Source organism: Trichosurus vulpecula, chromosome 1 (assembly GCF_011100635.1).
Source record: "Trichosurus vulpecula isolate mTriVul1 chromosome 1, mTriVul1.pri, whole genome shotgun sequence".
Taxonomy (NCBI): Eukaryota; Metazoa; Chordata; class Mammalia; order Diprotodontia; family Phalangeridae; genus Trichosurus; species Trichosurus vulpecula.
In genome coordinates this window covers 349,397,066-349,536,620 of record NC_050573.1, presented here as the reverse complement: position 1 = coordinate 349,536,620, position 139,555 = coordinate 349,397,066, and the positions used below count along the sequence as shown (strand labels likewise).

General features: G+C 37.6%; 2 protein-coding genes and 2 pseudogenes across 3 annotated transcripts; 2 read left to right on the top strand and 2 right to left on the bottom strand.

Annotated features, from left to right (window-relative positions):
- Nucleotides 1-34,342: 34,342 nt before the first annotated feature.
- NSUN2 (NOP2/Sun RNA methyltransferase 2) lies at nucleotides 34,343-71,907 on the bottom strand. 2 transcript variants are annotated; one of them, XM_036740141.1, is made up of 19 exons: nucleotides 71,727-71,907; nucleotides 71,376-71,533; nucleotides 68,829-68,933; nucleotides 64,992-65,097; nucleotides 62,225-62,296; nucleotides 61,457-61,541; nucleotides 56,853-57,045; nucleotides 55,126-55,200; nucleotides 53,465-53,595; nucleotides 51,195-51,268; nucleotides 50,491-50,621; nucleotides 49,621-49,717; nucleotides 43,324-43,535; nucleotides 42,816-42,908; nucleotides 41,460-41,595; nucleotides 40,324-40,404; nucleotides 39,964-40,102; nucleotides 37,151-37,190; nucleotides 34,343-35,329 (listed from the first exon to the last, which is right to left on the bottom strand). In XM_036740141.1, exons 1-19 carry the CDS (start codon nucleotides 71,826-71,828, stop codon nucleotides 34,966-34,968), a joined length of 2,394 nt encoding a protein of 797 aa, XP_036596036.1. In that variant the 5' UTR covers nucleotides 71,829-71,907; the 3' UTR covers nucleotides 34,343-34,965. The 2 variants fall into 2 exon arrangements, with proteins under 2 accessions (XP_036596036.1, XP_036596028.1); XM_036740133.1 differs by having other exon boundaries at nucleotides 50,473-50,621; nucleotides 71,727-71,874.
- LOC118832795 lies at nucleotides 43,850-44,397 on the bottom strand (annotated as a pseudogene).
- A 537-nt stretch (nucleotides 71,908-72,444) lies between the features above and the next one.
- On the top strand, nucleotides 72,445-120,621 carry SRD5A1 (steroid 5 alpha-reductase 1). The gene is made up of 5 exons (XM_036744468.1): nucleotides 72,445-72,924; nucleotides 82,992-83,158; nucleotides 100,806-100,907; nucleotides 114,031-114,181; nucleotides 119,342-120,621. The coding sequence occupies exons 1-5, from the start codon at nucleotides 72,641-72,643 to the stop codon at nucleotides 119,406-119,408; spliced, it is 771 nt and encodes a 256-aa protein (XP_036600363.1). The 5' UTR covers nucleotides 72,445-72,640; the 3' UTR covers nucleotides 119,409-120,621.
- Nucleotides 120,622-127,583: 6,962 nt separating this feature from the next.
- Nucleotides 127,584-128,057, top strand: LOC118834529 (annotated as a pseudogene).
- The last annotated feature ends 11,498 nt before the right edge of the window (nucleotides 128,058-139,555 follow it).

Here is a 139,555-nt window from a genome sequence, read left to right as displayed (position 1 = left end):
TAAATTTTCCCCCCTCCTTCCCCTTCCCCCCTCCCCAAAATGGCATGCAATCCAATATAGGCTATGCATGTACAATCATATTAAACATATTTCCCTATTAGTCATGTTATGAAAGAAGAATCAGAACAAAAGGTAAAAACCATGAGAAAGAAAGAAAGAAAGAAGGAAAGAAAGAAAGAAAGAAAGAAAGAAAGAAAGGAAGGAAGGAAGGAAGGAAGAAAGAAAGAAAGAAAGGAAGGAAGGAAGGAAGGAAAGGAAGGAAGGAAAGAAAGACAGAAAGAAAGAAGGAAAAAAGAAAAAGAAAGAAAGAGAGAAAGAAGAAAGAAAGAAAGAAAGAAAGGAAATAGTATGCTTCTGCATTCAGACTCCATAGTTCTTTCTTGGGATGTGGATAGTGGATAGCATTTTAGCATTTTCCATCATGAGTCTTTTGGAATTGTCTTAGATCATTGCATTGCTGAGAGGAACTATCTGTCAAAGTGGGTCATCACACAATGTTGCTGTTACTGTGTACAATGTTCTCCTGGTCCTGTTCATTTCACTCAGCATCAGTTCATGTAAGTCTTTCCAGGTTTTTCTGAAATCCTCCTGCTCATTATTTCTTATGAAACAATAGTATTCCATTACATTCATATATCACAACTTGTTCAGTCATTGTTCAGCCCAATTGATGGGCATCCCCTCAATTTCCAATTCTTTGCCACCACAAAAAGAGCTGCTATAAATATTTTTGTACATGTGGGGAAATGGATTTATTGCTGTTTATTTTGAACCCTCTCAATTTCTGCTGTGCACATGGCGATGTTTTTTTCTTTTCTTATTTTTATTTGTTTTAATATTTAAGACTATAATAGGTTTCTTTTTATTGCATATTTAAATTTTGTATTTAAGTTTAAAATAAATTTTTTTTTTAAAAAAAGACCTACTCAAGAATTGATCTAAATGCACAGGCAACTAAATCTGAGGTGAGAAGAGTAGGGAAGAAATTAGAATCCTTTCACTAGGCCACCAATCCCCTTCTATAGCTCAAAGAAGTAGAAAGATAAAGAGATTAAGAATTAAAGTAACTGAGGTTAGAACATTTCTCCTACCTCTTGGCAGCAAGGTGATTGATAGAGGTGTAAGATGATATAAAGATTTTTTTCAGACATTGCTATTGTGTTCATAATACTTTGCCACAAGGGACGATTTCCATGTTACCAGGGATTGCAGTTGGGGTGAGTTAGTGAATGATGACAGAGGTACAAAAAATAAAAAAGAAAAGAGCATCATTAAACAGTTTTTAATATACATAGAAAAAAACAAAATTCAGTAGAGGACACAATGGGGACAACTTTGTTACTACTTTGTTAAATTTAATCTATATTTTTAAAGCTAACTGGACATAATAGAAGTTCACAATTTCATATATATTCTTTTTTTGTTCTTTGCATACTGAAATATTTGCCAATTTTTAAATTAACGATAAAAAAATTATATTTAGCTCCAGATCTACCTCTAACTAATTATGTGACCTCATGCAAGTCACTGGGCCTTGTTGAACACTTCCTCATCCTTAGACAGTCACTAAAATCCCTCTGATCCAATGACACTATGGTAGTTCCTCTGTCATTAATGATGAGTCTAGTTTTTTAAATAAACAATAATAGCTAGTATTTATATGGTGTTTTAAGGTTTGCAAAGCACTTTGTATAGGTTAATTCAGTTGATCTTCACAACCACCCTGGGAGGTAGGCACTATTATTATCTCATCTTACACATGAGGAAACTGAGGCAAGGAGATGTTAAGTGACTGCTCAGAGTCACACAGCTAGTAAGTGTCTGAAGGAAAATTCAAACTCAAGTCTTCCTGACTCCAAATCCTGGGCTCTCTGCACTGTAACACCTAGGTGCCCCAATTTGATTTTTTGATCTGCCTTCTGGTTCATTTAAAAACGCTCATAGGATGATTCTAGATTCCCTCCCCTTTCATTACAGCAATACCATTCATAATCTTTGCCATCTGACTCCTTACCAGTTGGCAAATTAATGTGCGCCCTACATTGGATGTTGTTCTTGGTTGCTATTGGGTGATTCATAGCTAAAATATTCCCTAGGCTTTTTGGGGCCTTTCTATTTTAGCAACCATTTCACATCAAATTCAAATTCCGTAAATCTTTATTAAATACTTACTATTTGAAAGATACTTTGGCACTAGTTATAAGAAAAGAATCCAACAATTCATTCCCTTACCTACATTCTAAAGGAATGACACTACATTTATTCACATAAGTATTATACAAGGAAGGGAGTGATACGGCAAAGGAGAAATCAAGAGAGGAGAGAGAGAACACTCTTAGGAGTGCGGATCAGGAAAGTCTACATGGAAATGGTAACATCTAAGCTAGGTCTAGAAGAACGACAAATATTCTGATGAGGGAGGCTGTTGTTTGGAAAGGATGATGGTCTGTGCGGATACTGAAAGTGGGAGATGGCACATTGATTTGGGAAAACGATAATGCCATTTGACTGAAACATAAAAGGCATGAAGGACAATGATGTGGAATTTAGGCTTTATCCTAAAGACAAGAGGGAGCCACTGAAGATATTTTAGTGGGAGAATGACATGGTTAAACCCATGCCTTAGGTAGTTTATTTTAGCAGCTCTGTGAAGGATTGATTGGTGAGAGGAGAAATTATTTCCATTTTTCAGAAGATGAAACCAAAACTCAAAGAGATTGAATAGATTGTTCTTGGTCTCAAAACTAGTATTAAATGTAGGATTTGAACCCAGGTCTTCCTAATTCCAAGTCCAATATTCTACTACATTGTGCTTCTTTGAGATTATACTCCAAAGTAGGGTGCACAAGATGATCTTTTGAGGTATGTGAATAAAATACAAAAACTTTTACTTATATATCATTTTACCAACAAAAGAGAAAGACATTAAACTCTACAAGGATAAGGATGGGGTCAAAATCACCCCACTCCTTCTAGCCCAGGTACATTTATCAAGTAAGAACCTGCATCTTCCTTTCCACAGCATACATACAGTCAAGGACTGTGCTCTATATCACCCTTCTATGGCACAGCTTAGTCCTCCCCTTTGTTCAATGCTTGCTTCAACCTCCTGAATCCAGAAATTTAGAATCTCTTCTTTCTGGATTTTGAAGTAGCTTCTCCCTTTTATACAAATTACTTATTGTGTGACCTAGTCTTTCATACAATGATTTTGATTCAAAGAGGTATATAGGCTCTGAACATAGTTCTGATTGATTAAAAAAAACGTATTTGTACCTTGTCAAGGTACCATTGCTAAATTGGAGGTTTCAACCCCATCTTTACACATGCATGAACTGAGGGCATCCTCAGTGAGAGTATTAGTCTCCAAGTATCAGGCTTTTGCAAGCAATATTCAAAAATGGATCATAGTTTTTATCATTTTGTGCTTGAATAAAAGATGCAGCGAATGCAAGATCCCACTGTTCTTAATGTCTATAGATTGGGAAAAAGTATTTGATTCAGCAAAGCAAAATATTACCTTAAAGATTCTTTTTCAGACTCTTCTAACAATATGTATCCTATCCATATGTCAAAATCATTCAATAGTCCTTGGAAGACACAACAATAGAAATCATCTTGTTTAACAACTCCCTGAAAATAAACCTCAGGAGAGGCATAAAACATGAATAATGCTTGTCACTGTGATGGAGGACACCCAGTCAGTCAACCAATAAACATTTATTAAGTACTTGTAAATGCCAGGTACTACGCTAAACACTGTGGATACAAATAGGAGAAAGAAAGACAATCTTGCCTTCAAGGAACTCATAACCTAAAGGTAAGAGACAATATTCAAAAGGAAGCTGAAAAGCAAAGTGGGAGTTTTGGAAGGATGAGGGGAAAAGCCCAAGTTGAAGAGGGATTCTTTATAGATGGTGTGGTCCTCTAGATGCTCCTATTTGCAAATGATATTTTCTGGTTGCATTAAGTCCTGAAATATTGCAAGAGTCTCCAGGAAGATTAATACCACTCAAAAGAGTTTGGTCCAACCACACCCAGAAAAGGCCAAGCGGATAAAGAAAGCCTATGGAATAAACTGACAGGCATTTTGAAGGACAACCAATAGAGCTTGTCTATCAGCATGTATGTCTAGACAGCAAGTTGAGCTTGGAGATTAACCGGAGGAGGGAAATGGACCAGACTGCTTTTGGGAATTTGAAAAGATCCTTTGAAGGCACCAAGCTTCTCTTGGAAACAAAGACCCATCTTTAAAACACTAACATTCTACCAGAATAGCTCGATTGTAGAGAGACATAGAATGCAACAGTCTTTGAAAAATTAAAAATTAATATCACACAGAGGGCAATGGAGAGGTGCAAAGCGGGTGTCAGTCATGCTGAAACACACAATCTCCAAGAAACTTGAAGGCAAACAAGAGTAAAAAGTGTTGTCAGGAAAATGTATGTTATGAAGGAAAGAAGAGCAAGTCAAGTGGTGGGATGAAGGGATGCAGGTGGACAGCCAGAATGTGCCACTGATATCCTTGTGATGTCAGGAGACATGGAAGAAGACCTCTAAATGGTTGAGTGGATCCTCTCTAGCAAGCTTGAGAGAATGTGGACAAGAGTTGCACAGGATGGGCAGGTGAGGAGGATTGCATTAGGCCTTCTTCAAGAAAATAGCCCAACTGACAAGACTGCACACCCACATGAGTATTTGAGTATTGACAATTTGGAACATATTCAAAGGCAAATGATCAGGACAGAGATCATGCCATAGAAGTATTAGCTGAAGGAAATGAGACTGTTTAGAGAAGACTTTTGGTGGAGCAGATGTTGGTGGGGAGTGGGGTGATGTGGAAGGAACACACTACATGGTTAGTGACCTTCAAATATTTGAAGGGTTGTCAAGTGGAAGAATGATAAAAGGAGTTCTCTTTGGTCCTACTGAGGTCCTTCTTCCTCTCTCCACCCATTTTAGCTTCTTTTTACATGTAATCGTCCTCTAGTCTCCTATTAGACTGTAAGTTTCTTGAGGGCAGGGACTGTCATATCCTTGCCTGACACCAATTAGGGACTTAATCAATATTGATTGACTGACTGGTCCTAAAGGGCAGAACAAGGAGAGCTATCCAAAAGAAGTGACTGCCCTAGAAGGCAGCAGGTTCCTCCTCACTGGAGACATGTTACATAGTCATATTTGTAGAGGATTATGAAAAGGGGTTTCTCAGTCAAGTACAGGCTAGACTTGATGGATCACCAGTGAAGTTCCATCCATCTCTGAGATTCTGTGAATCTTTAACATTTTAGAGAAATTGTGCAGCTCTTATTTACTTCCCAGAATTTCTTCCAGAGAGTACCAACATTGCCCAGGGAGAACTGCTCTTAGTTCATTTAAAAATTCTCTAAATTTAAAAATGTCCATTTGCAATTTTAGCCTCAAGGCCTATTCAGAATAGACACCAGAATGAGTTGATTCACTTCCTTCCCTAGTGTAGTATTTTCTGCCATGTTTCTGACTCCAACTATTTTTTCAAAGATCTGGTATTTGAGCATGAACAGGGTTGCTGTCATAATTGGTAATTAAATTACTTGAAAACAAATATAAGAGGGAGTACAGCATAAGGTAAATGCATGAGTAAGGACAAACTCAGTTAATAGTGTCTCAGTGGAAAAGACTTGCAGATGTCAAAGCAGGTAAATATTTGCCTGATAAGAAAATCCAGTCACCTTGAAATGCCTAAGAGTCTGAATGAATCAGCATAGAGCAAGACATAGGTAAGAAGAAAATGGTTTGTGGGAGTTCACAGTTGCTTAACCACAGCTTCAGACACTTTTAGAAAGGACTTGCTGCAACAGCAGTTAGTGTTTAGGTCTCCTAGAAGGCACACTAAAAAAGCGCATCCCCTGCTGGTAATATACAATCTAATTAAGCGACAGAACACACGGGTGAAACCAGGAAGAGCAATTCCCAGGCTATATAGAGTCCAATATATGATGCTGCGGTGCAAATCACACAATGTTTGAGGAATTCAGGGAAAGGGAAACCTACATCTGAGATGAGGTTAGTCAAGGACAGCTTCCTTAGCTTAAGGTTCTGAGAAGCACTGAAGTTGGGAGAATTCCACGGATTCTTCAGCCTCAGGAAATAGAGAACAGGTTAGTGCTAAATGAATTGAAACCGAACAACAACTGATAGTAGATAGAAAAGCTAAAAGGCTATTATATAGTGAGACAGGTATGTGGTGCTGAAGACCTGTAATGAAGTGATTATCTTGAAAAGGAATGAAAAATTTTCCTCTGAGACTGAATAGAAGGATGAGAGAATGGATGGGGATAGGCTGAATAGAGAGTACTTCAAGGAGCTTCTACTCAACAGTTTCAATCTGCTCTGTAAGGTAAGATGAAAATCATTTCTTATGATTCACATGAAAATTGTGAGGGAGAGGAGAAGACTTAACAGAGGAAGTGGTCTGGAGTGACTGCTGGGGGGGATGGGTGCTCAAGCATCAATGACTAGTAGTAATGAGAGACATGTTGAAGGTCTTTCCAACCAATTGAGTTGTTCATAGGGGCAAAAGAATAATCTATGTCAAGGATTTAGCCTTGAAAGGTCAGCTGACAACTCTCATAACTCTTCCCATTATAGGAATTCTATTACTCAGTTTTAGAATGAAATAAATATAAGCATAAGTGAAGGGGTTAGCAATCACACTGCATTTAATTTCTAATTTCTATCTTCTTTAAGACTTTTTTTTTTGGATTTGTGATCTCATCAATATAGGTATTCGCTCAGAACCCAAGCATGCCTTATCCTATGCAACTTTCATCCATATAGCCCTATAAATGCTCCATAGGAAACCTACTCAGTATTCTAAGCATAGAACTATAAAACATTTGACATTGAATTGACTACTAATGGTTCACTCTTTATTTTCACATAAATTGGCTAACTATATCCATGCCTGAAAAACCAGATGGATAAAGTATACCCATTTGCCAAGACTGTGATATACAATAAATGGATAATTAATAGAGCTGATCCATTAGTGTACATATACATATATATATGTGTGTATATATATGTGTGTATATATATATATATATATCTTGAGCATTCATTGTACATGGAAAATGAACCAGACCCAGAATTAAATAAAAGAAGGATAGTGGGATTGCTTGCCTTTGGGAAATGACAGCACTTAACCATTCTTTGTGCATAGTTGCCAATTAACTACGTTGAATTGAACTGAATGAAAGATTCTTCCAATAGCCATTGTTTTCAATAAATGAATGACAAAGCATTATTGAGTTCTCAGCATGCGCAGATCTCTGTGATAAATTCTGGGGATCCTAATAGAAAAGTGAAGTGGTCTCTTTTCTTTAGGAGCTCATATTCTAATTGAAGGAGAAAATACATATAGGAGAGTTGAGCTTCAGGGTGGATGGAAAGGCCAGATGGTCCTAGGGGTTCGGCTGCAAGGCAGTTGGCAAGACCCAGAAGTCTTAAAGGAACATTGGCAAATCAGATGGCAATATCTATGGGTCTGTTAAGCGTAGTGGCAAGTGAAATGTTAAGACGCAATGGATCCTAGGGCGCAACAGCAGTGCAAATGACAAAGATTTCAATTTTTCAGTTTTTATTCATGCTGGGAATGTGATACATAAGAGTCTTCATGCTAAAAATGAATTCATTGTATAGTAACCACTATGTTCAAGCGAGTGATTTTTGACTTAATACTAATTTTGTGAATCATCTAGTGAATAAATAGACCTAGTAAGTCCCTAGAACCCAATCTCAGCTACTCTAGCATTATGTTAAGTATTTGTGGGATGAAATCACATTCTAAACATATTTTCTTAGGCATATGTTCTCCAGTTGGTATTGTAAAATGGTATCATAAGTTTGTTAGTACTAATGATAATAGTTCACATTTTATATACAGGCAGTTTTGGATATATTGTGGCTTCACTGCCAGATCACCGCAATTAAACAAATATTGCGATAAAGTGAATCACATGAATTTTTTGGTTTCCCAGTGTGTATAAAATTATGTCTACACTATACTGTAATCTATTAAGTGTGCAATGGCATTATATCTAAATAAACAATGTACATACCTTAATTAAAAAATACTTTATTTCTGTTTACCATAATCTGAGCCTTCAGCAAGTCATAATCTTTTTGCTGGTGGAGGGTCTTGCCTCGATGATGATGGCTTCTGACTGATCCGAGTGGTGGTTGTTGAAGGTTGGAGAGCCCATGGTAATTTCTTAAAATAAAACAACAATGAGATTTGCTGCATCAATTGACTCTTCCTTTCATGAAATATTTCTCTGCAGTGTGGGATGCTGTTTGATAGCGTTTTACCCACAGTAGAACTTTTCAAAATCAAAGTCAATCCTCTCAAATCCTGCCATTACTTTATCGACTAAGTTTATGCTATATTCTTCAATATTGTTGTGTCTCAGGGAATAGAGAGCCCGGAGCAGAAGGAGGGGGGGAGGGAGGGAGGGAGGGAGGGAGGGAGTGAGAGAGAGAGAGAGAGAGAGAGAGAGAGGGAGAGAGAGAAAGAGAGAGAGAGAAAGAGAGAGACAGTCGGTGGAGCAGTCAGAATACATACAACATCTATCAGTTGAGTTTGTTGTCTTACATGGGAATGGTTTGTGACTCCCCAAAACAATGATGACAGTAACATCAAAGATCACTGATCACAGATCACCAGATCAGACATGATAATAATTAAAAAATTTGAAATATTGTGAGAATCACCAAAATGTGACGCAGAGATGCGACATGAGCACATGTTGTGAGAAAAATATTGCTGATAGATTTGCTCAATGCAGAGTTGCCACAAACCTTCAATTTGTAAAATATGCAATATCTGGGAAGCACAATAAAATGAGGTGTGCCTGCAGGGTTTTGCTATCATAGAGCACTTTCACATTTATTCTCTAATTAATTAGCATTAGCATTGATATTAGTATTAATATACTAAAGTGAAATGTTTGTTCACTATCTGTTTCTGAGGAGCTCAAATTGACTTTCAAATTTTGAAATGAATCTCTGAGGTAGAAGACAGATATCCCTAGAATCTTTGTGTTGCTGGTTAGACAGGAGATCACTTGGAGAGAATGAAAGGGGGAGCCAAGGATGGAATGATGTCTTCTATTGCCTGGATCCTAATGGAAGACAGGCACATTGCCAAGTCCTTTTAATCTAGTGGCTTGGATACAGATCCAAGTCGAAATTGCAGTTCATTTGAAGATACAAACATTAACCAAAGAGCTTTGAACAATGACTTGTAGGGTCAACATGTTGTCACCTTCAACACTGATGAATGACGTTTGGGGCATTAGGCAGGAAACTTCTGTAAACTGTATACCAGTGAGCTGTCACATTAGCCATTTCCAGAGGAAGGGAAGAGGATACCCAGAGATGCTCAGATGGTGGCCTTCTCATTTCACAGTCATTTGATGAAGGCTGAAACTTCAAAAGGGTCAAACCAAGTAAAGAATTATATAGCTGGATGTTGAGAAAGTCAGCATAGTGAAGTGGGTGAGATGCTGGATTAAAATCCCACCTCTGACACTTTCTAGCTGTGTGAACATACCAAGTCACATAACATTTCTCAGCCTCAGTTTCCTCACCTGTAAAATAGAGATAATAACACCTACTTCATCTTGTTGTGAGGATGAAATGAGAGAGTATATACATATATATGAGGTCAAATGATCTTCTCAGTGAAGTAGGAGGCAAAGTCAACTTCATCTGGTAGAGAATCTTAAAACTTTTCCTTCCAGAAAGTTCAGCCCCCACTAATGCAGAACTGGTAATTGTTTAGATTGGGAGAAAGCTGGAGTTTATCCTCATACTCTGAAGGAAAGATCGGCTAAGCAAGGGAACATTGTAAACACCATTCAACGCTTAAGAGAACAAACTGTTTTCAAGGACTTTAGAAAGCCCCATTACCAGCAAAACAATTGGCAAGCTAATTTCAAAGAGACCCAATCTATTCCTTAAAAAGCAGTTGCTTAAATGACTTAAATTAAACAAAACTTGGTTAGCCTAGTTCCATTTGTCATATACACTTGAAAGGAGTAAAACTTCATTTCTTTTCAAATACTCTTACAGTTCACAGGGGCCACGGGGGACCTGCCGACCCAGTGCCGTGCTTGTTAGAGCTGGAAGGAACCTTAGGAGGCATCTAGTCCAACCATTTCATTTTACAGACGAGGAAACTGAAATCCAGAAAAATGAAGTTAATTATGAAGGTCACAGCTAGTCAGTGGCAAAGCCCAGATGCAAACCTATGTCTCCTGTCTCCAAATCCAGCTGTCTGGATTTCCACTACACCATGATCTTTAAATTCAGCTCTCTTCCTAATTCCACTGGCCCTTCCCCTGGGTAAGCAGAAAAAAGTTGAATATAAGTGAAAAATAAATCATCCCCAGCTATGTAGGCACCAGGGTCAAACAAATGACTTTGGAGACCCTGATGTTGGTTACTTCTGCCAAAGAATAATTATCAATTTTGGCCACAAGTGTAACATTCTGAGGAGAGCCCAGGTGGGGACCTGTCTGGTATACTTAGTCAGTACCTTCAATGATAGCCTAGAAAGCAGGTGGGGAATAACAAGTGAGGAGGCAGAGCCTTAAAATTCCATATGACCTTGACGAAGTTGGAGAAATGGTCAGTTTATTACAGCGTGAAGAAGTGCACCTATGGGAGGAAAAATAAACTACACAAAAGCTTTACAGAGAAGAACTAGGCAAGTGCCAACAGTGCAGAAAATGAGCTGAGGGGATCCCAAGCTGAACATAAGGCAGCAATATAGTGCCTCAATTTGAAAGCCTATGGTCTGGTACATATTCACGGGAGGACATGCACATAGGACCTGGACAATTTCTCTCACCATACTGACACTTGCCCTTGGTGTCAGCAAGGGCAAGACATTCAATCTCTCTGAGCCTCAGTTTCCTCAACAGAAAAATAGAAATATCTGGAGAGAGAGTGTGGTATCCTGAAAAGAACAAAAGCTGTAGGATCAAAAGACCTGGGTTCAAAGCTGCTTCTGTTACTTGTTGTGTGACCTTGGGTCAATCGTTTAACCTCTCTGACCTAGGGTTTCTTCTAACCATAGTCATCCCTCAGGGTTTTGTCCTATGCCCTCTTCTCTTCTCCCTCCTTACTGCTTCACTTGGAGATCTCACCAACTCCCATGGATTTAATTACCGTCTCTATGCTGATGATTCTCAGATCTACTTATCCTGCCCCAATCTTTCTGCTGGCTTCCAAACTTTTCCAACCTTGAACTGCACGTCCAGTAGACACCTTAAACTCAACATGTCCAAAATTGAACTCATTATCTTTTCCCCCTAAAACCTCTCTAACTCTACCACGGGGGGTAACTCCATCCTTCCAATCCCTTATGTTTGCATCCTCCTGGACTCCTCACTATTTCTTATCTCAAATCCTCCCTTCCATAGCCAATCTGTTATTAGGGCCTGTTGATTTCACCTTTATAACATCTCTTGAATATGCCCCCTTCTCTCCTCTCTTGTAGGAGAATTTTATAAGCTCTCTTGCTGGAATGGAAATTCAATTTTTAAAATTTCCAGTCACCTAGCCAATTGACAAAAATGAATAACTAGTTGCTATATTAAATATTTATTTTTCTACTGGCTAATGACGAGTACTGTATTAGATGATAAAGCTAATTAAAACTCAATTACATATATTATGAACCTTTAGAAAGAAATCATCTCTTAAGATATGACTTTCTTCTCTCTTACCACTGGCAGGCTGGCTCTACTCTAACAGAAACTTTACTCAAAAACTCACCACTTTTGCCAACCAGTTCATTGAAGATTCTCCAAATAGAAGAGTTAAGCAGAAGATAAATTTAAATCCAAAAGGAAGTCTTAATACTACAATGAGAATCCATATAAGGTTTGTTTTTTCAGAATATAATGGTCCATGATGGTTTCAAGATAGCATGTTATGTATATGCGCATGCGCAGCAATCAAAGCTATCAAATAGCCTTGATATGTGAGCCACAAGAAAGGGAATGTTCAGAAGACCACGATCACGTAACTGTACAGCTGATGAGGTATGATCACAGGAAAACAGAAGGGAATGAAGATGCTACTTTTGTGCAGTGTACACAATGCAAATGAGGGTGTGTGCCTGCCTCTGACCTTTGATTGGAAATTGGTTTGTGCTCAAATGTTGAACCATTCCTTGCTGAAAAAAACAGTAAGAACGTGTCCCACTTAATCAGAAGCAGTCAGAGCTTGATGTAACTGCTGCACAAACACCAATATCGTTGTATATGTGTTATCATGACAGTTTGTGTCACTGCAGAAACAAACCTATAATACTTCAAACAGGCACATTCTTGTTGTCATAGACATATGTGTATGTCTATATATACAGACACACACACACACACAAATGCATACCTATATATTTGAACATAATCAGGCAATAATTTACTGTTTATGGTTCCAGAGAGGCTAAGTGACTTGCCCAAGGTAAATAAGTGACAGAAGCGGGATTTGAATTCAGGTCCTCTGACCCCAAACCTAACTGTTACCTTGAGCAAGTCATTTAGCTTCTAAGCCTCAGTTTCTTTATCTCAAAAAATGGGAGTAGTCATAGTGTTTTACCTGCTTCTCTTAAGGTTGTTATGAAGATGTACTTGAAACATGCACTAAAAACTATAAAGCTTTATGGAGAATGGGATGGGCTTTGGAAAATCCAAATGGGGACTATCTGAAACACAAGCTTTGTTGGCTGAATGAGTTCAGAAAACAAGTAGCAATACTGGTTTAGTTGTGTTTAGAGACTGGGAGGTGGGTTAGATGCCTCCCAGTCCAATGCTCCTATGCCTAATTGCGCTGGTCGTCCTGATGAAACACCATAAAGGCTTCCTGCTGCATTAATGTCATGCAAAGCTTGCCTTCACAGGACTTTTGTTCAGTCCTTGGACAAGTTTCTTTACTCCTCTGAGCCCCAGGTTCATCCTCTGCAAAATGAAGGGGTTAGGCTGGGCTCCAAATCTTATTACTTTGGAAAATGTGAAGCCCCCTGTGCTCTCTTTGTCTGTTATGCTGGATTGCCAATAGAATGCAATATTTACCATATGCTTGAAAGCAGAATGCAAATGAAAGGGAAAATGGCTTCCTACCCTCCAGTCTGATTTCTCTGTGTAATTTCAACAGCTGTTTTTCTACTTTCCAATGCAAATCCACACCCTGTAGCTACGTTTCTGTGTTTGAATAAACAAGGAGATGCTTCTTCAGGTGCATAAACATGAGGACTGATTGGCACTGAACCTAGTACCCTGTGTACAAGTTTTCAGTTTTATCCTGAGTTGCGGATTTGTAGAGAACTATAAAACAGGGAGTAGTCAATCCATTGTGGCACCTTCTATAATGTGTGACTTCTGGGTTGTGAGCCTGGATGACTAAAAGAGTAGTGGTACCTTCAGTGGAAACATGGAACTTCAGAAGAGGGCCCAGGTCGTTTCTGAACATGTTAAGTTTGAAATTCCTATGGGCCATCTATTTCCAATGAGCACTTCATGATGATGATAATAATAAATAACAATAATAGCTAGCATATACATAGTGCCTACTATGTGTGTAAGGAACTATGCTAAGCACTTTACAAACATTAACTCATTTGATCCTCACGGCAACCCCAGGAGGTAGGTGCTATTATTATCCGTATTTTACACTCAAAGAAACTGAGGCAAACAGAGGTTAAGCGACTTGCCCAAGGTCACATAGTTAGTAAGTATTTAAGGATGTATTTGAACTCAGTTTTTCCTGACTCCAGGCCCAATGCTCTGTCCACTGCACCTAGCTGCCTCTAAAAGGATGAGATATAGATAATGATATGGGATTGAAGCTCAGGTGAGAAACTAGGGAGTCTGCATGCTGAAAACTGAGACCACCAAGATAAAAAAATAGACAGAAAAATGAAGAGTCCTGGGGTGCCCTCTTAGGAATGGATTAGGTCTTTGGTGATGATCTGGCAAAAGAGGCTAAGGACAGCCTTGAAGAGGAGAAAGAACGAGGAGATGACAGTGTCACAAAAAAAAACTAAGAAAGAGAGAAAGGAAATTGTGGTCAATAGAGTCAAATGATACAGAGACTTTAAGGAGCATGAAGATTAAGAAAAAGGCCACTGGATTTAGCAACTAAGAGACCATTGATAATCTTAGAAAGTGAAGTCAAATTGTAAGGGGTCAATGAGTTGAGAAGTGAGTGTGAGGTAAGAACATAGAGGAAATGAGTATAGACACCTTTCTCTAGGAGTGTGCTGTGAAAGTAGTGAGCAAGGATAATAACTTAAGGGGATGGTAAGACCAGATGACTTTTTTTTAAAGAATGAGGGAGTTCTGAGTGTGTTTGTAAGAAGATGGGAAGAAGGCATTAGGAGAGATTGAAAATTGGAGGAAAAAGAAGTGATAATCAAAGGGGCAAGTTCCTGACGGAGATGGGATCAAGGGCCCAAAGAAAGGTTTTGGTATTGGCAAGGAGAAAGGCCGCCTCATCTTCTGATACTCCAAAAGAAGAGAGGATGGAGCTTGATGTTAAGATGGTTTCAGGTGTAGAATTGGAAAGGAGAGGGAGCTATTTATTAATGGATGCCTCTATTTTTTTCAGTGAAGCATGAGTTGATGTCCTCTACTAAGAGACAATTGGGTGAGAGAAGTGGCATCAGGAAAGAAGAGGTTTTTGAATAGCCATTGTGGGAGAGAGTGGTAAAGAATCAATCAGGGGAGAGTAAAAGTATTAGTGTACAGTAGAGAGAGCCCATTTGAGTGGACCGATCAGCATGGTCAGGTGACTTCCTCCATCAGCTTTTATAAGTACCTGAGGAGGAGCAGAAAATGGATTAACCCAATTGTAGGGATGGTAATAATAACACCTGGCATTTATATAGCACCTACTATGTGCCAAGCACTGTACTAAACCCTTCACAAATATCTCATTTAATCTTCACAACAACCCTGAGAAGTAGGTACTATTATTATGCACATTTTAAAATTGGGGAAACTGATATTAAGCGACTTGCCCAAGGTCACACAGCTAGTAAGCATCCGAGGCCAGATTTTAACTCAGATCATCTCACTATGTGCCCATGCTGCCACTTACTGCCTGTGCTTGTTCTTGAGATTGGGTTGGGGAGACGCATGCTTGCATGACTCTGAGTAATAAGCTGTCTGACCTGTGACCCTCTGAGCACTCGTGTTCTTTCTCACACTTCCCCTATGATCTCACATGGAGAATCTGAGAATGTCAAAGGGAAGCAAGAAGCATGACTTCTCCTCCTCTAGACCACTGTGCAAAGGTGGCATGATAGAAGGAGCTCGCTGGACTAGGAGACAGGAGGATAGAGGCTTAAATCTTGACTCAGACACTTACTGGCCAAGTCTCTAAACTTCTCTGGGCCTTAGTTTCTTCATCTGTAAAATGGAAATAATACTAGCACTTCCCCCACAGGGTCATTGTGAGGATTACAAGAGATGATGTCTGTAAAGCACTTTGAAAACCTTGAAATGCTATATAAATGCTTGATGTCATTATCATTACCAGAAAGGATAGTGAGTGATACAATTATCTTCTGGGGGAAGCCAAGTTTCTGGTAAGGAGTTGGAGGCATCATGACAGGAACAGGTTTCATATGAAGATCAGAATACTGACAATAGAATCATGGTTCCACATGGAATGATGAAAGGGAAAGGTGGAGTGAGATGAGGACGCTGTGGAAGAACACAGCTAAAATGAGTAGATATGAAAGATCAGGAAGTAATGGCCAGAACAGGGAAGCCCTAGGCATCCTGAGACTCTGAATCACAGGAATCGTAAGTGGAGTCAGAGACTGTCATATCATTAACGATAGCAATGGTATTAGAGATTTGACTATGATTTCCTGAGCAAGAGATTGTTGTAATGATCAAATTAATGAATGAATGCAAAATGCTTCATAAACCTTAAAGTGAAATACATAATTTGTTATCGCCATATTTTTACTTTGTACACTATTACACGTGGCTGGCACTAAACAACTTTAACGAATAAATGAATGACTATCAAGGGCAACAAATAGCCAATTAAAAAAACATCTATTACTGTTATCAGCAATTTTTTAAAAATTGTGACTGCCTGAGTCTGATTTTTGATAAATGTTATGCATCTTCTATCTCTGCATTGTTATTACATTTATCTTTTCTACATTGGCTATAACCAGATAGCAAGTTTCCAGCTGGCTATACCTTATCCATTCCTAGTGTGGACAATGCGTTGTACACATAGCTCTTTTTTGGTGGGCGAGAAGAGGCAATCAGGGTTAAGGGATTTGCCCAGGGTCATACAGCTAGTAAGTGTCTGAGATTGGATTTGAAATCAGGTTCTCTCAATTCCAGGGCCAGTGCTCTACCCCCCTGCACCTAGCTGCCCCTTGTGCACACTTTAGTCTCACTCCACTCCAATTCATTCTCCATTCAGAAACTAAAGTGATTTTCCCACATTGTAGATCTGATCATGTCACCCCTTCTTAATAAACTCCAGTGGCTTCCTATTGCCTCCAGCAGCAAATATTTGTCATTCAAAGCACTTTATAACCTATCACCCTTCTACATTTCCAGTCTTCTAACAGTACTTCCCAAATCGTATTCTTCAATCCAGTGATTCTGGCCTCCTGGCTGTTCCATGAACAAGACATTCCATCTCCCAGTCCTAGGCACTGTCTTTGGCTGTCCCCATGCCTGGAACATTCTTTCTCCTCCATTCCAACTACTGACTTCTTTTAAAGTCCTTGCCAGCATGAAATCCAGTGCTAGGCGAGTTTTCTGAAAGCAGCAAGCCCAACAATGTGCTATAGCAATCCATCGGGGGTTTCCTCATAAGACACAATCTGCAGAGCTGTATCAGTAAGGCAATAAACACATCATCAACAATAATCATGAATATGCCTATGTAGTTCTGTATTGCAAAGTATGAAAGAGTCTCCATATAGAAGGTAGAAGAAGTAAAACATTTAGTCAGACATCAGAGAACCAGATCCCCTAACCAAATCACCAGCTCCCACAACCAGTGAGCCCACTTTATCATAACAGCAAGGAACTTAAAACACCATATCACAGCCTGGAGCCTCACCATCCCAAAACCTCTCTGACCCCCAGCGGGGGCCTCCCCCAAAACTTACTCACTGACAGCCACCACAGTCTGCTCAGCTATCACAGGTTGGCTCTCTTTACCTCAGTTCTAACTGTCATAATGGCCATAACTGCTCTCTCAGCATTTCCTGTGACACAATTTCCTTTTCCCTCTCAGCAAGCTCCTCCTATCACATATGACTTAGGCTTCTTGTGACATAAGCAGGTCACATGACCTATTAATGGGTAGGAAATATCTTCAAATCTAAATTGCTATTACAAGAGCTTGGTCAGAGATTGGAGAAAGGAAAGATGGGAAGAGTCAGTTCTAGCCTAACTATGAAAAAGGAAGATTTTTGTCTTCAAGTCACCCTCCACCCATACATATCCATTTATCACACACACACACACACACACACACACACACACACACACACACACTTTCTTTTTTTTTAATATTTTTTTATTTTTAGTTTACCACACACGGCTCCACATAATTTTGAGTTCCAGATTTTCTCCCCTCCCTCCCCACTCCCTCCCCAAGACAGCATGGAATCTCATATAACTACCATGTATAACTTCGCATCGGATTAATTTATACACTAGTCAAGTTGTGGAGAAGAATTATGACCAATGGAATGAATCATGAGAAAGAAGAGACAGAACCAAAAAAAAAAAAACCCCAAAAACAAAAACAAAAGAGAAGAAAAAAGGCAAGCACATAGTGTGCCTCAATCTGCATTCAAACTTCACAGTTCTTTCTCTGGATGAAGATAGCATTCTCCATCGTGAGTCCCCTGGAGTTGTCCTTGCACCTTGCGCTGCTGAGAAGAGTGAAGTCTGTCAGGCTTGGTCCTCACAGAATCCATATATCTGTGGTTGTGTACAATGTTCTCCTGGCTCTGCTCCGCTCACTCAGCATTATGTCGTGTAGGTTTTTCCAGGTTGTTATGAAGTCTGTATCATCCCCATTTCTTATGGTGCAATAGTATTCCATTACCTTCATATACCACAGCTTGTTCAGCCATTCCCCAATTGATGGGCATCCCTTTGATTTCCAATTCTTGGCTACCACAAAGAGAGCCACTATAAATATCTTTGTACATATGGGTCCCTTTCCCTCTTGTGTGATTTCTTTGGGATACAACCCTAGAAGTGGTATTGCTGAGTCAAAGGGTATGAACATTCCTGTGGCCCTTTGGGCATAGTTCCAAATTACTCTCCAAAATGGCTGGATCATCTCACAACTCCACCAGCAATGTAACAATGTTCCAATTTTCCCACATCCTCTCCAGCATTTATCATCCTCCTGCTTTATTGTTTTAGCCAATCTTACAGGAGAGATGTGGTATCTAAGAGTTGTTTTGATTTGCATTTCTCTAATCAGTAGTGATCCAGAGCATTTTTTCATATGCCTATAGATAGCTTTAATTTCTTCCTCTGAAAACTGCCTGCTCATATCCTTTGACCATTTCTCAATTGGGGAATGGCTTGTATTCCTATATATTTGGCTCAGTTCCCTGTATATTTTAGAAATGAGGCCTTTATCAGAGATACTAGTTGCAAAGATTTTCTCCCAATTTTCTGCTTCCCTCCTAATTTTTGTTGCATTGGCTTTTTTTGTACAAAAACCTTTCAATTTAACATAATCAAAATTATCCATTTTGCATTTTGTAATGCTCTCTATCTCTTGCTGGGTCATGAATTCTTTTCTTTTCCATAAATCTGATAAGTAAACTATTCCTTGCTCTCCCAAATTACTTATAGTATCAGCCTTTACTCCTAGATCATGAACCCATTTTGACTTTATTCTGGTATATGGTGTAAGATATTGGTCTATGCCCAGTTTCTGCCCTACCCTTTTCCAATTTTCCCAGCAGTTTTTGTGAAATAGTGAGTTCTTGGCCCAGAAACTGGCCTCTTTGGGTTTATCAAAGAGTAGATTGCTATAGTTGTTGACTTCTCCATCTACACACACACTTTCAACTCCCTGTTAGTGTGCACTTCCTCAAATGCTTAGTTCTTTCATCTTGCTCCATATTTTCTGGGGAATTGTTATAATCATATAATAACTCACCCTAAGGATTTACAACCTGATTTGACAGAAGTCCTAAAAAAAGGATCTTTGACTGTTGTCCTTCGTAATTGAAGAAGACCAAAATGACATCACTATGTTGGGGACAACATACAGTGTGTTCAGCTGTGATTGATCCAACCAATATGAGTTCTGAAGACTCTGCCACAGGTCAAGCACAAATTGTCTATATGAACATTTGGGATGGAGATGTCTCATTTAACTCACACATTAGAAAAAGGACTGCTGATAGGGACAGTTAGTTGGTGGGAGGACCAAGATTTTGGGGAGTCAGGGCCTTCCTGATGTGAAAATACTGATTGATTCCCTTCTGCAAGCAAGCTAACTCTGTGTCCACTACATCTGTATAGTAAGGTAATTCATGGAAAACAGACACATTCATCTCAGGAGTATTTTCACACTGACATGCCTCAAATCATTACATTTGGGTTACTGTCTGTTCGACATAGGGGTAACCTTGGTCCTTGATGTGGAAAGGGGAAGTTGATGGAAGTATTGAAGGATGTTTGTATCTTCCTGTCCCCTTGTTTCCCCACCGCCCAAAAAAGCACTGACGATTTGTAGGCACAAGTTCAATTTAATTTAGCAAATGTTTATTAAGGCCTAGAGTATAGAAGACCTTGTGATAGGTTTGGGAAATAAAAAGACAAAAAAAGAAGGCAGTCTTTGCCTTGAAGAGGAGGCAACATGAAGTCAGGTAGTTGTGAAAATATACAAGATAGGGAATAAGGGAGACAAATGAGATATTCAGACAAAGTGCTATGAGAAGATGTGAGGAGGGAAGGAAGCCTCTGTGAATGCAGACTAATATATGGATAGATATACATAGAATATGGATAGAAAGCATAATGCTTATGGTTATGGGCTTGAAGCAATTTTAAGAAAACAAAGAAAAAATTCCAGTAGAAAGGAAGGGGAAATGTTTTGTTCTACTGTTCTTACTCAGGAATCATTAGAATCATTCAACAGTAGCTCAAACTCAGTTTTATCTCCCATCAGCATATTATAAATACAGCATGATATAGGATAAAAAGCTAGGCCTTTGAGAGTAAAGCACCTACCTCACATGGTTATTGTGAAGCTCAAATGAGATAATGTATGTAAAATCCTTTTAAAAGTTTAAAGCAACACATAAACCACCAGTAATTGTAGTATTGCAGTAGGATTAAAAGTTAAGAACTGAGATGAGACAGCATTAATGTTTCCTTATATGTGACTTTTTTAGTATAACCTAATAGAATTTAGGCTCTTTTCCATTTTCAAAGAAGATCCAAAACAAATAAGTAATTTACATAAAGGCAAATTGACTAAATATTGGTTTGCATTTTGTGGGAACTAGTGACCTCTTTTTTATTAAACAGCTTCAACTAATTGTTACCAAGAGATCATATATGAAAGTTATTCTATGGATATGGGAGTAGAATGGTCTAACCCAGAAGTCAGGTAGAAGAGAAAGGAAAATATAGGAGGATGTTAAAAGCAAAATGTACATATTCTTGGGAGTGATAGAATGCCTCCTCCTCCCTTCAAAAAAGACCTAAGAGGTCAATGGGTGGGACTCAAGTGAGAGGATATCTAATAACTGGTCTTTATAGATAAAATACCAGGCTAGGAATTAAAAGAAAACTTACTTGCTAATGAGCTATTTCCTCACTTGTAAGATGACAATAGTACTCATCATAATTTCACAAGCATATTCTTAAGATTGCAAGGGTCTGTTAATGATTTCCAAGTCTCTTATGAGAGCAAAGGTTCATATTTTCGATACTAATATTTTGTTTTTGCTATATAGCAGGAAGACACGTAAATTGAATATGACACTAAGGGTAATGGAACAGTGCATGGTGGCTATGAACATGCCATAATGCATAACCAATGAGGAACTCTAAAGAGCAGGAATAAAAGATATAATCAGAGAAATGTATCCTAGGAAGGGAATTAGGGCTAGTCACATAGAAGGGGAAAAAATGGCAGGTGGAGAGCCAGAGTGTTCTGCTGGTAATGTCATGGTTCTAGAAGAAATCAAGGAAGGCCTCCACATTGGATAGAACCTCTCCCTTCCCAACTCCCACCATAGCAAACTCATGGAAGGATATGAACAAGTCACATAGGATGGGCAGGCATTAATGAATTGTCATCTGTTTTGTTGAGGGGAGCTTCTGAATCAATAGGATCACCTATACATTTAAATGGGCAGTTAGGTGATGCAGTGGATAGAATGCTGGACTTGGAATTAGGAAGACTCATCTTCATGGGTTCAAATCTTAACACTTATTAGCTGTGCGACCCTGGGCAAGTCACTGTTTGCACCTTGTTTGCCTCAGCCTCCTCATCTGTAAAATGAGCTAGAGAAGGAAATGGCAAACCACTCCAGTATCTTTGCCAAGAAAACTCCAAATGGGGGTCAGACATGACAAAATAACAACATATATTTGAATATTCTGAAGGTGACTGTTAATAGCTGTAAAAGAAATAATCATTTGTATAGCACCCTATGCTAAGTGCTTTTTTTTAACAAAAACTTTCTCATTTGATCCTCACAACAACTTTGGGAGGTAGGTGCCATTTTGCGATTTACATGAGGCTTTATTACATATTAAAAATCTGCTGGTCTGTCATACTGAGTACTGTGTAGGACAACAGAAATACCACTAAACTGTGAGTCAAGAATCCTGGGCACTAGTTCCATTTCTGGCCCTTGCTAATTGTGTAACCTCAGGGAAGTCATTTAACCTCTCTGGGTAGCAATTTCTTCACCTGTAAAACAAGTTGGTCTCCATGATCACTAAGGTCCCTTTCAATGGGTCCATGACTTGATATTGTAAAAAAGATCATCAATCTGTTCTTTCCCACCTAAAATGACATGACCTAGAAGTCTCTGGGATTTGCTTGGGAGGGCACTTTGAGCACAAGCAGTATAGAAAGGCAAAGCCACTTTATATATCAGAAAGTGATGCTGAATAACTAAATGGTAGGGGGACCCGGAGAAGTGGAAGAAACTGTCTCTTTAATGAAAGTTACTCTAGCACTCCCATCAAACTGGAAGACAGGATAGCACAGAATAACAGTGCTCCAAGGGATTTGAAAGTCTTCTACTTAATCCTCTTCTCATTTTACAGATTAGGATACCTGAGGTCCAGAAAAGGAAATGCCCTGGCCTAATACCAATTGATCAATAGGTGTTTATTTAGCATCTATTATATGCCAGGCACTGTGGTAGGCACTGGGGACACAAGTACAGAGAATGAAATAATCCCTACTCATAGAAAACTTACATTCTAATGGGGGAGACAAGCATACATAAAAAATATATACAGCATAAATATTAGTGAATAAATACAAATTTATACAAAGAGCACCAGGCCTGGAGTCAGGAAGACTCATCTTCCTGAGTTAAAATCTGGCTTCAGATACTTGATAACTGTATGACCCTGAGCCAGTCACAACCCTGTTTACCTGTTTCCTCCTCTATAAAATGAGCTGGAGTATCTTTGCCAAGAAAACCCCAAATGAGGTCATGAAGAGTCAGACATGACTGAAAAGCAACTGAACGACAACAAATAAATGCATTTGTATTTGGGGGAATCAGAAAAATTTTCATACCAAAGATGGCCCTTGAGCTTGGTCTCAAAGGAAGACAAGGAATCTATGAGGTAGTAAGAAGGGAACGTGTTTCAGGAATGAAGGAATACTGGTGCAAAGGCATAAAGACAGGAGACAGAAATGTCATGTGTGAGGAACAGAGAGAAGGCCAGTTTGGTGAGATTGCCCAATTGAAGGAGGAGAGTCACGTCCAGTGATGCTGGAATGGTGTGTCAAAGCCAGGTCATATAAGTCTTGAAAAGGTAAAGAGAATTTATATTTTATCCTAAAGGCAATAGGAAGCCACTGGAGTCGATGAAATAATGCAGTCATATGGTCATATCTATGCTTAAGGAAGAATACTTTAGGAGTAGTGTGTGAGATAGACAGGAGTGAGGAAAAACTGGAGGCAGGGAAGCTAATCAGGAAGCTGTTGCCATGGTCTAGTGGGAGCTGATGAGGCCCTGAGCTAAGATGGCAGCTGTGTGAGTAGAGAAATGGAGTCAGGTATGAGAGATGTGGTAAAGGGAGAAATGGCAAGATTTGGTGACTGACTGGATATTTGGGATGAGGGACAGTGATAATGCCCAGATGATGAACTGAAAACTAGACTTTGATAGAAAAGGGAAGCCCAGAAAAGAGCATTAGAAGAAGTTTTGGAAAATAAAAGTTAATATGGCATAATGGATAACATGCTAGACTGAGTCAAGAAAGACCTGGATCCAAATCCCCTTTCTGACACTAGCTGTGTGACCGGGGAAAGTCACTTAAACTCTCTCATCCTTACTTTGTTCATCTATAAAAGGGGGATAATATACCAGACCTTTCAGGGTTGTTGTGAGGTTAAAGTAAAATGTAAAGTGCTTTATTAACTTTAAAATGCTATATAAATGCCATCTATAATTCATTATTAGTCTTCTGATTATCAAACCAGTTTTTCCCCCAAGTATATCATAGCACGGAGTTGGAGGAGGGAGAATTATGATTCCTGGAGATGTGGTATAGTATCATTTATTACCATCTCTGAAGACTTCATTAACTCCATCAAACTGAATCTATAAGTAGTGTGGTACTGTACAAAGAGCTGTTTATAGTAAAAAATATTAGGAGACCTCAGATCTAGGTTTGAATCCTGGCTCTGTCACTACCTACATGACCTTGAGCAAGGCATTTAATCTCTTTGGGCTCTCCTGATTGTCAGGTAAAGGGGTAAGACTATTAGTAGTCTGAGTTCCCTTCCAGTACTCAATCTGTGATTTGTTATCCCCAGTGTACAATAAAACATGAACAACGTTGAGCAAAAGACAATTCCCACTTTCTAGGAGTTAGCATTTCTATAAATTTTATTTCAAGAAAGGAAGTGCCAGGCAGTCAATCATCTATTATTTTTATAAAGTCTATTATGTTCAGGCTATTGGAATAGATTGTGAGTCTACTAAGAACAGAAATCTTGTGGCTTTTATATATCCCTACAACCCCAGAGGAAGACTCCATGAATGTTGCTGATCAGATTTAGAATATTAAAAAGGAGAGAATCAAGCAACCAGGGACCAAGAGTAAAGGTGACCCTACCTTTCTAAGCTTCAAAATGTTAGGTGAATTAATACTAACCACGGGACACCCAAACTGGATGTCTCCTCGAAGGCATATCTGATGAACCCAGGGCTTGACTCATCCAAACTAGAATAATGCATTTACATAACGCTCTCTGAATGTTGAATGTCCCCCTCTCCCCTCACTCTCCACTCCCCCACCTCCATTCCACAAAATGAAACAAAAGAAAAACCCCTTATGACCCAGCCACAATCTAATGGCTATGTTACTTCCGGGGCTCACTGCAGAGCATTTCAAATCAACCTGCCGCTAAACCTATTCCTATGGCCAAACATACAGTCTTGTGCTGCCGAACATCCCATCTGCGAACAACAGTGTGCTGCCCCCTGCTGTCCCTACCATTTAAAAGCAGTTAAATCAGTGGGTGGCTTGTAAAATGGCATAGCAGAAAGCTGATCATTTATTGGAAAAGCAAGACCAACATTTGGCAGAGTAATAATGAAGTCTATAGAAATGTCCCTGTGATTGGATTCGGAGGGAAATTGCCTATTTGGAGCTCTCTGGTTTTGGAAGACTGTGACTCACCGCTTTAAAGAGCAATGTTTTGGGGCTGTTTTTGGACCAATGTGCTTGGGCTGCAATCTTTAGCTCAGTGCTTTTCACAGTTTTAAGATACGGTGCTATTTGTTTCCTGGAGGATCAGGAGTTTTTAAGAAAGACTTGTTTACAAAATGTAAATTCACACTGATTTAGAAGTTAAAGTCTCTGGGTCCTGGGAGATACCAGGATTTTACTTACACAACTCTTTCCAGTTTAAGGAAGGGAAAGTGCTGTCATTTAAACAACATGCATCCCACCATGCCCTAGGTACTTGGGACTCTTTTGTTCACATTTCTTCCCCGTAATTCTTCTGGAAGGGAAGTCCGTGAAGAGAAAGGTTAAATCACACGACAATATCTCTACAAGCTCTGACACAGTATCAAAGCATCCTAGTTTGGAGACACCACTCCCTTCCCTTATTGGAAAACCAGACACTTGTCTTCTCCATTTCTCCTTGAACTTTCTAAGTCCCTCACAATGGCTCAGCCAGTTTTTCTCAGTACTCTAGGAAACAGCTCATTTGGACCCGGTGACTAATTCATTAAGGGTATCTAGGTGTTCTCCTAATATCTGCCTACCGACCTTGGGTAATAATTCCCTATTTGTTATTTTTGTTGTCTTTTCCATTCCAAGGATCGTTCTCTTTGCCAGGGAAAACAAAAGCAATTAAGAGTTAAGAAGCTCCAAGCCTCAGCTTTCCTAGACAACAGTCCAATCCCTTCTTCAATCTTCCTCTCTTCTCCAAGATAGGTAAACACTCCCCCACCCCCCAAAAAACTAACCTTTTTTTGCTATCGATAATAACAGCCAGTGTTTATCTCATTTTAACCTCACACCAACCTTGTAATATTAAGTACTATCATTATCCCCATCTTACAGATGAGGAAACAGGCTGTGAGAGGCTATGTGCCTTGCATAGGGTCACAGTTAAGGCACCTGAGGTAGGATTTGAATTTATCTTTCTAACTCAAAATCCATCATTCTACCTATTGTACATCTAGCTGTCACAATTCTGAGTGTTAGCTCTCCTCTCCTGAAACTACTCTTATAAACTTATGCTGCACATTATATTCATCCCGTGCCCTTGCTTCCATCTCTGGCACCTATGTATTAAATGTTGTCAGAAAAAAAAAACCTATTAGTCTATTAGTTCCCAGTACATTAATTTCCCTAAAAAAGCTTCATCTTTCCCTCTTCACCAAATTTTTGTGCATCTTCTCAATTTAATTCTCTAAACTGACTTCCCATATAGAATTTTAAGCTAAAGCGCCTTACCTTATCTTTTCTCTGAACTCTGAAATTTGCTTCCCCCAGATCTAGGGAGTATGTTCAACTTTGCTTTCCATTTTCACAAAATTTAATATAATGTGAGTGGTCCCTTCCGCTCAAGATCATTAGTATTTCCACCCCAGCAACTCCTCGTTGGAGAGAATTAGATCCAGAATATAAATGGCCATCGTTGGTTTCTTCACCTTTGTAAAGCTGAATTTTTTATTAAGGCAAGAAATTATGAGTTTGACAGGTGGCACTTGGACAGATATCCAGGTCAGACTTGTGACATATTTCCTGAAATCATCTATTTTTTTTTCTTTCTGTCCTAGTGGTCAGCATTGCTTCTCTTTCTGCCTCCACCAATTTTCACACAGGTGTTCGCCACCATGATTCTCCACTCTTGTCATGTGCCCCTACCCTCTTCCTTCTGATTAAGGTTTGTCCTTCCAGATCCATAATGCAGGCATCAGTCCCACTCCACCAAGTCTCAGTGAGGCCTGACAAATATGCTTCCTTCTATTAGTGTCTAGAAGGAGCATATGTAGTGTAGAAAGCACTGAAGCTGGCATCCATGGACACAGCTTCAAAGTGCTACCTGTAAAACCTCGGACAGCTCACATCATAACTAGGTCTACTCCAAGGGTAGGAAATCTGTGGCCTCGAGGTCACATATGGACCTCTAAGTCCTCAAGTATCTTTGACTGAATCCAAATAGAATTGCAAAGTTTGGATTCAGTCAAAGGCTGTACTTGAGGACCTAGATGGCCACATGTGGCCTTAGGCCGCAGGTTCCCCATCCCTGGTCTATTTCCTCATCTGTAAAATGCAGAGTGACACCTAAGGCCCTTTCAAGTTCTAAATCTGTGGTCTTTAGCTCATCCTGTTTATTACATTCTTTTGCATTTTATCATTACTCCTTTCTGGAATTTGGTTTCCTGTGGATTTATAAGCATCTCTTCTACTATTCTCACACTGTGCTTATTCTCTTTAGTATCTAGCAAAGTGTATGTAGTTGTCTGTCTGTCTGTCTCCCTCTCTCCCTTTCTTTGGCAATTCAAAAGACCTTTTGATGAGGTTTGCAAGAATCCTGGAAAATATACTTTTAGCAGACTTTGTTGGGTATACTATATCCCTGGCCAGGGGTCTGTCATTCCTGTGTTCTAGGCTGGAGTCCAGAAAGCCAAATCTCATTTTTAAGCACTGGCTTTTTAAGCAGTTGAGAGAGGAAAGAAGTTGTTTACTTCCCAAATCTCCCTTTCTCTGGAAATCTTAATTTTTGATCAGCAACAGGGAACAAAATTTACTTGTGTTTATATGGTCTTCAGTTTCTTGTGAAAAATTTCACAATCCTAAATTTCATTTTTGCCCATGTGAATCAGAATAATTTACCATAAAGTGACTTACCCAGTTTCCCTGATGGGTTTTTTTTCTTCTCACCCACAATATGGTGAGACTTCACCTTAAAGAAGAGAAAGGGACCTAATTGACCCTAGCTTCTTTGATATAACTTCCTAGTCTTCTAAGGGTATAAAAAGTCCCAGCCGCATAGAGTCTAGGTCTTTCTGACTTGCTGGATTTCTGAAGAGCACAGAAATGTACTTCACCATATCCTGCCCTGATGAACAGATGAGTTTTCTCACAGAAACAAGGCGATCACATCAGAAGAACTGAAGTACCAAGGTATCTTGTTGCATAATAACCTTGCTGTGGTAGGGTAAAGTAATATTCCATTTGTTAGCCATTCAATGACTCGAATGCCTCATTTCACCCCAATATTGGATATGAACTAAGAGAGTGCTGGTATTAGAATGGTCTGAAACATCAAGGTTATACAGAGAGTAAGTAGCAGACCCCAAAATGAAGATAGGTCCTCTGACTCCAAATATAGAATTTTCCATTAGACAATGCTATTTATTCACTGCTCTCCAAACTGTCTCTCCTTCACAAGTTTTCTTTTTCTTTGGTGGCATTGCCATTCTTCCAGTCTCTAAAGCTTAGAAATTTAACTTTCTCTTTTCCCATCCTTATATTCGTCAAAGGACAAATGATGAGGTACACTAAGCATTTACTCCATTTTTTCTTGATTTTTTTTATTTCAATGTACCGGATTCTTTCTTCTATATTGCCGATATTACCAATATGTCTAATACTTCCTCACCTCGTTAGTAAATTTCCACATTAGCTTCCTAACCAGCTGTCCTCTCTAAGTCAGAGTTCTTCTCCCTGTCAGTCAGCAAATGAACATTTTTAAGCACCTATTATATACCAGGTACTTTGCTCAGTGCTGGGGATGCAAAGAAAAACTCCCTCTTGGAGCTCAGTCTAATGAGGTAAACAACATGCAAACAACTTTTAACAAGATATATATGAAGGATAAATTAAACATAATCAACAAAAGGAAGGCCCTACAGCTAAGGGGGATCAAGGAAGCCTTCTTGTAAAAGGTGGGATTTTAGTTGGGACTTGAAGGACTCCAGAAAGCAGAGATGGGAAGGGAGAAAATTCCAAGCATGAGGGACAATCAGTGAAAATGCATGCAGGTGGGAGATGGAGTGCCTCATCTATCCCACAGAACAAAATGTTTTGAGAACATTTTCATTGTGATGCCTTTTACAACTCAGAGAAACTGAGTTTATCTTTTTCCTCTGCTCAAAATGCATTAGAAGTAGTACCTTGCAAATCAAATTTAAAGTCTGTCATTCAAGTCCTCCACAGACTGGCTCTTTACCTATCCAGCTTTATTTCCCACTACTCCTTTTTTTTTTAAATGTGATTTTCTAGAACATGTATGTATTTATTCATACAACAGATATTGTAAATTTTAGTATTTGTAAATTGTGTGCTATGACCCTTTGTATCAGTAAAATTGATAGCAAACACACACATACATACATATCTACACATATGCACACATTTGTTAAAATTTACTATTTATTTTTAACATTCTTTTTTCTTTTTTGAGTTCCAAATTCTCTCCCTCCCACCAGCCCTCTACTCATAGAAAAGGTAAGCAATATAATATCAATTATACATATGAAATCATGCAAAACATATTTCCATATTAGCCATTCTACAAAGCAGCAAGAAAAATTTAAAAAATGAAAAAAATTATACTTTAATTTACATTCAGAGTTCATTAGTTCTCTCTCTGAAGGTGGACAGCGTTTTTCATCATGAGTTTTTCAGTAGTCAAGTGTTTCATAGTTGATCATCCTTAGAATATCACTATTACTGTGTACAAGACTATTCTGGTTCTGCTCACTTCACTCTGCATCAATTCATACATGTCTTCCCAGCTCTTTCTAAAACCAACTCCCTCATCATTTCATATGGTACAATAGTATTCCATCACAATCATACATCACAAGTTGTCCAGCCATTCCCTAATTGATGGGTACCCCCTCAATTTTCAATTCTTTGCCACCACAAAAAAGAACTGCTATAAATATTTTTGTACAAATAGCTCTTCTCCTTTTATTTTGATCTCTTTGGGATACAGACCTAGTAATGGTATTGTTGGGTCAAGGGGTATGTACAGTTTTACAGCCCTTTAGATATAGATCCAAATTGTTCTCCAGAATGATTGGAACATTTTACAACTCCATCAACAATGCATTAATGTCCTTATTTTTTTTCCCCACATCTGCTCTAGGATTTGACATTTTCCTTTTCTGTTATGTTAGCCAATCTGATAGGTGTGAGGTGGTACCTCAGAGTTGTTTTTGTTTGCATCTCTCCAATCAATAGTAATTTAGAGCATTTTTTTTCACATGACTATTGATAGCTTTGATTTCTTAGTCTGAAAATTCCCCATCAGTATCCTTTGACTATTTTTCAATTGGGGAATGGCTCTTATTTTTATAAATTTGATCTAGTTCCACATATATATGAGAAATGAGGCCTTTATCAGAGCAACTTGCTGTAAATTTTTAAAAAATATTACTTCATTTTCTATGGTACCTTTTATTAAAGTGGTATTTCTCTGATTATCTCTTTTAATTAAGTCTATCTTTCCTTTTGCTTTGATCATGATTGCTACCCCTGGCTTTTTCACTTCAGCTAAAGCATAATAGATTCTGCTCCAACACCCAATTTTAATTCTTTCCAAGTGTGTCTGTTTCAAGTGCCTCTTTTGTAAACAACATATCGTTGGATTCTGGTTTCTTAATCCATTTTGCTATCCACTTCCACATTATGGATGTTTATCCAATTCATATTCACAGTTATGATTACTATGTATTTATCTTTAGCTCATTTTCTTGTTTATCCTTCTTTTTCCCCTCTCCCTCCTCCAAAGTTTGTTTTGCTTCTGACTCCCTTAACATGTCTTCCTTTTTATCATGCTGCCACCCATATCTCTTACCCCTTCACTTTCCACTTCCTTGTTAAGATAGATCCCTATACCCAGTGTGTATATATAGTCTTCCCTCTTTGAACCAATTCTGATATGAGGTTCAAGTATCCTCCCCACCCCCCCCCACTGTAAAGTTCTTCCTTGTACACCTCTTTTATGTAAGATAATTTTTCCCATTCTTCCTCTTCTTTCCCCCTTCTCCCAGTGCATCCCTCTTTCTCATCCCTCCATTTTTTTGGAGGGGTGGGGGCAGGGAATCATCCAAATATAATTGAATCTTACTGTTCCATGTAGACTCCATCTAACTGCTCTAATAATGATTAAATTCTTAGGAGTTACATGTATCATCTTCCCATGTAGGAATGTGAACAGTTTAACTTTATTGAGTCCATTATTATTTCTCTTTCGTTTTTACCTTTTCATGCTTCTCATGAATCTTGCATTTGAATGTCAAATTTTCTGTTCATCTTCGGTGAATTTGGGAGGTTCTAAAGGAAAGCGTGGGAGAGAAGAGGTATGAGACTGCATACCAAACCGAAGGCCTACAGAGCCACTGTGCTGTCTTAATTGTTACATGCCTGTGAAACCTGACAGTCTATCAGCACCATGCTGGAAATTAAATCATTTCCATTTGAATTCTCTTAGGAAGATTCTGAAGATCACCTGGCAAGTTAAGGCACCAGAAACTAAGGTTATTTCTCAAGCTGAACTGCCAAGCATTCAGACCCTACTGCAGAGTGCAGCTCTTATGGTCTGGCCGTGTTGTTCAAATGCCAAATGTACATATACCTAAAAGGCTATTTTACAAAGAATTCACACAAGGCAAGCGCTCACAGAAGTCAGAAGAAGCACTACAAGGACACTCTCAAAGTCTCCCTGAAGAACTTTGGGATTGATTGAGAGATACGGGAGACACAGGCAGGACTGCCACAGCATGGTGTGCCCACATTAAGCAGTAGCTCAAAAGAAATGAGATGCATTCATTTAGAGAAATCTCCATTCCAAATGTTCATACAGACTGTGCCAAATGTGTGGTAGAGCCTTCTAAGATTATGTTGGTCTGGTCAGCCACAGTCAGATACACTGTACATTGATCCCAATGTAGTGATGTCATTCTGGTCCTCTTCAACTATGAAGGACAACCAACTGAGTTATGACGTGGTGATAGGTAATTATTGTGTCATCTATGGCAAAAAAAAAAAAAAGCTGGAAAAATACACAGAAACCTGAATTATACTCTGGTCTCTGAAACTTAAGAGCTTTGTCATCTTAAGTAAATTGTCTTATTTCTGTTTACCTCCAATTCTTGATCTGTAAAGAATAAAGTAATAGCGGTATCTGCCTCTCAGGATTGTTGTGAAGATCAAAATATGATTGTGAAGTACTTAACACAGCGACTGGCATATGGTAAGCACTCTGTTTACTATTGTTATTTCTTTAATTGAATGTAACTGCATGCTGGTTTTTAAATGTGATTAGTATGAATACCAAAGGTTGTAAGATTAATGACTTCCTATGTAAGTTAATTTGGAAATGAATTTGGCTGAATTGATAACATCTGATTGGTAAGTTTTGTTTCATGTTTTAAATACATAAAATTGTGTATGCTATTATATTTTTAAATTTTCTTACATTGTGAAATTTGGGGGATCATTCTCAGAAACGCTTTTTTTTAAAAAAAAATCTCAATCCTGCTAAGATTATAAACTTTTAAAGTAACGTGATAAACATAGATATATGAAAACTTAAGTATTTAATAGGGTACATTGTTTTAAAATAGGTAATGGCACATGCTAGTCTGAGAAATGCTCCCGGTGGATGTCTGTCCCTGGGGAAAATTAAGGGGACAAACCTTGGCATGGCCTAAGGTAGGATCCCCTTGACTCAGTTTCCCCATTGCACTATTTCCTTTCTGAACCCATCTGGCTTTTGATACTCCAATTATGATTGCTTGGAAGATATGACTTGTGCCTGAAATAGTTAAGGGAGTTTTCCCCATTGTGGTATGTCAGGTCAGTCTGTGTCCTTGGGAGGATGTCTTGACATTGTTATGTCCTTTAACAATCCTATTGTCCTATTAACAATGTCCTTTCTTTTCCTTGCATGGCAAATTCCAATAATCATGGCAGGTGTGCAGCAGAAGTTTTTTAAGTACAATACTAAATCAAAAGATTGTTACTGAAACATTTCTGAGCTTACTGTAATAGGATGCAAGTATAAAAAAAGCTTGTAATTTTAATCTCTATTTGTGATCAAATTATAATATAGGGATATATCCTCCTAAAGGGGGAATTGGAATAATAAGACAAAAGATGTAATGTAAAAGTTTTCTAAAGTAGTAAATTCTGAGAAAGCAACAGAATTAGACTGTTTTCTCTAAGAGCTACATACATATGTATACGACTGGCTTCCAAATGTGTCTAGTATAGAAAATTCAAGCTTTGAGTATGTTTTAATAGTAAGTTCTCAAAACTGGATTAAGGATTTTACTTGTATTGATAAAGTAAAATTATTCCTCCATTTTTAAAATTATCTGTCTGATAATTTTAAAAGACAGAAAGGTTCATTTAGACCCTCAGGACTTTTAAAAGATTTTTTCTCAAACTTTTTTTTTATTATTTGGTATTTTATTTTCCCCCAGTTACATGTAAAAAGAATCTTTAACATTCATTTTTAAAACTGAATTCCAAATTGTCTCCCTTCCATCCCAACCCCTCCTCACTGAGAAGGCAAGCAATTTGATATAGGTCATACATGTGTAGTCATGCAAAACACATTCAGAAGTCATATTGCGAAAGAAAACACACACACAAAACCACTCAAAAAAAGAGTTTAAAAAAAAGGTATGTTTCAATCTGTATTCAGACACCATCGGTTCTTTCTCTGGGGACAGACAGCATTTTTCATCGTAAGTCCTTCAGAGTTGTCTTGAACTGTTGTATTGCTAAGAAGAGCTAAGACATTCACAGCTGATCATCTTACAGTATTGCTGCTACTTTGTGCACAGTCCATTTCACTTTGCATCGGCCCATGCAAGTCTTTCCAGGTTTTTCTGAGAGCATCCTGCTCAGCATTTCTGATAGTACAATAGTATTCCATCATAATCACATACCACAACTTGTTCAGCCATTCCCCAATTGATGGGCATCCTCTCAATTTCTAATTCTTTGCCCCCAGAAAAGAGCTGCCATAAATATTTTTGTACGCAAAGGTCCTTTTCCTTCATCTTCAGTCATACAAAAGTTAATCCATGGGAGCTGAGATACTATAGTGAAATACTATAGGAGAAGGGAAGAGGGAAGGCAGTCTCAAAAGGGATACCCCAGTTAGTTAGCTGATGTGACCTGAAAAATCAGCAAAAAGAAGATACTGACATGGAGAGCCAAGAGAAGAAGTTGTCATGAAAAATGTCATGGAAGTCATCATGAAAATCCAGAGGAAAGAGTATCAAGAAGGGTGTGACTGACACTGTCAAAGGCTACAGAGATCAAGACGATGAGGACTAAGAAAAGTTCATTAAATCTGGCAAGTAAGAGATCACCGGTAACTTTGGAAAGCAGTTTCATGAATGATGAAGTTGAAAGCCAGACTGCAAAGAGTTAAGGACTTGAAAGTTAGAAAAGGAAGTGGAGGCACTAATAATAAAAACAGAACCATAGAAAAGATTCAGTTAAATAAGATCATTTTCTACTGGTAAGCAAAGTCACAATACATAATAAACTACGAGGAAAAAGTTTACTTGTCCTTTATTTCAAAAGGTACAATGCTTACCTGAAAAACTCAGATATTAACCTCATTGCATAAAAATGTAACACTAAAATGTGCAACTTACACAATTATTAAAGCAAACAGCATTTTTCGTAAGGTTTCATATACATACACAAGTTTGCATGTGTATGTATGTATACATGTGTGCATGTATTTCAAAAATCATTAATGGACATTAAGATCCATTCATTTGTATTTTATAAGAATTCTTTTCAACATATAGAGGCATAACAAAAGGGTTCTAAAAAAGGAAAATACATAAGCAGTTTTATTCTTTAGGCTTCACAATGGAAATAAGATTTTACTGGTGCGAAGTCCACTGCCTGCAATAGACACACCAAAACCAGCAGTGTCATAAAAACAAAGGGGCCAAGAAAAGGCATTACTTTAAAAGCAACTGGGAAATACCTACTGCTAAGCTCTATACAAGAATAAAATGAAGGGCTGTGTATGATGATGTTCGTGCCGCTTTGTAGTATATTTTTTAAAATTTATTTACAGACAATGAAAGTTCTAGATTTTTAACTCAAAGCAAGGCAGGCAGATGTGAACTAAAAAGCATTGAGTCTTTGGTATTATTATGGTCAACACTGGGCTTGATTTTTAGAATCTTGTGGTTTGTCGTTTCCTGTATTACTCTCTGCTTCATCAAGCGCACTTTCCAGTGATTCCTGTATCAACTCATCCAATTCATCTTCTATCTGTGAATCTGAGTTGACCAATTCTTTTGTTCTGCATTCCACATCCATTTCCTTATCCATCTGTTTGGCAATGGCCTGGCTCTCCTCTAATTTACTTGTAGACTCTTCTTTTCTCTTCTCTCTGAACACCTCCACTCCCATCATCCTTAGATAATGAAGTCGTTCATTCTTGGGCACAAAAGCACGAATTGAAGTCTTTCCACGCCATCCACACAACACAATAGGGCACTGAAGAGTATCTGGTTTCCTGTATCCAAAATGTGAAAATATTTCATGTTTTCATATGAACACTGAAGTAATTAAAAAAGTTAAAAGATATAGTACATGAGATAACAGCAAATATTGTCAACGATTTTATAATGACTTTTTCAAGTTTTAAGATGTAAAACAATCTCTACTACTTAATGCAATAATATTTATCATCTTGAATTTATGTATCATTTTCCTTTAACGAGCTCAAGTAAAGTGTGGTACAACTGATAGTGAGCTGGCCTCAGAGCCAGGATTTAATTCCTGGCTTTAATTCCTGCCTCTGACATATATGGGTCATGAAACTGAGCAGGCAAGTCCCTTCCTTTCTTGGCCCTCCCCATGACAAACCAAGAATAGAGTGGAAGGGAAGGTGCCCAGCCATGATGATGGGGGCAGCTCTTCAGTAGGAAATCCCTACGCCAAAGGAAACACAGGTCCAATTTCTAATCACTATGCTAAACCAATAAACAGATTTCAATGGACAACATTTTTAAAGGAAAAAAAAAAACAACAATCCAATCTACACTTTTTACACACATACATCAAAATACTTATTACTGGGCATATTGGTTAAAAAAATCTTTGCCTGATAGTTTAAAGGTCTTATCATTAGCCCACTTTAAACTTGTAATTCTTTTTTGTGTGAACAGAATATAGTCCCAAATTCCCAACTTAGCATTCAACCAATGAACTTACTTTTTTACTACTTGACTTTATACACGTCCTGCTCTAACCACATTAATCCCTGTCTCCTGGATATACCATACCACATTCACTCCCCTTACTATACAGCTGATTATCCAGATCATACACATCTTTCAAGATTCAGCTCAACCTCTACACCTCTTTAATAAGGCTCTCTCACAGCTCAAATGTACATTAAAATCTCTTTTCTGAATCCTTGCAGCACTTATTTCTTGTCCATTCCGTATGCTTTGGTATTTATAATCACATACTGCATCTCGCACTGTTTATTATTTCCACTTGTTTAAAAATCTGGGTTTCAGGGTCCTAAGATCAGGAGCCATGCTTGAGTTACCCTCATTGCTAGCATTAGCAGGATGCACACAGAAGACAATCAATAATTTCAAACTACGCAAAGAGGCAGTGATAAAAAGTGCACCTCATTATTAGATCAAAGGAGGACTAGCAGGGCCCATCCCTGGGTAAGCCAACAATAGAAAGGAGAATGTTAAAAAAGGGATGAAGTCTAAAATTCTAAGATTTTGAAGCCATTTTTAGTTATTTCTTAATAACCTGTAAAGTACTTACTTTACTTTTGTACTTTCAACCTAAGAATCTGCCATTCTGAGCTGAAGGAAAAACATAGATGCCGTTTCCAAGTTTATTTTGCTTGGTAACATCAGGAGCACCCTGAGTTTGCAATTCTATTGCTATTCACCCAGACAGGATTCGACAAGAAGAAATAAAATTCTTTTTAAGACTGTTAATTTCTCAAAGAATTCTGAAGATTTACTACTGCTTAAGGTTCTGGGGAATGATTTTTCTTGTAGAGTTAACTAAATACAGAGGCAGTTTTAAGCTGGCATTTTTATCAAGATGCCCTCAAAGTACACTGGTAACAGCAGCTGACTGCAATACACATTCTAACAGAGCTGGATAAAAGTTTTGTTTTCAAATGTTCCCAGTAGTGCCCTGGAGAGCTTTTCAGTATTTGCATTTCAAAGTATTTTAAATGAAATTTCATGATAAATGAAAAGCATTCAAATTCCTACCACTTCAAAATACCCTCTCACAAATGAAAACTCTAAATTCTCCACCTAACCATTTAATCCAAGGACATTTGTTTACTTACTGAGCATCTGGTTCATATTTCAGGACAATGCTTCCTTTAGCTGGAAGAGAAATCAAAGATATTTACCTAGTACCATCTCTAGCTTAAACAATGTCAAAAAATTATTTAGTGACAATCTACAATGTACCCAGCACTGTGGAGGATACAGACGAAGGACAAAAGATAGAGCATGCCTTTAAGAAGATATTTATTATCTAGCCAGAGAGACATGCTATTGACACACAAAATATTCAAACAATATAATACACTATAAAATTAAAGGGTAAAATGATGGTACACGTATGCTACAGGAATTCAGAAAGGGGAGACTAATGAAGGATGGAATAGCCAAGGAAAGCTTAGATGTTTCTTCAAATATCATGATAGGTACAACAAAGCCAGTTTTAAAAATTCAAATAGAAGATTATAGATCTGATGTTGCAAAAAATCTGAGTGATTACATATTTTTTTAAAATGGGAAATTAAGATAATAAAAATAATATCTTAAGATCATAGACTCTCAGGAATGGAAAGAAAATTAACAGGTCATCTAATCAAACTTGTATATGAACAAAGACTTCCTACACAATCCAATACAACAAGCTTTTTATTAAGTACTTAATCTATGCAAAGCACTGAGCAGGGTTCTGTGAATACAAAGACAAAACCAAAAGAACAAAAAAACCCCCCAAAACAAAAAACCAGTCCCATATACCAAGGAGCTTATTAAAATCAACTGATTTTTTACAAATCAGGAAGTTACATGCAGGATCTCATTTGTCTATAAGATAGGTACTGTATCATTAGCTCCATTTTACAGATCAGAAGACTGAGGCACGGAGAAGTTAAGAGACATGACCATGGTCACAGAAAAGAAGTCCAAGCCTTCTTGCCTCCAGGTCCTGAACTATGAAATGCTGTCTTTCAACAAATTTGCAAAGTGGTCATCCAGCACTGGCTTAAAGACCTCTATTGAAGTATAAACCCACCTAACTCCTGAGAGAGCTCATTCCCCTTTTGGACAGCTAATTGTCAGGAAGTTCTTCTTTATATTAACCCTACACCTGCTTCTTTCCAACCACCACCCATTACTGCTTGTTCTGTTATATGGGGCCAAACAAAACAGGCCTGATCCATCTGAAGGAGCATCTGGCAGCTATAGGGGCAAGACAAAGTCAAAGATCCTGGAGTCAGAAAGGAGAGCTAAAATGTAGTTTGGTGAGGAGTGCCTAGGTTAAGGCAGTGAAAACGGTAATGAAAAGAGATGCAAGTGAGCTATTTTGAAGGAAGAACAAAGAACAAAATTTGGCGAATGACTAGGTACAGGGAATGGCACTCTTAAGAAGCAAAGGGCCACTGACAGAAATGGAAGGTAGCAAGAGGATATAAAGATTAATTACTCCAAATCAGTAAGTTTTAGATCCTGTCTTTAGCAGCATGACCCACTCTACAATAATGTTGTCTCCAGTTACCACTATAATAATTAAGTGTATCACTAAAAAAAAAAACCCACACATATCTGAATTGATAACCTTTGTAAATCCTTTTACATCCTTAATTATCATCAGAGACAAAATGCTGAACTAGATGGACCCACTGGAAAGTTCCAATATGACATTTCTTATAATCTTTTGTATTTCTAAGGACCAGTAAAAGCTGCATGCTCATTGAGCCAGAAATACAGGATGAAAGAGGTTAAATAAGATGGAATAAAGTAATGTGGTAAAATGCGCAAAATTAGAGGAAAAAATAATGTTTTTCTTTTTCAAGAAAAAATATGAAGTTCTTTTATCTACATTAACATGCATGAAACATAAAAATTAAAAACAAACTATAAATAAGGCTCGATTTTATGCAAGCTCTTCAATACTTTATAAACTACCCTGAACAGAGGATGTAATAATTTTTCATTTTCAAAATGTCAAATGAATCTTAGCTTAAGGTGACTATTTACATACCATACCTAATTAAATATTTACACATAAGACTGAAGCTTTGATCACTTTGTTCTATCATTCAGGTTCCTTTCTCACTTGCTTCCAGATTACTCTGAGATATTTTGAAACAGTATATTCTACATGTCTTATTTCTATCAAGGGAGTATTTTGTTATTTTTACAGAAAGTAAAAAAATGTATTACAATTTGCAAATGCAATCAGATGAATTTTAATCTGTGGTTAGGTTGCTGCTTTGGATTGCTTAATGTTTTGGATTGATGTCCCAATGAACTATTTTCTAAGTAGTCTTTGGAGAATTTTAGGTAAGACAGCATCAAAAAAAAAAAAATAACTGTATTTAGCAGATGAAGTTATAACAAGCACACGTGTTTGGGAAACTCCAGTCCCTAATAAAGTGGTTATTATAATTCAAAATGGAAAAGCTTCTTGAGGGCTGAGACTTTAATTTTTGTCTTTGTATTCACAGAGCATTGCTTTTTGAACTTGAAAGCACACCACACTTTTTTTTTTCTCTTGTTAAGATAATGCTAGTGATAGGTGAGGAATCTTGACTGTCGAAACTCTAGGTTAGGAGATCTAAGCTTAGTTGTGAAAACTTTGCTCATGAGAGTACTTTGGCTGGTACAAATAATGGTTATGAGAAAAATATTTTGGAGAAAATGGAGGAAACAAATTTGTCTAAACAAAGTACCAGTATTAATTATATTGATATCATCAACAAAAGCCTTCTTTTCAGGCTGAACATGATGTGATTTTAACTCAACATGAAAAAAATGTAAAAGCAAAAAAGTTCTGTATTTTACAAAGCATAATTGCCAATGTAAATTAACTACATTTTGATTATATTTTTCCATAGTTCATATAATAAAAACTTACCCATATCTTTAGCTTGTCTGTGTGTCTCACTGCTAAACTTACTAAAAAATGGGTTTTCCTGGGTTAATAAAATTTTAATATCTTCTATACACACAATAATAATTCTTGAATTAATAAATGGATACAATGTATATATTCCCTGTTGGAATAAAGAAAGATCATCACAATGTCATCATTTTCATTCTAAAAAAACAAAAAAAAACCCCAGCACACATCTTTTAAAATTAAGAAACAAGGTATCTTTGAATATTGAATTCTAATAAAATTAAAGTATTGCGTGTTTTCATTTAAGCCTTTAGAAACTCGATCTGAAAAATTTATAAAATTCTATGACCAGAAATCAGGAAATTTCAGAGTTACCTCTTGTGCCAGGCGGAATGCACAACCAAATTGTTCACCATCGTTATTCCGAGACCATACTTTTATCCCTGTGTTAATAACCTACACATGATAAAAACACACTTAAAGTTTGGGAGTTAGAAAGTTTGAAGGTGTGTACTCAGATGCAAGAGGAAACATTTTCACTTTTATTGAGAGTATGATGGAATAAAATGGGTCCTGATTTGTTCTTCCCTTCTAAAACACACAGGTAAATAAGAGAAGAAAATTGATGAAGCCGGCCTATCGATTATGAAATGGGAAATATATGTCAATGAAAACGGATTACTCTTTTTGAATTCAAATGTGGTATCCTTCTACGACATGGGCATAGGAAGGGAGGCTCAGAGGTTCAATACTTTATAGAAGATGCAAATCAGAGATTTAGATCTAGAAGGGACCTTAAGAGCCCAAGCAGTTCAGACTCCTCACTTCAGAGGATCAAATTGGCCCAGAAAGCTCATGTGACTTTCCAATGTAACATGCTGCCTCTCAGAAAGGGTGAGATTTTTCTATATATTGTCTGTATTTAGTTATGATAATTAAGACAGAGAAGATTGTGATGAGAGAGGAAGAAAGAAAAGAATAAAGGACTATAACAAAAAGAGACAACCTATGAATGCGAGCTTATGCTACTGTAAACTCTTTAGCTTCAAAATAACTTTCCCAACCTCCTTCTCAGTGGATAGAAGCCATGTTATAGCCCAGTCTCAGGTATGAGATAGTCTGGTGAGATAAGTTTTGAGAACATTATATAAAGGTACTAGTATAAAATACTCCAGTATGGGCATCCACAAAATGTGATTTTAGTTTTAAACTTTTAAAATTTATAAATCTTAAGGTAAATTAACTAAGAACTTTGAAAACAACAGAGCAGATTTTAGTGTAACTTAATGTGGTCAGGGTTATTTTTAAAAATTTAATCCTAATACTGTCTTACCTACATTTAAAAACACAAAGATAGTTCTTAGTTACTAACATTCACAAATTACATGTATATTTGTAAAAGTCAAGGATTATTTCCAAAATAAGGAAGGGAAGGTTAAAAACTGGGTAGACATTAAGAGGAAAATATCCCTATTTACACATTAATTATTAAAATGCTGAGTGACTTATACCTTCATCCTCTCACTATTATTCAGCAGCACATTTCTCAGCTCCTTAGAAACCATATACAATTGTCTTTTCTTCCCTTCTTGGGTTCGAGTCAATAAATTCATCTTTGGAAATGAAGGCGCCAAGGCATAAAAATTCCTGCAAACAAAATAATGTATTTCATATATCTGTGAGTTCAGAATTCATTAAATTATGACTTCTTAGTAAGTTCCAAAATGTTTCCAAATACATCATCTACGAAGAGATGATTTGATCTCTACTACAGGTTCTGATTGTAAACACTTCATGATAATTTAGGGATGTTTTGCTCCTTAAATAACAACTGGTTCCAAACTAAAGATTCATTTGCACTCTGTATGGCTGAAAGTAATTTTATTTTCACATATGTAATAAAATGACCTTTTAAGAAACCTCACCAAAAAAAAAAAAATCACCCACCTACCATTACAGACCTAGTCAATAGGACGAGTGAGGCCAGGAAAATGGCCTTGAGAGAGGCCCAGAAACAGAATGCATCATGGAAATGTTCAGACATGGATAGCAAGAAGAAACTGTTAAATGACACCACTACTAACATTTTACCTAGAGCACTTCTTTACCCACTGCACAACACCAAAGTTTTTAAGGATGCTTATACAAGATACATATTTTATATCTAAAGAAAAATATAAAAATTAATGATTAAAAGAAAAAGGGACAGATCAAGCTGCTGCAGTTATCTAAGAAAAGAATGCTGGGCAATTAAAACCTTTAAAAACCTCCAATTACTGATAGAATTAAAAGCTGACATATTTTGGAAAAGTCTCTCAATAGCAATCGGAATATACTTAGCAGCTTTAAAAAAGTGTCAAATAAAACACAGTATTTTCACACATGATAAGGATAACTTATCTGAGAGGTTAATGTTTGATATAAAACTAAATGCAAACTCCCACTTGAAGTGTGATCAGTTTAATTAATAAGATCTGTTTAAAGAAAGATAAGAGCATTCAACAGAAAATTACTTCAAAACTCAAGTGAGGATTTTGGTTTATAACACTAGACAACCTGAACATTAGAGTTAAGAAAATTATTACTCATGTAGGACACAAACTGTACTTTTTCAGATAAAATCTATTTTTATTCTGCTTCATATATTACAAATATGCTAACAGTTGTAGCAAACACTCCAATATTTTTACATTAAATATTAGCATAAGAGTTCTCATCTTAACTGAATTAGTTTAATAGTCCTTTCATTACAAAGGCACATTAATACGATATCTTTTGTGATCTAGCCCAATATGAGAACAATCTTTAGCTAATGACTACACATTATTTAATTCTTTAAAATAAAAATAACAACAAATTATTCTTACTGGATAGGTGGAAATAATGGATCATCTTCAGGAATAAATACAAATGGATCTTCTTTAAATCCAAATAGCTTCATTTTCTTTGATGGGGGTGGGCTAAAGTATTATGTGATAAGACCAACAAATTTGTAATTAATCATCATGGTAATTAATACTATTTAAACAAAATAGCAAGAATATATTCTCAAATCTCTTCCACCTTTCCACATCACCCCCCCTACACTTCACATATAATCTATTGATAGAATTGATTTTGACCAGCCTTTGTTAAATTTATTGACTCCAACCAAAGAACACAAAAAATTCTTAGAAAATAAATTGTGAAGTAGCATAAACTAGAAAATAGGACTTATAGCTTTAACTTCTATGCCAACCAAGTGTGTACTTTATACTGTTCCATCCCACCCAAAGAAAAAATCTATATTTTTTAGTGTGCGTCTCAGATCCCATCCAATTTAACATTGGTGTTAGAAACTATAAAAATATTCAAATGAGGCTATGAACTGCTTACCCACATACACCATCTTTCTTGTTTATGTCACTCTCCAAATTCTGAGTTCTTTGAAAGGTTTCCTCCCCCTCAGTCTCAGTAACAGGTCTGTCACCTGTTTCTGCAGAAGCTGTGAGACTTGTTTCTGTAGGGGCTGAGGCAGTCATCTCTACAGGCAATGAAGGGCTTGATTCTGCAGCTTCTCCTGTATCTATAGGAGATTTTCGCTGGAGCTATCAGAGTACCATCAGAGTTAGACATATATTTCACATAAATAGAACTTAAACTTGTATTACTTGTGTGCAAATCATCAACTCCAATGCAGAGAATCAAGGTTAAATTGGACCTTGGTCATCAAATGATGTATCTCCCTCATTCAACTTTAATTTGCATTTTTCCTAAGAGCATTAATAAGAGTTTGAAATATAGGTATTACGAACTTAATATAAACTAAACCTTTCAAGTGGGAAAAGAGCTCCATCCCAATACTGCACATGAATAACATGCAGAAGGGTCTGAAAATTAGTGCTTCTTTTTCTTTGGTGGGGGGGTTCTATTCCTATGTTTATTGGAAAGAAGGCAAAAGTAAATATTAAACAGCCCCTCTTGGTGTTCTGAAGTTCATCCCAACCGTGGGCTGGGTAACTTGCAGGTTGGAGAAACAGCCAAAGTCCAGGAGTTTCAACATTTCTTTGGTGTCAGGGTCCACTTCAATGATTTCCTGATCCAAAGCAGAGACCTCAGGGACATAGTTATCCCTCCTTTCTTTTCTTCCTGCAGTCTGATGCAGGTACCTCTCACAGGGCCTCTCTGGATCTGCTTCATCAGATGAGTAACACATTCCGCGATCTTGTTTCGGAGCTTCTTGCTGGGGATGATGGTAATCTCCTAGCATACGCACTTGTTGCTGTGGAAGTCACTGCCCAAGTACGTGTAGTATTTTTCGATGATGACTCATGCCCCCTTCTTCACGGTCTTGGTCTGAACACAACCCATGTTGGCTCCAGAGGGTGAAGGGACTAGTGCTTCTTTCAATGAGAAAAAATCGAAATGCTCACATGCCTATGACTTTGAAATGGCAAGCAACATGGTACTTTTGCTGTTTTCTCTTTTGGAGTGCTTCTCAGCACTAAGGTAATCAAGTGCCTTTGATTGAGTCTTGCTTTTGTTTCAATCAGGAGTCTTTGAGAGCCTAAGTCACATGAGTTTGAGTCACATGGTTGTGATGCCCTCTGACTCTGAAAAAGCGTGTATATATATCCGGAGGTTAGCACTTTGTTTTGGAGGAGGAGTGTTCGTGTGATTTGGCCAGATGAGACTCTGGGTAGCAATTAAGGAGCCGCCCAGCTTTGAAAACCCAGATGTTGGTGCTTCTCTCGGTGGTAACTATGCATGTATTGCTATGGTCAGAAGCCTGTCTGTTCATTTGTGTTATTTTCTCTGTTTGTAATTTCTGTTTGTATTTACTCTGAAGTTCAGGGTGATGACTTTTCCCCTGAACTAAGTGAATAATATATGTATGTTTAATTAAAGTAAGATTGTTAACCCCTTAAAGTTGCTTTCCTTAGAAAAGCAGATCAAGAACCTGTGCTAGCAGCCCTCCTGTGTGCTGGTGTTATTGCCCTTATACCTCCACAGCAGCTGCAAGCAGCACTGTTATTACAGATTCAGATAGTTTAAAAAAACAAAAGCAAGTATATCATACTTGTGTTCATATGCCAAAACGCGTATGACCCTAGATGATTATAGCAGGTTCTATGGGGAAATCAAGTCTAACAAGGTGAAAGGGTAGGATGTATGTATACAATATGCATGCCACACACATGTATGAAAAAACGGGAAACCAGTGGATATAAATCCAATCATTTAGATATTCAAAAAGTCTCTAAATTGAGGCTTCTTAAAACCTTTGTGTCATGGATACCTCTGACAGTCTGGTGAAATCTATGGACCTATGGACCCTTTTCTTATAATATTTTTAAATGTATAAAATATGTGGCATTACAAAGGAAACCAATTGTACTGAATACTATCAAAATTGAAAAAAAAAAATCTATAGTTTCCAGATTAAGAACCCCAGCTCTAACAGGTACAAACAGCTAACAATGTAGATCATTTTGCCAGAGTCTATATGTAATAGATACATATTGTCTTCACAAACTTTGAATTTTCACAAATAAGAAAGCAAAATCATCCGAAAAGGAAAAAATGTTTCTGAAATAAACTAGGAGGAATTACAGGGACTTATTTACTGCTCCCTTCAACAAACTATCCAGAAAATGCACCAAACTAAATCCTGATGGGGAAATCCAGAAAAAGTCACAATGAATCCTTTGTCCAGCCTGATGTGGCACAGAAGAGACAGGGAGGTCTTCAGACATGGGTATGTGGTTAGCACTCAGTGAGGAGTATACAGCAACAAGAGGAGGTTCCAGACATGCAAGACATTGTGAAGGAGAGACCAGTGCCAACTATGAGCTTTGTGCCTTATTGTCCAGTTCTGGGTCACAGATAGTGTATCAAGGAAGAAATTCAGAAGGCAGAAGCTGCACAGAAGTGGCTCAGAAACTAGGCAGAGAGCAGGGTTTCACTTCTGGCATATTGCCCAGCCAGCAGAGGAATAACCAAGGCAGGAATGCCAGACCAAAGGGAATTCTGCCACTCTGAACAAAGAGAACTTCCCAGGTAACTGATGGGTTGAATGCGGTAGAAATTTGTTGCTCAGCTCTATACCTAGGTCAGAATTCACAGTGCCCAGATGAAGGCAGCAGCAATCAGATTCTGTCCTATATCAAATCACTCTGGGAGCACTGAAAAGTTCAGAGCTCTCCAGCCTATGCCCAAGGATCACAGAATAACACAACAATCAACCACAGGAAAGCAGCAATAGGACCAGACCAGACCTTCCCTCTAAAAGTGTGGCTGAACCTGGCCCTATCATCAAGTCCAAAGTTAGGAAGTAGGCTGGAAGGATGAGCAAATAAAAAAAGAACCCTACCATAATAAGCTACTGCGGTGGCAGGGACACTCCAGACACAAAGGCAAAAAGAAAATGACTCCAAAACATCTACAAGCAAAGTCTTAGAGAATAATACAGCTTAGGCACAAAGTCAACTAGAATTCCTAAAAGATTTAAAGCAAGAGCTTAAAAAAAAAAGTAACTTTTTTTTAATAAAATAGAATGAAAGCACTTGAGGAAAAAAATGGAAAACAACTGAGCGCTACAGAAGAACTGGAAAGAAAAACCAATAGCTTAGTATAAAACCTTACCCAAGCAACAAACTCCCAATATATTAGAACAGCCCAAAGAGAAGCCAATAATTCTACAAGGTAACAAAAAATATTAAAACACAATCAAAAGGCTGAAAAAACAGAAGTAAATATAAGGTATCCCAGCAAAAACAAGTGACCCAGAAAACAGATCAAGGGGAAAAAGATTTTAAAATCCTTGGACTATTTGAATGCCACAACCCAAAAGAGCCTAGACATCGTATTTCAAAAAATCTTAAAAGAAAACTGCACAGATCTCTTAGAACCAGAGGACAAAGTAGAAACAGAAAGAATCCTCTCCAAAGAAACCCCAAAATAAAAACACCCAGGAACATCACTGCCAAAATCCAGAACTTCCCCATCAAAGAAAAAATAGTGAAGGTTACGGAAAGAAAGGCTTCAGGTGCTGAGGGGCCAGTCAAGATCACATTTAGCAGCCACCACCACAGAGGAACAAAGATCTTGGAATATGACACTCCTGAAGGCAAAAGATATGGGCTTATAATCAAGAACTTACTCAGCAAAACCAATCATAACCCTACAGAGGAAAAAATAGATTTTTAATGACACAGAAGCCTTCCAAGCATTCCTGATGAAAAGACCAGAATTACACAGACCCTTCAAAGTTCAAACACAGCAGTGAAAAGAGATGTAAAAAGGTAAGCATGAATGAACAATGATTAAGGTCTAAATGAGGATAAACTGCTTATATCCAAATATGAGAACATGTTCCTTCTGGACGTAATCAGCATCAGTCAGAGAGACCTTGTCAATTAAACAAGGTCTGGGAATGTTGTCTCGATAATCTTAAGAATGGAAATAGAAGGAAAGAGGAATACATAGGACAGTAGGAGAAGGAAAAGAAAGATTAAGGAAAGGAGAATTATCTCAAATAATCATGGTGCACAAGTGGACCATCCACAGAGATAAGGAGGGATATATTGGGAAGAGTGACTGTCACTTGAACCTCACTCTCATCTGAAGCAGCAAAAGGAAGCACAATGCATATGCACACACTTACATGCACATACACATACAGAGAGTTGGGTACAGAAATACGTTTCGCTCAATAGCCAAACAGAAAGGGAAGGAGAATTGGGAGGAGGAAGGGGCAATTAGAGAGAAGATATATTAAGGATGGAAATAATTTTAAGCAAACAAATGCTAAGAATGTACAAAAAATATTTAAAGTTCTTTTTGCCCATAAGATGGAATAAGTTACAGTTTATAAATGTAATGGCATACTATTGTGCTAAACTCTTATCAGCATAATGACCAATTACAATCCTAGAAGACTAATGATAAAACATGTTACCCACCTCCTGATGAGAGACAAAGGTCTCAGATATCAGAGACAAATTTTTTTTGGAGATGGCCAGTATGGAAATTTATTTTGATTGACTATACATATTTGTTTTTTGTTCCTTTTATCTTTTTTTTTTAATTTATTTTTTATTTTTAGTTTACAACACTCAGTTCCACAAGTTTTTGAGTTCCAAATTTTCTTTCCCTCCCTCCTCCCCAAGACAGCATGGAATCTGATAAAGGTTCTGTATATACCTCCACACTGAATTTATAGTCAAGTTGTAAAGAAGAATTATAACCAATGGAATCAATCATGAGAAAGAAGAAACGAAACCAAAAAAGAAGGGAAAAAAAAGAGAGCAAATAGTTTGCCTCTATTTGCATTCACACTCTGTAATTCTTTCTCTGGATATACATGGCTTTTCCCAACATGAGTCTTTTGGAGCTGTCTTTGAACTTTGCATTGATGAGAAGAGCCAAGTCTATCAAAGTTAGTCCTTACAGGACTATACATATTTGTAATGGGTTTTGTTCCTGTACTCTTAATTGGGGGGAAGGGTCAGGGGCTGAGGTGGGAGGATTAGCAGACCTTGGCAATTAACAATATATTCAAATAAAATTTTTGAAAAAGATAACATAGTCTACTTTGTTTTAATGATGGAAAATTTTATTAAAGTTCAAAAAAGCCTTTAGAGATAATTCTTCTCTAAGAAACTAAGGTTAAGGAGTGTCCAAGATGTGCTACAGCTAGTAGCACAGCTAGAATACAAACTCAGACGCTACAAATCTGAGTCCAGGATTTCTGTTGCACTGCACTCCTTCATTAAGGTCTAATTAATGTTAGAATATAAGCTGGAAACTCAAGTTATCAATAGTTAACATTTCCATCAGATTTGTATCTGAAACAGTTTTTAGCCAAGGTTCAGACATGAATTCCATTCAAATCACAGAAAGACCTCTGATTAATACTTCTAGTACGAATATCCTCTGTCATGGAATAAAAGTCATGAGCTTTAGCCAACCATATTTAAGGAAGCTCAACATTTTTTTTAAATCAACATTCACAAGCTGATCTTCTATTTATTTAATAGACAAGTCAACTTATTCCAGAATGAGCATTAGTAGTATAATTGCATATGATCACATATTGTGTGCTGTTTTAGTTGTCCAAAGAAAGGTAATTAAAATGAACAAAATGTTAAATAGAAGCCTTCCAATGAAATATACGCTAAGAATATTTTAATTATGGAGGGAGGAAAAATAAGATTGAACTTCATAGAATCATAAAGGCCTAAGTGCCAACAGACTTGTTTACCCGTATTTGTTTAAAAAAAAAAAGGGAGGGGGGTTGTCTCTTCCCATCTACTTTAGGGATAAACTTGAAGGAAAACAAAAACAAAAAATTATCATAAAATTAGCAGCTTTCAGTTACAAAACTCATGACTACTCATTACCTTTACGCATAGCATCCCCGTCAAGTGTCACCTAGCCTATGGTTTAATAATACTAGTGACGAAGAATTCAGTACTTCTTTGAATCTAAGTTTTTCCTCCTCACTAAGGTTGATAATGGGAATGTAACAGTAACACCTAATACTTGTAGAGCAGTTTACTATACAGGGTAGACAAGCCCCTAAGTAGCCACCTCCTTCACACTCCCTGCACATCCTGTCTTCCCTGAACTTGTTAGTTTCAGCTGAAAAGTACAAATACTTAGTAGAGGTGTTCTAAGAATCAAGTTTACCTTGGGCTGACGTTTATTCCAGGGCATTGAAGATTTCTTGACTAATACTGCCACAAAGAACCCTCCAGTGTTCTGGTGATGTGGTAATATCCGAAGACTAATTGAAAAACAAAAACAAGCACATTTCATGCTATTCATCCATTTGGTGAAGAATTATTTTTATGCATAAAAATAACCCAGCAGTTATCCGAGACCTGGTCATGTATTAAAAAAACAAAACCCCAACATATACAAGTAGCATAGTGGAACAAATTAAGATAAAACACCATAACTGTACAGTTACCCAGTTTTGTCCTTCACAAATTTGGCAGTACAACTGCTTTACTAAGAGATCATTTAATCACTACATTTGCCACCAATTTTCTATGAATTCATTGCAAAATATCTCACCATGACTCCCAATCATGTAAGAACTCAAAATCCCTGAAAATGATTTTGATCCCTTTCACTTGTATGCCCCACCATGATTCTGATAGCTTGTTTCCTTTCCCTACCTAACAGGAATAAGGTATAGAAGCTAAAACAGTACAAGTTTAAGGTATGTATACAGGGCATCTAAGTATCTCAAGAAAGAATGAGTCCTTGCACATGTGCAAATACTTTTACACATCTCAAGTGTGACCGGAGAATCTGATACACGGGTTGTATACAACTAGAAGATGAGAAGGCACTGAAGATCCCAAGTTCCTGTAAATAACCAACACCTAAGGGATGGATGTGGCACACATTGACTTGGAGATGCATTTCATATACTTCCGCAAAGCCTGCCAAAAGAATTCCTACAAATATACCAACCTTTTCACCTCAAACATCCAAAGCTAAAAAAGTACATAAAACAATGTATACAATTACCAATATATGCAAACCCACCAACGTTCTAAGTTCATTTTCTTTAAATTTTCTTCATCTTTTGGGGGGAACATAGTAGGGCGAATTTGAGTATGCCTGCTCTGAGGTACATCTTTCCAACATGCAAACCACTGTCCATCTTTTGTCATTACCTACAGACCAGAAAAAAACCACATCACAATTGAGTCTACCAACACTGTGTGAATATTAAAAAGAACAGAGAAAAAAGCTCTATAATTATCATTACTGATATTAAGTTTATGTTTGTATTGAAAACTAAGCTATGATGAGAGAAACCCAAGCACAAGAATTTTCACAGCAACTCACAGGAAAAATGTGAGTAAATATTAAATGATAAAATCTGAAACCTTAAGTTTAACAACTTCCAGACTCTCTCACTTCAGTCATAAGCAGTGAGTTATTTCATACTGAAAGACCTTTTATATTTTATCCTAGAAAAGTAAGAATAAGGATGTAATTCGAGAGACGGAAATAAAACGACACTTTTCTTACTCATAGTATGGTTGAGAAATCATAACACCAGTATTTTTATAGCATGACATTACAAATTATTTCATTATTAACTATTCTTAATCTCTGTACCCAAATATAATATTACTCAAGTTACTGAATTAAATGAAATAGTAATTCAGTCACTAGTGAATCCTTCTATGAAATGAAAATCGCCTTATAGCTAAAACCACTTGATATATTTTCTTTATTACCTTCCACTGTGTGATCCCAGGCATCCACTTTAAACCTGGCAACTCAGAAGAAACATCAGCAAGCTCCAAAGCACCTGTACAAGAGACAAGAGTTAATAACAAGGTTGGGACTTACCATAAAGATATTAAATTACACATATGGGAGTTTATGTATGTAAACTTTAGTTAAAAGTCTCCCATTATGAATTATAATAAATTATTAGAAATTATAAGTTCATTTTTTTAGTCAGGGGGAGAAGACAAAGAACCTCCAACCCTAATTTTACCTTTATTTGCCTCAAGGAATATTTTATAATTTTTTTTTTGGAGGAGGGAAGGCAGGTCAATTGGGGTTAAGCGACTGGCCCAAGGTCACACAGCTAGTAAGTATGTCAAGTTTCTGAGGCTGGATTTGAACTCAGGTCCTCCTGACTCCAGGGCCAGTGCTTTACTCACTTCACCACTTAGCTGCCCCTCAAGGAATATTTTCTAAGATTTGTATCTAACAGACTGGTTAAAAAATGTAGCAAATTGAGTTAAGGAATTACGGAGGATGAAATGAGAGACCAGAATGTTTAAGAGGACATTATATATACTGAAGTTCTCCAAGAATGAGGGAAATGGTAGAGTATAGAGAAGAAATTCTATGCCAGATTAGGAGCCTTTTAAAAAATTTTTTATTTATTTTTAGTTTACAACATTCAGTTCCACAAGGTTCTGAGTTCCAAATTTTCTCCCACTCCCTCTACTCCCCTCTCCCCAAGACAGCACACAATCTGATACAGGCTCTACATATACTGATAATGAGCCTTAAGGAAGGAGGTTGAATTGCAAAATATAACTCTCTTCCTCAAAGATGAAACCAAGATATTTATTCAGATACCAGAAAGCCAAATCCACCATGGTAACAAAGTTTATACACAGCACCAACATCCCCAAGCCTTGCCTCCATTAGGTTTTCCCCAAAAACAAGCTTTCCTAGGCAAAATTCCTCCCTCTCTCACTCATGCTAGCTGCTTCTTCTCAGCTCTACCTAGCTCTCTCCCAGCTCTGCCTCACTCTCTCACTTCCTGCTCTTCCCACAATGGGCTCCATGTGACTCAGGCTCCATCGAAGCAGTCAGCTGGGCCCAGTTCAAAGCAGGTCACATAGGCCTATTAATGGACCATTAATTAATTAATGGGCCCAGTCTATTAACATTACAATGTGGTACCTGACTGAAAGGAAAGAATTTAGGAAAATACATTATTTTAAAAAAATATACCACTACAGGCAGAAGCAGGTTACATTCTCTAAGAGCCCTTCCAGCTTTAAAATGTGATGATGCTTAAAAACCCCCAGATAATCTAAATATGTGAAAGCTATATGTTTAAAAAAAAAAAGTAGGCGGTAAGCTGAAAATATTAAATGAAGGTGGGAAAACTACAAATTCAAGTGGAAACTTCAAATTTGAGACTGATCTTTTCTGAACTGGAGCTTGTTTTTTGACAATCAAATCAAAAGAAGGACTTTGGATATAATCTGGTTTTTCCCTTTCCTTAAAGAAAGCAAGAAAATAAAATCTAAATTCTGAGCTGCCTCTAAAAAAAATCTTAGTTACCACATGACCAAAAATCTGACCTACAGAAGTTTTGTGTATAATTTTATTAGGTATGTATAATTCATGTAAATTATAGTTAAAAAAATTACTATCAAAACTTTTTAGCATTAAAGTATTTTTAAGAAGCAAATATTTGTCATCTCAAAGTTTTTTTTGCAATGTATTTTATATAGACAGATATGCAATATAGAAAAATAAAGACATAGAATACTGAACCTGGCAAAGACTTTTAGAAAGTCCAAGATCAGAGGACCTTACTGAATAATAAAGACAAATGGGTAATTTTTTCAAAAACACAATTGGAGCACAACAGGTTGTAAATATTGCCTCTGTAGATAAAGCTAATAATAATGGTTACCATTAGATGGAAAATGTTTTGCTTTAAATTATGTTTAAAATAGATTATTTTGGTCTTTTGGATATGTAATAGGAAAGGTTAAAGAGCTTTACTAAAAAGTGTAGACTGAGTTAATATTTTTTATACTGTCCAATGGTTATGGAAACCAGTGTTAGGTCATACCAACTTTCTGATCAATATGTATGAAACACTGGGAAAGGAATATAAGAAAAACGAAGACTGTACAACAGAGCTAATTTTCCTTTTAGTTCCCAAATATCCAGGTAGTTAAAAGAAATATTAAACACATTATTCAACTACACACTGCATGGATTTTAAAATGATTATTTTTACCTTCACTTTTCTCCAACAGAGAGGCTATGACTGCTTCATCCTCAATAGGATTTAATGAACATGTAGAATACACCATCCTGCCACCCTCAGCCAGCTGCTCAACCCCACGTGTTGCTATCCTAAGCTGTAAACTAAAAGGATAACACAAATAGGTTAAATAGAAATGGAGTCCCCACCACCACCACCCCAAAAAAGAAATCCACAAACCCTCTAGAAAATTCTTCTAGAAGTTCTTTAAATACTTTGATCAATTCATAAAAATAGAGTTAAACTAACACCAGGTTAATGAAGGTAATTTCAAAAACACATTTAGTGTTTGCTGTTAAACTAGCCAAAAAAATCCAGCAAATGGTCAGGGCCTATAAAATAAGTAACAGTATAAAATAAGAGTATTTTAGAATTGGATTTTTTTTCTTCTTCCAGAATTCTTTCTCCTGGTTTAGGGTCTCTTAGCAGTTATGCTCATGGGAAAAGCCAGATCTTATCTGGCTACAGATACACTCTATATCCAGGATGTAAATGGTTATAGATTAAATATCTGCTGCTGGTCTGGTCAGCATGGCTTAGGAGAACCTTGCAATGTCAATGGCAGTATTTTCAGGACTCTGAACAGAATCCTTTTAGCTAAGCACAACTGGCCTACTATAGAATACCACCATTTAGCAAGTTAACTCTTACAGGACTCTTCATCACACAAGCAAATAGGACTACTAACAAATGTGTGATGGGGTAGGTTTTACATCCAAAGAATTTCACTGTCTCAAATCTTGCAGCAAACAATAAGAACATTTAGGATCTTCTCTTGCTTGATCTCAATATGAATAGCCAAAAGCAACCAAAACTCTTAAAAACTGCTTCTAAGAGATCTGCTAGATCACAAAACGAAACTTTGAAGAAAGTAAAAATATTATTAGCCTATTAAATTTTGTTTTCAAATTTATCAAACTATAAGGAATCATTACATCATGCATATAAAGAGAAGTAATTATCTTACTTCTAAAAATTAAAAAATACTATTTTCTACTAATTTTTGCATCATCTGATTTATATATTCTCAGGGAAAGAGTATTAATCTACTAGGGAGATAGGCTTCCGTATAGTAGTACCATTCTTACTCAAGCTATTTAAGATGAAATTACTTTTACAGTAAATATGGAACTTCTACATCTAAGAACAAAAAAAAAAATCTCGGGAAAAAAATGGAGAAACAAAAGGACAATTAGTATTTTATAATAAACAAGTCATTTGAATAACAAATAAACCTACAGAAACAGCACAATAACATCTACATTAGCAACACATTGCTGTGTTTACATTTTTAAAAATCTCTATATTAAGACTCCTATGTAGATTTTTCAGAATCCCCAATTTAAGATATTCACCACATCCTAGCTCATTAAAGAATTCTTCATGAAAAGTTTCCAAAATCAGCTTATTTTGATTCTTCATAAATCAATTTGGACTATCACCAATTTTTAAGCCCTACAAAAAATACCAAAATTTGACATTGAACTTCTAATGGTCTGATCCTTTTTGTAAGTCAAAGAACTTTAGCTAAGATAATTTTTTTTTCCAAATCTTTATTTTGTCAAATAAGTCTATTCCAAAAAAAAAAAAAATCGCATTCTGAAAAGTTACATATAATTTAACACATATTTTACCCATGTAGTTGCAAACTATTTAGTGTTGTCCACTTTTTCCATACATCAATGTTTTTCCTCATGGTACCATCTCCACTGAAAAGAGAAATCTGCGTATTAAAAATACTGTGTAGACTTGGATAACAATAAAGATATACATTTTCTGACTAAATTCTTATGACTAGGCTTCTTCCTTAAATGACAATTTAAAAACAATCTTAATCATAAAATTTGGAATAAACTCACTTCGCTATCTTTTAAAAATGCTGGAATATAATGTACTGTTTACTATGAACTGAACAGTAACTTTGTTTTTAATTTGAGTAATTTGGAAACTTTATTCAATGATCAAAAAAAAAAACTTTCAACTAAAGGTAATTACTACTGAAAATCCTTCTGTAAAGTTGTAAGACTGGAATGAAAAAATATAAATTGTAATTGCAATTTTTAATTCATTTCCTTGGCAATAATTGTGATTACTTAAAATCACCTGTTAAAGGCTGCTACATATTTTAAGTCTTGAGGTAAAATTTACCTAGCTTGAAAATAACTCCACAAAAGACTGTCAAGTTAGCACTATATGATAAATAGGAAGCAAACAGGTAAATTTGACTGGTTTCTAGAGTAAGGACAGGGAACCATTTTTCTTTCAAGGATCAATGAATGACCTACAGATAAAATCAATAAAAGAATTACATAAGTAAAAAGCAACTAATAGTGGTTTTATTCTAACAGATGGAAAAATGAAAAGGTTTTAATCATGTTTAAGAATGAAGCAAAAAATATTTAATAAAAATAAATGACAATTCTCTAATAGAGCTAACTAAATTGAGATGGGTGGGGGAAAGAGCTGGGAAACAGAGAGGTAAAGAAATAAGACATAAAACAGAGAAAGGATTTCTTGAATCTCTCATACCACCAGTGAATTTTATGCATGGAGTCATTTTAAACTTGTGCTATAGTGGTACCTAAAGTCTCCCTCTAACTGGCTTGGCTCCCTCCCCTCTAAAACACCTTAAATTATAAATTCCCTGAGATCAAGGACTGTGTTGTTTTTCATCTTATTTCCCAAGTGCCTACACAAAACTTTTAACAAGAATATCAGCTGTTAACAAGCACAGGCACACTGAGATACACGCAACCGGGAAGGGAAGGGGGGCGACGACTGGTAAACTGACATACGGATGTGAAATATGACACATGAGACAGGGTTGCATCCAAAGAGACAAACATACAGGAGACATACAAAATGGCAAACATGCAAGATCATGAAGCAATGTCATCATCTTGTGGCTCTTTGAAGTATCATCCCTAAAGAATTTTTAAAGCCATGTTGCTTTTTTGCCAATCACTGGTACAAGCAGTCACACTACAACTTTAATATAAATCAGATGAAACTATGAGGGTTTTAAGATCTGGTCTGGGGTCTCAGGTGCCTCACTCCTCTTCTAGAAGAGAGGGATACAATAATCACACTTAAAATTACTTATTAGCTATTGTTTCAATTAATTTTAGGACATAAATTAGTTTGAAACATTTTGTTCCCTTTTAAAAGAGAGCATGGTCTAAAAGAAGTGTATGCGTAGACGACAAAAACTTACAGCATACTTTAAACATCATTATTTCATAAAAGAATTTCAACATATTTAAAAAAAAATCTTGTGTACAAGATTAATGATTTTAGCAAAAGTCTGATGTACGTAAATAACATACTATGTTATCAGAGGGAAAAAAACAGCATAAAATACCTGCAGGGCACATCACATAGAATTCTATCATAGAAGAGAACCTCCTTCTTTCCATCCACATCTATCTGCAGTCTAGGAATGCTGGAAGCATCATGGTTTACAACCATAATACAAGGACTGCTTAACCTTTTTGCTTGATGAACCAGCAAATAGCAGCGTTTGTTGTCAACATCATTAGCGATAACAAATCCCTCTGGGAACATAAAATTGTAATGTCAGATAAAACAAAAATTAGTTTCACACGGTTACAGTGGGGAAAGTTAATAAAATAAGCAATGTCCAGATGTCTTCAGGGGAGAAAAAAGCTTAAGCTTTAATTTACGACTTAGTAAAGGTATTGAGATGGTGAAAAGAGAGAGCTAAAGACCCACTTTACATACAAGCAAGTTCAAAAGTGGGATTCACTTTTCTAAGGTCAATGACTCAAATGATCTTCACGAGCTGGAAAAAAGAAACAGTGGCATTACCGAACTTGTTCAATACAACAACTTCAGATCTTTAGTTTCTCCTATTATATCTAGCAAAAAAAAAGGCAATGAAATATCTACAACCTTCAATTATCTTCACTGTTATTCTAAAACATTTTCTAAAAAAAAAAAAAATTATCAAATCAGTTTACTTGAAAGCATGAGGAAGACAAAACAATACCCCTAGTGTAACTCCTTTGTCAAAAGCTTTTTACCACCAAATGGCAGAGAATAACAAAAAACGGAGAACAAATTCCTGTTCATGAAGGTATTGAAACAGAAGCAGACTTAAGAGACTATCCACTGGGGGGGGGGGGGGGGGGGGAGGCAGAGCCAAGATGATGGCTGGAAAACGGACTTGCTTAAGCTCTCCCCCAGATCCCTCCAAACACCCACCCAGGAGAGACCAGATGGTGGCTGGGAAGGATCTATCGCATGGTGCTGAGAGCAGAGGGCAGCCCAGCGTGGGCCAAGCTGGGATAGACCAGACCCTAAATCAGCGAGCCGAAACAGGCCTTGGGGCCATGAAACAGTGAGCTGTGGCAATTACCAGACTTCTCAACCCACAAACGTCAAAGACCAGGTTATGGGGAAACTGCTGGATCGCGTTCAGAGCAGTCCGGCCACCAGCTCTGGGGGTGGAGGAGGTGGTGGAGCAGGTAGCGGTGGCAGCAGCAGGAAGCTCCTGAGGCTGCTTCCAGAGCTCCAGCATCAGCTGCTTCCTGAGTCTCTGGCTCACACGGTGGGAGGAATCTAGCAACAGATCACAGTGGGAGTGCAAGGAGCAAAGTTTTGTGGGCACAGAGGCAGTTTCTCTTGCTGTGCCCTGCTTGGATCTGGATTGTGGTACTGGTTGGCAGTTCTTGGGGGAGGAGGAGCACTGCTGTGACAGAGCCTGGGGTGATGGTGGAGTAGAAGAAGCTCTGAAAACAGCAGCCCTTGGACCCTGAAGCTTGGGACAAAGTACTCTCTACTCTACAAGCATTCATACCCTGACAAAAAGCTCAAGGGTCAAGTAGTTGGCTGGGAACGTGAACAGGGAGCAAAAACGCTCTCAGATTCAGATTCGAACTCTAGATTCCTTTTTCGGTGACAAAGAAGATCAAAACATACAGCCAGAAGAAGTCAACAAAGTCAAAAAGCCTACATCAAAAGCCTGCGAGAAAAATATGAATTGGTCTCAGGCCATGGAAGAGCTCAAAAAGCATTTGGAAAAGCAAGTAAGAGAAAGAGAGGAAAAATTGGGAAGAGAAATGAGAGTGATGCAAGAAAACCATGAAAAACAAGTCAACCACTTGCTAAAGGAGACCCAAAAAAATACCGATGAAAATAACACCTTAAAGAATAGACTAACCCAAATGGATTAGCTCCAAAAAGCCAACAAGGAGAAGAGTGCCTTGAAAGGCAGAATTAGCCAAATGGAAAAGGTACCTTAAAAATTAGACTGGAGCAAGTGGAAGCTAGTGACTTGATGAGAAATCATGATATTATAAAACAGAAGCAAAGGAATGAACAAATGGAAGACAATGCAAAATATCTCACTAGGAAAACCACTGAACCGGAAAATAGATCCAGGAGAGAGAATTTAAAAATTATTGGATTACCTGAAAGTCACGATAAAAAAAAGGGCCTAGATATCATCTTTCAAGAAATTATCAAGAACTGCCCTGATATTCTAGAGCCAGAGGGTAGGAATATTGTTGCCAAATTCCAGAGCTCCAAGATCAAGGAGAAAATACTGCAAGCAGCCAGAAAGAAACAATTTGAATATTGTAGAAACACAATCAGAGTAACACAAGATCTAGCATTAAGGGATCGAAGGGCTTGGAATATGATATTCTGGAGGTCAATGGAGCTAGGATTAAAACCAAGAATCACCTACCCAGCAAAGCTCAGTATCATGCTCCAAGGCAAAATATAGATTTTCAATAAAATAGAGGACTTTCAAGCTTTCTCAGTGAAAAGACCAGAGCTGAATAGAAAATCTGACTTTCAACCACAAGAATCAAGAGAAGCATGAAAAGGTAATCAAGAAAGAGAAATCATAAGGGACTTACTAAAGTTGAACTGTTTTGTTTACATTCCTACGTGGAAAGATGATGTGTGTAATTCATGAGATATCAGTATTAGGGTAGCTGAAGGGAATATGCATATATAAATATATATGTGTGTATATGTATGTGTGTGTGTCTATATATATATATGTGTCTATATATATATATAGACAGTGCACAGGGTGAGTTGAATTTGAAGGGATGATATCTAAAAAAAAAAAAATCAAATTTAGGGATGAGAGACGAATATATATAGAGAGGGAGAAAGCCTCATAAAAATGGCAAGAAAAAGCAGTTCTGTTGGGAGGGAAGAGGGGGCAGGCGAGGGGGAATGAGTGAATCTTGCTCTCATCAAATTTGACCTGAGGAGGGAATACCATACATACTCATTTGGGTATCTTACCCCACAGGAAAGGAGGAGGAAGCAGATAAAAAAGGGGGGGATGATAGAAGGGAGGGCAGATGGGGGAGGAGGTAATCAAAAGCAAACACTTTCGAAAAGGGACGGGGTCAAGGCAGAAAATTGGATAAAGGAGCAAAATATAGTTAGTCTTTCACAACATGAGTACTGCAGAAGGATTTTGCATAATGATACACATGTGGTCTATGTTGAATTGCTTGCCTTGTTAGGGAGGGTGGGTGGGAAGGGAAGAGGGAAGAGAATTTGGAACTCAAAGTTTTAAAAGCAGATGTTAAAAAAAAAAGTATTTGCATCCAACTAGGAAATATGTTACACTGGCAATGGGGCATAAAAATCTATCTTGCCCTACAAGAAAGTAAGGGAAAAGGGGGGGGGGGGAGCAGGGTGACAGAAGGGAGGGTTGACTGGGGAATGAGACAATCAGAATATATGCCATCTTGGGAGTGGGGGGAGGGTAGAACTGGGGAGAAAATTTGTAATTCAAACTCTTGTGAAAATTAATGCTGAAAACTAAAAATATTAAATAAATACAAATCAATTAAAAAAAAAGAATTATGACCAATGACATGAATCATGAGAAAGATAAAACAAAACCAAAAATAAAATAAAAAAAGAGGGAGCAAATAGTATGTTTCAATCTGCATTCAGACTCCGTAACTCTTTCTCTGGATGTGGATAGTCTTTCCCATCACGAGTCTTTTGGAGTTGTCTTAGTACCTTGCATTGTTGAAAAGAGCCAAGTCTACCTTAATTAGTCATCCCAGAAGCAATCTGTCTGTGCTTGTGTACAATGTTCTCCTGGCTCTGCTTCCTTCACTCATCACCAGATCAAATAAGTTTCTCCAGGTTCTTATGAAGTCCACCTGTTCATCATTTCTTATAGCACAAGCGTATTCTATTACATTCATATACCACAACTTGTTTAGCCATTCCCCAATTGATGGGAATCCCCTTGATTTCAAATTCTTTGCCACCACAAAAAGCTGCTATAAGTATTTTTGTACATATGGGTCATTTTCCTCCTTGCATGAGCTCTTTGGGATATAGCCCTAGAAGCGGTATTGCTGGGTCAAAGGGTATGCACATTTTTACAGCCCTTTGGGCACAGTTCCAAATCGCTCTCCAGAATGGTTAATTTTTCATTCTTAACCCTGTTTTGGGACATAACAGATTTGGTCAATAAATCAGAAGCTGGGGATAAGAAAAACAAAAGTACACAAACTATGTGACAACATTTAACCTAAGTGTCCTGACTTATGCCCTGGTTACTTAATAATATTGCAAAGTTTTACTGCAAGAATAATCAGTATATGTAGAAACAAACTTGAGAAATCTAGGACAAGTTGTCATCACAACTTGCCAACATACAATATTTACTTATTGAATTAACCTTGAATGTCACTAAAAAAATTCCTCTTAGCAGGAGTTAAATATCCCCACGAACAAGGGATAGCTACTGTCACGTTAGGAATATGAAATTTGTAACTGATAAATTTGGTACAAAAATAACCAGCTTTGTTTTAATTTTGAAAGCCATCTCAAATTAAATAGAACACCTAAATTTTACAGATGCCACAGTTACAGTGTGTTTTTGGCCTTCCCTTCAACCATCCCCAAAAACATAAACCATTTCCCCCACCTAAACAATATACCATCACATACCTGGAAAGGAAACATTCATATCAGCATGAAGCATTTCAATTAACTGGGCAGTCTTTGATCCAGGTGCTGCACACATATCTAAAATCTATTCATGAAAACAGGAAAAAGTATTTGATGTTTTTGTTTTGAAAACTATATTCTCCAAGGAAGGTTTACGAAACACACTAAAATATATTGCCCCATCCTACCTACATTAAGGGCTATTGTAAGCATGAACTGAGAAAATGCTTTGTAAACCGAAGTGCCAAAGTCACTGAAAAAATTAGCAAGTTGTGCCTCTGACCCCATCTAGCTACCCAAAGACTGGTCCTGCAGGTTCCCCTTTAGACAATAATGAAAAATAAGTTATGAACTGAAAGATTTTATTTTTAAGCACTTAGTATTTGTTGAATTGGATAATGGATAGAACATTGGGCCTGGAATAAGGAAGATCAGAGTTCAAATCCAGCCTCAGACATTTACAAGTTATATAATCCTGGGCAAGTCATTTAACCTCTGGTTGCCTCAATTTCCTCGTCTGTTAAATGGGGATAATAGCACCTACCTCCAGAGCAGTTGTAAGAATCAAATGAGATAATAATTATAAGCACTAAGCACAGTGCCTGGCACATGTTAAACCCTAAGCTATTATTATTTTTACACGTAAAAGGCAAGACTTACTAATTTTTAAAGTGGCTTTGGCATACACTCATGTTTCCAAATAATCCTAAATCCTTTAGTTTTTGCCTACATTAAGAAAAACACTTTAGTTTTAAAAATAAACAATACCTTATGATGAGGCTGAACATTAAGCAGCAAGGGTGGAATCATACTGACAGCTTCCTGACGACTAATGTTTCCCTGAAGAAAAAAGTGTCAGTAACTACATATGTTTATAAAATTGTGAATACACAGAAACACAAAAACAACTATTTCAAAATAAAAAGCAAACATATCATGTATTTTATTGCAATGTAAACACAAAAATAAACATAACATAATTTGTTATATAATCATAATCCAAATAGATTTCAACGAACTTCAAGTCACTTTATAAGACAGTTTTGTCTTAAGAGTATATTAAGAATATCCTTTGATAGGTCTCCCTTCATCACCTCCCCTCCCCCAAAGGACTTTTACTATATACATGAGATTAATGAATCAGAGTTGGAAAGAATCTTAACTAATCCAGTTCAATTTCCCATCTAATGTGAGAATTCCACTCATAATATGCCTAAGAGTCATTGAGCCTATACTTTAATAGTTTCCAGTCATAGACAATGACAACCCTTTACAAAACAGGTCATTCCATAGTTGGAGAGTTCTATTTTGGGGGAAAGTTTTTTTCTTATGCTGAGACAAAATCTACATCACTGTTAACTTCCACCTTCTGGTCCTATTTTTGCTCTCTGGAGCACCATGCAAAAAAAGGTCTATGGGCTCTTGAGAGTGACAATATATCAAGTATCCATAAACTGTAGTCTCTCTCTTCCAAGTTCATCACAAGCTAATTTTGTGATTCTCCCCATACTATACACAGTCAAGCAAAACAAATTTCCATACTGGACACACCCAAAAATGTCTCATTCTGTATTTGTACTCTAAAATCATGGTTGACCAAGTCTCCCAAAATTGTCTTATAAGGTTGCTATTATTATTATACAAATTGTTCTGACTTTGCTCACTTAATTTTGCATCAGTTTGTACAAGTTTTCCAGCTTTTCTGAAACCATCGCTTTCACCATCTTATAACACAACAGTATTTACATTACGTTCCTATACCACAATTTACTTACTCATTCCTCAATTGATGGGCACCTCTTTTGTTTCCAGTTCTTTCCCACCACAAAAAGAGCTTTTCTAATTATTTTTGCATATACTGCTCTTTTTCTTTTTTTTTTTAAATGTCTTTGGGGTATAGACATAACAGTGGTATTTCTTTGTCAAAAAAGATATATAGAGTTTATCATATCTTTTTGCTCATAGTCTTAAATTAGATCTTTGTAATTTGGCAAGGTGCCCAAATATCTAACCTTAGGCCCACAAAGTTTCATTTTAAGAAAAACAGGAAAACAAGAAATAAACTGAGTATAAATTACCTTAAAATCACTTTGCTTCTTTATTGCATATGGGCTGGATTAGATCACTTCTGAAGGTTCTATACAACTCAATTACTTACTTTTTTTTAACTGGGCTTTTTAACTAACTCAGCTGATATAGAAGACTTCTATAAGGTGGAAGTATTATTCATTTTCACACATTGTGAAATACAGTCCTTTCAAATGAAGTATCTAGGCTCTTTCTTTAACCAGTATATTAAAAATCTGTAATTGCATTGGAAGGAACCCTCAGAAGTCATTTAATTTAAACCCTAAGCGTATGAAAGATCTCATCCCCGATAAGTCATTATCCAGCTTCTATCTAAAGACCTCCATGTAGATCGAAGGTATGTAAAGCTAGAGTCCCCATAAAATGAAAGCTAGATACTATTCCATCTTTCTTTATTTCATTTCTAGCTCAGGCTGAAATGTTAAGTATTTTGCAAACCTCAGTATCTGTGTCATCCCCCTTTCCATCTAGATTCCCTTATGTGAGGGCTCAGATGTACATATGGGCAGGACAGCAAGGCGAAAAGGTGAAGAGAGATTGACTTTTAAGCCACAGAATCTCCAAGATTCCCTGATTTGGGAAACAGGAATGAAAATAAAGGGAAGATATCTGAAGTTGTGAGGAGAACAGCCTGGGCAGACCTTGGGGCACTTAATGCAGCCAACAAAGAAGAACTATTCTACTGTTCAAGACGAGGGGTTTCTAGGGCTTCTGCTGTGGTTTCTAGATTCTTAAGCCACTAGGAAGACACTCTTTTTCATTCCTACTTTGCTCCTCATTCTTCAACCATCTGAAGAGTAAAAACAGTCCAGACCTGTGACTTTTCTGATCAACTCTATGAGAACTAATGTGGATTAGAGAAAGACTCCCTGCCCTATCCTTTTCTGGGATAGGGCTGAACTACCAGGAAAGGAAAGAACTCTTTACTTGGTGACAACAGGGTCATCCTTGGCTTTTCCTTCCTTGTAGCTCCTAGAAGTAGGAGGGTGAAGGAGAATAGGGAAAGGTGACAGGTTACAGCCTTGCTAAAGAATTAACCCCAAAAATGTAGATGCAGTATGGAAATCCCAGATCTCAATCCACCTGTTCCCTGACCACATCCTCACAATACTCTTGGGACCAAGGGGGAAATTGATTGTTGACAGAAACTTAGCAATGTGTGGACCTCATGAGCTACCATTAACCAGTTGTGTCATTTCATTTCTCTGGATCTCAATGTCCTTTTTACTCATTAGAATATAAACTTCTTCTGGTAAAGAACAGCTTCATTTTTGCCTTTGTAGTCTCAGTGCCATGTATTTTACACTTGATACTTAATAAATACTGGATGAATTAAACATTAAAATGAAAAATGGATTGGGGGAAAGGCTATGCTGGAATTCAATTTCTAGTGTCCCTTTCAAATTTAATATTCTTGTCAGTCCATGTTTAAAAAAACAAAACTTACAGATTCAGTTTCGCTAACCAAAAACTGGTGAAATTTTTCCAGCTGTGGAGACTTCCTCAAGATTTTTCGACTCAGATTTGTATGCCATGCAAGCTCTTCTGGGTACCTAATAAAAACAAAAAGAGTTGGAGGTATTTGGTAATCTCAGTCAAGTGATCAAAAATGATTAATATTAAATCAGCAGCTTATTTTTTCAAAAGATAGTTCGGTAACTTTGTGGTCTAAAAATAGATAAGCTAAAAAATGTCTAAAACTACCTCTGAAATATAAAGAAGAATACTATAAAGCATAACATTCTAATAAAATGCCTTTCAATGAAACTGTGAAAAGAAACATTTATTAAACATTATTTTGTACATTTTCATTTCTGAACCATACTGGCTTTCTACAGAATAGAAAATTCCACACAATTTATTTTACTGTTTAGCAAGTTCTAAAAGAGCCTGCTTAAATCTGTGAAGCTAGACTGAATATAGTCTGTAGGACTATACTTCAAAAGCTGTGTGCTGTACAGCCAATAATTGGTAAGGAGCCTCTCCAAGCTAAGTCTTTGTAAGGCAGTCACCACCAGACTGTCTATGATGCCTGTCCAGCTTGGTAAAGCTTTCTAGAGATCACTCTCATGGCATTAAAACCAAGGGTCACCTCTACAGCACAAGTGCCTCAAGTGAAGATCTTGGATAGAGGACTGCTTACAAGTAACACAATTTTGTGGGTGTATAAAATATGACTTTTAATGAGTACCTAATTATACTCCATTTTTTTTTACGGTGAAAAGATCCTGGTAATCACGGGCATCCGACACAAAAGGAGAGTAGAGTTATGAAGATTTAGTTGAGTGCATTCTGCCTTCTTAATGTATAAACTTTCAATACTTATGACATTTTAGACAGTGAACCAATTTTAGATATGAGGCAACTTAGATCTAAACAGCTGATTTTGAATTTAAGCTTCTTCATTATGTAGGTTTTTATAATGTTATAATGATGTACATAGCGAAGATTTCCCCTCCAGGATATCCATTCAATAACAGAGGCCCAAGTCACCCTATTGTTAAAAACAAAAAACATAAAACACAGTTCTGGGAAAATCCAGGTCTGGAAGTATGAGAAGCAATTGTCCCTAATAACTATACTTATTCAGTACTGATTTGAAATGCTTTTAGGATAAAAAGGGCTTCATTCTAAACAATATATGTGAATCCCTGGATATGCCTTAATCTGAAAGAGTAAATAATGGAGATACCATAGATAAATGAAATTCACAGATAATTTGAAAACTTTTCTTATTATTTTCTGCCATCAGATATTGTCAAATCCTATAATGTTTTCTCTGACTTAACTATGCTTCATCTTTCTGGGAATCTGGCACCATCAACTAAAACCTCTCCGTCTACCCTCCATTAATGATCTTGACTTCTCAGCCAATTCTTTCGGTTCTTGACTTCTCAGACCATAGTCTAGTTTTTTGATGGCTCCCTTTTTCCTTCAATATTCCTTGATCACTTGTTTCATGATGTTATTCCTCTGCACAAAGAGCTTCAATCATTTCCTACTCTTTAATGTAGCGCTTAATAATTGATTTGGCCATAGAACACTTAAGCTCGCAATACATAGCCCAGATTTTGGTGTGAGAGGACAAAGGATTATGGAATTACTTTTAAGATAAATGTACAGGAAGAGATTAGAGACATTTTACACAAAAAATTATGCCATACACTATTCACCAATACTATCTGTGTTGCTTTCATCTCTCCAACCAGACCAACCTTTTAATCCCTCATATACTTCTTTTCTATATTCCATAGTACTTAATGAGATGCTAAACGCATACATGGTAAAAATATGTATGTAAAAGCCTAAATAATGAATTTCAAACTTCTTCACCTCAAAAAACTTAACTGAGTCAAATAAATTTGCTTCTAATTTCATGATTGCTTCTTCAATTTGATGAAGATGCAATGGAACACTGAAGTGCTCAACAAAAGAAAAAAAGAGAAAAAGTAGGTAAAAATAGTCAACAAGAATAAAGTAAAATCCACGAATATACAAGAGCTATCTGATGACAATCAGCCAATAATAACAATAAGTAATGATGATGATGATGATGATGATGACGATGATAATAGCTGGCATTTATAGAGAACCTACTATGACCCAGGCACTATGCTAAGCATTTTGTTCTACAAATATTGTCTCATTTTATCCTTTTGACACAGCTGAGAAAAGTGAGAAACAGTTATGTGACTTGCTCAAGGTCATACAACTCTAAGTGTCTAAGGCTACATTTGAATTCAGGCCTTCGACTCCAGCACTTTATCTGCTCTGCCACCTAGATGGCAAGTGAAAAAGGGGGAAAGCAAAAACTAAGGATCTCTAGAGAAAAAAATATTTATTTTACAATTTATATTTTCAGTCTTCATTAACTATTATAAGCATCTTTACAACTCATAAAAAAGAACCTAGATATTTCAAAATTGATCAACAACTAGAAGGCATCATTGCATAATAAAAGGAACAATGGATTTGGAGTCAGAAATCTGGGTTCAAATCTAGGTTCTACCATCTATACAATGTCACAAAAATAACATCATTTAATCTCTTACGATTTGTTTCCTAGTCTAGGAAATACAAGGAAGTTAGACAAGATTAATTCTGTTGCTCCTTCTAGATTTAGATCTATGAATGTAATACTTTGTTTTTCCTTAATATTCTATTCATCAAAATAGCCAGGCCAGAATCTTAATTTGTGTTATTTCAATTTTAAAGGATTACTTTTTAAATTTTATTTAACTAAATAATTTCCATGCAAAGCGTTGTGAAGGAGTATGTCAAGGTCTCTTCCCAAAAAGTACTTATTATGTCAAACTTACCTTAATCTAATGGAAGTAGTATATGACAGGTGGCAAAGAAACGGTACAAATAGCAGGAGGAAAAAATTCTCTCCAGGATGTACTGGCCCAGAAGTCAGAGGGGGTAATATGGGGGCAGAATAGGATAAAAGATTTCAGAGCAAGCATGTGCAAGTAAGTTCTAGAAACAGTGGGAGTACTGGTCCAAGAGGAATGGGGGCAGAGACATTAAGGATGTCACTCTCTAAAGTTAGCAAGAAATTGAATTAAAGTGTTACAAAAGACAGGCTGCAAAAGTAAGCTACAGTCATTCTGCCAAAGACAGTGAATATTAGACTGTCTATATGGCATTACAGGTAATGAAACCAGTGTCTTTGGGTCTTAGATTGCCTTTTAAACAATACTAGAATTTAACAGTTATGCTAAAGCATATCATTGCTTTGAATTTAACTAGACATCTTGAACAATGGATGAAATTTGGCTCTTGATAGTTACACAGAAAATATGAAATTAAACTAGAATGCTTGGCACTGATAAGAATTTTATGAATTCAGTTATATTTGAATTACCACAATTCACTGACTGTGCCTGGGAAGTCTCAAATAACTGTGTCTTTCCTCTCTGCCCCTTACATCCTTCCTCATCTTTTATCTTAATTGTTATGTAACTTTTTTGTTTTTAACTGTTATATAACTGATATCAATTATTTTAATATACACCTTCCCCATATATTAACAAATTTTCATGCAAGCTTATAATCATTTTTAGTATAATTTAATGTAAATCAGTTTCCCAACTCAAAAAAGTGAAGACCACGTATGGAAGCTGTGGTGACAGCATAACAAACAGAAAGTAATCAATCAGGCTACCAAAAAAAAAACATCTTTTAGTTGCAAAGATTACTGTAGAGAAGAATCAAACATACCAACAGTAGCAATGATTAAAATACCAAAGGAACCAGAAATAAGAAACTTGATTTTACATACCAGCTTAAAGGCTGTGGTACTTCAACTTTCTGACCATCCACCACCAAATCCTCTAGTTCCTTGAAATACTTGTTCTTCAGGCAATGGAGAATTTCCTTTGCATGGCTGTGGAGAGGAGGCAAATAGTTTAATTGTTGTTGGCTTGATTTAGAAGAAACTTAACATTACTTTCTTCCCTTAAGAAATGTTTCAAAACATTGTCAAACTAAAGCAAACTTTTTTTATGCTTGAAAAGAAGGCACTTGTCATTTTTATCACTGCCCTTATTGAGGGAAAAAACCTAAACATTTCCCATTTTCTTGCTACTTTAGAGGTGATAAGTTTAAAACATACTTCATTACTACTTTCTAGAATTATTCTTGTACTACTGTTTCTATGATTCAAACCTTTCAGACATAAAAACAGAAGGCAAAAAAGACAGTGAGGAAAAATTCTGCCAGGGTGCATTAATTCTGCAATTCTTTTTCCCAAAGCCAAAGAATTAAATTATCTATCCTCCAGATAGTTTTTAAAATTCTCTTTTCATTTTAGTTCATATTAAGATCATTTTCTCATTAATAATTTTTTTCTGGGGGTAGTAATATTTTTAGTTTTGTTCGCTTAACTGATATATGTGATTATAGTCTAAAAATTAATGACCCCGTATTTCCTACTTCGATTGATATCGTTAGTTCATTTAAAGCTTCTTGGCACTAGTAAGAATATAACAAATAGAAAATAGAACAGATGGCCCATCATTCCAAAACCTCCATTTTCATCACCAATGATAGTGGAATTACAATATTTGGACTCTAAACACTTCAGTATCCAACGTGATTGTAAGATACTAAAAATGGCAATTAAGAAAATAGAATTGGGAAGAATTAGACCAAACCAAGTACAAAGGGCAAATCCAAAGCATTGTGGGATCATTTTACAAACTTTCTTAGGGAAGATGCAGACAGCAACAAAAAAAGGTTGTCAAGAGGACATCAATATCCATCAAGCCATATGACACCTCCCTTATGTTTACAGATATCTTTATGGGAATGATCAAGTTAAAATAAAATGATCAAGTAAATTAGTGTGGCATATTAAGTCTATCAGAGTTGTACTTGCAAAAGAGTAATGACTCTGGAGTCAGTGGAGACCTAGAGTCAAATTCAACTGTTGATGCTTATTACCTGTATGACCTTTGTGCCAAGTTCACTTCCCCAGGCCTGTTTCATTAACTGTAAAATGAAGAGATTGGACTAACCAGTCTGATGTTCCTTCCAGCTCTAGACTACATTCCAGATGAGAAATGAACAAAGAGCTTTCACAAATAAGTTTCTACAGCAGACCACTACTACTTCATGTTGGCTATAGGAAAACACTATTGGGTTCATTAATTCATTAAAAAACACATTTGACTCAGTAAAACAGAATGCAGCCTTAAAGGCTTTCTGCCAACAAGGAACATCTCATATTAACATCACAGAAGACTGAAAAATACATTAGCTGTGATAGCCCTTAACAAATACTTATACCAACTAACCAAGAAAACAAGATGTATGATGGTCAAAGGTACTTGCCACTGTCATGGATAGTAACATCCCATAAAAATTTCAAAAGAGGGATTCTCTTGTAAGATCGTGATGTCCTCCAGCTGCTCTCTCCCTTATGAATGATATTGTGAAAAGCACATCAAAGCCCAAAACACAGCAGCATCTCCTTATGAGGCCTATGACCTCTCAACAGATCAATTCACAGAGTAAAAATAAACTGGACCAAAAATGCTTAGTGCCCAGTCTAAGGTATACAACTGAATAACTAATGTGTCAGTATAGATATATGCACACAGAGAATGAGTTAGGCCCAGAAACTAATAAGAAAGCTGGTTGAATGACATTTGGAAAACTATGCATGTCAAAGTTGCCTCACTGCCCCAAGACCAGCTTTGAAACGCTCACATAGGTAAGTAGACGCACACACACCCCACCCTCCAGAAACACAAAATCATGGCTGACCCAGAAAAAAATGCAATATGGATATATAAGCAGGTTTCAACACATTACTGAGCCTTAAGAGCATCATAACCGAAGGGATTATCAGCCAGGATATATATAAGGGGAAAAGGCGATAGTGATATCATACCGGGGGCAAGGTTTATCATGTACCAGCCCGGCGGTCCATATAAAGATGAAAGGCACATTGGACCTCTGCAGATGACAGGGTCAGGAATATCGTAGAACAAAAAGGCCTGGAGAGGTGGAAGAAAGTGCGTGTTGAATGTTTACGGTAACAGGGTATAGGATAGTATTTACATCAACTCAGAATACAAAAGCACGATGGTCAAACCGCTGATCATGCTCTGTGCAAAGTGCAAATCGTTAGAAGACAACTTTTTAAAAATTTATGTTGAGATTAATTTTTTTCTAAACCACCACTACACAACTTCATATTTCCCTCAGCCCTCAATGCACACTTGTCATTTTTCGCGCTGCTCACTGGACTGAATTCCCAAAGGGCGTTTAAGGTGCAAACCATCTCTCCGCCCACTCCCGGGCATGCCCACCCGGGCCGTACCATTTGTATCCAGTGATTCTCAGAGTGGCCGGGAGAGGCTCCCGGAGGGCCTGCATGAATTGCTCCCACTCGCCTTCGGGAACGATTTTCAGCTCCTGGTAGTAGTGTTCAAACAACTTGTTCTCTTTGACGATCTCGGGGTAACCGCCCTCCCAGCCCTAAAAAAAGACAAAAAAAAATGAATGTATTCGCGGCTATCCTAGAAGTGCTGCGAGTTCCCGGGGATCCGGGACGGCAGGAGCGCAAGGAGCCGCGGACCACTGCTCCCCCACCGCGGCCTCCAGCCCATTTCTCCCATGGCCTGGTCCCGTCTGCCCCACTCCCAACTCCCCCCAAGAGCACGGCCCTTACAGACTTATCCCGCTTCCCGTCCCCGTCCGCCGCGTCCTCTCTCGACTCCGGGCGTTGCTGCTGCAGCTGCGAGCGCCGCCGGTTCCGATACCGCCGGCCCATGCTGCCGAGCTCAGCTACCACACGACGCGCCACGAGCTTCAGAATGATGCCGCCTGCTCGTCCCACCGTGAAGGGGGCCTTCTCCTTAGGCCCCAGCCCAGGCAAGCGTCGACTACGTAAAAGCCTATGGATAGAAGTGGGGGGGGGGGGGGGAATCCCCAGAAACCCCCAAACCTTACTTCTCCGCTGGAAAAAGCCCTTGGAAAGGCCGCACTGTTTTTGATGGCAGGTAACCGTAAGAACGAAACCCCAAAATGTCTTTTCTGTGAAGGAGTTTGTTTTGCAGGCACTGCCTTGGGCACCCTAAAGCTGGGGGCGCAGGCGTAGTGCTGTTCGGCTGGTGGGTGGGTCTGGAGAGACCGGCGGAGCGACTTGGGACGGCAAGTGACTTAGAATTACCGGCATTTTCTGATTTGCTCAGATCTTCTGAGGGCGGGGGCTGGGGGTATGGAAGGGAGGAGAGAAAGGGGGCTCTGTCGTCCAATAGAAGGCCTTCCTCCAGAGTTAAAAGGACCGCTTGTCCAATCGATGTCGTCGGTCCCTGAACTCCTGATCCTTGGCCCCTCCCCTCAGCTACAGTATTTGAAATAACCTTCGCACCTTTTCTAGCCCGCTCATTTAAGTTTTGCCCCGCCTTACTTTCTGCTTGTCACTTTACCCTTGCCTGGCTCCTGCGCCAGAATAAAACCGAGACCTCGGATCCCAGACCCGTGCTTGCTCCGTCTACCCTCGCGCAGGGACGTTGCTAGACCACCCTAGTGGATCGTCCTGGGCTTGGCCGTGACCCGAGCCCCTGCCCTACCTCCGGGACCATGACGTTCGCTGAGGCACCAGGGTCCCTGGAAACGTGCTTCTTAATTGTAGCGCTCTTCGGGTTGTTGATCTGCGTACTGCAGTGGAACAACGGGTTGCCCTACGGCCGCCACGCCAGAGCCAGATTCGGCCCGCCTCTGCCGGCGAAGCTGGCGTGGAGCGTACAGGAGCTGCCGTGCTTGCTGGTGCCCCTCTACGTGGTCACTTGCACCCCGGCCCAGCGCCTCAGCCACTGGCCCAATCGCATCCTCCTGGCCCTCTTCATCATCCACTACTTGCAAAGGTAACGACGTGCGCACCCACCTCTTCTCCCCTCACACCGCCTCCTTTTCTTCTACCTCCCCTCTCCCCAAAGGAACCCGGGGTGTCTGGAGTCGGGGGTGATCTCCAGCCCGTCTAAAAGCGTCCCCCCGACCCCGGTGAGTTTTGCTTCCCAGGAGGAGGCGAAGGAGAGACCGGGTGTCAAGAGCGTTCAAATGAAAGGAGAGAGCCCCGGGACACTGACGGAGGAGTTCGATTTCTGTGGCCGCCAGAGGCAATTTGGCTCCTGTTTTGTCATTGTTATGTGTTGTCCAGCCACAGAATCCTCTTCCTGAGGACACGCGGTGCCCGGCCCCGGAGCCTCACCTGAGAGCACACTCCACCCCATTTAGTAAATCTTTGCCAGTCTTTTTAACCTCACCTTTTAAATTCACCGTAGGGGTTGAAGGGTAATTTCTCGTTTTCTTTGGCCGATTTGTCACGAGCAAGTTAAGACATGAATCGCGATGTCACTAACCTCTTCGAAAACAAAAGACCAATAGCAGTGGCCAAGAAATTGATGCAACGTCAGCCTTCTGGTGATGAGCCTCCCTGTACTTAGCTAGACTTTGGCGAGGTGACTCCCGTCAGTTGCAAGGACCATACAGGAAGCTGTTATAGCATGATAGAACCTACAGTGATTAGTAGAGTTTATGCTCTGGTGGGATTGCCTTAGAGAACCAAGGCACAGTAAGGCAGTAAGACTTTGAGAGTGGGGTCCCTTCCAAACTAGGGATCTGGATAGACTTGATAAACAACTTCACAAGACTAGCCTAGAAACCTGAAGGTGGCTGGAAAATGTTCAACATCTGTGACATGTTTGTCATAACTCACAGCGTCTATCACCTTTAGTTATTCTGAAGTTTGTATGTCTGTCTCTAATAGTTTACTTACCTGTTTGCTTGTTTTCCTCCAGTAAATCAAGCTGCTAAAGGCAGAGAATTTTGTTTTTAACTTTGCATCCCCATGACCTAGCACAATGCCTGGCATTTAGTGGATAATTAATAAATGCTTGTTGAATTTAAGAGACTTGAGAGAGACTGGAAACGGGAAGATCAGTTAGGAAACTACTGAAAGATTCAGGCGAGAAGAAGTGATAAGTATTTGAATTAGGGTAGTGTCATCCTTTGGAATGGAGAAAAGGGAAAGAATATGAAATGTTATTTCTTCCAATAAATATTCCTATTTGACCAAACACGTTTCTTTGTGGTATGCAGTACTGAGGGTTCAAATGAAGAAGAGGAGGAACAAGGTTATCTTGGTTAAATGGTCCAGTTAGTATTTGTTCATCATTGGAATATTTGTGTGTTTGAAAATACTGTGTTTAGCTTTGGCAAAATAGAAGCAAAGTACTTTATTTCTTTGTATTAGTCAACTTTGTCTTGCTCCCATATTCAGAAGACTTGTAAAACTTAACATCAAATTTAGGCAGATAAATGTTTATTGTTAACAGTCTGCCATCACTTTGCACATTTAATATATTCCTGAAAACTTTTGTCTGTAAAGTAAATTAATATACAATCATTAATTTCTTGTTGACATACATAGGAAGAGGCAACATGATACAGTGGAAAGTGCTGGATTTGGAGTCAAAAGACTTGAGTTTGAATCCTGCCTCTCTGTAACCCTGGGCAAGTCACCTAACCCTGTTTGCCTCAATTTCCTCATCTATAAAATGAACTGAAGAAGGAAATGGCAAACCCTTCTAGTATCACTGCCAAGAAGATCTCCAAGAGTCGGACAGGATTGAAATAACAACACCACAATGAGAGCTGGACTTAGATGGTTTCTAAGGTGCTTTCCAGCTCTTAATCTGGGATCTTAAACTCATTCTTAAATGTTTCCCCACAGAAAATACTTTTGGCAGCAACATCTTTTGCAATACAAAATGCTTAAGAATCTTAGTTTAAGGAGCACAGATAGCTTCTCAACTCATATACCACTTATTCATGATTAATGGCTGCATAAAATCCCTTTCCTTCCCTTTTCCCACATCCTTCTCCCTTGCCTTTTCCCCTTTACCAACTATTGGAGACTAGTAACCCTTCTCAGTCACAACATCATGCACCCTTCATTAAGTTTTATTATTATTATTATTTTATTAAGTTCAGCTACTGAGGAAGTAGTGAAGGAATAAAAAGAATATGGCAGGGTCATTATCTTCATAGTTTGTAGCCTAGTCTTATAGCCAGCTTCGTCCCATAGCCTAATATGGAAGATAAGCCATGTACAAATAATCACAAAGTAGAGTACAAAAGTGTGTTGAGAGGGGTATAATGTGATATGATTGTTCAGAGAAGGACAAGAATTACAGAACGTGCACAAAATTTTAGAACTGGTAGGGATTCCCAAGGTCATGTAGCCCAAGCCATTGATTTTATTAAGTCTACTAATGCCAGAGAAATCTTGATGTGCCTCATTAGTGGAAATGTCATGACTAGAACCCAAGTTACCTTGTCTCTTTCTACTTACTACAAAACCTGTGTGGGCAAATAGGAATGCTATTGCTTTGTGAAGGACTTTTTCCTGCAGTGCAGAGAAACCTTGGAGCTCATTCACACCATGGAAATGGTTGTCACTGACCCAAGATTGGTGGAATAATCCAAACCTAGTTTGAGCTCTAGGGAGGGAATGTTCAGTCTGAGCAAGGAAAAAGGAATAACCACGGGACATGCAGAAACCTATCCAAATATGAATGTCACATTGCTCACTTTCAGTTGTCTATGTAAAGTTTTTCTTTAAGTTGTTGTATAGTAATGTACATACAGCTTGCCAAATCAAAGCAGCTGTCCTCCATTTTTGGAGACTTTTATTTAGAAAATAGAAATGTTGGCTGATATACTCAGTAAACAAATACATTCCATAGGAAACAGAACCTGTGGAAAAACCATCCAGTGTTACATAAAACCAGCTACTGTATCAAATGTGCTGATAGGAATGCAGATATAAATAAACTTTCCAATGTTCTATGTTTAAAGGTTAAAAAAAACCCACAAGGTATATTTTATTTCCCAAGTTTAAAATCCAGCTTTTAGTTTACTAGTTAGTAAAAAGAGAAAACAGAGAAATTTTTAAATCCGGCTCACAAAGTTGGAAAGGACCTGGAGGTCTTTGATCCAATCTGTAATGAATCAATAATCTCTTAGTAGACAAGAAGTCATTCAGCCATTGCTTAATAACCTTGAGGGATAGGAGCAGAGACTGAGGAATTTACACCATCCAAAGAAATCAGCTATGCTTGTATTTCATAGCTGCTCTTTTAACATTTAATAGCACTGCAAGTATTGAATTCTTTGTTATCTTTAAGTACTCTTTTCAAAATCTCTCAAAAAGAGCATAAAATGTCCTTTTTTCTTGTGAATTATTTTTAACTGTTATACCTGTAATTTTTTACAAGTTTCTGAAGTTTTCTGAAGCTATAGTGTTAAAGAATATATTTATTTTGATAATTGAACACCATCAGTCCTGTTTCCTCCCTCCCTCCACACGTACATGTGTTTTTCTGCAAATGTACTATATAGGGTATATAATAATTCACTACTATAGTCAGTCAAATCATATCATTAGGCAACCTGGCTTCAGTGTTTATTTTCCAAATTAAAAATAAAACAAGAATATTCATTTTGTAAAGCTTCCTTAAAAGTATCATTTCTAGGAATCAGTATTGTAAGAAAAAATCCAAAATAAATGAACATGCATGACTCTCAGTACCAGTTATCTTGGTGATGCGTATCCTACTTATACTTATAAACCTCCCTAAATATTATGATGAATAAGCTGGTTACTCTGTGAAAAAGACAGGGTTTTGTAAACCATTTTAATGGTGAGATTTTCCAATGATTTTAATTCCTCCTGTTTCATACTCTCATCATAGAGACTCCTTAAATTTTTGTTATCATACACAAAAAGGAATCTTCAAATGTCATTTAGTACAACTTGTTACTAAACAAGAATTCCTTCTTTATACCTGACAAGTACTCATTCAGTCTTTGCTTGAAGATTTCTAGATAGAGCATTTATTAGGTGCTTACTATACTTGCCAGGCTCTGTGCTAAGCACTGTAAATACAAATACAAATGCACTTGCCCTTAAAAAGATTACATTTTAATTGAGAAAGACTATCGATTGCATAAAATTGAAAAGTTTTTATGTGAACAAAATCAACACAGCTAAAGTTAGAAAAGAAGCAATCACAGGAAACATTTGCAATAAGTATCTCTAATAATAGTCTGCTAGCCATCATATAGAGAGAATTTTTGCAAATATTTAAGAACAAGAGCTATTGGCCCATTGTATCTCAGCAGGCTCCACCACATTACACTATAATCCCACCTGTGTTACCACTAGCAGCTGTAAGCATCTCACCCCCTTTCTTTAAGTACTTACTGGAGCCATAATTAAACCAGTACTGCCATTGTTACTGTACCATAGTAAAAATAGCTGCCTCTGTCTACCACAATTACTAACCAAATTTCCACCTTCTGCAAGAAGATACTTCTTAATCTTAGTATCTCTCCTCTGAGACTACCTCCAAATTTATCTTGCACATATCTCAGTTGTATATAATTGTTTGCATGTTATCTCCTCTATTAGATTGTGAGTTCTTTAAGATCAAGGGTCTTTGTTTTTAGCTTTCTTTTTATCACCAGCACTTAGAACAGTGCCTGTCACCTAATAGGTACATAATAGGTACAGTGCTAGTTGACTGACTTACTCCCCTTTATGTGTTGTCTCCCATATAAGGATATCAGCTCCTTTTGGGGGAGAAACGGTCTTTAGTTTTAGATTTCAATACCATTGCCCAGTGCTTGGGAAATAGTATAATTAAGTATTCTATATAATAATACATTATTTCTATATAAGTATAATAAATACTTCAATCTTTTCAAAGATAACAAGGACAAATGTTTTAGCTGTGCTGGGAAAACCGATTCATTGTTGGCCCTAAGAATGTGCCTGATCTGGAAAACAATTTGTTACTTAAAAAAAAAAATCATTGTGTGATCCAGCCATTCTGGAGAGCAATTTGGAACTATGCCCAAAGGGCTATAAAAATGTGCGTACCCTTAGACCCAGTAATACCACTTCGAGGACTGTATCCCAAAGAGATCACACAAGGGGAAAAGGGAGCCATATGTAGAAAAATATTTATAGCAGCTCTTTTTGTGGTAGCAAAGAACTGGAAATCAAGGGGATGCCTATCAATTGGGGAATGGCTAAACAAGTTGTGGTATATGAATAATGGAATCCTATTGTGCTATAAGAAATGAGGAAGATAACGGACTTCATAATAACCTGGAAAGAACTATATGACATGATGCTGAGTGAGAGGAGCAGAAACAGGAGAACATTGTTCACAACCACAGACATATTGATTCTGTGATGACTAACTTTGATGGACTTGGCTCTTCTCAGCAATACAAGGTTCAAAGACAGCTCCAAATGACTCATGATGGAAAGAGCTGTCTACATCCGGAGAAAGAACTATGGAGTTAGAATGCGGATCGAGGCAAACTATCTGCTCTCTTTTTTTTTCTTTTTCTCTTTTTTTCTTTCTTTTTTTTCTGTCTCGTCTTTTTTGGTTTTGTTTCTTCTTTCTCATGATTCACTCCATTGATCATGGTTCTTCTTTACGGCTTAACTATTGTGTAAATATGTTTAATGTGAAGGTGTATGTAGAACGTATATTGGATTCCTGGCTGTCGTGGGGGGAGGGGAGGTAGGGGAAGAAAATTTGGAACTCAAAAAACTTGTGGAACTGAGTGTTGTAAACTAAAAATAAAAAAATCTTTAATTTTTTTTTTAAATCATTGACATATACAATGTACAGTGTACAATCTAGTATTTATTACCAGCTAGGGAAGTCAATACAGAAGGAATAAGATATATGTAGGTGTGTATATATGCATGTATATATACATATATACACATATACATGTGTTTGTGTATATGTATACACACATGTATGTATGCACACGTGTGTATATATAAATTTAATATATTAATTACATAGCAATAATATTTCTAATTAGCATAATATGCCAGTAATATGAAATGTATATTATATTGATATATAATACATGTTATATATGTGTGTGTGTATATTTTATACACACACATATAGATATAGTATAGCAGCACTTTTTATGGTTGCAAAAAAACTGGAAACAAAATAGATACCCATCAGTTGAGGTATGGCTAACTAAGTTGCGGTACATACATGGAATGGAGTATTACTGTGCTGTATGAAATGAACACAGGTAATACAGAGAAGCAGGAGACTTGTATAAACTGGTACAAAATGAAGTAGGCAGAACCAAGAAAAGAATATACCTAAGCCATAACATCAATGTAAGTGGAAAGAAAAACAAAACAATCAAAATGACCAGTGTGAAATTAACATGACCAAACTTGGCTCCAAAGAGATACGCCTCCTTTCTTTACAGAGGTTGAGGATTAGGGGTATGGAATATTATATGGAATGTCAGATTTGGGTTATGTGTTGGTCAGTTTTGCTGAATTGCTTTTCCTTCATCTTTTAAAAAGTCTTTGTTATAAGAATTGCCCTCTGGGAGGGGGTGGAATATATTGGAAAGTGTAAAGTGATTTTAAAAAAAGGTATCAAATTTAAAAAAATATATATATATATATATATATATATCTTAAAGAAAAGAAAAGCTTCTCAATTTTCTGTGTATGTATGGCCCTGAAAGCCTCATCTATGAATGCTCTTGGTTTAACTGGTTATTGCAATAATCTTATTTTTGCCTCTCCTGCTTTTCAGTGTTGGGGAGGAAGGGCAGTATTATATGCCAGGACAACTAGGGCTTACTGATAATTGTTATATTCGTATAGTCATGGGATTTTCTAGCATTTGTAAAGCATGCCTCAGATGTTTTTGTTTTTGTTCTCTTAATTCTCAAATAAAAACGAATAGGGAGAGGTAGGAGGAAGAGAGAACAATGGAGCTTGCCCTCAGTGTTGTGCTGGACAGTTCCTCTTGTGATGTGTGCAACAGTGTGTCCCACTAATAAGAGACCACCTGTGGCAATACTCCCTTGACCTTTGAATACCAATAAGTTATTCTGCTCTTTGAGCAACACCTCTTCCCAGGTCTCTGAGCTGAGATCACAGCTCATTTTACACCAAAAACTTGCTTCTCTATGACATACAGTGACTTTAAGCAAAAGGAAAACAATACCACCTCCCATCCTCAGTGTTAAGGTTTTTGAAACACTAACCACACAGCCAAACTCATTAGGAATAGCTATCAGCTTGAAATTTCACACCTATTCAAAGTAGTTGAGGATCCTTTTTTTAAAAAACTAACTTTTATATAGTGCTTTACAATTTTCATCTCATTTGAGATCTTTATTATCCCAAATTTAGAGATGAAGAATCTGGGGCAAACCATTAAGTGATTTGCCTAGGGTCACACCGCTAGGAAGTATGTGATGAGGGATTTGAACTTGGGTCTTCCAGACTCCAGTCCTGGGGCTATATCTACTGCACCGCTAACTAGTTTTCCCTGAAGGCCTGTCTCAAACTAAGGTATCATCATCATCATCATCATCATCATCATCAACTGTTCCTAAGTTTCCCCTCTGCCTTCAGGGCATAATTCTTAAAACTCTAGACACGTTCACATCTCTTTATAGTTGCTTTATTGCGTGCAAGAGCATGCTTTACTGTCATTTTCCTTATTTTTTTTCTTTTTTTATTTAAATTTATTTTTAGTTTACCACACACGGTTCTACATAATTTTGAGTTCCAGATTTTCTCCCCTCCCCAAGATGGCATGGAATCTCATATAACTACCATGTATAACTTCACATTGAATTAATTTATACACTAGTCAAGTTGTGGAGAAGAATTATGACCAATGGAATGAATCATGAGAAAGAAGAGACAGAACCAAAAAAGAAAACACAAAAACAAAAGAGAAGAAAAAAGGTGAGCATGTAGTGCACCTCAATCTGTATTCAAACTTCACAGTTCTTTCTCTGGATAAAGATAGCATTCTCCATTGTGAGTCCCCTGGAGTTGTCCTTGCACCTTTCGTTGCTGAGAAGAGTGAAGTATGTCAGGGTTGGTCCTCACGGAATCCATATATCTGTGGTTGTGTACAATGTTCTCCTGGCTCTGCTCCGCTCCCTCAGCATTATGTCATGTAGGTTTTTCCAGGTTGTTATGAAGTCCGTATCATCCCCATTTCTTATGGCACAGTAGTATTCCATTACCTTCATATAGCACAGCTTGTTCAGCCATTCCCCAATTGATGGGCACCCCTTTGATTTCCAATTCTTGGCTACCACAAAAAGAGCCACTATAAATATCCTTGTACATATGGGTCCTTTTCCCGCTTGTGTGATTTCTTTGGAATACAACCCTAGAAGTGGTATTGCTGGGTCAAAGGGTATGAACATTTTTATAGCCCTTTGGGCATAGTTCCAAATTGCTCTCCAAAATGTCTGGATCATCTCACAACTCCACCAGCAATGTAACAATGTTCCAATTTCCCCACATCCTCTCCAGCATTTATCATTATCCTGTTTTGTCATTTTAGCCAATCTGACAGGAGAGATGTGGTATCTAAGAGTTGTTTTGATTTGCATTTCTCTAATCAGTAGTGATCTAGAGCATTTTTTCATATGCCTGTAGATAGCTTTAATTTCTTCCTCTGAAAACTGCCTGTTCATATGCTTTGACCATTTCTCAATTGGGGAATGGCTTGTATTCCTATACATTTGACTCAGTTCCCTGTATATTTTAGAAATGAGGCCTTTATCAGAGATACTAGTTGCAAAGATTTTCTCCCAATTTTCTGCTTCCCTCCTAATTTTTGTTGCATTGGCTTTTTTTGTACAAAAACATTTCAATTTGACATAATCAAAATTATCCATTTTGCTGTCATTTTCCGTATGCAGAAGATACATCCAATTTGCTTAGACATCCTTCAGTTAATCCCTGTGGGTCAGTGGGGGACGACTCCTGGTTAAAGTGAGGTGATATGAAATATGCTGGCAGAAGCGGAGCCACTTGAAGGCCACAGGCTGTCACGTCAGGCTCTCCTTCCTTTGTATTATCCTTCTCCAGTTTCAGCCATGAGGTTATTCCATGCCAAACCTGACAACTGTACAGATAGTTCTAGTGCTAGACTGCTTAAAGTCAGTTCTTGTGGTTTGATCTTCAGATTGGATGAAACATTCTTATATGACATTTAACAAAAGAAGCTTACTTAACAGTACCATGAAGAGGACATTCAGCAAAGACACAGCATTGATTCAGGTGGTGGTAGTCCTCTTGCCTCCATACTTGCCACAGTGGTATGCCCTCTGTCAAGCTTGAGCACTGGATTTTTTTATGCCTTAGGCAATGGGGAATTGAGGTCAACTCATTGTTGTACACTGGACCTTAAGTTTCATTGACTTTAGGGAAAAACTACATGGAATAGATGTCATTCTTACCCCAAGCATTTGTTTTAAAAGAGAGGCTTGTAATGTGTATTTTTATATTACTGAAATCTTTAATTACCAACAATAGTTAATTTACACAATAACTTCAACCTTCAACCACATATTAAGATCCTATGACTTTCTTAGAATAATAGTTGTTATGTGAAACAGGGATAAGGATTTGAAAAGAAGTTTTATTTAGAATTTCATAAACTAAGTTGTTAGTATTTGAGATTTGAAGGTAGTATTAAAGTATATTGACATTAAGAGAAAACCAGTAAAGCACATAGGCTGTCTCTTAGGCATTACTTTTTCTTCCCATGTGGCCAGCCCATCTTTTTCATTAATAGGTAGGCTGGTCAGATGGATCGCCAGCATGCTCCAGTGTCATCCTCATCGTGTTCACAGGAGAGAAAGGCCTCTAGAACATTGAACACACCATCCTTGGCAAAGTAATGGGAGGAAAGGGACAAAAGGCACACAGGATGGCTAAGCATAGATAGTTTATAATTTGCACCATTGTTAAGGGCTACCCACTTTGTTGAGATCACAGATCCATTTGAATATTAAAATATCTATTTCTTCTTTTCCTTAGGTCATTAATTTTCCCCTTTCTGATTCGTGGAGGAAAGCCAGTACCAATCACCATAGTCTTGTTTGCATTCACGTTCTGTACCTTTAATGGATACTTACAAAGCCAATACTTGAGTAATTACGCAGTATACTCTGATAACTGGGTAAAAGATCCCCGTTTTGTCACAGGTGAGTCTGGTAACCAACTACATAATAAAATCGCATTCCTACAATTGAGAGCCAATATCATAGAATGTGAAGAACACCAGTCTTGGAGTCAGAAGTGGATTTCAGTCTTGGTTAGTTAACTTGTATGAGCTTTCATTTCCTCATCAGTAAAATGGGAATAATAATTCTTCCACTACCTACTTTGGGGTTAGTGTAAAAATGACAGATTTTCCTATTCTTCATTTAAGTAATAAGACATCATGGTATATGAAGACTAGATTACCTACCATCTTTGTATTTAAATTACTGGCATGGACTTCACATCAACTTTGGATAGCGTTAACTTCCTAATAATCAGAAGAGCAGTACAGAAGGCAATGGGCTGCCTAGGGAGGCAGTAGATTATCTCTTCATAGAGGTTTTCAGGTGAAGACTGGATACTTTTTGGTGTGTTATAGAAAACAACCTTGTTCAGTTAGACTGGATGGCCTTTGCGGTCCATTTCAATTGACATTCTGTAATCTGTAAACTTTGAAATGTTATATAAATATGAATTACTTTTTTTAATTGTCTAGCAAATAATTATCTTAAATTTTTCAATAGTGGACCACATAATCAGAAATCTTAGGATTGTAGGTGGAGAGATAGAAGGGTCCTTAAAGGTGATCTAGTCCAATTACCTTATTTTGCAGATGAAGAAACTGAGGCCCAGAGAATCCATATTTCATAGGCAGCATTAATTTCATTATGTAAGTAGGCTCAAAGAGAACAGAAGAAGGAAGCTTAGAGGCCAACAGTACAACCAAGCATTTTACGGGTGAAGAAACTGATGCCCATAGAGATTGAGTGACTTGCCCAAGGTCACACAGGTAGTAAACCTCAGAAGTATGTTTGGTCCTCTGACAACAGAGCCAGCGATGTACAGTTATACCATGTTGGTTAATTAATCCAAGCCTGATAATGTGACTTGTGGCAACAGTCTCTTATATGGTTAGTAGTAGAGTGCTTAGGTCCAATTACCTAACCAGGTGATGTATATGAATGAGACAACTCTGAGTTTCTTTTTTTTTTAAGCTAATAATCTCAGGCATCTGATTCATATACCGTCTGTTAGCTATTTGCAATCTAATAAATCTAGTCCTAGTTGAACAACTATTGTATTTTCTCTTTTCCCATCCTCGTCACCAAATGAAACAGTAAGGCAATAAGCACAACATCAGTGATAATTGTGAATATGCCTGTGTAGTTCTGTATCGCAAAGTATGAAAGATTCTCCATATGGAAGGTAGAAGAAGTATAACATTCATTCAGACACCAGAAAACCACCAGATAACCAAATGTTCCGGTCCCACAGCCAGTCAGCCTACTTTATCATAACGAACTTAAAACACCATACCATAACCTGCAGCCTCGCCATCTCAAAACCTCTCTGACCCCCTGCCGGGGTCTTCCCTAAAACAAACTCACAGTACAGCTCAGTCACAGCCTGTTCAGTTTGGTGGCCATTAGTAGCCATAATCTCTGTCTCTCCTCCTCTTTTCTGTCTACTTTCTTCTCTCCTCTCTCCCTCTCCCCCCCCCACGGTATCCATTTCCTGTGACATAACTTCCTTTTCCTTCCAGGAAGCTCCTCCCATCACATGTAACTTGGGCTTCCTGTGACATAAGCAGGTCACATGGCCTATCAATGGGTGGGAAAGATCTTCAAATCCAAATTGCTACTACACCCTTCCACAACTCTCTCTCAGGTCTTTTTTTTACCTCATGCATTGGACTAATTTGTGTTCTTGGAAGGTGGTTTCTAAACTGCAGAATTGTCTGACGGTGGTATTTCCAGGCCTTCTATGAGAATGATAAGGACCAGGTTAGGGTATTTCAGCCTTTCAAACAGTGCGCCTCAAAGCTAATTATGACACCGTCCTTTACATCATACTGTATAAATGACTCTCTGTACCAAGATATGAGTAGTCTGAAAAATTTTGTCCCAAGTAGCATTTGTTATCTACAACATAAGAAATAAAAGAAGGTGAAAATAAGTCAAGGAATGTAATCTATCCAATTGTTAAGGGAAAGGAAAGGAGAAACTGAAACCATTCATACATCATTCAAGAACAAGGGATACCGGCAGCAAACCTGGGTAGAAGAAAGCTCCAAAGCCATAGTTTCTACTCTGTTCTTGGACCCATAGTAAGGCCAGAGCTATTACCAACCATCTGAAAAGCCTGAGTGCATTGAGTACTATCGTTCTGAGCTTTACTAATGGTACAACTACTGCCAGGTGGGAACCTAATTTTTTTTTTTAATTTTTTCGATGAAGTCCTTAAGTTCAAACGTTTGGAAACCACTATCCTAGAAAATCTAGACAATTCTACTATCTCTTATCTGGTGCCAGAAAGATTCTGTAATTAGAACTTTAACATAAGAAATAAAATGTCTTATGCAAGGTCCCAGTAGAACAAGTGTTGGACTTAGAATTAGAAAACTGGGTTTTAATCCCAGCTTGTCCACCTACTATGTGCCCTTAGATGTGCCCACAGTGGTGTGAATATATGATGAAGTAATTGACACAAAAAGACAAAGACATGGGGCCAGGCGAGTCGTATGGTCAAGCTATAGACTGATTTTAATGAAGTTACTGACAGTATTTTATACAGGTTAATTGCTGAGTCATCCAGACTTCAAAGAAGAGTACAATAAAGCATTGGTTAAGTTTTTTATCTCCTTGTTCCTAGGAGTGAGACACTATTTTTACTCAAGGCTTACCAAATTGAAATGTTTATGTTCTCTCACATATAGATGACCAGACTGAAACACTTCTGTCATCTCCCATGTAGATAATCAGCCACAAAGGTGGGTTTTCTTTGCCAGGTCTTCTTATCCTAAAACTGGCCTTGCCGTGAATAGACCCGTTCTCAATTGACCCTGCCTTGCAGAAGTCTCAGAGGCCTAAACAGGATATAGCTGGCTCCCCACATCTCCCCCCTTTTTATTCTGTAATTTTAAGTGGATTAAACATATTAAGTGGATAAACATGCATTATCCTAAGGACACAAGGTAGACAAAAATTTACCATGACCAAAGAAAGAATATAAGGTAGTATATGGAAAATAGTCAAAATATATTATTAAATGGGTCAAATTTTTTGAAAATATCGATAATTATTTTTGCTACCCGCTCTGGATCAATACCAGGAAGAGGGGCGTTTCACTATTTCAGCATTCCAATCAATTCCCCCCCCCCCCCCCGCCCTTTCTCTTTTGTAGACACTTCACCATTATAGATACATGTGAATTCTTCCCCTTAACCATCACCCATTTAAGTAACTGGGAAGGATTGATCAACGCATTGACAAATCAAAGGGGGCAGTCCCCTTTATGGATATAGATACATAGACTCAAAAAGAAATAAAAAATGCAATTGCCTTTTTAAGTTTCAAAAAGTCTTTTCTTACGCAGCTGTCTGGCAGGGAACATCGTCAATGCAATCTTCTATCCTTGGTATTTGTTCCAGCCATCTCCAGCACAGCCTCTTCTTCTTGTCTTCTTATAGCAATCGGCTTTCTGTGCATTCTCCTACAAGAGTGAGCTTAGCACAATTTTAAATTACCATTTCTAATCCTTATAACCCTGATCATTTTTACAAACTCAAAATTTGAACCATGGCCAATTGTCATATTTAAGAAATTCACATCAGAAGCTAGTGTCTTACACTTTACATACATCCATTATTAATTTCCTCACTAGGAGGATGAGATGTCACTTAAGGAGTTAATAACAGGCTTCAGTATGTACATAAATACATTAAATTGTCAATTTTTAACACAATGTATATAGAATCTTAACCTTTTAGTCATGCCATGTTTCTTTGATGGCATTTACAAAGTAAACTACAAACCCCTTTTCCTTTTTATTTTTTTTTTTAGCATCATTAGTTGTAACAAAACTTTAGACAAGCATGATGTTAATCAAATAACAAAATAACATTCTCACATTGCTTAAGGAACATTTACAAAGCGAGCCCTAAGTGGTTCACATGCATTTCTACCCTTGTTCATAAAACTTTACCAAGTTGGTGAAAAAGTCCTTAAGTAACACTATTTCCAGAGTATTGTAACAAACAAAGTTTCTAGTTATTGCAGAACTCTTAGATATCGCAAAGTTTCTTAACATCAAAAAGATGTTATAACAGAATCTCACATTGGTAGCAGTAAGAGACTGATAACAGGAAAAATACTACTATTCTTAGAATCCTTTTTATCTATTGTACATAAACTTGCAATTTCTCAGCAAGCCAAGGTCATTGTTTAGAATTTACAAAACTCAAACAAGTTCTTTTTCTGGGGCTGATGACCTTGCCCATGCAGATAGTTTTTAGGGGCCTTGGCAATTTTACAAAATAAGGAGAAGTAACATGGTCCCCAGGAAGGGCTTAATAGAAAAACTTTGGGCCTGTCTGCTATCTTTTGCCTTTTCTCTGAGCACACTTATTCAAGGTCAAGGCTTTCTAAAAATCATGCAGAGGATTTTACAAAACTGTTCTTCATAAACTTGTTTCCCTTTCTCGGAAACAGCTTACAATTTGTCCTGATATTATTATTAATTTCTAAGTACTAAACAATTCTTAAATCTGATCACCAAACCTTTTCCACGAAATTGAAGAGAAAAAAAAGAAAACTAAACATAGTTTTGTAAATACTAGACTTAAGCTTAATTAACAATCTCACAAATTTCCTAAATGATAGCAAAACAATTAAAGACAAAATTTGGTAATTTATGATTTCTTAAATCACGATACTACAAAATATTATAAGACATGGTCAGTTAGAATGATTTAAAAGTTTTCTAACTCAGTACAATTCTTAGCCTAACAACATTTAGATTATAAAAGAAATTGCTTTTCTGACAACACAGATGATACAGTTGCTTACCAAGTTATGCAATAAGGAAAATTTTAGAAATATAACAATATCATAAACAATTACGATCTATTTAAACTTTAAAACCAAAACCAATTAATTACCATTCCGTGGCTTTACCTTAGTCAGATGTGATCCCAAGTTGCCTGATACAGAGAATCATTCACCTCACATTGAAGAAGATTCACATAAGACTAATCAATATGAAGCAATTATATTCAACTTACAATCTATATTCAAATCGCATTTATTTTTATGGCAAGCATTGTGCTAAGCACCTTTATAATCATGCAGTCTTTGTAATATCCCTGGGAATGAATTCCACCACCATGCCCTTATTGAACAGTAAACTTAAAGTAGATAGAATTTTCTTGGGGCTATGTAGTTAATAAATTTCTCAATGCCAAATAACAATATACACCTTTTTATTATTCAAATATACATTTCTAAGTTGCCTTCACATTTTTCTTGGGAAAGTTTTACAAACAGTTTGGAATCACCTATTATAAGCAGTTCGGTTTCTTACTACTACTTTTGGCCCAGGTTAAAAGGAAGCCTAAGGAATTTGAATCATTGCTAACAAGGTATAGTCAGTTTTCCCCTTCAGGCAGAGAAGTTAGACAATTAATTGAAAAGTAACAATAACTCACAATAATTAACATCTTTGCCCTAATCAATATCCATATAAGATTTAATAGAACCTGCCCACAAATCTAGCCCGAAAGGTGAGAGGACATAATTCCTTCTATCTCTCTAGAACTTTATTGGTTTTTAACATTAAAACAGTAATCCCAAAAAACCTAGTTAACAATCTTACAACTTTCATAAGTGCTGGCCAAATTGTTTTAGCTGTGACCTTCTATTATATACGGGTAAAGGTAGAAATACCTAGTTTTTTAAATGGCAATTATAAAACATAGGGCAGGATTAGCAAGGCTGAGAGAGTAACAACCAGTTTTACACAATTGTTTTCATTTTTTAGTTTCAACAAAATTCAGATTAAAAATTCATTTGTCTAACACTATTTTTAGCTCACAACATTCACTCAAGATTTACAATATAGGATAATTTTACTACAATTTAGAAGTACAATAGTAAAACGAACAGAAAAATTTCAGATGACGTTAATTGCATTCCCAAATCATTACATATATTGGGCTTACCAAGCATAGAGGCTTTTCTTCTCTCCACACAGCTGCAGAGTTTGGCTGTGCGCTGGGGGTGGTCGAGCCAGGGATTTGGGAAAGGGGAGGGGGACTAAGGACCACGGAGTGCTGGGAGTCCAGCACCTGAATTAAAGGTCTGAGGAGTCATTGGGGTCCTGAGGAACCTTTGCTTCCTAATAGGGGTTGCTGGGCTTTGGGAAACTTGGAGCAAAAATTCCAGGTTCCAGTGGTGTGGGAGCAAGGATTTGGGGATTGAGAGGAGAGGTTCCTCTGCTTGCCTAGATGTGTAGGCTTCAGGGTGCCCAAGGGCTATTGTCAGTGGGGTATGAGAGGGCAACAAAGTAGCAAAGTATTTTAATTTTTGCAGTTTAAATGCCATTATAATTTAATTTACATTGAGACTTTAGGTGAAAAAATATCAAAATAAAGGGCCTAAATAAGAAAAAGCAGCTAGTAAACAGGGCAATTATTTTGAAGAGGAGCCAACTCTCTATTGTATATCCACAGCTGAATCACTTTTTAAACTTTCCAAGTAGCAAACATAGGAAAATCACAGCAAGCTAGAAATATATCTATTGAGATAGTTCCTATCCTCAGGAATATAGAAAGTAACAGTCTTTTGAGTAAAATATGTTCAGATTGGCTTTCATTCTCTGCTTTTATTTCTCTGCTTTGGAAGCTTTAAGCCACTTGTTTCAAACTCAAAATAAGAATGAGGGTCACATAAGCATCTCTGTAATTGTATATAAAAAAGTGCTTATTAATTCTATTGGTTTATTTAATACCTTTATGTTGTTAAATATTTTCCAGTTCTGTTTATTGGATCATTACTAAAGTTCTTAATTCTAAAAACTGGGAAAGCACATTCTAGATTTTTTAAAGTCCTTTTTCTAGTTTTTTATTTATACTAGTCGCATGGTGATTCTTATTAACCACACATGAATTAAAACATCTTTGTATATACTTCCGACATTGAGCTGGAATTCTTAACCCCCCAAGGAGTCTACAGAGAGACTGGAGGGGAATATAGAAAAAACATATATCTTTTGTCATTTCAACTGAATTTTCTTCACATTCATAAGTGTATTATTATTTTGAAAAAGGTTTCATATGCTTCACCAGATTATCTATGGTTAACAGAATCTGCTAAAGAATTTTTAGCTGCTCTAACATTTATTGTAGCCCTGAAAAGATCTTAGTAGTTCTAATTTTAACTTGAGTAAATTTTGCTTCTGTGTTCACTCCTTAAAAACTTTTTTGAAAGTGAGAACCTTGAATCCTTCAGCCAAGGTGAGTGGGACTCTGGAAAAGACGCCGTGTCCCTTCTCCTCCACGCTGGGAAACTCAAAGTGTCTCTTTTTCAGATCTATGCATTTTCCAAATTTGTCTTAATGCTAAATAGTATAATAAATTCTGACCTTATCTTAAGCATCAAATTTAGTAGTAACACATTTCACTTAACTCTAAGGGGAAAAGATCCCCATTTTCTTTCTTATCTCTCTTCACATTCCAAATTTGGCCAGAATTGGAATGAAGGGAGAAAGAAAGAGCATTTTCTTTATTTCAACAGCTTTAACAGCAACAAGTCAGATAACATACTCTCTTCACATAGAGACACATAACACAAAACAGATACAGACAGAAAATGACAGGACACACACGAAGGATTTCTAGAAATCCAGCATTTTTCTTTTCACTTTCTACTTTGATAATTTCCAATTAGCTGGTCTACCCCCAGTGGATTATTGTCATTCATCCCTGGGCTGAGGCTCACAAGTTCTCTCCGAAACCCCAGTATCATGCTTAATTGTTCTTTGTACCATAGGAACTTTTCCTTCTGGAGTAAGACACATTTTTAAAATGTTCCATATGGAAAAGGCAGACATTGGGAAGTGTTCTGGTCCATCCTCCCTTAATCTCTTACTCATTTGTTTTTCAATAATCTCCCATCTTTCTAAATCAATCGTACCTTCTTAGTTTTGCTCTTCTGTTATGCAAAAACCTCTTTCTGTTACAATGTTTCTTAATACTTGCAGATACAGAGCCCTATCCTTAAATTGTATCTGTGCCATAGTTAAATTTTCTAAATCTACTTTTCTAACTCTCTGAATCTCTAAAATTTCTACAATCCCCCACTAAGCCTAGTGGAGTAATCCTCTTACCTCTTATTTGAATACGTTCTGGAGCCTGTATTGGTGAGACATTACTTCATCTCTCAAGTCCTCGACTTGTCCCTATTTCTGGAGCCAACTGTGCCCTCAGTGGCGTGAATATGTGATGAAGTAATTGACGCAAAAAGACAAAGACATGGGGCTAGGCGAGTCGTATAGTCAAGCTATAGACTGATTTTCATGAAGTTACTGACAGTATTTTATACAGGTTAATAGTTGAGTCATCCAGACTTCAAAGAAGAGTACAATAAAGCATTGGTTAAGCTTTTTATCTCCTTGTTCCTAGGAGTGAGACATTATTTTTACTCAAGGCATACCAAATTGAAACATTTATGTTCTCTCGCATATAGATAACCAGACTGAAACATTTCTGTCATCTCCCATGTAGATAATCAGCTACAAAGGTGGGTTTTCTTTGCCAAGTCTTCTTATCCTAAAACTGCCCTTGCCATGAATAGACCCATTCTCAATCGACCCTGCCTTGCAGAGGTCTAACAGGATATAGCTGGCTCCCCACACTTAGATAATTCACTTCTACTCTCTCAGTCTACTTCATCACTCATAAAATTAGGCATTGGACTAGTTTTTCTCTCATATCCTTTCCATGGTTCTAAAATATGTGAATGAAATGTAATATGTATCTCCTTGATAAAATTGTTATCTTGAAGACCTTATTAAACTTTAGCCTAAAGGCCCATGGAATAGGCCCACACAACCATGTCTTATTTATTAGCTGCTTTACCAGCTGGCTTTATCCAAGTTCCTCGGTAGCATTAGTTTGGATAGCTAAGTCTAACACCTCATAGTAGCCTATTTAGAAGTATTTATAAATTAACTAGATAGATTAGAGGTTTTGATGGAATCCTAATAAAGCTGCCCCCAGCCCCAACATTCTAACTTCCTTATGGGCCCCACTGAACAGCAGGCATGTTCTGATTTAACCACACAATCTGGCTTTAACCACACCCCAGGACCCTAGACTCAATCATAGACCTCAGTGAACAGCAAGCCCACTATCCCCTCCCCCCAACTCAATATCCTAACTTCTCCATATATGCCTCACTGCTCACTAAGACAATAGGTTTGTCCATGAACTCATATTTCTCACAGAGCAGCAGGTGTGTCCATGTGATGGGATCCTAGCCACTGCCCCTAGACCCATTCCCCATGTTTCCCACAGAAACAGTAGGTGTGTCCATGTACTCGACCACAACTACATCCATCTAGTCTCAGACAGGACTACAATAGCCAGGCGATCAGAAAGCAACACCACCAGGATGCCCAAGCAGGTTGTGGACCCCAGAACAATACAAGGGACTTTCCCTAAGTAGGCACCTGTGCAGTAATAGCAAAATTTGGCCTTTAAGTGAACTTATGACATAGGCTTATTATATCATTACCATACATACAAGCCCCCTCAAATGGGTTTTCTGTATGCATTGTGGGTAATTGCATGCACAGTTGCACTGAGGCTGAGTCCCCACCCCATTACCTAATCTTTTAACAAACCCCTCCTGCCTTCCTAATATTCATATTTTCTGTTGTGTAATCAGCATCATTACACTATAAAAGTGCATTATTATCTTACTAAGTTGCTGGTTTCTCTTGGAACTTAGCCCACTTCATGAAAGGCATCAATCTGAATAAATGCCTGTACTTGGATTAGAGGTAGTCTGACTCTGATCCTTTGAGACAGTTCTACCACAATGCATTATGAAACCGCAACAGTTGTGTTCAGCATAAACAATATGAGTGCATAAAAGTTACCTTGAATAGCTATTTCTTCCTCCAAAAACATGCATTTTCATTTATTGTGACATATTTATGTATACTCCTTTGGTTCCACATTGTGGCACACTGATAAACTTATTCAGGATGAGGTTAGTACTGATATTTTCCCCCCTTCTTTATGCCCCTTTATGCTCACATCTATTTATTCCCAGCTGTAGCACCTGGAAGACTTTGAGAGAAATAACTGGAGAAAGATAGTATCTTACAATAGTTAATAAACATTAAGGACCTATTATGTGTCAGGCCCTGTGCTAAGTGCTAGGCATACTGAGGAAGCAAAAGAGCTGGGACTTGTAGGAAACCAGGAGGCAGAGGTGAGGAGGGAGAGCATGGAGTCAGTGAAAGTACCCAGGGCAGGGAGATGGAGACTTGTTCAAAGAACAGGAAGGAGTCTAGGAGGGGAGCTAAGTGTAAGGTGTAAGAAGCCTGTAAAAGGAGGAGAATTGTAAAAGCCTGATTATGAAGGACTTTGAATTACTAAAAGGGCATTTTCTGTTTTATCCTGGAGGTTACTGGGAACCACTGGAGTGGCCGAGATGAATTGGATGACCTGTAAGGTTCTTTTTAGCTCTTAAGATTCCATGATGCTAATTATGACATAAAAATAAAGAAAATAGTTTATCATAAAATGGAATTCTAATTAGAAATATCAAAGTATATAAATAAAGGTATTATATATTGGTAAAATGAAAAATCAAAAACAATTCTTAGTTCTTAACATATCAAACAATTAGGCAGTTAAACTATTCATAAAACAAAGTAACGCCAGTATAAAGAGAAGGAAATAACAAACAGTGTAGGGGATTTCTTTACTTCATTATTAGTACATAGTAATTCAAAAAGACTAACAATAAAAAAAAATATAGATGGGGCAGCCAGTGGATGGGTAGAGTGGAGAGAGCACTGGCCCTGGAGGCAGGAGGACCAGAGTTCAAAGCTTGCCTCAGATTTACTAGTTGTGCAAACCAGGCAAGTCACTAAACTTTTATTGCCACAAAAAAAAAGAAGGAAAGAAAGAAACAATTATAGAAATAAACTTTTTTTAAACATTGGGATGTTAGTATCTGTGTGGTAAGTCTAAATGGGAGAAATAGTGAATATGTAGGGATCGCTTACAAAAAATTGATCACGTACTAATTCGTAGAATACAAGCCCTTTAAATAGCAAAAGGCAAAAACTAATCCTACTGTATTTTAAACCACAATTTAATAAAATTTGAATTAAAAACATTAATAACAGTAAAATATATAAAATTATGAAATGAAATAAGTGGGGATTGGTTTAAAGAATAAATTAGAAAAAATTAATAGCTTATATAAAAATGATGATAATGATACTATATGTCATCAATATGAAGCAGCCAAATTACTTCATAGAGGAAAATTCATAGTGCTAAATGCCTTTAGAAATGCCTAAGAGAAAAAGAAACAATAAATGAAAACTACAAATGAAGATACTATGAAAGTAGCAAAGCTAGTTCAAAGGATAGTAAAAAGACAGAATGTGAGCATGCAATTATAAAGCTAAGAGCAGAAATATGTAGAATAGAAAACTAAAGAACAGTAGATATAATGTATACAACTGGTAATTTTTTTCAAAAAAGAACAGTAAAATGAACAAAAAACACAAATGGAAAAGAGAAATCATAGCAAACAAAAATTAATAATACATTAAGGAGTACTACATATCTTTATAAGGCTAGGGGACTGGTCTTGTGATTTCTTTGATATAACAAACTCTCCTAGATGAGAAAACCCCCATCTACCAATTCAGGTCAGTACCTTTTTCATTTATTGTGACATATTTATGTATACTCCTTTGGTTCTTAAGAGCACTGAGAAGTGACCTTCCCAATATACAGCCATAGAGTGTGAATGCTAATAAATTAAAGAACTTAAAGGAAATGGGTTATTATCTGTTTTATTTATTTGTCCATTCATTTGTTTATTTATTTACCAAAACTGATACAACAGCGTCATTAACTGTTCACTGTTTAGATAGAACAATCCCAGAGGAAGAAATAAATCATCAGTGAATTACCTTGACAAAAAAAAATCTGACCCATATAGTATACAGACTAAATTTTTTATACTTTCTAGGAAAAAAAAACCTGTATTACAGAAATTATTCATAAATATGGAGAAATGTAGAATGTTACCCAATACCTTTTATGAGGCACCTGGGATGTTGATTATAAAATCTGGCAAAGATAACTGTAAAAGAAATATGAACTACTTGAATATAGATATAAAAATATAAAATATTAGCTATTGGTAAAGCATTCAAGGTGATTCAACATCAGAAGAACTATTAACATATAAACTATAGCATAAAAAGATAAAAAATTTTTAAGACATAATCACATGAAAAGATACAGAAAAAGCCTTTGATAAACTCCAAAATGCATCAGTGATAAAAAACAATGAAAGGGATAGAGCAATAGGGGGCTCTTCTTCAGCATAAGGTAACACCCAGTGGAGGAAATAGAAGCATTCCAACGGAAACAAAGGTACTCAATCTCTGTACTTGTGTTTAACCTAATACTGGGAATATTAGCAGATGCAGCCTGACCAAAAGTAAAGGACGAAAGATGATTGACATTAGAAATGAAGAGGACAAGTCATTTCACATGACTTCTCCTTAAGCAATATAGGTTTTAGCCAAACTGGTCTGTACGATGTTTCCCAGGCATAACATTGCATTCCTCTCCTTAGTGCCTTTGTACAACCTGCCCCCATACCTAGAATGCTCATTTGCTTCACTTCCTTTCCTCAAATCCCTGATCCCCTTTAAGACACAGTTCATTTATTCTTCTACACAAGACTTTTCCTGATCTCACTTGGTAATGCTCCGCCTCTACCCTTCCCCCCGCCCACCAAAAACATTACTTGATATTTTACATATAGTTTGTATTTATAAGCTTCTGGAAGACACTGATTGTTTTGTTTTTATGTTCGTATTCCCATCTAGGACAATGCATAATACCTATCAGGCAAATCCTATCAGGATTTTAATAATCTCTTTTTGAAGTGAATCATTTGTAAATGACATATTAATTTAGTTGAGAACAACCAACTATGAAGGAGAAAAAGGTACCTCAGATAATACATGACTTCAGTAAAGTTTCAGGAATGGAAGACTTGCTCTGATCCATGGGAGTCACAAAAAGTCAAACTTGACTGAATAACTGACATCAACGATAGAAAGTTTTAAGAGACAAGATGAAACACAATGTGCCTTGTTATATAGCTCCCACCTTAAATGGTGGTTTTGGAGTTAATGACTCCACACTCCAAACCTAGGGACACAGAGAACAGTGATGGGATGGAATACCCAAGCCAGGAGGATATTGCATTAAAAAATACTAGTATTTGATAAACTAATATGAAGTGAAAAGGATAGAAAATATTATTTAACTAATATATTGGAAAATTGCTTAAAATATGGAAGTAATGGATTTAGTACACTATTTCAGATCATGAATATTAACTCTAGCTCGATGGTAGGCTTAAACATTTTAAAAATCTATATAACGAAGATGGAATTAAAGTGTAATAAGGTATTAATTATAGAAGGAAGTGAGTTGGTTTCTGTTTTAAATTAATTGATGGACTTATTAAAGATAAGATCAGTGTGCTTAATTATATTGAAATATTTAATGTACAAAACAAATTGAAATGTTAGATAGGGAAAATTATTTATGTCCAGGGAGACCTGTCATCACCCTGAAGAACTAAATGTGAACGTGGCATGGTGTTGTATGCTAGTTTGGCTGAGATTAGTGGATTATTTTGAGTTAGAAAGTTCTGAGCTGAAGTATTTCTAAAGTCAATTAGGTATCTACGTTGAGTCAGACACCAATGTGATGAGCTTCAGATAGAAGATGGCCACCAGGCTGCCTAAGGAGGGTGGACCAACCTATCTGGAAAAACAAAGCAGGTTAAAGCTTCTGTGTCAATCAGTATTGGGATCAGGCGTTTGAGTGGCCAGATGCCCTTCCAGCCTGGACAAGATAAGAGACCCTGCCTCAGGGTGGGGGAAAAAAAGAAAGGAATAACTAAGAATGATCATCACACAGAGGGCAATGAAAAGGTGAATGGTGGGTGTGAACAGGCTACATATAACCAATGAAGAACAGCAAAAAACAGCAGAACTAAAGGGTGTCATCAAAAAAATATGTGCTAGAAAGAGAATATGGGCTTTTGACAATTTGGGGCAAGAATATGGGATGACAAGTAGAAGTTTGAAGTGCTTCACTGATATACACATGATGTTGGGAGAAAGTGAATGCCTCCAGAATACTGGGTAGATCTGCATTGGTGAACTTTTAGAAGAATACAGAGAAGAATCTAACAGGATTAGCAGAGGTGGATGTTTTCTGGTCTGTATTATTGAAAAGATACCCTGAATCAATAAGATAACAGATTCATTTGAGCTTGATGGATAAAAATTTGACATCTAAAATAGCTAAGGGAATGTTAAAATTTTGCAAATGGAACTCCAAGTAACTGGCCAAAGGATATTAACAGTTTATGAAAGAAGAAGAAAACACACATAGTTAATTACTACTTGAAAAATGCTATCATCACTAATAATCCAAGAAACTGAATTAAGAAAATTCTGAGGCATCTCTCCACACCCACTAACTTGGCAAAAATAATAAAAAAATGAAACCCATTGCCATTGAGGTTGTGGAGGCAGAAACATTGCTGATGTAATCACACTCTAGTAGAAACTTTTGGGGAAGCAATTTGGCAGCCTGTGGTAGAAATTACAAAAATAATCATACAGTTTGACTTATGTTGTTGGGAATATAAAGAGTTTATTAAAAGAAAAAAATCCAACTGTTCATTGATGTCTATGGCATCGTATTTGTAATTAAAAAAAACTCAGAGCAATTTAAATGTCCAGTAAGATGGGGAAGGGTTAAACAAAGTTTGATACTTTAAAGTAATGGAGTGATGATATAAGTCCTGAGGATACATATATAAGCAGTCGAAGTATCTCTTCTCAAGGTGTTCGTGTTCTAATTGGGAAAGAATGCATACAGGCAGTGGTGACCTCATGGTGACTAGGCTACTCCTAGTATGGAAACTTCCTATGCAACTGGCCCATAATATAATCCTAGACAGTTATTTGGTTCACTGAGTGTTTAAATGACTTGCAAATAGACACATAACTGGTAGAAGTCAGAGATAGGACTCAGAATTCATATTCTGATTTCAAGATTGTCCCTCTATCCAGTATACCAAACTCCTCTGTAGCACGACCTATATTATTTATAATAAGAATCAGAGATGATCATTATTATCTTATAATTTCAATAATGAAAAATTAATCTGTAGGAGGAAAAAGGCAAATATCTGGATTTGACTAATAATTTTTTTGTTTATCTTCTGCTAGTAACCATAGAGGAAACCTGTGCACTGGTTGTGAGCCTAGTAAGTATTTGGTGACAGTCAAACTAGAAATAGCATCCCACATGAATGGACTGTATTGTGTTTAAGTAGTGGAAGACCATGGACAACTAAGAAGCTAAAGGTACTTCTCAGGTTGCACATTCCCAGGTTTAGCTTAGAGAAGGCTTAGGGGAGAATATGAGAGCTGCCTTCAAGTATTTTAAAGACTATTTTATGAAAGGAATGAGTGGACTTGTTTTTGAACCCGGGGACAAAACTACAAAAGTAGTAGATAGAAGTAGCAAGCTGTAAATTTCAGGTTGATGTAATTTTTAAAAAAATCCCCTCTACCACTCTAACCTTCAAATCTTTCTATAAGTGCAGATTTCTTTCCTGCTGGCTGACTACGAACATTCCTAGATCTTCCCTATCCTTAAAAATCTTACTTGATTCTACCTTCCTCTCAAGCTATCATCTTATCTTTCCTCTCTCTCAAAGCCAAACTCCTAGAAAGCACCATCTACTCACGTTGCCCCCCTTCTTTTTTTCTTAGCCCGTTATCATCAGCCATCCAAATTCATCACTCGACTGAAATTGCTCACTCTGAATCTGATAGCCTTTTCTCAAAACTCATCCTTATTGACAGCTTTAGTATTTGACACTATGGACCACCTCCTCCTCCTCGATGGACTTTCTGTCTTTTTGTGACTCTGCCCTTTCATGGATCTTTTCCTGCTTGTCTGTTTGTTCTTAGTCTCAGCTAGGTCATCATCCATATCACTTCCTTAACTGTGGGGATGATATTCTGCCCTGGTTCCCTCTTCTCACTGATTCCTTTGGCTTTAATAACCTCTTTGCAGGTGACTCCCAGATCCAACTCTAGTCTCTTACCTGAGCTGCAGTCCCACATCACCAACTCTCTACTTGACATTTCCAAGTAGATGTCTCACAGACAGCTTAAATATGACATGTGCAAAATGAAACTTGACCCTTTCCACACAACCTACCCCTTTATTAGAACTAGGAAAAAAAACTTTCCTATTTCTTTCAAGGGTCCCACCATCCGGTCATCCAGGTTTGTATCAGAATTATTCTTAAGTTTGAATACAGACTGAGGCACACTACATGCTCGTCTTTTCTGCTTCTCTTTTGTTTTTGGGTTTTTTTCTTTTTTTGGTTCTGTTTCTTCTTTCTCATGATTCATTCCATTGGTCAAAATTCTTCTCCACGACCTGACTAGAGCATAAATTAATTCAATGCGAAGTTATACATGACAGTTATATGGGACTTCATGCCGTCTTGGGGAGGGAGGGGGGAGGGAGGGGAGAAAAACTGGAACTCAAAACTATGTAGAACCGTGTGTGGTAAACTAAAAATAAATAAAGAAATTTATTTAAAAAAAAAAAAAAAAGAATTATTCTTGACTTTTTGTTCTCCACCATGCTACATATCCACTTGGTTTCAAGATTTTGTCAGTTTTACTTCACGACATCACTTTGATCTCCTTACTTCTCACTATGGCCATCATAGTAAAGTACCTAGTTACAGAGGAATTGTTAGTACTGTATTAGGAAGTAATACCAATTCCTCTACTTCATTGACAAAACATAGAGTGGAGTTCTCGCCCTTCCTTATTATCTTGAATCCTTCCATTTTCTATTCCTGAGTACACAGAACTACCAGAGTGATTTCCCAAAAGCAAAAGTCTTACCTAAGACTTATAGACTCACACATTTATACAACTCTTCTCATCACCCTCCATTGACAATTCCATCGACCCGATCCGGCAACTCAGTTACCAAACTGTACCAACATCATCGATCATCTTGGGGATACCAAGTACTCTTCTCCATCCAGAAATATGTGACTTTTACCAGAACGTGGCTACATTGGCTGTGGATTAAGTCGAAAAGGAAGGGTGAGAACTCTACCTTGTGCTTTGTTGATGAAGTGGAGGAACAGGTTTTCTCACTTTCTAACATAGTACAAATAATTTCTCCTGCAAAGATACAGAGGCTGGGAGAATTGTATTGTTAATAGTCCCTGAATGATTGAAGCAGAAAATTAAATTGTTTTAATATCCAGGGGAAGGTGAAACAGGAAGCAGTCTTCATAATAGTAGCAATTAAATTGTTTAAGAAAGATTTTATATTAGTTTATTTAGTAGACAAATTATTATTTATAACTGCTAAAACCAATCTTTACTTTTATTTCTTTTCCCCATTAGGTTGTGCTATATGGCTAATAGGAATGTTAATAAATGTCTATTCCGATAATATCCTAAGAAACTTGAGAAAACCAGGAGAGACTGGGTACAAAATACCAAGAGGTAAGTAAAAAATCCTGCTAGAATGAATTGTTAAGGAATTTATTTTGGCATTGTACCAAAATCATGTGAGATCCTGCTGAGCCTCCAAATTGACTATAATATTAGCTACCTAATGAGCTTGAAGGGTCATGATCAACCACACCATTGAACCATTTAGGTAATGTTCTATGTTTCATGGAGAGTAGTTAAGATTTTTTAAAGTCTTTTAGATTTCAAGTTCTTTTAATCTGGTTATTATAATGAAATGTGCATGTCTGTGTGTGTGTGTGTGTGTGTGTGTGTGTATGTCTGTGTGTTCTTTGCTCTCAGCAAAAGAGGAATAATAATATCTAATATCTAAAGTACTGTAATGGCAAGCAAAGTGGGACTTCTTGTTTTGCTCTTTTTTCTTTTGGAGTTCTAATTCTTCTCAGCACTAAGGTAATCAAATGCCTTTGATTGAGACTTGCCTTTGTTTGAATCAAGAGTCTTTGATTAATCAAGAGTCTTTGATGACCTGCTTAAGTCACAAGAAAGCCTAAATCACATCAGTTCGAGTCACATGGTTGTGATGCCCTCTGTGGGCTAAGCCTGAAGAAGTGTATATATACTCTGAGGTTAGCATTTTGCATGGGGGCTTACTCAATGGGAGAGTGTTCCCATGATTTTGCCAGACAAGACTCTGGGTGGCTGTTAAGAAGCCCCCTCGCTGGGGGCGGATCCAAGATGGCTCCCTGCCAAGTCCCTCCAAAAACCTATAAAAAATGGCTCTGAACCAATTCTAGAACTGCAGAACCCACAAAATAGCAGAGGGAAGCAGGGCTCCAGCCCAGGACAGCCTGGATGGTTTCTGGGTGAGGTCTTTCCTGCATGGAGCTGGGAGCGGAGGGGAGCAGAGCCCAGCGTGGGCCACGCGGACCAACCAGACCAGGAGTTGGGCGGAGCATGCCCTAGCACCCTGAATCAGTGAGCTGCAGCAGTTACCAGACTTCTCAACCCACAAACACCAAAGACAACAAAGAAGGTTAGTAGGAAAAGCTGCTGGGGACAGGGTGATAGAGTTCGCAGTTCAGCCACCACACCCAGGGGCAGTGGAGGTGGGGCAGCTACAGAACTACAATTGTAGTTGCTTCCGGCCCCAGGCCCACCTGGTGGGAGGAATTAAGTGGCAGATCAGGGCAGGAGTGCAGAGCCTGCTGAAGATCTAAGTCCAGTCCTGGTTGGGGGTTCTTGGGGAAGGAGGAGTACTGGTGTGGCAGAGCTGGCTGTATAGAAATAGCTCTGAAATCAACAGCGCATCCCCCCAAGCTTGGAACATAGTACTCTTTACTCTACAAGCAGTCATACCTCGCTGAAAAACTCAAGGGTCAAGTAAGTCGGCTGGGAATGTGGCCAGGCAGCAAAAACACACCCAGAGTCAGTCTCAGACTTTGGAATCTTTCTTTGGTGACAAAGAAGACCAAAACATACAGCCAGAAGAAGTCAACAAAGTCAAAGAGCCTACAACAAAAGCCTCCAAGAAAAACATGAACTGGTCTCAGCCATGGAAGAGCTCAAAAAGGATTTAGAAAAGCAAGTTAGACAAATAGTGGAAAAATTGAGAAGAGAAATGAGGAGGATGCGAGAAAACCATGAAAAACAAGTCAATGACCTGCTAAAGGAGACTCAAAAAATATTGGAAAATATACTGAAGAAAACAACACCTTAAAAAATAGACTAACTCAAATGGCAAAAGAGCTCCAAAAAGCCAATGAGGAGAAGAATGCCTTGAAAGGCAGAATTAGCCAAATGGAAAAGGAGGTCCAAAAGACCACTGAAGAAAATACTACCTTAAAAATTAGATTGGAACAAGTGGAAGCTAGTGACTTTATGAGAAATCAAGATATTATAAAACAGAACCAAAGGAATGAAAAAGTGGAAAACAATGTGAAATATCTCATTAGAAAAACCACTGACCTGGAAAATAGATCCAGGAGAGATAATTTAAAAATTATTGGACTACCTGAAAGCCATGATCAAAAAAACAGCCTAGACATCATCTTTCAAGAAATTATCAAGGAGAACTGCCCTGATATTCTAGAGCCACAGGGCGAAATAGAAATTGAAAGAATCCACCGATCGCCTCCTCAAATAGATCCCAAAAAGAAATCTCCTGTGAATATTGTCGCCAAATTCCAGAACTCCCAGATCAAGGAAAAATACTGCAAGCAGCCAGAAAGAAACAATTTGAGTATGGTGGAAACACAATCAGAATAACTCAAGATCTAGCAGCTTCTACATTAAGAGATCGAAGGGGTTGGAATATGATATTCCAGAGGTCAGTGGAGCTAGGATTAAAACCAAGAATCACCTACCCAGCAAAACTGAGTATCATGCTCCAAGGCAAAATATGGATTTTCAATAAAATAGAGGATTTTCAAGCTTTCTCAGTGAAAAGACCAGAACTGAATAGAAAATTTGACTTTCAACCATAAGAATCAAGAGAAGCATGAAAAGGTAATCAAGAAAAAGAACAAGAAAAAGAAATCACAAGGGACTTACTAAAGTTGAACTGTTTTGTTTACATTCCTACATGGAAAGATGATGTGTATGATTCATGAGACCTCAGTATTAGGGTAGCTGAAGGGAATATGCATATATATGTGTGTGTGTGTGTGTGTACATATGTATGTATGTATGTGTGTGTGTATATGTATATATTAATATATATATAGAGAGAGAAGGGGGGGCACATGGTGAGTTGAAGATGAAGGGATGATATCTAAAAGAAATAAAATCAAATTAAGGGATGAGAGAGGAATATATTGAGAGAGGGAGAAAGGGAGAGATAGAATTGGGTAAATTATCTCGCATAAAAGTGGCAAGAAAAAGCAGTTCTGCAGGAAGAGAAGAGAAGGCAGGTGAGGGGGAATCACCAGATTTGACCTGAGGAGAGAATACCATACACACTCAATTGGGTATCTTACCCTACAGGAAAGAAGGAGGAAGAAGATAAAAAAAGGAGGGATGATAGAATGGAGGGCAGATGGGGGAGGAGGTAATCAAAAACAAACACTTTTGAAAAGGGATGGGGTCAAGGGAGAAAATTGGATAAAGGGGGATAGGTTAGGAAGGAGCAAAATATAGTTAGTCTTTCACAACATGAGTATTGTGGAAGGGTTATACATAATGATACGCATGTGGCCTATGTTATATTGCTTGCCTTCTTAGGGAGGGTGGGTGGGAAGGGAAGAGGGGAGAGAATTTGGAACTCAAAGTTTTAAAAACATGTTCAAAAACAACAACAACAAAAAAAAGGTTTTGCATGCAACTAGGAAATAAGATACCCAGGCAGTGGGGCATAGAAATTTATCTTGCCCTACAAGAAAGGAAGGGAAAAGGAGATGGGAGGAGAGCGGGGTGACAGAAGGGAGGGCTGACTGGGGAACAGGGCAACCAGAATATATGCCATCTTGGAGTAGGTGGGAGGGTAGAAATGGGGAGAAAATTTGTAATTCAAACTCCTGTGAAAATCAATGCTGAAAACTAAATATATTAAATAAATTAATAAAAAAAGAAGCCCCCTCGCTTTGAAAACCCAGATGTTGGTGCTTCTCTCTCTGGTAACTACATATGCATTGCTATGAACAGACAGAAGCCCTGTCTGCTGATTTGTGTTATTTACTCTCTTTATATAATTTCTATTTGTAGTTTCTGTTTATGTTTTTTCTGAAGTTCAGGATGCTGACTTTTTCCCCTGAACTACGTAAATGATATATGTATGTTTAATTAAAGTGTGATTGTAAAGCCCTTAAAGTTGTTTTCCTTAGGAAAGAACTTGTGCTAACAGCCCTCTTGTGTGCTGGTGTTGTTGGTCTTATACCTCCACAGCAGCTACTAGCAGCATTGTTGTTACAACTACCTACTTGGAATCAAAGAACTTAGAAATCAAGGAGTTGTGAGTTGTGTGAGTTGTGCTTTGTAAAGCTTCATTTACATGTGAGATATTATCATCATTATTCATTATGTATTTGTGTTAGACCAGTTCAATTCTTGCCTCCCACTTTGTAGTCTAGGTCAGAGATGTCCAACTTTAGGTTTTTATTGAAACAATACACTGTATATTTTGATTTGCCATTTTAGTGAGAGTTCTGCGGTAGCTCAGCTTCCTTTGCTAAAGCATTTATGTAAATTTCTGTGCTCGTTGGCAGGCTGAATAAATTGCACTGTATCCAATTGAGTGTGTATGTTATTTCCTCCTTAAGCCAATTCTAATGAGAGCAAGATTCACTCATTCCCTTTCACCTACCCCCCCTTCCCTTCCATTACAACAGCTTTTTCTTGCCACTTTTATGTGAGATGATTTACCCTATTCTATCTCTCCCATTCTCCTTCCAATATATTCTCTCTCCCCCTTAATTTTATTTTTTTTTAGATATCATCCCTTCATATTCAACTCATCCTGTGTCCTCAGTCTCTATATATGTATATTCCCTTCAACTACCCTAATACTGAGAAAGGTCTCCCGAGTTACAAATATCATCTTTCAATGTAGGAATATAAACAAAATAGTTCAACTTTAGTAAGTCCCTTATGATTTCTTTTTCCTGTGTACCTTTTTTTTTTGGAGGGGGAAAAGCAGGGCAATTGGGGTTAAGTGACTTGCCCAAGGTCACACAGCTAGTAAGTGTCAAGTGTCTGAGGCTGGATTTGAACTCAAGTCCTCCTGATTCCAGGGCAGGTGATCTACTCATTCTGCCACCTAGCTGCCCCCTTTCCTGTTTACCTTTTCATGCTTCTCTGAGTCCTTTTATGCTGCCTGTTCATTTTCCTAGCCACTCACTTGACTTTTGAGCTCTTTGTCAAGGTATGACTGCTTTCAGAGTGGAGAGTGCTTTGTCCCACGTTTCAGGGGTTTTGCACTGCTGTTTTCAGAGCTGCTTCTATTCTGAGGTCATATGATGCTCCTCTCCTGGCCTGTGCTCTGTCTGCTCTGTGAGTGCAAGCACTCCTTTCTGCTGTGTAACTACCTGGAGGACTCCCTCTCCACAGTCACCTCAAGCTCTGCCACACCAGCACTCCTCCTCCCCCAAGGACCACCAACCAGGACTGCGACCCAGATTCAAGCAGAGCAAAGCAAGAGAATGCTGCCTTGGTGCCAGCAAAGAGATCCCTGCACTCCCGCTCCGATCAGCACTTGATTTCCCCCATAGTCTGTGGGCCTGGAACTCTGGAAGCAGCTGCCTCTGTGGCCACATCCACCGCTTCAAGGCTGATGATGGACAGCGCACTTTTCTCATCCAAGGCCAACAGTTTTCCCACTGACCTGCTAAGTTGTCTTTAGCATTTGTGGGTTGAGAAGTCTGGGAACTGCCACAGCTGCCAGTGATTCAGTGCCCTGAGGCCTGCTCCACCTGCCTGATCCATCCTGTCACCGCCCACATTGGACTGTGCTCCACTTCCAGTACAGTGTGATAGACCCTTACCAGCAACCATCCAGGCCATCTTGGGCAGGAGGCTTGTTTCATTCTGTCATTTTGTGGGTTCTGTAGCTCTAGAATTTGTTTAGAGTCATTTTTTACAGGTGTTTGGAGGGATTTGGGGGAGAGCTGAAGCAAGTCCCTGTTTTCAAGCTTTCGTCTTGGCTCTGCCCCCCAGATACTCAAAAACTTTTCCAAAGATACCTGTCTCAAACCAGAACTAACCCTATCATACTGGAATAGCTGGTCCTTTTAAGTATAGAGCTCATTTTTTCTCCCCTAAACCTATAGCTATACCCCAAAAACTTCCTATTTCTGTCAAGGGTACCAGCATCATTCCAGTCACCTGGGTTTGAAAATTGAGTCATCCTCAATTCCTCTTTCTCCCTTACTCCCTCAGATTTAATCAGTTGCACCACCACAACTTCTCTTACAGCCATGTCCTTCTTTCCACTCTCTTTGCTTCTACCCCAAGTCTCATTACCTCTAACCTGGACCATTCTATCAGTCTATTAATTAAACTTGCTGCTGGCTTCTCCCTTCTCCAATGCATCTCCACATTGCTTCCTCAAAAATCTCTGCTTTGGTGAAGTTATCAGAACCAGGAAATGGCATATGTGATGACCATTGTGATGTGAATGTACAGAATCAAAAAAGTAGACTGAACCCTGTAGTTGAAAGGGATTGAGAAAGTACATCTCTCTCTTTTACAGAGGGGACCAGGACTTTTGAAACATTGTATTTACAGCCAAACATGGTGGAGACATTGGGGTATTTTGCCAAAAGAAAATTCTCAAATTTTTGTTCAAATTCACATTTTGCTCACATTTTGGCTGTTTTCCTTTCTCAACCTACAGTCCAGCATTGTATTGTATAAAAGCACATGCTATTAGACTATAAATTGAGAAAAGAAAACACTCACATTTAAAATCCAAAACAATCTTTTTAAAGAAACTCGTAAGCACTTTTTTTTTTAAACTAAAAGGTCTTAATTCCTAATTGTTTCCTCCCTGCTCACAAAGAACTTACATTCTAGTGGGGGAGACAAGTATATATAAAAATATATACAGCATAAATGTTAGTGAATAAATACAAATTTATACAAAATAATTATAAGATAATAACGAGGAAAACTCATCTTTCTGAGTTCAAACTCGGCCTCAGACACTTACTTGCTCTTCCTTGCATGCCTCTTTTATGAGAGACAATTTTCCCCATTCTACTTGTCCTTTCCTCCTTGTTCCAGAACATTACTCTTTCTTGCCTCTTCATTTTTTTTAGATCATCCCAATATAATTGATTCACATCTGTGCCCTCTATCTATTTAGACTCCTTCTAACTGTTATAATAATGATAAAATTCTTAAGGAATTCCTTGTATCATCTTCTCACATGATAAGGTAAACAGTTTAACCTTATTAAATCTTTTGTGATTTATCTTTCATGTTCACCTTTTTATTTTTTTTCGAGTCTTATGTTTGAATGTCAGATTTACTGTTCAGCTCTGGTCTTTTCATTATGAATGCTTGAAAATATTCTAATTAAAAACCCATTTTTTTTCCTCTGAAAGATTAATACTTAATTTTTGTAGGTAGGCTATTCTGGGTTGTAATCTTAGCTCCCTTCCTTTCTGCAATATCATATTCCAACCCCTCCATTCCTTTAATGTGGAAGTTGGTAAATCTTGTGTGATCCTGACTGTGACCCCTCTACATTTAAATGGTTTCTTCCTGGCTGCATGCAATATTTTCTCCTTGACCTGGGAGCTCTGGAATTTGGCTATAATACTCCTGGGAGTTTTCATTTGGGATCTGTTTGAGGAGGTGATAGCTGGATTCTTTAAATTTCTATTTTACCCTTTGGTTCTAGGATATCAGAGTAGTTTTCCTCGATAATTTCTTTAAAGATGATGTCTAGGCCCTTTTTTGATATGATGCCTTTCAGGTAGTCCAATAATTCTTAATTTATCTCTCCTCAATCTATTTTTCAGGTCAGTTTTTCTGGTGAGATATTTCACATTTTCTTTTTTTCTTCTTTTGAATTTATTGTTTCTTGATGTCTCATAGATATTAGCCTTCACTTGCCCAATTCTAATTTTTAAAGAATTGTTTTCTCCAGTAAGCTCTTGTACCTCTTTTTTTCCATTTGGTCAGCTCTGCTTTTTTAAGGAGTTCTTTTCTTCAGTGAATTTTTGTGCCTCTTTTTACCATTTGACCAATTCTGTTCTGTTTTTTTTAATTTATTTAATATATTTCGTTTTCAGCATTGATTTTCACAAGAGTTTGAATTACAAATTTTTTCCCCATTTCTACCCTCCCCCCACTCCAAGATGGTATATATTCTGGCCCCGTCCCCCAGTCAGCCCTCCCATCTGTCACCCCACTCCCCTCCCATCCCCCTTTCCCTTCTTCTCTTGTAGGGCAAGATAAATTTCTATGCCCCATTGCCTGTGTATCTTATTTCCTAGTTTCATGCAAAAACTTTTTTTTGTTGTTGTTGTTTTTGAACATCTGTTTTTAAAACTTTGAGTTCCAAATTCTCTCCCCTCTTCCTTCCCCACCCACCCTCCCTAAGAAGGCAAGCAATACAACATAGGCCACATGCATATCATTATGTAAAACCCTTCCACAGTATTCATGTTGTGAAAGATTAACTATGTTTTGCTCCTTCCTAACCTCACCCCCTTTGTTGAATTTTCTCCCTTGACCTTCTCCCTTTTGAAAAGTGTTTGTTTTTGATTACCTCCTCCCCCTGTCTGCCCTCCCTTCTATCGTCCCCCCTTTTTTATCTTCTTCCTTCTTCTTTCCTGTGGGGTAAGATACCCAATTGAGTGTGTATGGTATTCCCTTCTCAGGTCAAATCCGATGAGAGCAAGATTTACTCATTTCCCCTCACCTGCCCCCTCTTCCCTTCCTACAGAACGACTTTTTCTTGCCACTTTTATGCGAGATAATTTACCCCATTCTATCTCTCCCTTTCTCCCTCTCACAATATATTCCTCTCTTATCCCTTAAATTGATTTTATTTTTTTTAGATATCATCCCTTCATATTCAACTCACCCTGTGCCCTTTGTGTATATATATCTATATATATACATATATATACCTACATATATACATACATAGACACACACATATGTACATATATGTATACACACACATATATATGCATATTCCTTTCAGTTACTATGATATTGAGGTCTCATGAATCATACACATCATCTTTCTATGTAGGAATGTAAACAAAACAGTTCAACTTTAGTAGGTCCCTTATGATTTCTCTTCCACTTCTGTTTTTTAAGGTATTATTTTCTTCAATATTATTTTGTGACTCTTTTAGCAAGCTTTTTGCTCTCTTTTCATAATTTTCTTGCAACATCACTTTCATTTCTTTTCCCAGTTTTCTGTCTATCACTCTCATTTCTTTCTTTCCCTCTTCCAGGAATTCTTGTTGGGCTTGTGTCTAATTTGCATTTTTCTTTGAGGCTTTGCTTTAAGCTATTTTCCCACACTGTTGCCTTCTTCTTAATTTGCGTCTTGATCTTCCCTATTACCATAGTGATTTTTATAGGTAGGTTCTTTTTCATTGTTTGCTCATTTTCCCAGCCTACCTCTTAACGTAGGATTTTATGTTAAAATTGAGTTCTACTCCCCTGCGGATGAGGAGGCACTGTCCCAAGTATCAGGCTTTTTTTCATGCTGCTGTTTTCAGGGCAATTCTGTGAGTCTGTAAGTTTTCAGTGCTTCCAAGGTAGTGTGATCTGGGGAGATGTGTGATCACTGCTCTCCTCAATCTATGCTGTGGTCTTAACACCAGAAGGACACCTGTTTCCATATAGCAGAGAGCACTAATTCTCTTCTCTACTCTGGTATGTCTCTGGGCTTAGAGCTCCCAAAGCTGCCACTGCTGTTTTCATAATCACCTCCCAAGGCCCACAGCTGCATTTGCTGCTGCACGTACTCCAGGCCAGTCCCTTCCCCCATGTCATAGACCTCTCTTTTCAATCTCCTAAATTGTCTTGGGCTGGAAAAATGTCTCACCTTTTGTTGGCTCTACTGCTCAAGAATTCTATTTCACACATGATTTTAAAGTTGTTTGGAGGGGAATTTTGAGAGAGTTTGATGGGTTCCTGCTTTAAACTCTGCTGTCTTGACTCTACCCCCATCTTCTATGTTTATGTCAAAAATATTTCCTGATATCCCAAAATAGAACCCTTCCATGTAACAAATCTTTTTTAAAAACCTAAGTAACGCCACTCAACACAATGCCTGAATCTGACAGCATATGCCACATATTGAACCCATAGTTCCCAGTTCTCTACCAAGCAAAAGAAAGTTTGTTTTATCATCTCTCTTTTGAGACCAAGACTCACATAATCTAAGTTCACCTGCTTTTTGGTGTTGTCTACGATATTAATATTCATTCAGTCAGTTAATCAGTGAGCATTTATTAAGTGTCTACTGTTTACCAGGCATTGTGCTAATCAATGAGGATTCAAAGACAAAAATGAAAATGGTGCCTTAAGGAACTTGCATTCCACTGTGAGGGTACAACACACATTGAGGAGTAGTGTCCAGCAAGAGAAACTTTGTTCTGTACATTGAAAATGCCCCACAAAAGGGAGATTCCTTTGGCACTTTACTATAGACTCAATTATTTAGCAGTCCTCGTCAGTGATAGAGTGGCAGGATAATGGGTAACATGCCCCCACTGGCTATGTCCATGTCCCTTGATGGATGACTAAATGAGATAAAGCATGGTATGGGCATCTGGGGCTGGCAAGACATAGGGAGCTGAAGGGAGAATTAGTTTATCTTCTAATCCAGGCAGCTCCACCCCAGGGAGGAGTGCATATCACAAATACTCTTCTCTTGGTTCTGCTTTTCTTTTTCACTCTGCATCAGTTCATATATATTTTGTTATGTTTCACTGAATTGCTCATATTTCTTATTCTTAAAAAATTTTCTCATTTTCTTTGATGCTGTCTTTATATTATGTTCATTTCCAGATAGATTGCTCCCTTCTCCCCTACTCTGTTTTCCATCCTTTGTAACAGGTATTAATAAAGAAAGTAAAAGAAACAGTTCAACAAAATTAACCAATATATGAACCATATCTGATGATATATATAATATTCCACAACCTGGACCACCGTATCTGTAGAGAGGAAGGGAGGTGAACTTACTCTAGCTCAGTCATTATAATTAAACAGTGTTTAGGGATTTTTGTTGTTATTTCCATTTACATTGTGGAGGTCATTTTGGATTTTATTTTCTTGGTTCTGTGTATTTTACTCTTCATTAATTCGTAGATCTTTTCCACGTTTTTGTAATTATTTCATATTCATCATTTCTTTACAATACTGTTCCATTTTCTGCACTACAGTTTGCTCAGCTATTACCTAGACAATGGACCATCTACTTTGTTTCCAGGGTATTTTGTTGTTTTGCTACCTCAAAGTGATGCCACCTTTGTCTCAGAAGGCTCTCTTCCATGTAATGGAGATATTCCCTAAGAAAAGAGCATTCCCTTCTATTATTTGTGTCAGTTCAAAAATGTTGGCCTCACCACTACCCAGCAAGGAATCCCCAGCTAGCCCCACTCTGCATTTCAGTGAACCATTATTGGATGACCTTTCTCCTGGTGGCCCTTTTATGTTAGATATGATTTATAAAGGGAAAAAAAGTGAAATCTAATGTTCTTTCCACTGCAGTATGCTGGCAAGGCATTTTCTTCCTACCTGCCTAAACTGGAAACTGTTTGAGATACACTGAAAATGCCCCACAAATGGGAGCTGCCGTTGGCATTTTACTAAAGACTCAACTATTAGGCAGGTAGCCTTAGAAGAAAATGACAAAAAATAACTCCCCATATTTAAGGGAACCCTGCACCAATTTTTCCATTTAAGCAATTGAGTTTGTTAGGAGCATATGAGGGGGATGGCAGATTTGGGGAGAGGTTAAAAAGATGAGGGTTTTTTGGTAGGCTTTTTAGACAGGATCCTACTGCCTAATTTTAAACCTTTTTAACTTGACAGTCTCATGTGTCTATTATTCTTGTTTTATTTTAAATCTTCCCTTAATTTCTTTTTTTTAGTAAAGCTTTTTGTCACTGTCCTTGTCTCAGTTGAATTAAAGCAAAGAACATTTGTCAATTCCTGGCCCAGAGATTGAGAAAGAATGTTGTGTTTTTCCTCAAGGATCAGGTTCAGTAGAAACCCTTTCAGAAAAGGGCTGGGGAATTTAACATTGGAAGTTGTTTTACAGTGGCCCCCCCCAGAGGCATTTTATCATAAAAAAATTTTTAAAAATAAATTTTAATTGACATCTTTTATTTTTACTTTACCTAGATTTCTCCTTATAAGTCTCCTTCCCCCTTCCTAGAGAACTATTCCCTATGACAAAACTTTTAAAAATAAAATAGAGGAAGAAGAGAAAAAAAATTATTAAACTGATTGACACATTGGAAAAATTTGACATTATATGCAATGTCCCACCTCTGTGGACCCCAACTTTTGAAAAAGAAGAGGGGAGGTAGTTTCACATATCTTTTCTTTAGGGCCAGGCTAGTTCTTGATAACTTTATAACAAATTTTTCTTCCCTTGTAGTTGCTATTCTTTCCCTTTGAAATTGTTGTAGCCTTTGCATATATTGTTTTCTTAGCTCTGCTTACTTCATTTTGCATCAGTTCATGTAAGTCTTCATCATGTTTTCTGTAGTATAGTAATATACTGCTGCATGCATATACCATAATTTGTTTAGACTTCTCCAATTGATGGTCCTCTACTTTATTTTCATTTCTTTCCTCCCACAAAAAAAATGTTGCTATAAGTATTTTGGTTTATGTGGAGCTTTTCTTCTTATCAGTGACCTTCTTGCTTCATGTTGCTTGACAGTAGAATCCTTGGGTCAAAGGGTATGGACATTTTTGTCATTTATTATTATTAGACACTTATTAATCACTAGTTATTCCAAATTGCTTTCTGGAATGGTTGATAGCTCCACCAATAATGCATTCGTGTGCCTGTCTTTCTACAACCTCTCCAACATTGATTATTCAGAATTTTTGTCATCTTTCCCAAGTTTGGTAGAGATCATTTTGATTTTCTCCTCTTTTTAGAGATTTGGAACATTCTTACATATTGTTGTTAATAGCTTGCAATTCCTTTGAGAACTGTTTGTTATTATCCTTGACCACATATGTACTGGTAATGGCTTTGGGGCTTATATCGTCATATTTTATTGTATTTTAAAATTGATCTGGTGTCAGTTCAGACATATTGATAAAGCAGAAGAATTTAACTTCAGCTAGCTTGAGTTAGATCCATATCTTTAACTTTAAACAAATCTGAACCATGTTGCTAACTACATTCAATGCCCTGCTTAGTTGAGAAGTATGTAAAAATAGAAATTGAAAAGATAAAAGTCAATTATCCAGTCTCACCAGTCACCACATACATTCTGAAAGGAAGAGATTGCTCATATTTAAATTCATATTCTTTGAAAGTCAACGAAACAAACCACTGGAAAATAGTCAATGTTTAAAACTAAAAATAAATAAATAAATTAATAAAAAAAAAGAAAAGAAAATAGTTAATGTTCATGAACTGATATCACTTCACTTTTTTTGTGAGGGGGATTTTCATGGTAAATTTACTCTTTCGTTTTGCTTTCCTTAACTTTAGGAGGCTTGTTTGAATATGTTACTGGAGCCAATTTTTCTGGAGAGGTGATGGAATGGTATGGATATGCCCTTGCAAGCTGGTCCCCCGGAGGCATTTCATTTGCACTCTTTACAACCTGTATTTTAACTGTCAGAGCAAAACAACATCACAAGTGATATTTTTTTAATCTTAATAACTCTATATGCTTATTTTCTCCACTCTTAATTACGAAAGCTGGGGCAGCAGTCATGATTTTTCAGGCAAGGCTACTGTAAAAACAAACTTGATATGAAAAAATAAGCAGAGAAACTGCATTATGCTTAAAGGTGCCATAGCTTATACATCAATGTCAGTATTTAACATATATGCACAAAACAGTATAGCATCTAAATATTTAAAGGAAAAGTTAATCCAGGGAGAAATAGACAGTAAATCTATAATAGTAAGAGACCTCTATGTATCCCTTTCATACCTAGACAAATCTAACAAAAACATAAACAAGAAGACCCTGACTAGAACTTCAAAACACATTGAGATGAGAGATCTTTGATGATTACTGAATGGAAACAACAAGTCATTTGCATACCTTTCAGCTGTGCCTGTCACTTTTGCAAAACTTGACCATATATTGCAGTACAAAAACCTCACAAATAAATGCAGAAACACATACTAAATGCTTCCTTAAAGTGAACACAATAAGATAAAAATTATATTAAAGGGCCTTTGCAGAGAGAAAAAAATAATTGGAGACTAATTCAATCCTAAACAATTGATAAGTCAATGAACAAAACATAGAAACAGTAGAAAATTTCATCCAAAAAAATGGCACCAATCAAAAACAGCGAAATTTATAGGATTCAGCTAAAGCAATCCTTAGGGCAAATAAGTCTCTAAATATTTTCATCAACAAAAGAAAGATTAATTAATTGGGCATGCAGCTACAAAACTAGGAAAACAACAAATCAAACCCCTTGATTTAATAAATAAATAATAAATAAATACATTTAATAATAAATAAATAATAAATAAAAATTCTGAAAATCAAAGAAGCAGTTAACAGAATTGAAAGCAAAAAATAAACAGAAACCTTTTAATTGATAGATAAAACTAGGTGCTAGCTTTAAAAAACTAATAAAATAGATGAACAGTTAATTTGACTTAAAAAGAACTAGAAGAGCAAACTGTTCTCATCAAAAATGAAAAAGGAAGATCCACAATAGATGAAATAAAGATGACTGTCAGAAACTATTTTGTCCTCTCATATGCCAGCATAACTGATAATGTAGATGAAATGAATGAATACTAACAAAAATATAACATGCTAGCTTACCAGAAGGAAAAAAAAATAGCCCAGTATCAGAAAAAGAAATTAGCAATATCAACAATTTGAAAGTTGTACTCGTGACCAATGAAGAATTAGAAGAAATTGTTAGGAGCTGTTTTGCATAGTTACATAACCATAAAACTATCTAAATGAAGTGTATTAACATAAATATAATAAATATATAAATAATATCTATCAACAAATATAAATGTATTAATATAAATTGCCCAGATTAGTGTAACAAGACAGGAAATAGAGGACTTGCTAGCCCAATCTTAGAAAAAGAAATTGAATAGTTCATAAATGAACTCAAAGAAAGAAACCCAATGACCAGATCGATTTATAAGTGAATTTTAACAAACATTTAAAGAATGATTAATTCTGGTACATAGAAACAACTTGAAAAAATAAGAAAAGGGAGGCTCCTACCAAATTCTTTCTATGATATAAATGTGGCCTTGATACCAAATGAAGAAGTGTTAAAACAGAGAAAGAAAAACATAGACCAGTACCTTTAATGAATATTGATGCATAAATTTTAAATAAAATATTTAAGCCAGGAGACCACAGCAGCACATCTCAAAGATTATACACTGTTACCTGGCCAAGCTTATATCAAGAATGCAGCACTAGTTCAGTATTAGTTAAACATAATTGGCCATATTCATAACAAGAACAATAAAAATGTGATTTTATCAATAGATTCAGAAACAGCTTTTAACAAGATACAAAATTAATTCCATTAAAAAAACTCTCAAAAGCATAGGAATATACAGATCTTTCTTTAATATAAGTAGTATCTGTCAAAAACCAAAAGCGAACATTATCTCTAATAGGGATAAGCTAGTGCCTTCTATTAAAATCAAGAGATGAAGCAGGTGTGTCCATTATCACCATTATCATTCAAAACAGTGCTAGAAATTCTGGCCATAGCAGCAAGACAAGAAAAAGAAGTTAAGGAAGTATGCATAGGCAAAGAGAAAATAAAATTATGATTTTTGCAGATGATTTGATGGTTTGCTTAGAAAACTAGAGTCAACTTTTTAAAAAGGTTAATTGAAACAATTAACTTCAGCAGAGTTGCAGGATATAAAATAAACCCGCATAAATTATCAACATAGTATATTACCAACAGTCACAAACGTCACCACAATTCCAGAGAAATCAAGATGAAACATATTACCCACCTCCTAACAGAGGTGGTTGACCTAGAATACATATATATTTGGACACAGCCAGTGAAGGAATTTGCTTTCTTGATTATACATGTTTGTTCATTTTTCTTACTTTTTCAGTTGGGGAGGGGAAGGGAGGAACTGAGAAGGAAATAATACAGACTTGAAATTTTTGAAAACTTAATTTTAAAAAATGTCTTTGATGACCCTCTTTTTTTTTCAAACCTGTCACTAGCTTCCTCTTTCACCTCCCCACTCTCATTGACAAAAAGGGGGAAGGGGAACCTTTGTAGTGAAAATGTATAGTCAACAAAAGAAATTCCTACATTGCCCATAAGCCTGAAAATGTATGTCTTACTCTGCACCTTGAGTCTATCACCTCTCTGTCAGGAAGTGGGTGGCATACAGGAATTGTGGTTGGTCTATGACTCTTTCCATTCCTTGTTTGGTCATGAACTTTTCCCTTACCCTTGCTTCTCTAATTTAGTCGTGATGTGACCTTTTGTACCTAAGTTACATCCGTTTGGAGATTATTATGACACACAGTGTGAGATTGGCCTGTATCTGATTTCTTCCAAACTGCTTTCCAATTTCCCAGTAGTTTGTGTCAGATTGTGAGCTCTTCCCCCAGTAGCTGAGGTCTTTGGGTTTATCTAACACCATGCTACTATGTTCCCTTACATCCATGTGTTGTTTTTCTAATATGTTCCATTGATCAACTTCTCTCTTTTTTAACCCGAACTATCATTTTAACCTTCACAGAAGGTTTCAGATCTGGTGTATATATATAGACCTCTCCTTTCCACTTTACAAAAATGTATTTGTTACTGGATGTTGTAGAAAGATAATGGACTTGATCTAAAGAAAAACTTCCTAACAATTTATGCTTTCCCAAAAGGGAATGGGCATATTTGGGAGTGAATAATTTTTTTTCTCATTGGACATCTGTAGGCAAAGGCTCGATGACCACTTTTATGAACTGAACTAGATTGCCTCGGAGATTTCTTTCAACTGTGAAATCCTGATTCTGTGTCATTCTGTTTTGTTGTTGTTGTCCTTTGTTTTTGTGTATTATCCCTACCTTTCTATAATCAACTTCCTACATCCTACTTGTTTAAGAGATGGTAAAGCAACCCTCTTTTCTCTCATTAGCTACAGGACAGTAACCGTCATATCTCTCAGGTCTTTCTGTATTAAGTACTGGTCACCTTTCAGTATCCAAGGTAAAAATCTGCTCAGAAATGCAAATAAATGGTCCTAAATGTGCTTATGGAGTGAAGAAGTCAAAACTGAGAATCTTTGATCTATTTAAGTAGGGCTGTTAGTGTACTAGCTCTTCCAGCATCCAAATGTTATTAACTTTATTTCACTGAGGCTAAACTTACATCCTGTTTTGAAATATTTCAGATGCTCACTTAACCTAAAAGCAGCAACATATTGTTGAGTCACTTTCAGTTTTTGGCACATAGTCATTGCTAATTTTTTTTCTTGCTGTACTTATCCCAGAATGCTTTAGAGACATCCTGGCATAGTGGATTAGGAGTGGGGCTTGGAGGTAAGAGGACCTGGGTTCAAGTCCTCCTTTGACACTTACTGGTTGTGTGACCCTGGGAATATTATTTAGCTTCTCAGTGTTCTAAGCTACAGGTGTCAAATAAGAGGGCCACATGAGGCCCACGCTCTTCCGAGTGCCACCCAAACCAGATTAAAATGTAATTGAGAAATGCTTAACAAAATAGATAAACATATAATGAAATATAGATACTACATTTTAAAACTAAGTCATTGTGTGGCTGCCAGGATCCTTATATACAGATTAGAGGCCCTGTTTCTATTTGACACCACTGCTCTGGCTATCGGTTTTGTTACCTGTGGATGTGCATTTGGGGATGGAGTCTCCTCACCTTGAAGTTCCTCCCCATAGCAATGAAATTGCGGATGTAGTCCCAATTTCTTCTTATAGTCTTAGAGTTGCTTAGGACACTAAAATCCCAGGACAAGTCACTTAACTTCACAATACCCCAGGCAACTCTCAAATACTTTGACTTGAAGAATATTTGCTGGTGTTTTTTGATAGATAGGGAGTTTCTTCAAGGGGAGCGCCCTACACCAGAGGTGCCAAGCTCACAGCAGGCTGCAGAACTTTCCAGTGGGCCCAAGCCAAATTCTTGGGAAATGTTTAACAAAATAAATAAAAATGCAAGACAACATAAATATCATTCATTTGGTCGCAATATGTGCTGCAGGGGTCCATTTCTATTTGAGTTTGAGACCATTGCCCTTCACTAATGAAATCACAGATCTGGACCAAAACATGGAAACAAACAAAAAATTATCACCTTGCCAGTTATTTGTTGGATTTTTGTACTCCAGCCCAGCTTTCCAACAGTTGTGCACTTTTTTTTTTCAGATCTGTGGTGTAGGTCCTATCTTCCCACTGTGTTGATCAATAAGAATCAATCCACAAGCATTTACTAACTGCTTATTAAGTGCCTGCCAGACGCTGTGCTAAGTGCCGGTGATGAAAATAGAGATTGAGACAGGATCAACAACCTTTCTGCAATCAAAATAAATGAAACTGGTTATTTCTTTTGAATAGCAACAGATATTTGATAGCCCATTTCATAAACAAAATTGTTGTAGGCATTCTACTGCCATCCTAGGCATTAGCTTAGTAGAAAGATCTATTTCAGCCATTTCTTTGCTCTGCTGTCATGACAACAAAAAATATCACCCATTGCTTTTATTTTTGAAGTACCTGGTTAAAGATTTTTAGACAGGATTGTTTCTTTTCCTTTAAAAAAAAAGTTAATTTTTTTCTTCTTTTTTTAAGGTGGTACCTGGAGAAATTTGAAGACTATCCAAAGTTAAGGAAAATCATAATTCCATTTTTATATTAAGCATATCATCAATGCAATTTTCTTTATATCTTCAACTTCAAGGATTTGGATAATTTTCTCTGGGAAAAAATATATTACTATCTTTATTTTTCTCGAGTAATATTTCAAAGAATCTTCTAAGAAATTTTCCTGAGTAAATTTACAGAAGTTTGAACAACAATCCAGACAAAATAGCAACACGTTCCTAGGGCCAAATACAAAGGCTGCAATTTCAGGCTGTCTGAGGTCTAATTATTTCTGAGGATGCTGGTTTGCAAAGCTTCATATTGCAGCTTCACTTTGTGAGCTCTTCAAGAGATGGCACTGATTTTTTCCTTTCTTGTATAACCAGTGCTTAGAGATTAGAGTTAGCTGTGCTAATAGCTCCTGGCACATAAATGTTTACTAACTATGCCTGTGGCTTGGTATTCATAGAGGAAATGGTACCAGATAAAACATTTTTCCTTTCTGGGTTTTTTTTTTATTTGCATACCAGATCTCAAACTATTCCACAAAAGAGTGATTTTCAAAACACTTTGGTACTGGTTTAAAAAAAATAGATCAAACATTGGAACGAATTAGGTACACAACATACAAAGCAAACGAGCCCAGTAAATAGTATTTAATAAATCTTTTCGTCCCTTCTTGAACTTGTTAACAGCTTCCCTCTTCCACCCTCTCAGCTGAGAACCTTGCCTCATATTTTATTTAAAAAACAATTGAGACAATTTGCCAAGAGCTCCTTTTTCTCTTCTCCTCATCTCAAATTACTCAGATACTTTTACCTTTGTCTCAAATAAAGAGATGGCCCTTCTCTTTGCCCAGACAAACCAAGTCACATGCACAAATGATCCCATTCCATCCCGTCTCATCCAGCAGATTGCCACCTCTATCATCTTCATTCTCTTACTCAATTTCATTGTCTCCTTGTCTACTGTTTGCTTTCCTGCTGCTTACAAAGATATCCATGTCTGCTTCATCCTCAAAATAAAAACCCCAAAACAACCCTCATTTGCTCCATCCATCCCCATCTAGTTGTTGTCCTTTATCCTTCTTTTTTTGCATGGCCATGCCCTTTGAGAAGGCCCCTGTAAGCAGAGAGTTACCTCCAAGTCCTCTCCTGCCACTATCTTCTTAGCCATCCGCATTCTGGCTTCTGCCCTCAACATTCAGTTGAAACTGCTCCCTCCAAAGTTACTAGTGCTCTCTTAATTGCCAAATCTTTCCTTTTCTCAGTTCTCATCCCTTCTAACCTCTCTGCAGCCTTTGACAATGTCACTCTTCTCAATGCTCTCTTCTCTTTATTCTATCCCAACATTGCTGTCTTCTGGTTCTCCTACTTGTCCAACCACTCCAGTTTCCTTTGTACTAGGTAATACCTGCTAACTGTGATTGTCCCTAATGTTGTCCTGAGCCCTCTTCCCTTCTTCTGTACTATTTCACTTGGTGATTTCCTCATCTCCCATAGATTAAATTACCATCTCTACATTGATGATTATATTTGTCCAATCCTCATCTCTCTCCTGACCTCTAGTCTTGCATCTCCAACTATCTATTAGACATCTTCAGCCAGATGTCCCATAGGCTTCTTAAATTCAGCATGTCCAAAAGTGAACTTGTTATCTTTTCTTAAAACCCTCCCTTCCTAACTTTCCTATTACTAGGGAGAGTACCACCTTCTTCCCAGTTACTAAGGCTCACAACCCAGGTTTCATCCTCAATTCCTCATTGTCCCTCACACTCATCTCCAATAAGTTGCCAGGTCCTCTTTTTTTCTACCTTTGTGACATCTCTTGTAGATGTATCCCTTCCCTCTTCTGACACTGCCACCGCTCTGGTCCCCGCTCTCATCACTTCAATCCTAGACTATTTCTAGTTGGTCTCCCTGCCTCCAAGTCTCTCTCCACTCCACTCCATCTTCCACTCAGCTGTCAAAATGGTCTTCCTTAAGCACAGGTCTGACCATGCCACCCCTCTATTCTGTCAAGTTTAGTGGCTCCCCATTACCTCTATGATCAAATAAAAAACCCTGTGTTTTGCTTTTAAAGTTTTTCATAACCTGACCCCTTCTTACGTTTCCAGTCTGGCTGAACAGGTTGTGGTGTATGATTGTGATGGAATACTATTGTGCCATAAGAAATAATGAGCAGGATAATTTCAGAAAAACCTGGGAATGCTTATATGAACTGATGCAGAGTAAAGTGAACAGAACCAGGAGATCATTGTATATAGTAACAGTAATATTGTATGAAGATCAACTGTGAATGACTTACCTGTTCTTTTTTTAATTTTATCATTTTTGTTTAATATTTTGGTTTTCAACACTGATTTCCACAAGATTTTGAGTTACGAATTTTCTCCCCATTTCTACCCTTCCCCCCCAAGATAGCATATATTCTGATTGCCTCATTTCCCAGTCAGCCCTCCCTTCTGTCACCCCATTCCCCACCCCATGCTCTTTCCCCTTACTTTCTTGTAGGGCAGGATAGATTTCTATGCCTCATTCCCTATATATCTTGTTTCCCAGCTGCATGCAAAAACAACTTTTTTTTGAGCATCAGCTTTTAAAACTTTGAGTTCCAAATTCTCTCCCCTCTTCCCTTCCCACCCACACTCCCTAGGAAGGCAGACAATTCAACATAGGTCACACATGTATCATTATGTAAAACTCACGTTGTAAAAGGCTAACTATATTTACTTCCATCTTATCCTGTCCCCGTTTATTCAGTTTTCTCCCTTGACCCTGTCCCTTTTCAAAAGTGTTTGCTTTCAATTACCTCCTTCCCCTATCTGCCCTCCCTTCTATCATCCCCCCTTCTTTTATCCACTTCCCCTTACTTTCCCGTGGAGTAAGATACCCAACTGAGTGTGTATGTTATTCCCTCCTCAAGTCAAATCTGATGAGAGCAAGGATTCACTCATTCCCCCTCACCTGCCCCCTCTTCTCTTCCTACAGAAATGCTTTTTCTTGCCACTTTTATGTGAGATAATTTACCCCATTCTATCTCTCCCTTTCTTTGTCTCTCAATATGTTCCTCTCCCACCCCTTAATTTGATTTTATTTTTTTAAATATCATCCCTTCATATTCAACTCACCCTGTGACTTCTGTGTATGTATGTACATATATATATACATATATATGTATGTATATGTATATATACACACACACACATATCTATGTATATGTATATGTGTGTGTATATATATATGTATATTCCCTTCAGCTACCCTAATACTGAGATACTGAGGTCTCATGAATTACATACATCATCTTTCCATGTAGGAATGTAAACAAAACAGTTCAACTTTAGTAAGTCCCTTATAATTTCTCTTTCTTGTTTACCTTTTCATGCTTCTCTTGATTCTTGTGGTTGAAAGTCAAATTTTCTATTCAGCTCTGGTCTTTTAACTGAGAAAGCTTCAAAGTTCTCTGTTTTATTGAAAGTTCATATTTTGCCTTGGAGCATGATATTCAGTTTTGCTGGGTAGGTGATTCTTGGTTTTAATCCTAGCTCCATTGACCTCCAGAATATCATATTCCAAGCCCTTCGATCCCTTAATGTAGAAGCTGCTAGATCTTAGGTTATCCTGATTGTGTTTCCACAATACTCAAATTGTTTCTTTCTGGCTGTTTGCAGTATTTTCTCCTTGACCTGGAAACTCTGGAATTTGGCGACAATATTCCTAGGAGTTTTCTTTTTGGAATCTTTCAGTAGGTGATCGGTGGATTCTTTCATTTTTATTTTACCCTCTGGCTCTAGAATATCAGGGTAGTTCTCCTTGGTAATTTCGTGAAAGATGATGTCTAGGCTCTTTTTTGATCATGGCTTTCAGGTAGTCCAATAATTTTTAAATTATCTCTCCTGGATCTATTTTCCAGGTCAATGGTTTTTCCAATGAGATATTTCATATCGTCTTCCATTTTTTCATTCCTTTGGTTCTGTTTTATAATATCTTGATTTCTCATAAAGTCACTAGCTTCCACTTGCTACAGTCTGATTTTTAAGGTAGTATTTTCTTCAGTGGTCTTTTGGACCTTCTTTTCCGTTTGGCTAATTCTGCCTTTCAAGGCATTCTTCTTGTCATTGGCTTTTTGGAGCTTTTTTGCCACTTGAGTTACTCTATTTTTTGAGATGTTATTTTCTTCAGTTTTGGGGGGGTCTCCTTTAGCAAGTCATTGACTTGTTTTTCATGGTTTTCTTGCATCACTCTCATTTCTCTTCCCAATTTTTCCTCTACTTCTCTTACTTACTTTTCCAAATCCTTTTTGAGCTCTTCCATGGCCTGAGACCAGTTCATGTTTTTCTTGTAGGCTTTTGATGTAGACTCTTTGACTTCGTTGACTTCTGGCTGTATGTTTTGAACTTCTTTGTCATCAAAAAAAGATTCCAAAGTCTGAGTCTGAATATGAGAGCATTTTTGCTCCCTGTTCATGTTCCCAGCCAACTACTTGACCCTTGAGCTTTTTGTCAGGGTATGGCTGCTTGCAGAGTAGAGAGTACTTTGTCCCAAGCTTTAGGGTCTAAGGGCTGCTGTTTTCAGAGCTACTTCTACTCCATGCTCACCTGCACTCCTCCTTCCCCAAGAACTGCCAACCAGGACCACAGTCCAGATCCAAGCAGCGTACAGCAAGAGAAAGCACTCCTTGCACTCCCACTCTGATCCGTTGCTAGATTCCTCCCACTGTGTGAGCCAGGGACTTGGGAAGCAGCTGATGCTCAAGCTCTGGAAGCAGCCTCAGGAGGTTCCTGCTGTTGCCATGCCACCACTGCACCACCTCCAACACCCGCAGGGCTGGGGCTGGACTTCTGTCTAACCCTATCTAGCAGTCTTCCCACTAACCTGCTTTGTGGTCTTTTGGCGTTTGTGGGTTGGGAAGTCTGGTAACTGCCACAGCTCGATGATTCATGGCCCTAGGGCCTGCTCTGGCCACTCTCGGTCTGGTCTGGTCCTGGCCGGGGCCCATGGCTGGGTTGCGCTCTGCTCCCAACACCATGTGATAGACCCTTCCCAGTGACTATCCAGGCTCTCCTGGGCTTTAGACCTGTTTCTGTCTGCTATTTGGTGGGTTCCGCAGCTCTAGAATTTGTTCAGAGCCATTTTTACAGGTATTTGGAAGGATTTGGGGGAGAACTTAAGCAAGTCCCTGCTTTCCAGCCACCATCTTGGCTCTGCCCCCTGACTTACCTATTCTGATCAATACAGTGATCCAATACAATTCAAAGGACTTAGGATGAAAAATACTACCCATCTCCAGAAAAAGAATAGATGGAGTCTGAATGCAGATCAAAGCATACTTTGTAAAAACTTTTCTGTTGGTTTTTTTTTGCAACATGGATAATACGAAAATGATTTCACATGTATAATTAATATCAGATTGCCTGCCTTCTCAAGGAGGGGTGCTTGGAGGCACGGAGAGAATTTAAAACTCAAAAAAAATTTTAATGCTAATTTTTTACATGCAATTGAGAAATATTTAATGAAATAAATAAAATGCATTGGGAGAGGGGGAAAGAAAGAACATACCCTTTGACCTAACTATATCTCTGCTAGGCCTGCACCTGAAAGAGATCAAAGGAAGAGGAAAAGGACTTAAGTACACAAAAATATTTATATTGTGCTCTTTTTATGGTGTGTAACAACAATGTGGCTAGCAGCTCTGAGTTTATAAACCCTTTTTAGGGCCTGAAGAGTTCACACCTACTCAGCAAAAGGGTGTGGGCATGGGGCTTTGCACCTAGTAAGCCTTAATGGAAGGCATTTGATTACTTTAGCATTCTAAAAGAGAAAACAGTAAAAAAAAAAAAAAAGTCTCACCTTAATTACCAATACATGGTGGCAAAAAAAAAACAAAAACAAAACTATAAGCCTAAAGGGATGCCCATCTATTGAAGAATGGCTGAACAAATTGTGGTATATAAATTTAATGATATTCTATTGTGCTGTAAGAAATGAGGAAATAAGTTCAAAGAGTCATGGCAATATTTGTATAAACTGAAGTAGAGTGAAGTGACCAGGACCAGAACAAAAGTTGTTACTATGACATTAGTTTTATGAAAGTGAATAATTTTGAAAGCTTGCATAACCTGTTGAAGAATTAAATGAGGTGAACCTGGAGAACAACTTGTACAACAACAACACCACTATACAAACAAACATCTTTGAAAGCTATGAGAGCTGAAGTCAATGAAATGTCTTTCCATAATTTCAGAGGACTCAATGAAGCTTGCTATCTACATGCTGATAGGGAAGTAATACATTTAGGGGGAAGAATCCAACATGTATTTTTTGAAAATGGCCAGTGAGGCAATTTGTTTTGTTTGAGTATACATATTTGTTTAAAAAAAGGGGGGGATGACTTTGTTCTCCTTTTCTCATAGGAGCAAGGGATAGGAAGGAGAGAGAGAAAATTGATTTGTGAAATAAAATTAAAATTAAAAAAAAGTTTCCAGTGATCCCTTAATTGCCAAATCTGGTGGCCTTTTCTCAGTCCCTATCTTTTTTTTTTAACTTTTCTACAGCATTTGACACTGTTGACCTCTGTCCCTTCTTGAATACTTTCTGGGTTTTTATGATACTGTTCTCTTTGGTTCTTACCCATCTCACTGCTCCTCAGTCCTCTTTTTACTGGATTATCCTCCATATCTGACCCCATCTGGGTATATCCACCAGGCTCTGTCCTGGCTCCTCTTCTATTCTCTCTGATTTCATCAGCTCTCATAGAGTTAAATATCTCTCTGTTCGGATGACTTCTAGCTCTGTCTATCCAGCACTGTTCTTTCTCCTGTAGCTGGTTTAGCCCTATGTCACCAAATGTCTGGATTGTCCACAGGCATCTTTAAAGCTCAGCATATCTGAAACAGAAATTGCTCTTTCCAAACTCAACTCTCCTTCTGAACTTTCTTATTGATGACATCTCAAGTGACACAATTTATATGAGGCCTTTCTTGATCCCCACACTGCTAATGTGACACACCACCCCCAATTACCTTTTATTTATTTTGCATATAATTATGTGTCTGTATGAAAGTTCATAGATACAGTGCTGGAAGGGACCTCAGAGACAATCTAATACAGCTCCATTTTTATGGAAAGACTGAAACCCAAGGAAGTTAAGGGACTTAACCTAAAGTCACACAGGTAGAAAACATTTGGAATGGTATTCCCTTATGGAATGGAAACTGCTTTAGGGCAGGCAGGCAGGCAGGCAGGCAGGCAAGCAGGAAGTATTTTGCACTAAGCTCAATGAAAGCAAAAACAGTCCCTAGCCTTGAGGAGTTTACAGTCTAATATGGAAGGAATAGTTCATTTTGTGTCATGTCCCTAGGGCCTGGAAGTGCTTAAGAAATTAATCAATCAATTGATTGATCTCAAGCTTTCTTTTTTCATCAGTATATTACCCTGGTATGATTCAGGCTGCTTGAGGGGAGGGATTATTTTATCTTTATATCTTTAGCCCCAAGTATAGTGACTAGCACTTGGTAGACATTTAATAAAACCCCTCTCCTCCCTCCCCCACGGACCTTTGATTTTATTAATATAGGGAATTCCTGATTAGAAACTACCCTAGCCAGTGCAAATTGGCATCTGCCTTACAATTTGTAGTCTTAAGGGATTTCCTGGGGTACTCAAAGATTAATTGACTTTCAGGGTTGAAGGTGAGGGGGTCAAACAGCTATTATGTGTCAAAGACTCAATGTCATCCTAGGTCTTTCTGACTTAGAGGTCAGCTCTCCATTGTACTAGGCCACATCTCAATAAATGCTTATTAAATTGAACTTGTATTTGAAATTATTAATGATCACTTATGCCTTTCATGTCTTTATGTAACTTAACAAATGTTGAGTAACACTATATACCTATCTGTAAGCTGTCCTTCCCACTTTCTCCTCCCTTCCCGCAATCAATTTTTCTTTATGACCAATCTTAATTTTTTTCAAGTAGGCATCATACCAAATCTGAATTTCTCTTGCTTTAGCTTTTCCCATTACAGAGTTCCTTTTACTAAATGGTTTGCCATGAAATTAATTTGCCGTGTGCTCCCTGGAGGAATTCTGGCCAAACTTTTAAGTTGGAGCCAAATGGAGAATAACACTTGGGGTTTATAAAACAGCTTTCACCAAAGAGCTCAAGAAAACAAGTGAAACTATTGGTTTGGGATTCAGGTTTAAGATATTATTTATTAACTGAGTCATATGCAATGCAAGGTGCATGATTCCATGCTGGCTCTGCCTCTAGACACCCAAGCATCTAGAACCTGCCCATTCATGGTCAACGCTCTGCTTCTGGCCCTGTTGGGCCTGCTGATCTGCTTTGCTGGGGGCCAAGTGTACCATGTGTATAGAAGACGAGGAACCAAAAACTCGGCTAATACTGACTTCAGGGATCATTTTCTCCATCTCAGCAGTCCTGGTCGTGTCTACGTGATCATCAGGAACTTCTACAACTCCCTGGTGGCTGATGCTCAGAAAAGGGAGTCGGGGCATAGCCTCTATGTTGGCTGGGCAGCTGCAAGCCTTTTTATACTGGGTGGGTCCTTATTGTGCTGCACTTGCCCTTCAGGCAGCCCAATGGGCACAAGCCATAATGTAGCCCAATGCTCTGCTTCTGCCCCTCCCCCAGGGAGCTCCTGAGGCCCTTCTGAATACCCAACCAAGAATTTTGTATGAATCCAGAAAGGGAGGAGGGAGGCAACAAATGATTTCCTAAGGTAAGGGAAGTTCTCTTTCCCCTCCTTCCCCCTCAAGATGAAATTACAGTTGGCCCCTGTCAGTCTTGAGAGTTTTAGTTTTTTTTTTTTTATTTTAACCCCTGGGATGACTGAGCCAAGAAGAAGACTCCACATCCCTTCCTAGTCTACTGCTGCTACTGATGCAGTCTTCCAGACATCCTTGGATAAGGAGCTACAGAGATGCTGCCCAAGAACTCCAGCATCTTTTCCTGGATACCACAAAGATCTATGCTATTTCTCTGGAAATGCTAGAATCCTCTTTGGTTGTGTACTGAATTCTAAGTCTGTCAAATGCAAAGTTCTTCAGTGTTCTCTGTCCTTGCCATCCCCAACTCCCAGGAAAACAGGACCAGCCTTTCTTGGTTTCTGTGGGAACTGGGATAGCTTCTATGATTGTCCTGGACTCCCAGAAGACAGGAAGTGAACCCCGTGCTGGCTCTTGTATCCTGCCATTAACATACTCTGACTAATCCAGAATGTAGCAAACACCTCCCCCACCCCCCACCCCCACCACCATGCTGCTGCCTTCCCTCCCTGTCTTTTTGTGGAGTTTCCATAGTTGGAGATTTTTAGAGAATAAAATGTGTCTTGTTAAAAAAAAATGATGAGCAGGCAGACTTCAGATAAACCTGGAAAGACTTACATGAACTGATGCTGAGTGAAGTGAGCAAACCAGGAGAATATTGTGCACATTAACAACCACATTGTGTGATGACTGACCTTGAAAGATTTAGCTCTTCTCAGCAATGCAAGAACCTAAAACAACTCCAAAAGACTCATGATGGAAAATGCCATCCACATCCTGAGAAAGAAATATGGAGTCTGAATGCAGATCGAAGCGCACTATTTGCTCTCTTTTTTAAAGAAATTTGTTTTGTTCCTTTCTTTCTCATGGCTCCTCCCATTTGTTCTAATTCTTCTATGCAACATGACTAATGTGAAAATACGTTTAATAAGAATGTATATGTAGAGCCTATATCAGATTGCATGCCATCTTTGGGAGGGGCCAGGGGAGGGTGGCGGAGAAAGTTTAAAACTTGTGGAAGTGAGAAGTGCTTTGCCCTCAAGAATTCTGTGAAATGCATAAGCTGAGAGATGTTAATAGGCTCAGAAATTGTCATCGTTGTTTTTCAGTTGAGTCTGACTCTTTGTGACTGGAGATATATCTGGGGTGGGGGCGGGGAATCAAACCCCAGGATGTTCAGTGCAGGAACCCAGATGCCCAAAAGAGCAAAGTGAAGATAGAAAGAATTTACCTGTCACCTTCTGGAAAGGAAAAAAAAAGCATAACAAGGAAAAGTCCCAGGAATATTTGATCAAAATCCAGAGTTCCTACATCAAAGAAAAATAAAATACTATAAGCATTCAGAAAGAAGATATTCAAGTATCAAGTAACCAGAGGTTAGGATTAAACTTTAAATTTGGGTTTAAAACCGCAAATAACGTAACCTACAAAGAAAGCTGAGTATTATCCTATAGGAGAAATCTTTAATGGAATAGAGGACTTGCAGAAATTTCTCATGAGAAGACCAGAGCTGAGTATCAGTTTTGAATGCAAACACAAGAGTCAAATATCCTAGAAAGGGAAATTTATTTGAGCAATTGAAAGGAGATGATTGATAATTCTACTAAGGGGGGAAGAAATGTGTCCCTTCAGAACCTCAGTGTCCTTAAAGGTGTTGAGAGAGTTGTATGAAAAAAGCAGATGCCAGGGAATGGTCTGTTTCTTTTCAGAGGATTTTAAGAGGGAAAAGAGAAAGGAGAGTAAAAGGAAGATTATAATGGTGAAGAAAAGAGTAAGAAGGGAGTGAAACTTAATACTTCTCATATTTGGAATAGGTGAGGAGAATATGTAAATATTGAGGAAAGAGGGGAACGGAACAGGCATTAAATGAGCTTCACATTTCTGGACAAAAGATGGTTGAATACACTTATACATGTGTATAGTTTGCATAAAAATATTTCATGCATCAAACTCAACTGGGAAAGAGGCAGAGATAAGGCAAAGAGGGATTAAGATGGAGGAGAGCTCTGGGAAGGAAATAATCACAAACAAAGCAAACTTCCTGGTCCTGAAGAAGGGATTAAATGGAACAAAAAGGAAAAGAACTGCAAGTTGTGGGGGTGCTTATCATTTATGGAATAGGTGAACAAAATTGTGGTATATATTCTGCTTGCCTTCCTGCCCTAAAGCAGTTTACATTCCGTAAGGCAATACCATCCCTAACATTTTCTACCTGAGTGACTTTAGGTTAAGTCCCTTAACTCCCTTGGATCTCAGTCTTTCCATAAAATGGAGTTGTATTGGATTGTCTCTGAGGTTCCTTCCAGCACTAGATTTGTGATCTTTCATATATACACGTAATTATATGCAAAATAAGTAAGTGGGGGTAATTGAGGGTTGTGTGTGGCATTGGCAGTGTGGGGATCAAGAAAGGCCTCATATAAATTGTGTCACTTGAGATGTCATCAATAAGAAAGTTCAGAAGGAGAGTTGAGTTTGGAAAGAGCAATTTCTGTTTCAGATATACTGAGTTGTAAAAATGCCTGTGGATATCCAGACATTTGTTGACATAGGGCTAAACCAGTACAGGAGAAAGAACAGTGCTGGATAGACAGAGCTAGAAGTCATCCGAACAGAGAGATATTTAACTCTATGAGAGCTGATGAAATCAGAGAGAATAGAAGAGGAGCCAGGACAGAGCCTGGTGGATATACCCAGATGGGGTCAGATATGGAGGATAATCCAGTAAAAAGAGGACTGAGGAGCAGTGAGATGGGTATTCAAGAGGAGACAGAGGTCAACAGTGTCAAATGCTGCAGAAAAGTTAAAAGAAAATAAACTTTTAAAAAGCATAGTCAATTTCATATTTTATAATGTTGCTATGTGCTTATGATTCTCTCCTAGAAGAGGTGATGTATGATGAGCAAGCAGCGGTGTGCTGATAAATGATTAACAATTGATACTGAAGGGGGAAAAAAGGTAGTTGTGACACACCTTAAGGTCATTCTGTATTATTGATATTTTCTCTATCACATTCTCTCATCTAGAAATCAACAAAATAATAAACCATGCCCTGGTAGCATTTCCTGATTATGGAGGTCTAGGTGCTCACACTGAAAATTTAGCAATCATTCCTGAGAGCTTATTTTGAGTTGGTGCACCCCTATGTTCAGGCATGAGGCTCCTCAGTAGCTTCTAAGTCATTGGGCTTTACCATTTGTTGTTGTTAAGCATAGATTCAAACATTTTTTTCTCTGCCCTTCCCTATAATTTATAAGTAAAATATCAAGGAAGATGTGGACTTGATTTGCAGAATCTTGTGGAATTCTTACATTCATCTTCTGCAATGTATATTGGTACATCAGATGGAATTATCTACATGTAGTCTCTTGGTTTATGTTTAGCATTGGCACTGCATGGCAAGATGATCTAGTACCACATGAATAAAACTGGTAAATGTGTTTAAATTTTCTGGATTCAATAATCTGCATAAGATAGGTTAACCTTTGAAAATCTTAGAGAAAATTTTCCAAAGTATGCAATATGCTTCAATACTCTGGTCAAACCTATCAGTGAATAAAATATCTCCAATGTACATATTCACATTTTCTCCTGATCTACAAATTGGGCCTACTTAATACCTGTAGTGCCTACTTTGCAAGTTGTTATGAGGCTCAAAAGGAGATCATATCTATAAAACACACTAAGGCCTTTAGAGCATTGCATAAAATATCAACTGTTATCATTATAAACATCATGGCAAACCTGAGTAAAATTAGAAAATCTCAGTCAGAAATTGCTTAGGAAGAAACTTGCCAAAATGCTAAAAAAAAAAGGGGGGATGGGGTGGGGGAGTGAAGACAAAATAAAGCTTTTTGATCTCCCAAACAAAAATGACAGAAACAGAATAAGCTTTGGCTTGACATTGTAGATAAACACAAATTTCCTTGACAAAACACATGAATCATCCTTCTGGGTATAAACAACTTTTCTAACCCCAGCCCTTCCATGTTTTAAGAGGGACAGACCAGGCTTCACAGTGATGGCAGGAATGACCAATAGCTTCTGTGCTTTCCTCCCTCCCCATCGCCACTGATGTTTCGGTGACTCCCAGAGAAATTGAATCTTCAGGATAATTAGCATGACAAAATGTGACTACCAAGGGGAACAGGCTATTCCCAACCCCAGAAGGACAAAAATGGGAGACCTCAACATTTTCAGTAGGAACTATAGGGGAAGCATACTGCCTATTCCAAAAGGTGAGGAAAAGTTACTCACCCAGCTAAGAATGAGGGCTGGGAATCCTGCTTGGAGAGTGGTAAGAAAGACATCTCATGGCAGCTGTCTGCTGGGCCATTTGAAGTACCACCTATGTGAAACTGTAGGGCAGATGAAGAACTCAGACAGAAGAATATTATGCATAAATAACCCCTGGCACATTCATGGTCACTATGGTCCAACTATAAAGGTCAGAATGCTGACTTAATGCAGTCTTCAGGCCCATGCCGTTTAAATCCAAACAAGAAATAACACGATCTAAGTGCATCAATAAGAAGAAATAGAGAACTTGAATAGATGACCATGAAGAAACCTGGGGGGGGCAATGGCCAAGAAGGGGCAAAGCAGCATTGGTGAATGATACCTACGGAGGAGGAACTTTTCTATTGGATGGTTTCAGAGATTTTTTCCTGTGCCAACTATGGAAGCCAAGAGCTACCCAGAAAAGTGTTTTACCCACAATGCAAAAGAGTCATCCCCATCCCTGAGCATAAGCTGGGGAAGTTATTCTTTTGGAGACTGTTCTCATTTGCTTTTGCTGGGTTGAGAAGTACTCTATTATGTTGCTGTTCTATGCTTTATTTTGCTTTATTCGCTGTTTCAGGTAAATGCTTTACTCTTTGATTTGTGATTCTTTGCCAGTCCGGAGTCTTGAGAATCGAGCTGTATTTTCTCCCCACTTTCAACCTGAGTAGCTCTGTGATCCAGAGTTAAACAAGGAATCTGCCATATTTTCATACGGAATAGAACAGGATCTCTAAAGAATATCCCAGGTTGGGCTTTAGCTTTATATCTCATGTAGCCATCCACCGCTGGCCAACTCACCATTTTCTCTTGGATGAACTGCTTCTCCCCACCTGGACCAACAACTTCCACACCAAGCTGGAGACATGGACCTTAATTTCTGGGTCTTTCTGAATTCACTAATCTTTGGAGCTCTTGCTCTAGAGCCTGACTCAGTTGACTGAATGTATGTAAACTAATTCACTTAGCCAACTCCATTATATCTGCTAGCTCTCTAGACATCAGCCCACACTTTAGTTTCACATTCCATCCATCCAGTTAGCCAGTACCACATTCTTCCCCCCAGTCCCTGACTCTCCAGAACAAAACTTCCATGCTTATTTCTCCTTTATGTATTTTTTCTTTCTCTATTAGAATATAAGCTCTGTGAGAGCTAGAGTTCTCTTTTAAATTTTTGCATCCTTATGGACTTTCAATAAAATAGAATTCTTTCAAGCTTTCTCAGTGAAAAGACCAGAGCTGAATAGAAAATTTGACTTTCAAACACAACAATCAAGAGAAGCATGAAAAAGTAAACAAGAAAGAGAAATCATAAGGGACTTACTAAAGTTGAACTGTTTTGTTTACATTCCTACATAGAAAGATGATGTGTATGATTCATGAGACCTCAATATCATAGTAGCTGAAAGGAATATGCATATATATATATATGTATGTGTGTACACATATATACATATGTGTGTATCTATATATGTAGATACACACACACACACAAAGGGCACAGGGTGAGTTGAATATGAAGGGATGATATCTAAAAAAATAAAATCAATTTAAGGGATAAGAGAGGAATATATTGAGAGAGGGAGAAAGGGAGAGATAGAATGGGGTAAATTATCTGGCATAAAAGTGGCAAGAAAAAGTGGTTCTGTAGGAAGGGAAGAGGGGGCAGGTGAGAGAGAATGAGTAAATCTTGCTCTCATTGGATTTGACCTGAGGAGGGAATACCATACACACTCAATTGGGTATCTTACCCCACAGGAAAGAAGAAGGAAGAAGATAAAAAAGGGGGGACGATAGAAGGGAGGGGAGATAGGGGGAGGAGGTAATCAAAAACAAACACTTTCAAAAAGGGACAGGGTCAAGGGAGAAAATTCAATAAAGGGGGTGAGGTTAGGACAGAGCAAAACAGTCTTTCACAACATGAGTATTGAGGAAGGGTTTTACATAGTGATACACATGTGGCCTATGTTGAATTGCTTGCCTTCTTAGGGAAGGTGGGTGGGGAGGGAAGAGGGGAGAGAATTTGGAACTCAAAGTTTTAAAAACAGATGTTCAAAAACATCAACAACAGAAAAAAGTTTTTGCATGCAACTAGGAAATAAGATACACAGGCAATGGGGCATAGAAATTTATCTTGCCCTACAAGAGAAGAAGGGAAAGGGGGATGGGAGGGAAGTGGGGTGACAGATGGGAGGGCTGACTAGGGGACGGGGCAACCAGAATATAAGCCATCTTGGAGTGGGGGAAGGGTAGAAATTGGGAAAAATTTGTAATTCAAACTTTCGTGAAAATGTTGAAAACTAAATATATTAAATAAATTTAAAAAATAAATAAATTTTTGCATCCTGAGTGCTTAGCACAGTGATTTAAAGTTGGAGAGTATCCTGCTCTGCTAGAGAGTGGATCCAAAAAAGACTGTTAAATTCTCATAATTTACATGACATACCCTTCTAATGTAAACTCTACAGCTTGTTTAGGGGCTAGGTTTACATTTCCTGAAGGAGAAAAACTTCTCAGATTTGATTTAGTAGTTTGGCATTTTAGGAGTTTGGCATCTCCTAAGGAAGTTATGGTCATCAGGGAGCATGTAGATGGTATGGCTATTCATATCACTGGCAGAATACTTAAGGCTTTGAGCTGGGGCCCAGTTCTTAAAATGACATCAATTTGTGGCTCCTATGTAAAAGCTCGTGGGAAAATAGAAAACAGTACTGGGAAAGCAACAAACCCTCCAGTGCTTTGGAATTGGAAGGTTTGACTGAGGAAGAAACTCAGCATAAGATCAAATGTGTTCTCACCACACTAGAAGGATGTGAGGTGAGCCAAAGGAGCAGTGAACCTCAACAGCTACTGACATTTCTGAGAGCAGTCTTAGCAAACTGACCTCTCTAATGTGGAGGACCTCACATGCTGTCTAAAAGAGCTTTTAGTCAATAGCAATGTCACCACATAGACCCTATGCCTCACCCATAGTGGTGGTACACAAAACTAGGAAAATTTGGAGGCAACAGTGGAGTGACAGAGATGCTCTTGAACTAAGTATTCAAGACCCAGCAGAAGACTTCCTGGCCCAAATCAAAATCCAGAACTAAGTGGGAGCAGGAGACAAAACCTTTATATGGAAAAACATACCAGGACTTTGCCCTTCATTGAGACCATGAGGGATTTTGAATACATAAGTCCAGGAGATGGAGTTTGCTTGATTCGCTACGCATTTTGAACAATTTCCCATTTTGGGGTAGAGGGAGCCCCCCTGAGGTATGCTATCAGTGGAAAGGACTGCAAGCCCTATCTCTCTATGAGGTGAGTTTATTAGAATTAGTTGATTCTAACAACGCTGAGTTCTTTTGCCATATGTATTTGTTGGGGATGGGGAAGGGTCAAATCCATGGTAGTACTGTACGTCTGAAGGACCATAGACGTATCTAGGAAAGAGACTCACTACAAGGATATTGACTATTGTGTATAAGCTCTGTGCCAAGAACTTTACAAGTATTATCTCATTTGATTATCCCCAAAACCTTGGGAGGTAGGTACTATTATTATTCCTATTTGACAGTTGAGGAAACTAAGGAAGACAGTGGTTAGGTGACTTGCCCAGGATCAAATAACTAGTAAGTTTTTTGAGATGGGATTTGAATTTTTTCTTCCTGACTCCAGGCCCAGTGCTCTCTGTACTGTGTTTCTGTATCAGTAATTAAGGTGGGACTTTTTTATTGTTTTCTCTTTTGGAGCACTTATTTAATAAAATGCCCTTGATGAGTCCAGCCTTTGTTTCTTTGATTCACTCAGGAGCCTTTGATGACCACCTTACCTCAAGGGAAAGCCTAGTTTACATGGGTTTGAGTCGCACATTGGTGACACCAGAAGCTTTTAGGTCTTAATTGTGTACATATCTATAACTGTACATATGTGTACATACATATAGATGTACAGGAGTACATCTATGTGTGTCTATATATTAAATCTTCTATAAAATATTATGGAAAGACATAAAGGAGAATGTCACTGAATGAGAAGACGTGTAAGGGTTATGATCTGATCTGTATTGGGGGAGGAAGTATCCATATCAAGGAATTCTATCCATAGAACCAGCAACTTATCAAAATATCATGAATTTCTTCTATTAAAAGGAAAAGTTTCCATGTAGAAAGTGAAAATCTGAGGATTTTTAGTTGGCTTCTTAGCTGATTCACTGAATAAATCTGTTTACTGCATCTGAGTCAATTATCTCAGTAGTCATTTCTATAAAAAGAAAATGTAATTTCTTTGTGAATTACTTCACTATTCTTGACTGAAAGGTCCTTTTATCTTCACAGAAAACATAGGAATTCCAAATGTCCTCATGCTGAATGTGAAATCTATGCCAAGAGGGAAGAAGGGAACAGAAATACTGTGTAAGAATTCAGTGAGGCATATTGGGGATGGGAATAATAAAAGGACAGTATCCTAGGTGCAGTCTTTTATATGTGGAAATGACACTGCCGGTTGTCAAGATCTGTTTGAACCTCGAACCAGTCTTTGACCTTAGTACTTTTGGATGAATCAGCTACAGAGGAAGTTGCTCCATTCATCTGAGTCCTGCTTCCTAGCTCAATTTGGTCTAGTCACACCCTGGGAACTAGTCAGTGTGAGCTTGATAAAGAGGCAGGGAGGTAGATGATGATTTTCTATATCTTTCTTCTGGACTTTTAGAGTCTTTATCATCAGTAACATGCAGTTGGCACTTTGCTGCATACATTATTATTTCATAGTTTAAGTCTTGTTTGCCCAATTAGGATGTAAGCTCTTTGGGAGCGAGGACTACATTTTATATGTAACCAGTGACCCAGAACTGATGTCCTAGATTTATAGGGAATAGACTTGATTGGAAGGGGAGGGGCACTACTTATATAATCTTTGTTTTTCTGGCTCGTTGGCCAAACCCCAGATCTTCTCTAAGGACTTCAGAATTTGCCTTCTTTTGCATCCCATCCTGTATTCCCCTACCAACTCTGTCCCAGGGTTTACCTTGAAAATGTAAATATTTGGTTTATGTCTAGCTCTCTACAAAAAAGAAAAAGAAAAGATACCCAGTTCTCATACAAGTACCAAGGGTAACAAGATAGACTGATTTATTTTAATATGATAGTTAAAGAAAAAAGGTATAATTGAACTTATAAATAATCAAAAACAATCTCCTTCCTTCTCTAGAAGGCAGCTAGAAGGCTGTAACAACAATTCAGCTAGCAGCAGCTGTTGAGGTCTAAGACCCAACAAGATCAGCAACAAAAGCTGCCAGCACAGGTTCTTTTGATCTGCTTTACTAGGGAAAGTAACTTTAAGGGGTTAACAATCTCATTTTAATCAAACATACATATATAATCACTTAGTTCAGGAGGAAAAGCCAGCACCCTGAACCTCAGAGAAAATACAAATAGAAATTACAAACATCAACAGACAGACCTTGTCTGATTCAAATCACAATGCATAGTTACCAGGGAAGCATCATCATCTGGGTTTACAAGTAAGAAAATGTCTATATTGATGGCCCAGCTAGAATGAAGACTTGATTTCTTCTAAGTAGGCAAGTGGCAGAACTCAGTCTAGAGCTTAACAATTTTGTTGTCTTTGGCTAATGGATTACATGATGGATTAGGGCTTAAAGCCAAGGCCATATTTCCACACCTTAGTAATATCCATGTTTTTCATAATATTATGTAAAAGTTTTTATTCACTCAAACCAGGGTCAACTGCAAGTCATGTTATCGTTTCCCTGATGTCATGGTCCTCTTCAAGAATGAAGGACAAACACAACACAACATAACATGGAAGTTTACCAAATATAATTTTAAAAACATTCTGAATGATATAGATGTGCTAAAAATTATTAGAATAAGGTTTATCTGGAAAATATCAATAGTTTTGTGCTGCTTATTCCAACAACATTACTTACCACTGAGAATAGTCTTATGTGTTTACTGCTTATTATGAAGCTCTGTAGGGACTCTTTTATGATTTTAGATTAAAATGAACCCATTTAAAATTTGTTGGCTCCATAAATCCTTGCTACATGCTATATTAAGTCTGAAATTTTAATTGGTTTTCATGAGGAAGATTCATTGAAACAAAATGAAACTAAGTATATATAAAATGTTGGTCTGTATGTGGAAGAGGGGGTGAATGTGTCACATGAAAGATAGCACACACAGTATAGTGGGTAGAGAGTTGACCTTGGAGCCAAGAAGACCTGAATTCCAATTCTGCCTCTGACATATCCTAGCTGTATGACCCTAGGCAAGTCATTTAACCTCTCAGTGTCCTAGGCCACTGTCTGAATTTTCTAAGTTGCATAGGAAGTGCTGATCTGCATTGACAGAAGTTTCCTTATTTGGGAATTCCTTATACCAATGAAATCACATCTCCAGTCATATGTGGTGTGTGTATGTGTGTGTGAATGCATTTAGGTATATATCAAATTAATACACTGTGTATTTCCAATTCTATGCATTTTGTTTATATATAAATATATTTGTATGCTGTATGTGTGTGTACGTGTACATACACATATACACACACACTAACATTTTGAGAATATACAGGGTGTTATATATATTTATATACAAACACACTTCTCTTTATAGATAATATTATGCATAGTTATCAAATCTGGAGCATATAATGTTTTATATAAATATATGTATATGTACCTTTATCTAAGCAATGATATATATGTATGTACCTTTCTCTATATGTGTATATATGTATGCATATACACACACAATGTGTGTTTGTGCCTGCATTTCTTTATTTATTCAACACTTCACATATGTATCTAGATTTATTCCCCCAGGAGAGGGACTTTCCCTTCACCCCAGTCATTGCCCAATAGTTCCTTTCATTCCATCCTACCACCAAATCCTTTATCTAAGCCACATTTAACTCAAACAAAAATAGACTACCAAAATTCCCCCTCAAAATGTTTTACACTTCCATTCACTCCCCTTTCTATTTTGTCACCGGATGAGCTATGTAGACTAGTTTAACCATGGCTCATCCTTTCTCAGTAACTCCATATTTCCAATGAATAAAGCACAGACTTTTAGCCAATGACCCCAAGGCATTCCCTACCTTGCTTTCTTCCACCTCAC

Excerpts from the sequence above, each read along its gene's own strand:
- NSUN2 (XM_036740133.1), bottom strand. The coding sequence starts at position 71,828 with ATGGGCCGGCGGTATCGGAACCGGCGGCGCTCGCAGCTGCAGCAGCAA. Across the intron at positions 53,596-55,125 it reads AATAGTTTGCAACTACATGG|TTTACAGCTTAGGATAGCAA; the intron begins GTAAAATATGTG and ends TTATCCTTTTAG. Across the intron at positions 37,191-39,963 it reads CAGACAAGCTAAAGATATGG|CTAAAGGAAGCATTGTCCTG; the intron begins GTAAGTTTTTAT and ends TTTCTCTTCCAG.
- SRD5A1 (XM_036744468.1), top strand. The coding sequence starts at position 72,641 with ATGACGTTCGCTGAGGCACCAGGGTCCCTGGAAACGTGCTTCTTAATT. Across the intron at positions 83,159-100,805 it reads AGATCCCCGTTTTGTCACAG|GTTGTGCTATATGGCTAATA; the intron begins GTGAGTCTGGTA and ends TTTCCCCATTAG. Across the intron at positions 100,908-114,030 it reads TGGGTACAAAATACCAAGAG|GAGGCTTGTTTGAATATGTT; the intron begins GTAAGTAAAAAA and ends CCTTAACTTTAG.